The 112623-nt window shown below is 39.7% G+C and overlaps 15 protein-coding genes and 1 long non-coding RNA gene across 18 annotated transcripts; 14 read left to right on the top strand and 2 right to left on the bottom strand.

Annotated features, from left to right (window-relative positions):
* Nucleotides 1-9709: 9709 nt before the first annotated feature.
* On the top strand, nucleotides 9710-11389 carry LOC127515887 (doublesex- and mab-3-related transcription factor A1-like). The gene is made up of 2 exons (XM_051900039.1): nucleotides 9710-10103; nucleotides 10473-11389. Exons 1-2 carry the CDS (start codon nucleotides 9743-9745, stop codon nucleotides 11165-11167), a joined length of 1056 nt encoding a protein of 351 aa, XP_051755999.1. The 5' UTR covers nucleotides 9710-9742; the 3' UTR covers nucleotides 11168-11389.
* A 5015-nt stretch (nucleotides 11390-16404) lies between these two features.
* On the bottom strand, nucleotides 16405-24555 carry LOC127516683 (ELAV-like protein 2). 2 transcript variants are annotated; one of them, XM_051901505.1, is made up of 7 exons: nucleotides 24409-24555; nucleotides 22226-22412; nucleotides 18966-19069; nucleotides 18689-18842; nucleotides 17975-18170; nucleotides 17842-17880; nucleotides 16405-17092 (listed from the first exon to the last, which is right to left on the bottom strand). In XM_051901505.1, the coding sequence occupies exons 2-7, from the start codon at nucleotides 22395-22397 to the stop codon at nucleotides 16765-16767; spliced, it is 993 nt and encodes a 330-aa protein (XP_051757465.1). In that variant the 5' UTR covers nucleotides 22398-22412; nucleotides 24409-24555; the 3' UTR covers nucleotides 16405-16764. The 2 variants fall into 2 exon arrangements, with proteins under 2 accessions (XP_051757465.1, XP_051757464.1); XM_051901504.1 differs by lacking the exon at nucleotides 24409-24555 and adding an exon at nucleotides 24175-24359.
* Nucleotides 24556-34623: 10068 nt separating this feature from the next.
* On the top strand, nucleotides 34624-35090 carry LOC127515791 (histone H2B-like). Its single transcript, XM_051899846.1, has one exon. It carries the CDS (start codon nucleotides 34673-34675, stop codon nucleotides 35045-35047), a length of 375 nt encoding a protein of 124 aa, XP_051755806.1. The 5' UTR covers nucleotides 34624-34672; the 3' UTR covers nucleotides 35048-35090.
* A 20-nt stretch (nucleotides 35091-35110) lies between these two features.
* On the top strand, nucleotides 35111-77029 carry LOC127515798 (uncharacterized). The gene is made up of 2 exons (XR_007930864.1): nucleotides 35111-35498; nucleotides 76572-77029. It is a non-coding gene; the product is annotated as an uncharacterized LOC127515798 (long non-coding RNA).
* Nucleotides 36399-40405, top strand: LOC127515761 (histone H1-like). The gene has a single exon (XM_051899815.1). It carries the CDS (start codon nucleotides 39388-39390, stop codon nucleotides 40006-40008), a length of 621 nt encoding a protein of 206 aa, XP_051755775.1. The 5' UTR covers nucleotides 36399-39387; the 3' UTR covers nucleotides 40009-40405.
* Nucleotides 42704-43707, top strand: LOC127515772 (histone H3). The gene has a single exon (XM_051899827.1). The coding sequence runs from the start codon at nucleotides 42754-42756 to the stop codon at nucleotides 43162-43164; it is 411 nt and encodes a 136-aa protein (XP_051755787.1). The 5' UTR covers nucleotides 42704-42753; the 3' UTR covers nucleotides 43165-43707.
* LOC127515786 (histone H2B-like) lies at nucleotides 44488-44938 on the top strand. The gene has a single exon (XM_051899840.1). The coding sequence runs from the start codon at nucleotides 44518-44520 to the stop codon at nucleotides 44890-44892; it is 375 nt and encodes a 124-aa protein (XP_051755800.1). The 5' UTR covers nucleotides 44488-44517; the 3' UTR covers nucleotides 44893-44938.
* Nucleotides 64632-72827, top strand: LOC127515757 (stonustoxin subunit alpha-like). The gene is made up of 4 exons (XM_051899811.1): nucleotides 64632-64746; nucleotides 64926-66644; nucleotides 68371-68406; nucleotides 70923-72827. The coding sequence occupies exons 1-4, from the start codon at nucleotides 64656-64658 to the stop codon at nucleotides 71450-71452; spliced, it is 2376 nt and encodes a 791-aa protein (XP_051755771.1). The 5' UTR covers nucleotides 64632-64655; the 3' UTR covers nucleotides 71453-72827.
* On the top strand, nucleotides 75723-76171 carry LOC127515782 (histone H2B-like). Its single transcript, XM_051899837.1, has one exon. The coding sequence runs from the start codon at nucleotides 75764-75766 to the stop codon at nucleotides 76136-76138; it is 375 nt and encodes a 124-aa protein (XP_051755797.1). The 5' UTR covers nucleotides 75723-75763; the 3' UTR covers nucleotides 76139-76171.
* A 2192-nt stretch (nucleotides 77030-79221) lies between the features above and the next one.
* LOC127515764 (histone H1-like) lies at nucleotides 79222-81354 on the top strand. Its single transcript, XM_051899817.1, has one exon. The coding sequence runs from the start codon at nucleotides 80665-80667 to the stop codon at nucleotides 81283-81285; it is 621 nt and encodes a 206-aa protein (XP_051755777.1). The 5' UTR covers nucleotides 79222-80664; the 3' UTR covers nucleotides 81286-81354.
* A 1549-nt stretch (nucleotides 81355-82903) lies between these two features.
* On the top strand, nucleotides 82904-83420 carry LOC127515779 (histone H2A). The gene has a single exon (XM_051899834.1). It carries the CDS (start codon nucleotides 82941-82943, stop codon nucleotides 83325-83327), a length of 387 nt encoding a protein of 128 aa, XP_051755794.1. The 5' UTR covers nucleotides 82904-82940; the 3' UTR covers nucleotides 83328-83420.
* A 593-nt stretch (nucleotides 83421-84013) lies between these two features.
* Nucleotides 84014-84842, top strand: LOC127515771 (histone H3). The gene has a single exon (XM_051899826.1). It carries the CDS (start codon nucleotides 84048-84050, stop codon nucleotides 84456-84458), a length of 411 nt encoding a protein of 136 aa, XP_051755786.1. The 5' UTR covers nucleotides 84014-84047; the 3' UTR covers nucleotides 84459-84842.
* A 974-nt stretch (nucleotides 84843-85816) lies between these two features.
* LOC127515788 (histone H2B-like) lies at nucleotides 85817-86280 on the top strand. The gene has a single exon (XM_051899843.1). It carries the CDS (start codon nucleotides 85860-85862, stop codon nucleotides 86232-86234), a length of 375 nt encoding a protein of 124 aa, XP_051755803.1. The 5' UTR covers nucleotides 85817-85859; the 3' UTR covers nucleotides 86235-86280.
* Nucleotides 86281-90363: 4083 nt separating this feature from the next.
* LOC127515795 (histone H4) lies at nucleotides 90364-90747 on the top strand. The gene has a single exon (XM_051899849.1). It carries the CDS (start codon nucleotides 90384-90386, stop codon nucleotides 90693-90695), a length of 312 nt encoding a protein of 103 aa, XP_051755809.1. The 5' UTR covers nucleotides 90364-90383; the 3' UTR covers nucleotides 90696-90747.
* A 948-nt stretch (nucleotides 90748-91695) lies between these two features.
* On the top strand, nucleotides 91696-92196 carry LOC127515780 (histone H2B-like). Its single transcript, XM_051899835.1, has one exon. The coding sequence runs from the start codon at nucleotides 91741-91743 to the stop codon at nucleotides 92113-92115; it is 375 nt and encodes a 124-aa protein (XP_051755795.1). The 5' UTR covers nucleotides 91696-91740; the 3' UTR covers nucleotides 92116-92196.
* A 1864-nt stretch (nucleotides 92197-94060) lies between these two features.
* LOC127515756 (sterile alpha motif domain-containing protein 9-like) lies at nucleotides 94061-106848 on the bottom strand. 2 transcript variants are annotated; one of them, XM_051899810.1, is made up of 2 exons: nucleotides 104255-106848; nucleotides 94061-95276 (listed from the first exon to the last, which is right to left on the bottom strand). In XM_051899810.1, coding segments are annotated over exons 1-2 (2415 nt in total). In that variant the 5' UTR covers nucleotides 106668-106848; the 3' UTR covers nucleotides 94061-95274. The 2 variants fall into 2 exon arrangements, with proteins under 2 accessions (XP_051755770.1, XP_051755769.1); XM_051899809.1 differs by lacking the exon at nucleotides 94061-95276 and adding an exon at nucleotides 103479-104157.
* Nucleotides 106849-112623: the final 5775 nt, after the last annotated feature.

Here is a 112623-nt window from a genome sequence, read left to right as displayed (position 1 = left end):
CAGAATATATCATTTCTGTTTTGTTTTTTTGTTGTTGTTTGTTTTTTTAAGATTTATGTATGGCATTCTTCCATTTTATTCCAATAGGACAGTAGAGAGAAATGACAGAAGTGAAGCGGGAAAGAGAAGGGATGGGATCGGGAAAGGTCTGTGAGCCGGGTTTCAGTCTGAGCTCTGGCCACAAGGCTAAAGTTGAAGTGATTCAGATAATTGTGAATTCAAACTAACCCTAAATTCAAGTACATTAAATACTCAACTAAAGTATTACACTTCACAGAGATTAAACATCACATGTGACTTCTAGGGTGAAAAAGTCACATCCCAACATGCTAAAAACACTTTAGCAACGGCAGATCGACACGCTAGAAACCACTAGCTGTCACGGTTATGGACTCTTATTTTCATGTTCTGTTTTGTTTCCCTTAGTTCCTGTTTCTCTGCTCTATTTAGTTTCCGTTTCCTTGGTTTCTGATTATGTCTGTGTTTGTTTATGATTACTTACAATTATCAGCTGTGTCTTATTTAGTTCATTGTTATCTCCTGCATATACTGTTCAGTTCATCTGTCAGTTATTGTCTCTATGTTATGTGTTGTTTATTTCCAATGATCTCCTGCGTTTATCATTAAAGACTGTTTAAAATATTACTAGTTTGAAAATATTCCAAAATATTCCATCGTGTCTGCTGGTTTTTCACAGGTGGGCACCGAATCACATCGTCTTCAGAAGGTTAAAATGTTGTTATAAAATCTTTAAAATGAAAACGTGAAAATGTTGTGATAAAACTCTTTGTAACTTATATGGTAAAGTGTGATTCCCCTGTTGACGTCACACAAGTGCCGAGTGACGCTGTGATACATTTACCTTTCAGCGTTTGAAACAGAAAGTGGGGCTTGTAACTTCATATGAGTGTTTATATTCTCGTAGGCACGTTAAAGCCAAACACATTCTCCGCAGAGCCACTTAATCCCGACGATTAAAGGACACAAAAGCTGCAGCGGCAGGAATCCTGTCCGAGTGGAGCGTAAGACATGAACAATACGAGACAATCACAGCGGCAGCTCCAACAAACACTCCTCAGGACACTTCAGAGGAGCTGTAATCTCCTCTTTGTCACTTTGGTTGTTCCTGGTTTGGTTTTTCTCAGCAGTAAGTCTGTGCTCTGTCATTATCTCATGACCTTCCACCTCTCGCTGACCCCGCTGTGACCCGACTCATAAAGTTCGTAAGAATCTTGTGAAGCTCAAAGACACTGCTGTGACTCTTTTACATTCAGACATCTGATATTTCCTGACTGAATCAGACTCATGTTACACTGAGACTCATGAAACGCAAACCTGACAGCCCGTCTACATCCACAACTCTCTCTGCCTTGGGTTTTACCTCTAAACACAGCTGAAAGAAAAAGATATTTAACACCCTGTAATTCTGCCCTGAGGACACACACACACACACACACACACACGCACACGCACACACACACACACACACACACACACAAACTTTAATTCAGGTTTATTTTATGTTCAACAAAACAACAGGAACAACTGTTTAGAAAAAAAAAAAAAAATTCTTAGAACCAAAATTTTAAAAAAGACAAAACTCTGAGCCTAATTCAGTCAGTAAAGTACGTTTAATAAACAGCTGATATTTTGGTGTGTTATTTATATTTGCAAGGATGTAGTTTCTGAAGTAAACAAATTTGCTGCATATTTTCTGTTTTTCAAATTAGAGCTGAAAACAGCCAAACAGATCTTCAGATCTTGTTCTTTACTTGCAATGTAGTTTTTTCCCCTTTCATGCTGAGAGGAGATACAGATATAAAACCATCCCTCATGTTGAGGTGTCTGGTATCACAAGAAATCAGCATATCACTGATGTTTTATATTTGTCCCCTTTTCATTTGAATCTTTGAGTCAAACCCACGTGAATCTTTGAAGAACCAGGTGCAGCAGCTAAACACACTCTCACACACACACACACACACACACACACACACACACACACACACACACACACACACACACACACACGCACAGCTCACGCATCTGCATGTATTGACTGTGGGTGAAATGGCAAGGCTGGTGCTTGCTTCATGTAAAAGGTGTAAATGGATTCCTGTGGGTCGAGGACAGTAACTGAGTATCAAATACATTATACTGATAGAAAAAAGCAATGAGAAGCGCTAACGTTTTAAGGGGTCCGAGTACCGAGCCCTGTGGAACACCAGTGGTTTTGTGTGTGAATGAGGTGATTCTTTCCATGATATCTGGTAGGATTAGTTCTGCTAAGTGGATGTCCTGTAATTTCTGGTTCACTGAATGTGGAGGAGGTCATTTAATGTGTGAGCGCTCTGAGAATCCGGGCAGTTGCCTGCTCTGGTGACTAAACTGCCTGACAATTTCAACAAACGCCATGTTGCAGAACGTAATGAAATTGCTTTACATTTAGCAAGGGATGTATATGTTTCTCTTTCTTTAGCTGCTGAACGTGTCTTCAAAAATGTAAATAAAATAAAATGTTGAACAAGTATAAAAGGATATTGTGTATATTCACAGATTTCTTCAAGTTCTCTTTGTCAGTAGTTTGTTACCCACATAAAGCTCATGTTAAAGCTCAGAATAGACGTGTTTCTCCAACGTGTAGTCTGACTGCAGCAATCTTTCAGGAAGATACAGGAATTAACCCAGCTGTTTACATTACCTGAAAGAAAAACAGGTTTCGCATGAGCGCGCAGATACGAGCAGCCTCTCAGACACTTCGACTCCGGAGTCTGTCTCACAGTCACCTGAGTGTGGCGAGATCATTAACAAAAGAACATGTATCCAGTTTGACAGGCCACAGACACCCTGCCATGATTCAGGATCCGAGACATTTGTTGGCCTTTGTTGGCCAAATACACAAATGCTGGCTGACAAGGTGATAAAACTCACTGGTGTTTAAGTGGAGAGGGACTACAGCACAAATTCTGAATGAAAGGTGCGTTTGACATGTGACAACATGCAACTGTTGAGTTTTAAGCAGAATGAGTTTGTCAGCTGGAATGTTTGCTGAAGGTTTTCTGGCTGCAAAGGTCTTATGGTTGCAGTCTAGATGATGGTGAACCATCTCTTGCAGTCACATCTCTAAGTGTAGTTGCTTGGAAAAGAAACAAAAACCCTCCAAACAAAAAACAAAAAAACTCTCCAGACCTTATCTCAGCTGATTTTTGCTAGTGTTTCATCTAATCCTGCCGTCAGCGCTGATACTCTTGCCGATAACCGCAGACTCTTTATTTCCAACTGTTATTGTTTGTGTACGACAGAAACACTGTTCTTTCCCATAACACCCAGCGTGAGCCACAGAGATGAACTTCACTGACATGTCTCTGTTGGTTTGTTTTATCTGATAGTATTGCTGATTGTCTCTCTCTATGTTTGTTTTAATTCCTTCATTCTGTCATGTGTAAATATCTGGCAGGAATAGTTACAGGTTTCTCATAAAAAGGTTTTGTGCAATCTTGAAATCTAGAAAAAAAAAAAAAAACTTTTCTCGCAGTTGTGAAATACTAAATGATAAATGTTCTCATTCACTGTCACATCAGATTAAAGGCACAACATGTACGATTTTTGCAGTAAAATATCCAAAAACCACTAGACCAGTGTTTTGTTCACTTGAGTACTTACAATATCCCAAATGTTCCCAACTATTTGTAAATCGTGAGAAAATCGCGATTTTAACCAAGGGATACGGGACGTATCCGGGAGTCAATGGCGTCATACCCGCGTTAGAAACCATGGAAACACGCTTTAATATATTATATGTTTTATTAGACAAGGGAACAACTGTTTGGTTACATTTATAGACAGAAAATATATTAATGTTATATAGCTCAACACGTTTGGTCTTATTGTTTAATCTAATTTTCTTGATTTTTTGCGAGTACCATGCTTTACCATGCCTCAGAGAAAAACACTATTTTGTCAGCTTTATTTTTAGTAACAGTAATACAGCATTTTCTCCATCATACAATACGTTTTAAAATTAATTGCACGCCATTTATCAACACAAGCCATCCAGCATTTAATATGATAATCTAAAATTGATCTATCTTACTGCAGTGACAAGTGTTTCACAGCAGCCGCCGAGCGAACGCTCAGAGTAACGTTATATCATCATTTTCAACACTCTCAAATGTATCTAATATGATAAACAGCGCTGTGTTACCTCATACGCTTGACCGGAAGAAGTGGAAGCAGCGACTAAGTTCCGCTGCTCTCGAGGCGTGTGTCGTGCTCGTCTCTCATTATCAATAGCTCCAGTGGCCTCGTTCAGCTCCAACATCACTCCCTTCATACTAACGTTAATAATCTCATCCATAAACATGATTTCTGCTCGAGTCCCATCCCGATTCTTTTCCACCGACTGTGAGGTGAAGACGACATCTCCCAAGATTCCGCGCTCAATCTCGGCGTCATCAAGCTACACCTTTGTTTTGAATAGGCGACCTCTAGCAGCGAAAATCTACATATAGTAGCTTTAAAAATTATTCTATCTAAAATTAAATGTTTTTATTTTTAGTTGTTCTTAAAGGTACATTCCTACTAAATTTAGTTGTTTTGCTTATTTAAGTATGAGTAAATAATGACCCTGTCTGTTACTGGTATTTTCCGGATCAGCAGTTTTTATGAGCGCGTTTGTAGATCAATGTCCTGCTATCAGAAATTAAACTAATTTTAAGCTAATTAAACTGAGATATCTTCTTTCAGGATTACAAGCCAGTTGTAATTATACATAAAAACAGTCATCGGATCTTAGCGTTGACTACACATGCTCTCACGGCTCGGTTCTGAGGAGCGTTGGAGGATTGTATCGTCCTGTAAAGCTGCAAACAGTCAGTGACCCCTGCGGTGACCCCGTCGCAGCCGCAGGCAGAAATCCATTAGTGTCTGCGTCTGCGCAGCTGTTGAACAGAGTCCCTGACCCTCGACTCATTCCCCGTCACGGACTCTTGCTGGACTGTTTGTCTCTGGTGCTTCAGTCAACCACAGATCTGAAATAAAAACACTTCAATAGTGCAAAATGAAATAAAGTAAAACAAAGTGAATAAACGAATGAAGCAGTGAACAAACACAGATCATTCTCTGTCTCTCAATATGAAAAATATAACGTTGCTTGTGTGCGTGTTTATGTTGTAACGGGGATATTTTTATTGTAGTATATTATTATTATTAGTATTTATTTAAGTATACTTGAGTTAGGGGGTTAGTTGACTCAACAACAATGCAAATCTGACCATTTATTCAGAAATATTACAGTTGCTTCATTTGTCTTTCTCTAATTAAAGTATTTTGATTAAAACATGTTTTCTTGTGAATATTGTTTTAATTTCTAATGTATTTGTAGGTTTTTGCTGTCACAAATATTATGGTTTATTTTAGTCTTTAGACATAGTGTAAAATCCTAGCAAAAGTTAGTCTCTCAATGACATCATCCTCCATCAATTTGGAGGGAAAACAGCAACACAAACATCAGTAAAATTATCAATGAATTTGATAAATTCTGTGATGTTTTGTTGGTTTGTGTCTCTAAAACATTCATCCTGTTTGTTTAAATTACATGAATCAGGTTGATATCATCAACATTTCAAAAGATAATTAAAATATGAAATTGAACTTCAAGTTGACGTCCTCATGGAAGCGTCCTGTCAGTCCCAAACAACTTCAAGATATAATTAATGTCAGAGTCTGACCGCCGCAGATTTGTGAATGTTTGTAAGCCGCCTTTAGCGTTCAGAAGGTGCTGCTGATATTGTGTTTTTGTGTTGTAATGATTGTTTTAGTCTCTCTCTTCTCTTCCGGTGGTCTCGAGGACAGATACGATCATCAGGGACCCTCAGGCGTCTCTCGCCTCAGTGACAGCAAACAGTCAGAGTGAGAATGAAAGACAGCGAGCGTGTCGGTCCGTGACTAAGTGAACATTTCTAAAAGCTTCTGGTCAAGAGCAGCTCATGGTCAACATGACGTTTAAAGAGTCTCTTCAAAAGAAAGAGAGTCGCTTCAGAACGACTGCATATCCAGAAACACGCTGTGGAAACTCTTCTGGAAGTGTGTGTGAGGAATGAAGCTACCATGTTTAATTTCTGTTTCACACACATACACACACACACACACACACACACACACACACACATACACACACACACACACACACACACACACACACACACACACACACACACACACACACACTTCTGCTATAGTGGCACTCTGTTGCTCATCCGTGTAGAAAGGCAGCATGTGCTCAGATAAGATCCGCAGCTCCGCGATAAGACACAGATGGAGAATCCTGTGGATGAAATGATAACATCCTCCTTTCTCTTCTTCTCTCCCAGAAGAACACGCGGGCGTCTCACCGAACGAATGCAAATACCAAGAAAAAAGCTGCTCTAAATCTGCGTCGACAGTCAGGTTGGCTCAAACTGGAGATTATTCCTGCGATTGAAAGAGATGAAAGATAAAATAGACAGAGCGATATGAGTATGAATCTATATGAGATACAGATGTTTTTAATTAGTGTTTTTTGGAGAGATTAGACAGAAGTTGTACAAGCGTAGAGTACAATGCTGTAAATGCAAGAAAAAATTAATTCTATTCAACAAATGCAATATTAAAGCATCAGCAAAACTAGTCTAAATGAAAACCATCAAAAACCATGACAAAATATATTTTACTGAAGGCATTTTTAAGAATATTCTGATTAAATATATTTTCTTTTTTCTGTAATTATTGTTTTCACTTTAACTCAAGTGCGTTATTATAGTCATACAGACAACTTCAATGTAAGCGGGCGACAACACAACCTGGATTTACTGCAGAGACAAACTCAATTAACCCTTAAATCACCTTCAAGTAACGGACCCACAACGGAGGGATGAACATTACTTCTTTTTATATACAGTTTTTTTTTTTTTTTAAATAATCATTAGATTAGAACACATTTCTCAATACTTGGGTCACGTTTTCAAAACTCTTCACACAGTGATCACAGAATCAGTCTATGCAGGGCTGCAACTGCACATTTGCTGAGTGTGTAAGATCAGTGCTGACACCCCCCAGTCCACACACACACGCCCACACACACACACACACACACACACACACACACACACACACACACACACACAATAAATATATGATGACGATGAGGGGCCCAAGCCTCGGCGTCACCGGGGAGACGGTGTACGGTGGGCAATATGCATTTAAAGCGGGTAAATATAAAAGGACTATGTCTAAGTCGCATACGCCACATTTACTGCAGCGAGCTGGTGCCACCATGACTGCAAAACACAACAGCCACATCCATGAGATCATTTAAATCAAGATGAATTTCATGTCATAGGATGTTATAGGTCATTTTTATGAATTCTGCCAATGCAATGTTGTGAGAACATGAACATGAATGACGCTCTGTACAGTTGACGGTCAGTGCTGCGCCATAAAGAAAATGAAGCCTTTCCAATGTAAATATTCAAGCGCTAGAAGCAGAACACATGAAAGGGACTTTGTTACTAATATGCTATGTGGGAAGATAGACATCCGGAACATCCGAAGCACACGCCCTGAAACCACGTCTCAGACAGAGCGCAGATACTAAGTTGAGCTGTCTTTCATGCTTTCCTGTGAGGAACGGACAAATTCACACAAAATTATGTCAAAAAATGCCCGTCTCGATGAATATCCTAGTAAACATAGTCGGTTATGTCTTCAGTTGAGAAAGAAAACGCATGATCTGTGCGTGCATTCGCTCTTAAAGTGACAGCATCCTAATAATCCTGCTGCTGTCTGCGTTTTTAATGTTAACCAAACAGTAAACAACAAACTCACTCACTGCTCTTGAACTTTAAAAAGGATATCAAGACTATCTAATGTTATTTATTTGATTAGCCTACTTTATTACATAGCTGTACCTGAAAACTGTTAGACCTGCATGAAAAGCACTGTTTATTTCATTTGTATCCTTGTTGCATTGCATTTATTTGTGCTTTTGCTTATAATTTGATTATTTATTACTGACCGTTTACTTGCTGTTAAAAATGTAGGTTATTAAAATGAAATTAGTTAAGCTATAGTTTTAGCCGTGGCATCGAAATTGGAATAGAGGATTGTGAATAGTATTTCACTAGTATCTAAAATATTGGTGAACTGCCGGTTTTTGTTTCATGGCTGGTAAAAAAATAGTTTTGGCCAGTAAATTTAAGTCAGCGGCCAATAGGTTTGGCAAAACGTTAGTTTTAGGCCTAATTAAGTGCTCATGAGAAGGATTCAATACTAATGCAATACTAGAAATTTCAAAGTTAAGGCATGACCATTGGACAGCAAAATGCTCATTGGGTCAGCAGGGTCAGACAAAAACAGGTGGAGAAAAAAGACATGTTAACTGCAAAAGAATTAAAAATTAAGGTGAAGAATTAAGTGTGAAACCATCAGGAACCCTTTAGTTTCCAGCGCCACCATTTTCCAGAACTGCAACCCACCTGGAGTCTCCAGAAGAGTGAGGTGTCAGGATCTGAGAGTTAGGTTAGGTAAAGATTCCTGAAAAATGACCCCCACTTAATAAGAATCACAAGCTGAAGTGTTGTAAAATACATGAAGACTGTTTTTTTTATAGGCTTTATAGACAGACAGATTGAGAGTGGCTCTTGAAGGAGCAGCACCACATCTACCACTGTTTGAAGAATTCATCTTCCAGAAACTGGCAGTAAGTTTTTAGTCCATCTCTGCAAAATGGACTTCAGGAGATGGACTAAAAACTTACTGTCAGTTTCTGGAAGATGAATTCTTCAAACAGTGGTACAAGAAGATGTGGTGCTGCTCCTTCAAGAGCCACAGTAAACAGTGAAGGCTTTACTTTAGGAAGTGTTTACGTCCAAATGCCGGCTCAGTATTGGCCAAAGCTGATCACGTGATCAGCACGAAGCATGCGTGTGATGCTGACGCAGGAGCCGGCCAATAATGAGTCGGCGTTCTGACGGAGAATCTGGAAGCGCTGGACGTAAACAACGTATGAGAATGACACAGAAGAGAAGAGATTGTTGAATAAAGTGGTTATTTTTGTTTGGTTTTGCACACAAAAAGTATTCTCATCTCTTCATAACATTAAGGTTGAACCACTGCAGTCACATGACTGTTTTAACAATGTCTTTAGTACCTTTCTGGACCTTGAAAGTGTTGATTATATTGCTGTCTATGGATGAGTCATAAACCTCTCGGATTTCATCAAAAATATCTAATAATTTGTGTTCTGAAGATGAGGTTTTCATTTTTGGGTGAACTAACCCTTTAATGCGCCTCATAAACTTGGTTGATGAGCAGAACTGGAATTTAGAGAAAGAAGAAACTCAGATAATGAGTTTTGTGGTTTGATCACATCATTTCCATTAGTGTTAATTCAGTGTTTTCATCAATGCACTATTATTCTAACATGTGCAAAATGGTCAAAATAAAGAAAGAATAGAGGTTAGACGCAAAATACACTTTCATAAACTCACTAAGATGAACATAATGAGGCGTGTGTGTGTGTGTGTGTGTGTGTGAGTGTGTGAGAGAGAGAGAGAGAGTGAGAGTGTGTGTGTGTGTGTGTGTGTGTGTGTGTGTGTGAGGGGCGTGTCGGGTGTCGTGTTTCTCTTTTGTCACCTGCAGCATTAAATCTTTGGCTCATTCACCATCAGCATCAGACACACACACACACACACACACACACACGATGGAGTCAAGCAGCGGGCGCTTCTCTCTCCTCGCGCCGCATCCGGCGCTCTTCCTCCGGCCGGATGACAGGAGTTACCCGCGCAGCCCGAAATGCGCGCGCTGCAGGAACCACGGGGTGGTGTCCGCTTTAAAGGGTCACAAACGCTTTTGCCGTTGGCGCGACTGCGCGTGCGTCAAATGCGCGTTGATCGCGGAGAGGCAGCGCGTCATGGCCGCGCAGGTGGCGCTGCGGAGACAGCAGGCGCAGGAGGAGCTGCAGATGATTTACCCCGCGGCAGGAGCGACCGAGGGCGGCGTGAGCGTCTCCAGAACACCGCTGAGCTCGTTTGACGCCTTCAGTCCGGACGCGTTCAAAGAAGGTAGGAGTCCTGACCACTGATATTTTTAATAGTGTTTTGGATTAAATGTAACCCGAATCAGCCTTTCGCAGTAGATTCGCTTTCAGTCAGTTTTAAAGTTCAGACAAGATGTAGGCTATTTAGTTTTTAATTGTGTATTGTGTTTTATAATAATGGACTTTGAAATTGGAAAACGGACTCATCGTGTTCAGATTATAAAAGTATCCAGCCTTAAAAAGATCTGAGACCTCTAATGAATCCAGTGTGAATGCAAAGAGAACTGGATTTTTCCCACCAAAGACGTGAGACTGAAGTGCGAGAACTCTGCTTCCGTTCTGTTGTTTGTTATGACCAAACCACTGTGACGCTATTTATGCTTTATTTTTGCAGAGAAAAGCCTAAACAAGTGCAGCATGTTCAGTGGATTCGTGAGTCAGGCTTTGTTCACATCAGAAAAGAGTGACCCGTCAAACGGCAGCACGTCTCCTGGACCGGATCGTCTCTCTGAACGCACGAGTCCACAGTCTCTGACCTCCTCGGATCTGGAGTCCGGCAGCGAGTCGGAGAAACTGTCGGAAGCACCCGGGCGAAACCCCACTGCTGTTCTGACAAAGATCTTCCCTCATGTGAAGCGGGACGCTCTGGATTTGGCTCTGAAGGCCAGTTCGGGAGACGTGGTGAAGGCCATCGAGCTGGTGCTCAGTTCCCGGGAGGGTCAGAGTTCAAATGGAGACGTTGTGCCTCAGTCGGAGAACCTGCTCGTCTCACGATCAGCTGCCATCCGCCTTTCAGACGCGCCACTGAGACACTTCAGCTCCAGATCGGCTTTCTCTCCCCTCCACGCTTCAGCCACAAACTCTTTCAGTGCTGACAGTTTGTTGGGGTTAAACCCTCGGTTTGCCATCGGTCCGCTGCGACTCGCCTACTCAACACCCAACTTTGTTCCACCATATCTGACGTCCGGATTCGTCCCAGCGATGTCCCTGCGGCCGCCAGCGGACCATCCGCTTCTGCGGGACCTTCCCTACCCCAAAGAGCCCTTCAACCCCACAGTGTTTTACTCCAGCCTCGGCCACGACAAATAACCAAAAACACAATCTCTGCTTTCATTAAACTACAGTGTACAGAAGTGTCATGAATGGAGATATTGCATTTAGTTAAAAAAAAAAAAAAAAAAAACACTAGCAGCACATGAGTGTCATTCCACTTGGTGCCTCTACTTAGTTTATTCATTTGTTTTATATGTTGTATATGTTTATGCATATTTGAATGTCAAATTTTGTTAATAAATCCTAAATACAACTTTATTTCATTGACTATAGAAGAAACAGCTACATCATTCCCATTTAAAGTGAAATATGAATCTTCACAGCTGAGAAAGTCCAAAGTTTCCTTTTCTGACAGTGATTTAGATTCACTATAAATCCATACGGCAGTCTGATCTGAACATGAGCCCTGAAAACATGAAAATGATCATCCGGTTTCTGAATTTCCTGCTAATAATGAAACAGCTGCTTTACAGGAACATCTGCAGGTAGAGAATGAAAATATTTCACACCACCACAAAATATTGAGAGATTTGACAGATACAAACACAACTTTGTTCTTGAACATGCAGGTAAGCTCAGCTCAGATAACACTCCAGCTCTTCAAAACTCTATTACCGTTAACATCTATTAGCTTTAACTTCTCATAGTGGTGATTCAGTAAAAATCAATGTTTCAGTTCAACTATAGTGTAAAAACACTGTTGTCCAAAAACAAACAAAAAAAAAAAAATTGCAAATCACATACTGCCAAAAAAAATAAAAAAAATAAATAAAATTCTCGATTCACCAAAAAACGATTCAACAAGTTTTAAAACCCGCGGCTTCAGAGAACGTTTGTCTGAACTTCAATCAGAGGAAAGTGAATTTGTGATTCATAAAGACTGAATGAGTCTGAGCAATGTTTATACCTTATTCTACTTGACTGTAAATTCATAAATTAATACTTACATGTTTTAGAGAAGAAAAAAAATGACAAACAAAATCAAGAAATATATACGTCAGATTGTGTCCATATGGACAGTTTAACATTATTATTTCTTAAGATTTTACTCTGAAAAATGAGTCATTAATTTGATTGCAAAATTAGAACGTTGTTTCAATGTAGATCATTTTGATGTTGCTTTGATTCACAGCCTTTAAAATTGAAATCTTTTCTCACTCAGATCCAAACACTAGCTAAACTCTACAGTAAATTTTACAAATTAACATAATGCTTTCATTACATCATAAGTGCAGCAAGAATTCCTGTACAGAAACCTTCAGAAAAGAAAAGTACCTGCTTTGATCTCGTGACGCCAGTGAGTTTGTGATGTGTGTGAATATTTGCTGTATTATTGGCTGATTTTGAGGCTCGTGGGAAAAGAAGCACTGAAGCAGCATGAGTGAAGACGCATGTGAAGAAAACCCTGTAAGTGTGATAATATGCTGCTCAATGGAGATAAATGATGTTCTGTTGGGTTAATTAGTGTGTTTGATTAGGTTATGGTGCTTCTATTTATCTGTCCTGTATATGAAGTCGGTGTGTGTTTGCAGACACCAGCAGGGGTCAGTGTTTCATTCTCACTGACAGAACACTGGAAACTGAGAGCTTCCTGGACAAAGATTCATAAGCAAAATCAAATGTGTACACTGACATATAACATAAAAACTCCTCACTGATTTAACTGGAGGTCGGTTTCAACAACATCAGACATATAAAAGCACCCGTGTTAACCCTGTATCGTCATTTATAAATGATGCAGAGAATATCGCATTTAAAATATTATAAAAAAATATAAATAAAATAAAAAAAATAAAAAGTTGCATAAATTAAAGTCCTTTAGGCGATAGATTTTTTCTGTATAGCTGCAGTATTGTTCATTACTGGCAGGCAGAATAACAGTGTTTTTGCCTGTTTTCGGTTGATGTTAGTAAGTTTTACAGACGACAGAGGAAAAGCTGTACCTTCTCCAGAAAGTATTGATGATCGTGACGGCAGCGCATCAGAAAATAAGGTCGTAGTAAGAAAGGAAGAAGCTGAAGATCAAGGATGACTGAAGCAGTGAGGGTGATGGAGAGATGAAGAATATAAGTCACAGATTGTTGTGGAAGTGAGCACAGGCGTAATTTGTGGGTGGGACGGGGTCGATATTGTCCCCACCACTTTTTGAAACATCTCGCGGCACGGATGTACACGAATACAAAAGAAACATCTCTAGTTGATCAGCAGTTCATTCGTTTGTGTTCAATAATAGGCGATCTGGCGCTGGGATGTTGTTTTTGAAATCATGTCGAGTGGTCATCAGTGTCGTAAAGGCCCCGATACACTTCAAACGAAATCGAAGAACGAACTGTGACGTCATTTCGAACAAAATCAGGCCAAAACAAAGTTCGTTTCGTCTTCTTTTTGTAAGTTCGAAACGACTTTCAGAAAAAGTTCGCTCCAGCTGCAAAACACCTTCGTACTACCATCGGTAATAGGAGGTGTGCGCCGAGGCTCCGCCTTCATTCGCGCGGAACTGTTCTCCGACTCATTTCGTCTGTAGTTTGTTGAGGTAAGATCTCCGCGGGTGAAAACATGAACACACCGGATAGACACTTTATAGTACAAAATGAAGTTGTGCTTCTGATGTGTTCTCTTGGCGCTCGTGCACACTGCGCAGTCTTCACATGGACGAGCGCTTCAATCTGTCGCTTATCGCTGTTTCGGCCGGTGAAATCACAGAACAAAATGTCCCTGCTCTTGATATACAATCACTGACGAACATCTTTGGTTTTAATGAGGAAAAAATAAAATAAATTACACAAGGGCGGATTAGAACCCAAAACCTCTGGAAGCCCGTTTCCGCCACTAAATAAAAAAAAATAAAAACATCAGTTGCGAGTTTATATCTCAGAATTCTGACTTTATAACTCGCAATTGTGAGAAAAAAAGTCAGAATTCTGAGATAAAAAGTCGCAATTAATGTTTTTTTTTTTTTAATTTTTTTATCTGGAGCCCTGCGTTAAGTGTTTCCCGCGTGAGGTACTTTGTGTTCACGCGCCCACGAAACTACTACGATGGTACCTGTGTTTCACAGATATAAACTCATGAGGCAAGAAAGAGTTAAAAGCATAATCATATATCTTAAAACTTCTGGTTACATGAGCCTAAGCTCTTTTCAATAAAATCAATGCAAAATGTAATATCAGATCATTTTAGAATACAGTATATTATGTACCGAATATTCTTCAGTTTTATGCAAAACAGAAATATGACAAATAGATTATCAGATCTGTCATATGACCAAAAAAAAAAGTTTTTTTTTTTTTTTTGTATAGGCCTAGTTGTGTTTGACACATGAAAATTGTAACAATGTATCTTACAAGGTAACACGATGTAACCTTGCTCTCACTTGAAATGTGTAACCCTGTGCAGCGCTTTATCAATACGTTTCTGCGTCGGGCTGACACATATATAATGACTGTGTGTTTACCTCCGAGCTGTGGGCTAGACTCACTAACATGAACACAAAACAGCTTAATTCCTCTCTGAGTCTTTATTTTTAGAACAGAGCAGAGCACCATCATTATTATAATACAATGTAAGTGATGCAAGCACTGTATACTGTACTCCTGTTTACATCTAACCCAGGGTCATGTGACCAATCACCGCACATCAGCGTCACGCACAGGACGGGTTTGGACAAATTAATCGTTTGGGAGTCGTTGAGCAAATAAGGTAAAAATAAATTTAATATTATTATAAAACAATGAAAGTGTTTTTTGACCTTGCATGCTTGAAAACCTGTTGTTCGGGACTCCCAAAACAAAAATAGGAACCTTTCAAATGCTATAATAGGGGCACTTTAAAGTCAGTCACATCGACAGATTTATAAACTGATAAAGCCGGAAAGAATCAAGCATAAAAACATCACATTCAATTTTAATTTCATTAAAAATGTTCAAAACAAAAACACCTTGTTGATTTGAAGCAGGGAGCGACGGATCAATGAAGATCTGAGGAAAGGCAAGTTCAGCGCAATGATTCATGGGATATGAATTTACCAGTCCGTCATAATTATTTACGGTACAATTTACTGTATTCTCAGGTTTCAGACAGTCATAGTTCATGAACGGCAGTAATGAAACTCAAACCACAACAACTTTAACCCTCAAGCACCCTTCAGGACAAATGTGGGCAAAATCTTTTTTTTTTTTTTTTTTTTTTTACTTTCCTTAATCTGAGCGGTACGAGACTCGGCTACTTTTCCAAAATTTGCCGCGCGCGCCCACACACACACACACACACACACACAGGAGTCGATTCAACAGTGTTAAGTGGTTGGAGGGAAAAAAAGAATAAAAAAAAAAAAAAAAAAACACTCCTTAATCTTGCCTTCGTGGACAAAAGTAGGCATCAATAGGAAATACTATAATTCAGAGCATTTTTTTTTATTTGTCCAAAAAAAAAAAAAAAAAAAAAAAAAAAAAGGATTAGGAAGGCCAAATTCGTCACCTGTCATTCATCTTCACACGGATCTTCATCAGATCTCTGGAGGCGTGTGAACTTCCCATCATCCCGAGACCACAGACTGAACGCTACAGGTCAGCTGATTTGACGCCTGTGAATGATGAGGGTCAGCATGGGTTATTTCTGGACAAACCTGGGACTTTCCTGTCTGTGGACTTCAGCTCGGCTCATCATCATCTGGAGGTTGAACAGCAGTTAATACACGCTGAAAACAGCGGAGGTGATTGTGGACTTGAACGTTCCTGTTCGTGTTAAACCGAGCTGTGAGGTTCATCATGTGTTTCACACACAGCTCTGCTTTCAAAACAAGCTTTTTCTTTCAAAGCTACTTTTCCCAATGATTAGCGGTGCAACGCGGCGATCTCTGGTCACTTCAGTATACCGTCGAGTGAGTGGAGGTACACCACAGTCTGATATTCAACACTATCACTGATCTGACTGTATGAGAACTGACCTGAGCTGGACGATGACATCACCGTTTTCTCCAGAACTGCTTTATAGGTGAAATTAACTAAATTTAATAATTGGTGATCTTCACAACAGAACTGAATCAACGCTGAACCGACTTCAGCCCAAATCAACTCTGTTTGTATCATTTTCCTGTTATCACTGTAAAACTGCTTTGAAACAATCTGTACTGTATAAAACGCTTTATAAATAAAGATGACTTGACTATTATTATTATTATTATTATTAATCACATATAGTCAGAAATTAAGCACTTTCTGCTCAAGGCGTCACATGAAGATCAGAGGATCAGAAACACTCCAGCAGATCCAGGACATATTTCAGTTTCTCTTTTATAAAAATAGATGCTTTTAAACTCGTTTTGCCATATATATCGCTTTAGGAATTTTGGCCTTTTTGCAATTTACATTAAATAACATTATGCAACCAAGAAATAAACTCTTAAAAAAAAGAAACTCACAAGTCAATGTCAAAGAAACAGAAGCTGTAAATGAACTTTAAAGCACTTACACCAGAGAAGGTAGAAATCTAAAATAAAAAGACTCAACAAAAACATTCAAAGTTACAGTTGTTCAATTTAAACATGTTTTTAAAACTAAACCTTTTTAAGAACACAAAATTAACATTAAATATTCCCTGTCGTCACTGACACACGTTTACAGGTCTTCACTCCGTCAGGCCTTGTGTGTTTTGTTAGTTTTGAACGACACCTGTAAGACTCGTTCTCCGAGCCGGTAGCCGTTCAGACTGGCGATGGCGACGGCCGCCTCCTCGTAGTTGCTCATGGTGACGAAGCCGAAGCCTTTGCACTTCTCTGAGCCGAAGTCTCGTATGACCTTCACGTTCATCACGGCGCCGAAGGGGCCGAAGATCTGCCAGAGGACGCTCTCGTCTGCGTCCGGCGCAAGATTATATACAAAAATACACCAGCCGGCGGCGGCATGAGCCGGGAGACGGACGCCCGCGAGACCGCTGACCGCGTCGATGGACACGGGCGAGAATCTGTGGCCAAAACAAGCACAAAACACAGTTTCAGCTGAAGAACTGAAATAAAGACAAGCCACCAAACTAACATGCCCATCAATGAACAATTAATAGATATTCAATCAACACTGCGTTTCAGGGTTTTATGAATACTTAAGCAGTTTAATGCAGATTTAAGCATCATCTTTGTTCAGTTCTGAAGTTATGAAGAAACTGTTTGACTCGCTCTCTTGTAATGTAGAAGTTTAAAATGACGTTTCCATTATAATCAACGAGATGCAGACAGTGTGAAAACATTTCTCGCTCTGTGTATAAATGATTTACAATTTGGATAATAGTTTTTGATTCTGATCAGAAGACTAATGTGAAGTTCAGCTACAGATTTACTGAGAAACATGAGCTACATGAAGAATGAGACGTACACTTACAAAACATGAGCGGAGGTCTTAGAAAGCGGCTCTCTTCAAAACCAATTTATACTGTTTAAGAAAAGTTTGTAGTGTGACAATCAACTAAATAGTATATTTTCCTTAAAGGGATGTGCAAAATGCCAAACTATCATACCCGACTACTCTGTGAAGCCAAAGTCCTGTATAATTATGCTGTCAGACTCTGATCAGATGGTTTTCTTATGGATGTATGGATGCTAAATGCAGATTAAAATGGTGAAATACAAATCATGTTGCAAAAGAAAGTTGAAAGTCTAGTGTAAGACGCTCTCAGACTCGTTGCTTTAAGAGATTTCACAGCAGTTCAAAGTAACGTACCTCTTGACTCCATACGACGCGTTGAGCAGGTTGTCCAGCCTGAAACACACACACACACACACACACACACAGAGACAGAGAGTGAAATCCAGCTCAGATTGATCCAGCTCCAGCGCAGCGAGCGAGTCAGTACCTGAATCTCTGGGCCGGACGCATCAGTCTGCTGTCCAACACGAACGCCGGGCTGCTCTTCTGACTGGGATTGTTGGCGAACTTGACTGTGATTGGCTCGGTGGAGCCCGGCGGTTTCTGTGCGTTCAGCCCTTTAATGGCCTCCTCGGCCTCCGCGCGCCGGTCAAAGCGGATGAAGCCCACGCCTCTGGACACGCCTGAACAACACAAACACAATCCAGTCAGAACAGTTTGGCACAGTTTTGTAGACACCAAACACACAAAACACTTCTCACACACACACACACACACACACACACACAATATAAATAAATATACACACACACACACAATGGTTTTGCTGGCAGATACTGGGGTGATAATTTTGCTCAAAAATGATAATCGTGATTAATCACAACTGCTGTCATTGAGATATTTTATACATTTTATCAGAATTTTTACACATTCATGAATATTAACTCCAAACATTTCCAAATTGTTATATGTTTAAAATAACACCACAAAGAGACTGTATCGTCACACAGAGGAACAACAGTCCAGCTCATGTTTGGATTTATTACAGCTCGATGGCAGATTTCGTCGTGAAGGAACAGACTGGCTGAACCGTCTGTCTGTTTTTGTCTGTTTTCAATGTCAGTGTCAGTAAGTTCAAGTGAAACTCGTTTGTGTTCATTCTGAACGAGTAGCACAAACACAAGCGGCGCTCCGGCCTCACCTGTGATCTGGTCCACCAGGATCCTGGAGGTGATGATGCGGCCGTACGGAGAGAAGAGCTGGTCCAGCTCCATCTGGGTCATGGTTTTCGGGAGACCGCTGACATACAGGTTCGCGTCACGGATGGAGGCGGAGCTCGGGCGAGCAAACGACACCTGGAAAACACACACAAGCTCACTGTGAGGGGCAGATGTGTGAGACAGACGGAGAGACGGACAGACAGATGGACGGATGGATAAATGGACAGACAGAAAGATGTAAAGACAGATTCGTCTTACCTTGATGGTTTTGGCCTGCAGTCTGAGCCCATTTAAAATATTGATGGCTTTTTCTGCGTCTTGGGGCTCCACATAGTTCACAAACCCGTAACCCAGACTCTGACCTACACACACACACACACACACAGTTTTGTTTTGCTATCTTAATGAGGACTAGGCGTAATGGTTTTTATACTGTACAAACTGTACATTCTCTCCTAAACTACCCATCACAGGAAACTTTCTGCATTTTTAATAAAAACATTGTTTCGTATGTTTTTAAAGCTATTTTAAATATGAGGACTCATGAAATACAAATTTGTCCTCATAAATCACAAAAACACACGGGAGCGCGTGCACACGCACGCACACGCACACACACACACGCGCACACACACACTGATTTCTCCCAACTCTTCACGTTCACTTAGGGCTGGACGATTATGGCCTAAAATCAAAACCTCGATTAACGGAACATTTTACCTCGATAACGATTAATGAACGATTATTTTGTTTCTATTTTTTCTATCTGTTTTTTTTTGCCCTCATAGATCTCTGACAAGGTTTGTACTGTAAATATGATTGACTATTAAAGGTGAGATATTTTTTCCTATTGAAAGAGTGATCTGACATAACAGCTCAGTTTCAGCAGTTATTTTATCTATGGTTCGTAACATTTCTTACAGATTTCTGCTCGTAAATCAGATAAAGATAAATTAGTAGGTTACAGTACCAGTACGAGTGACTGCGTGTGTGAATTAGTCAAACCGTTTCTCTAGTTCCTTCAAAAGTAGAAAAACATATGCTCTAATAAGTTGAGTTTCTAAGCTACTTTAGTGATAAATCACAGGACAGCGCTGACAACTAGTTTCTGTGTGCGTGATCTTCACGTTTTGCCCAGCTACTGTTTGTATGAGTGTTCGTGCCACAATGCAGCTGCGCGAGCACAGCAGCTCGAAATAATATACATCCAGTCGTCTAAAATCGCTTGAATTTCCAAACTGGCAAACCTTAAAACAGGGGTGTCAAACATACGGCCCACCAAGGTGTCCAATCCGGCCCGATGGATCATTTGAACTATAATAAAAAAAATAAAAATAAAAAAATAGAGATGCACTAGTCCACTGGTCATAAATCCAAACGTTTTTTAGTTTTATTTTGGTTAATCTTTATTCCGGGCTTGCAAACAAAGTGCTTTGTAATAATTTCCCAAAATTTCATTTGTGTGGAAATATTTTACAAAGTCTTTAAACAGGACGTTAACACAGACACACACTGAACACGGACACAAAGAGGAGAACAGACGCGCCAGAAGAGGAAATACTGCACCATTCACAAGCTCACTGTTCACGAAATATAGAAAGAATAATATAAATATTAAATTGGGGTTGATATGAATGTATCTCTGAAGGGACTTCAGTTTTGATGGCTTTTCCTCTGATCTCCCTATAAAGTTGTAGCCTATTTATGGATGCAGCTCTGTTTTGTGTACAGCGGTAACCATGGAAACGCTCTATCACCGCTGTTCCACAAGCGCCACCTGCTGTCAGAGAGTGAATCTGCATTTCATTTTGTTCTGTGCAGGTGTCTTATGAAGCATAATTTCACAAAGCTAAAGTCAGACCATGCTGTTTTTGCTGTTAATCTTGAAATTATACAATAATTTAAATGAAAACCAACTGCTCATGCTCATAAGATCTTTGTTGGGATTATGATAAAAATGCAGTATTTGCCTCTAATATCAAAGAGCTACACATATTTTTTTGAACAAATAACAACAAATAAATTTGCTTTAAAAAAAAAAAAAAAAAAAAAATCTGCAACCAGTATCAGAATCGGCCAATTTGCTTCTAAAAAATTGGAATTGGCCATGAAAAAATCAAAATAGGTGCATCACTAATAAAAAAATATTAAATAAAGCATTATTTTAAAAATCTAATATTTTTTTCGCTGTAAAAACAAATACAGTTCTAGTTTTCTGGCAAAGTAACTTGTTGTTTATATGGTTAATATTAATACAACTATCAGCGCACTAATTTATTTTTTTTTTTTGGCCCGCACATGGTTAATTTTTTCCAATCTGGCCCTCAACCTAAAATGAGTCTGACACCCCTGCCTTAAAATACATACAACTGACAAAGTTTAGTGAAGACGCAAGACTCACCGCTCACACGCCATCACCGGCGTTCACCTCCGTGTTGCTTTTATGCCACTGACTGGACGGGGCGGAGTCACATGGCCACACAGGCGGTAGTATGTTTTTAAGGAGAAAGTATTAACAGGATTAAAAAACCGAAATAACCGACATGGGAAAATTACGTCGGTTAGAGGTTCTGAATTTCGGTTTCTATTACTTTTCAATTAATCGCCTAGCCCTACGTTCACTAAACACATAACTGACTGTTTTCACATGAATACTCACCAAGACGGATATTTTGACATGCTTCGTGTGTATTTGATAGACCTGAAGACCTAAGCGTACTCGTAATGGCTTCGGAGCGCCAGTGCCGGATTCAGTTCTCCGTCAGATTATTGTGCTTTTAATAAGTCTCTTTAAGCACGTCCTGCTCTAAATCTTCTCTAGAGCTGTTACTAACCATTATTTTCACTGGTCGGAAGTCGTCTGCTTCAGAGATAAAATGCACCATCTATAATGTATTTTGATGTGCCGAGTTCAAATATGACTATTAAACAATTGATTGGCTAATTTTTCCAAGATTTTTCCAAGATATTCCAAGATATAGAGCAATTTGCTTTAGCAGATGTAAGCTTTTTATGAATGCATCACCCATGACTTCTAGAAACAACATGAAGCAATTAATATCATGTACGACACCAGCTTCAGATCACATCATTTATTGTTTTGCCTAAATACTGCCCAAGTACTGTCCAAACCCAGGCATAGATTTATTCATAGATCCAGTAAAAGATGTATTTTAGTAATTTCTTCCCTTTATTACTCACTTATCCTTTGCCATTCCTAAGGTCAAAGGTCATATATACTGACCTATAGCATATCTTGAAAACTAGAGCCAATTAACAACGTTAAGCATAATTTTCATTCTCAGTGATTAAAGTTTGACTACATGCATTTCAAAAGCATTCTGGCTGTAGGCCAGCATTATTATTATTTTTTTGTTTAAATTGGAATAAAAATTGATTACAGTAAATAATTATCAGATTGCCCAACCCTAGATCAGAGACCGCAACAAAATATACATTCGAATTAAACAGAAATGATTCACTCCCTTGAGAGTCGCTTAAAAACGTTACTAAACCACCTGTGATTTTGTCCCGCACGATTTTGCAGGACTCGATGTCTCCGATGCTGCCGAACAGACTCTTCAGCTCGTCCGGCGTCATGTTCTGCGGGAGGTAGTTGACGATCAGGTTGGTTTTGCTGTCGTCTACAGGTGATGCACAGCTCAACTCGTCACATGACTTTGTCTCCATAGCGCCGATCACCTGCTACAGACACACATGACCAAAACAGGAAGTGACAAATGAATGTGAGGCTGCTGCAGAGCTGAACGTCAGTCGCAGTGACTCTCAAACCTCGTGCGGGGAAACGGTTTCGTTACGAAACACAGAACAAACGACTGTGTTTGAGCTCATTAACATCACATTAATCATTCAAACACAACATCGTCACGTGCCACATCTGAACACTGAAGATTAGAGACATGTCTAGGTAAAAAACTACTTTTTTTCCCCTTTAAACACAATATATTTATTTCTAAGCAACATAGAATATTTGGAAAAGTAGTAAACATGTATTTTAGGTTAAATAATTAAAATAAATAATTTAATTCTTCTTAATAAAAATTAAAATTATATCAAATAAAATAAATTCAGTCATTTAATAATTAGAACAGAAATTGAATTATTTTCTGTAAAAAAAAAAAAAAAGTTGCAGTCACTTAAGTGAGTTAAGCATGTGACCAGCTAAAGAAGTTATTAATAATTTGTAATATTTTTATTATATGATATAATCATTTGTTATTTTTGTATAACAGAACAACAGTAAGATTACAATAACATTCATGAAAGAGTAACATATTAAACATTATATTAATTACTATTGAATTTGAAGTGTCTGTAATTAGTGTTCATTTAATGTGCAGTTCTTATGATCTTAAGAAGGGCTTAATTACAAACAATTAACTCTTATTCATCAGTATGAATTTATTAAAACTGAACCAACATTATAATCAGATCAGTTAGTTTTTACAATCACTAGGACACGTTTCTCAAGCGGTTCATCTGAACTACTGAAACACTTCATGACTCAAATCTGCTCATTCTTCCTGAACACTAGCAAAGATTTCACCAACAAACACTTTATCACCCAAAACACCATCAGTTTATAATTCACTGTAGTTCATGTCATTGATCAATGTTTACAAGTTGAACCGATTGAAAGACAAACACTTGTGTAGGTGTTCAGACACATCTAATAGTTTTGATAGGATCTGATTTTTTTAGATTCAGAATATATTTAAATATGGTGTTACTGTAGAAATGGAGCAAGTTTCTGTCTTGTTCAGTTTTGTATGATAGGCTTTAAACTAAAGTTTAACAGTTTTGAAGAGTGAATCGGCCTGTGGGTTCATGTGTTAGTGTCTGAATGAGAAATTAATTCATGTTAAGTGACAGATGTAATTATTTAATGCACTTTGTGCCAAAACAATGCTGAATGACCCAGTTTAGCTCACAGAGACTGATCAGTGTTGAGTATCCTGAAGTGCGTCCTAATGACTGTAAAGAGAAAAACAAACATTATCAACTGGTTTACGCCATCTAGCGTCAAACCATCGGAACTTTTTAAACTTTGAAAGGCTTTCAAGAGTCTTAATAGCATGACGTAACGATCCCTCGTTTGCTGAAATCACGTGATTTGGAGATTGATATGCGCTCGAGCCACTGATTCATAACGAAAGATTCGTAAAAGTTTCGAAGCTTCATGAAAGTGTCTGTAAAGCGCTCCTCACGAACTTGAGCATCAGCAGCCTTTAAAAAACAGCTCTAGACGATAATAAATGCAAACACTAAACTCGTATTAAGAGCTCGCCACAACCGAAATTAACTACACGAAAAACGGGGGAATAGAGATACACGTTACACAAGATAACTCGGCGAAACACTATGAACGACGACAAACTCAGAGATACACACGACACAGATATACTAATTCCCCGTGTTTAAACAAGTAAACAGGGAACTAGTTTACCATTGCTTTCCTCAGAAACTCAATAACTGTAGAAATATAGAAAGTGAAAATATATATTATGAAAACTAACAGCTGAAACTATAACACTCTTGTTTCTCACAAACTGAGATCTAATTAAACCGTTTGAAACTCGCGTCTGCCGCTTATTATTTTATCGAGAAAACACGCGTAAGTCCATCACATCTGAAGGAATCGCCCAGTGTAAAAATAGATAAATTAAATCGCATTTCTTACCTGATTTCGCTTTATAAATCACAAGTTTGCACTGATCAGTGTACGCGCACGTTAAGGTGGGCGATGGCGGGAAACTGCGACTCTAAGAAGACTGGCATGTGAACGAGCCAATCATTGAACCTCCTTACATTTCCCTCACACGCTATTGGACAATGTGAAGCACGAGGGCGGAACCTTCGTGAACCAGCAGGTGCGGCGGATCAAGGTGTGATGAGCGCGTGCATTCAATATCATATTAGCATACTGCAGTGCACGAGTATGTGATTGTGTACAGTATTCTGAATTAAAGGAAATATTTGTTTCAAATTAAAAGACATAAGTATGGGAGAAAAGTGAAGCAGTGCATGTCTCTCGTGCACGCGCAGACGGTCACTGCTGGAGTGAGTGAAATCAAAAAATACACACTAACAAGAAGCGACAGTCAGTTTGGATTAAAATTCTTTGAAGTTCTAGTATTAGCATTATAAACACTGAATTAATACCAACATATGAAATTAAATTAAGGACATGCATCAGTAAAATTGGGACTGTTGGACAATAAATATATGAATGTAACAGCTTGATTTTTCAGTGTTGTCTAATGTCCGTTAAAGCAAAAGTGTCCAAAAGTGTGAATTATGCGATAACAGACACAGCAATGCATCATGTATTATAAGATTGTGTTTGTAGCGTGATCCATTAAAACGTACAATATATATATTTCAATTCAGATAGTGGAGTAATACTATTATTAGCTGCTATTACTCCACTAGGTCTGAAATATAGGCTATTGTTCGCTGCAAACATGATGATCTTAAATGTATTATTTATTAATTTACTATTAATAAATGTGTAAAGTTGCATAAAATGGAAATACTCATAATGAAGTATTATAATACATATAATGAAGTAGGCTAACTACGTTACCTCAGATGGTTGATTGGTTGGATTCCACAACTGGTCAAATAAAACATATATAAGACAATACAACATTTACTGTAGGAGCCATACAATTTACTGATGATTTCATTTGAAAACTGTTCTATTGCACTTCTGATTTGGCAGTGAAATTCGCTGATTTTGGGTGCGTAAGATGTGAAGGATTCTATGGCCCAGTTAGTATTTTCACCCCATAATGGCAGCTGCGCTAAAGGAGCGCTATCTAGTGGCTGTTACCCAAAAAGTATCAGAGTGTCGCCTCTTTATAACGCATTTAAATGGATGCGTTATAAAAAAATAGCAGTATAGACCAAAACCACAATTTGATCCAGCTGTAAACATGTTTTTTTCTGCTGTAAACTTGGCCATTTTAACATGGGACTCAGTGAGATTCTGCTCTCTTTTGGAGCCTGTCCCTAGCGGCTAGTCGATGAATTGCAGTTTAAGTCACTTCCGTATTGGCTTCACGAGAAACTGGGGGAGGTTGCCGCTTGATCTAGATCAGTGTTTCTCAAACTTTTTCTGCCATTCCCCACTTTGGAGGTAGGGAAGGGTTCCGAGCCCCACCTGTCCCCAATCGCCCCAACAAAATGTTAATAAACTAGGCTTTAAGTTTAACTGTTAAAATGTATCATTTATTTTATTAACATTACATTTTAAAACATAACATCAAACAACAGCATTAAAACTTTCAAACAGAGAAAATAAAAGTGCAATTATATTATCACTTTGCATTATAATTTATTATATATACATTATGAATTAAATATTATTATTATTTTTTATTTTTATTTTTTTACGCGACCATTATTTTAGAACGTTTCCCCTTATTGTTTTTATGGCGACACGTCATCGCGTCACACAGCGCAGCCACAATAACACTGCATGACAGATGTAACACTTTTATTTTGTTTCTCCTTTTTTTTATTCAAAATATTCACAAACTTGCTTACCATGTCATCAACTATGATATTCCGATTCTCAAATATGTGTAAGTGAGTGTGTTTAACATAGGTTATTTGTCCAATTCAATGCATATTGTATGCATTACATTTATTGTTAAACAAAATCACTGGTTAAAAAAAAAAAAAAAAAACACCTTAGTATTGATATTTTTATTTGAGTATCGATACTTTCGATACTTCACATCGATATGCCCATCATCCCTAATTCATCAGCATGGTTCTGTCTTTCTTTTCATTAGACTGCTTTACTTCAGAAGATCTCCTAAGCGCAGGTTTCAGTGGCAGAATTGTGTTTTTACTGCAGGTTTTTGTGTAACTCTTACTTTGGCGTTCAGCAGCACAGACAGAAGCTCATAAACACACATTCATACTGCAACACACACATTTTAAACAGCCCATTAGTGTGTGTGTGTGTGTGTGTGTGTGTGTGTGTGTGTATGTGTGTGTGTGTGTGACACAACAGAGTTAGCAGTGCTTCCCAAAAACATGTTCTTGATACACATGTTGTTCATACACATTCAGTGTTATTCCCATGATGCTCTGCTAGAGCAGGTCAAAGGTCAAAGATTCCTGTGGTTCAGTTCTTCTCAGTATCGATTGTGCTCGAGCTAAAAATGAGAGTCAGCAGGTGTTGTGACACTGATGGAGCAGAGCATTCTGGGAAAGTGTTGATAATCAGAGCAGAACAGGAAACTGAAGCCAAGAGAATCCAGTACATTTAGTGAGAAACAGATTGACTGATCCGCATCATATTCACTATGATCCATTCAGTGATTCACTGACCCTTACAGAAAACATTGTCTGTTTCTCAGTTCAAGGAACGTGAAGAAGAGACGTGGACAGATGAATCTACACAATAAATAACAAATAACGCAGTGAAACATCTTCTTATTGTTTTATGTATTTTTAATTTAGCATGTGTTTTCTGTAAATGAGTATATTTATTTAATGTTACTTTTGCTTGGTCAATGTTGGGATTCTTTTTAATATGCCAATAAAAATCACTACTGGCTTTATTAAAATGATGCCAAACAAAACAACACATGTTGACCTTCACCAGCGTCACAAGGAGAATCTCTCGATCAGAATGAGTTTAAAGCTTAAAGGCTTCTGTACGTCTACAATGACTTCTGGGATTTCTAACGGCACGATTCTCTCAAGGCTGCGTTTAACTCCACTTTAGACAAACTCTCATGAACTTCCCTAAGCACTTCCATGCCGCCATTTTGAAGTGCACTTAACTTCGTCAAGTGGGCGAGGGAAGAGTATTTACACAGACCCCTTGATTTTGACCGAGGGAGCGAGTCTACTCATAAGTACACTTCGGGCAGATCCATAGACCACAATGCAACATGTATATGACTATCTTCTTTCAGTCGAACACAATCAGGGATATATTTAAAAATATTCTGGCTCTTCCAAGCTTTATAATGGGAGGCGAGATTTTGAAGTCCAAAAAAGCACATCCATCCATCATAAAAATAATCCAGGGGGTTAATAAAGACCTTCTGGAGTGAAGCAATGGCTTTTTGTAAGAAAAATTTCCATATTTAAAACTTTATAAATTCAAATAACTAGCTTCCGGCGGATGACCGTACGCATACTGATCAAGTCGACGTACGGCACAAGAGTGACCTGTGAAGTGATGTATGACGCAGGTGTAGGAGAATCGTAAGCTCAGACGCCTCTCACGGTTCAAACAAACTCAAGCTCCTCTTCTCTTATATCGAAATCCTCCAACATTTCTCTTTAAAAATAATCATTATAGACTTATAATCCGTGAGCGGTGTTTTGTTTTGCTCTCTCCTCTGCGCTTCCACATTCGTCATTGCGTCATGCGTCAGGTCAGAGGTCACACAAATCGATGCGTACGGCCGTCTGCAGGAAGCTAGTTATTATAGGTAATAAAGTTTTAAATATGGAAATTTTCTTACAAAAACACATCAATTCATTTCAGAAGGCTATTTTTTTTTTACTCCCTGGAGTCGTATGGATTTCTTTTATGAAGGATGGATGCATTTTTTGGGCTTCAAAATCTTGCCCCCTTATACTCCCATTATAAAGCTTGGAAGAGCCAGGATATTTTTAAATATATCTCTGATTGTATTCGTCTGAAAGAAGATAGTCATATACACCTAGGATGGGTTGAGGGTGAGTGAATCATGGGATAATTTTCATGGAGGTTATAGTTCAAATATATGGAGAAATATATATTGACATCAAGGATTTACCCATCTGCCACAATAATGTAGACTTTGAATTATATTAATTTGAGCAATACAATGAATTGATTTATCTGTATATCATGCGGTTAATTTGATTACAATAATAGTTAATTGACAGCCCAAGTTTTTATGCCCTTAAAGTGTTTGATTTGTGTTTTGAACATTGCTGTAGAAAACAGATACGAGGTTATGAACTGATATCATAGAAACAAGCAAATCTCTATCGTTTTCCAACATTGTGACAAAGTCTGTTTATGAATTACAACTTTCAGCCCATCTGTCATGAATATGGCTCCCACGGTTCATCCTCCGGACCGCCGGAGGGAGCCATCACCGGAATACTGATTCCCCACCATTCGGACTTCATTTCCCATAGGCCCTCATTCCTGGGACTGATTGCACACACACCTGAACTGCATCACACGCACACTATTTAAGCCACGCATACACACCACATCTTCGTGAAGTCTTGATTTGCTATGGTGATCATTTCTGAGCGTTATTCTGCGGACTGTTATCTTGTTGTTACCTGGGCTGTTTATCTCTCGTGAACCCTTGCCGCCTGTCCCTGTTTACGGTACTGCTCTGCCCTTGTCTGTACTACTGCTGTGTTTAATAAAGCTGCTTATGGATCCACACACTGTTGACCCATCATTACACCATCACAGAAAAAAAAAATCCGTTACTGCAAAAAAGAGACTTTATTATGAGTTAATTATACTTTTTGACTTTGTAAAAATATCTAAAAAATAAATAAATAAATTGACTGCATAATACTTGTTTTCGCAGACTGTATTTTTAATAATGCATTTTTCTGCACTGGCAGATTGATTCACTTGTTTTAGACTAAAAAAGTCAAAATTAAACAAGTTTCCCCCAGATTGCCTGAATCATGTCAGTAAAAGCACATTTCTCTGAGCGTCTGTTTATATCAGAGCGTTTAATGCAGAACGTGTGTGACTTTGATGAGTTGAGAGAAAGTGGGGAAGAATTAGGGAATGATTTCACGATTTTGCATCATTCTGTTAGTCTAGAGACCAAAGAAAGGTGTGTGAGGAACACGTGTCTGAACGAGACTTTCCTGAGCACAGACAGAAATCTCAACAGCAGCGGCACATTACCTGTGTTTAATGTCATCTGGGTCGGTTCCTTTTCTTTTGTGTGGTTTTGTTCACGTTTTCGAAGATAAGTTTATGTCACACAACTTGGCCAATGGTCAATAAGTTCATTGTTAAAAATGTGTGTTGACACACACCTGAAAACACTTACTTACAAAACTGAACACCAATCAGCCAGCTACAAAAAGGCCTCAGTTAAGCCATTTTGAGAACTTTGCAAGCAGAGAGAGAGAGAGAGAGAGAGAGAGAGAGAGAGAGAGAGAGAGAGAGAGAGAGAGAGAGAGAGAGAGAGAGAGAGAGAGAGAGACACACAGACAGAGACAGAGAGAGAGAGAGAGAGAGAGAGAGAGAGAGAGAGAGAGAGAGAGAGAGAGAGAGAGGACGAGGTCGAAGTCGAAGTCGCCATGCAAGGTCCATTATTTCGGATGACATAAGAGCAACTTTGGTGGACCATGTCATAAACCATGGCCTGACTAGTAAAGCCATTCACAATATGTATTTTTTGTTACAGAGAATCTTGGACATGGATGGAGCTGCCCAGCCGCATGAATGTATTTATATTGACGAGGCTGGATTCATCCTTAGCAAAAACAGACGACGGGGACGTAATATAATTGGCCAAAGGGCAATTTTGCACGTCCCGGGGCAGCGCGGGGGAAATATCACATTGTGTGCTGCCATAAGTCTTCGAGGCCTACTGCACCATCATGCCAAACTGGGTCCCTATAATGCGCAACACATCATCACATTTCTAGAAGCACTTCATGATGCAGTTGGACAGGATGGACCAGAGCAGCCCAGGTTTGTTGTTGTCTGGAATAATGTTACTTTCCATCGGGCTGCTCTGGTCCAGAACTGGTTCACCAACCATGATCACTTTGAAGTTTTGTACTTGCCCCCTTACTCACCATTTCTAAATCCTATAGAGGAATTTTTTTTCCGCTTGGAGATGGCGCGTATATGACCGCCAACCACATGCCCGTATGCCTCTTCTGCAGGCGATGGAACAGGCTGCGGAGACATTGAGGTGAGGTCTATCCAGGGATGGATTCGACACACAAGGGGAATATTTTCCCCGATGCTTAGCGAGAGAAGACATTGCTTGTGATGTTGATGATGTTGACAATTGTGTTTCTGTGTTTACAGTATTGTTTTTTATTTTTGATTTAACTGAATTTACTGTACTGTAAAATATACTATAATGTAATGATTTTGAAATCAGTATTTCATTTTTTGGTTGTTGTGAAAACATGTCCTCTGTGGAACTGAATAAAAACATTGAAAACAAAAGACTGCAGTTTTTTTATACAAAGTAGACTAGTGTGTTGCTGCTGATCTGAAAGTGTATTCATATGATGCAAGTGGGATTCATTTTGTCGTCAGAGTGACATTTTGACAAAGGATTGTTAGGTTTTGATAGCAGAGTTTCAATTTGACATAGATGTGAATAGTTTATTTCCCAGTGTTGTGTCTTATTTGCTTGTGTGTAGAGTTTTGACACGATGAGCCAAATTTAGCAAAACGTGTGTAAGCAATAGGCAAAAACTGTAATGTAGGCCTGTATTGTGACTGCAATAGTGTTTCTCTGTTTCATGATCTCTCAAACGCCACAGAAGCGCAGCAGCGCCATCTAGTGTTTACAAACAACGCTTACCTCATCTGACCATCTTTTCTATTCTTTTTGTGTCTTACAACCAAGTGAAATTCTCCAATAGAGAAAAAAAAAATGTAGGGCGGGACTTGATTATGATTAAATAAAGCACGCCAAGAGAAAGACCGTCACCGCCATGGATGTTGTGTACGCGCTGAAACGACAGGGACGAACCCTGTACGGCTTCGGAGGATAAACATCTGAAACCAGGAGAAACTACAAACCCAACGGCTCTTTTAAGAGCCACACACTCTGTCACATAAAGAGTTATCAAATAATATTGATGATTAATGAATTATTTAGACATGATCAATAAAACGTTTCCGAGTAAACCCTGAAAATATGTGAGTCATCAAAAAGGAAATGGTGGCTTTTTAACAGTTACTTTAATGTTGTTATGAGTGTAATTGCATTTAGATCTGAGTTTTATTTCTTTTAAGGTGAAACTATAACCAGAATATTTTTGTTTGTTTTAGAAACTTTTCTCTAAGATTAAAGTCTAGTTTCACAGACAGTGTTCAGACTAAGATCTTAAATTAAGACTTTTAATTATCTTATATAAATGTGCTTTAGAATTACTGTTGTGACAAAACAATGACACTGACATATTTTCAGACAGGACAGCACAAGTTTCAGTTAAAGCTTAAACATGTATTTTAGTCTAGAACTGGCTTTAAGCCTCGTCTGTGAAACTGGGGTTAATTGTCTAATTTGTGTGACATGACATTATTTATTCCTGTAGACTTTGCTTTGAATTAAAGTGGCTTATAAAACAAAGAAAAATCTAAACATGACCAGCAAATGGGCTTTTGTTTAGGAGACTTTTTGGTGTGTGTATATATATATATATATTTGGGACGTTCTAAAAAAAAATATCTTATTCTTAAATCTAAACATTGAGACATATAGAGGACGTTAAACTATGAAAAACGCATATCATGCCATCTCAGCATGTTTTTATGACTGAATAAAATACATTTTTATACGCAATTCACCCCTAAAATGTCAGGCCCCGTCACAGACAAATTTGTATATGTTAGAATCGTTTCCTAATGAATTTCTTTGATACAAATAGCATTTTCTTATTGGTCAAACGTCCCTGATTGTATCTAACATGGTTTTGTAATTTCTATAAGAAATATAAGCAACTTTTCGGTCAACTGTAGTACACAAAATCACAGAATACCCACCAGGCACTCATATATTTTTAAAAGAACTACCTTTACATAGGAGATTTTTACAAAAACATAGTAGTGGATATATACCCCCACCGTCATCTACACAGTTAAAGAGATTAATTCATCAATATTTCCTCAAATACTACATTTTTATATCATAATTTCCTGTGTGACAGGACTGACTTTATGGATTTTGTTTGACTGATATAGTCCAAACATCTTTTTAATTAAACTAATTTCATTTTATGTCAATATAAAAACATATTTCATTTAACAGTTCATTTAAAAATTCATTAAAATTCCATTTAACAATAACATGGCCAGATACAATAACAATAAACAACTCGAATGGCACAAACACAGACAGGAGTGAAATCACAGTTGTAATGGTACGACTAAAGCCTCTTGTAGCTCTTTCACTTTGTCCTGGAGCTTCTCTTTCTTGGAAAGCTTTCGCCCCTCTCTCTCTCTCTCTCTCTCTCTCTCTCTCTCTCTCTCTCTCTCTCTCTCTCTCTCTCTCTCTTTCTCTCTCTCTCTCTCTCTCTCTCTCTCTCTTTCTCTCTCTCTCTCTTTCTCTCTCTCTCTCTCTCTCTCTCTCTCTCTTACCTGCAACATACATCACACATACTGTCACACAACCATTTAACAGTCATTCAAAGGTTATACTCTATTCAGTTACTGTGTAGTTCTATGGAAATATAACTTCATAATATATAAAGTACATTTTACTATGATACAGCAAATGTAATCAATAGACATTTAACTGAATAGCACAATGTAAAGTAACTGTGGTACCACATCATATTACGGCTCAGTAATAACAGGGTAATACTATGGTAATATCAACATTATTACTTATAAATTACATGAAAATAATGGAAATTGCATGTCATTTCCTAGGTAATAATGTAGATATTACCATGGTATCACCCTGTTATTACCAAGCTGTAATATGAAGTGAAATATCATTAATATACAAAGTGCAATCTCAAAAGCAGTGCTACATAGGCCTAGGTAAAAGAAGGACAAAATTCAAAAAATCTGCCTGAGCACAAAAACCTTTAAATTTACAGTGTAATGTCTATTTATTCAAATCATGTTTTGCTATGGCATGCATTAAATACATATTATATGCAATAAAGGTAATAGAAAAGAACAATGCCATTCATTTGTAAGGTCGTGTCACAGGGGTGTGACGGGACTGATGTGACGGGGCCTGACCCTTTAGCTCGTCCTCCTCAAAAAAAACAACAAAAAAACATACAAAAACAAGCTTAAAATCATACAATTCAATGACAGAACTCACCCTTGATCAGTGTCGGCTTCACCTCAGTCAAATGATGTCACTTCCTCTGAGTCATACCCTTAAAGGCCTATTGCACACATTTTATGTAGAGTTTTATGTAAACGTGACAGGACTGACCGAAAACATGGGGACAGTTGTAAAATAGTATTTATTTGTAGAATTTATGCATAATTTAATGTTTTTAATCAATTGATGTGAATGATAACAACTTAAACTTTTATTGACGAGTTTTTTTTTTCTAAATAACAGTTTTTAGCGTAACAAAACTATGAAAGCTGTAGCTCCAATTTGGCTGAGGACAAGGACAAAAACAGGATTTGTAATTTTCAAAAGTGTTTTTAATAAAGAAAAAAAATATATATCTGAGAGCCTAATGAATGATATATTCATTTACAGAACAACTCACAGAAATCAACCATCAGTCAGTTTTAGACATTTTTTGGATGAAATACTTTTCATTCACTGTAACAATTCAAGGACAGATAATGTACGTTTCTGGTAGAATGTCCCATATATATATATATATATATATAATATATCATTCTTCCCTCCAAAATTCTCTCAGTGTGTCTATATGGAGTTTTCAAACAACACAATCCTGCAGAATCCGATTAAAACGAAAATAAAGAGCGGGAAATGAACAAAGGAAACTGGGGGGAGGGGTGTCGCTCAAACGGTTGGCGGAAGGCGGGGCTATCATTTAACAGACTTTGATTGGCTCTCATTCAGCGCGTGATGCTTTGAGTTGTCCAATGAAATACGAGTTTATAGGTGTGGCCTATGAAAACAGGCAATCAGATTATTCCCGTCTCTCTTTGAAAATTAGCATAAGGTAGTGAATAAAAGGCTCTGTTTCGCTCTTGAGTTCACATTGATTAGTCAGTTTTGCGATCATTCAGCGTCATGCCTGAACCAGCCAAGTCCGCGCCTAAGAAGGGCTCCAAGAAGGCCGTCACGAAGACCGCCGGTAAGGGAGGAAAGAAGCGCAGAAAGTCCAGGAAGGAGAGCTACGCCATCTACGTGTACAAAGTGCTGAAGCAGGTTCATCCTGACACCGGCATCTCCTCCAAGGCGATGGGCATCATGAACTCTTTCGTCAACGACATCTTCGAGCGTATCGCCGGTGAGGCGTCTCGTCTCGCTCACTACAACAAGCGCTCCACCATCACGTCGAGAGAGATCCAGACCGCCGTGCGTCTGCTGCTGCCCGGTGAGCTGGCCAAACACGCCGTGTCCGAGGGCACCAAGGCCGTCACCAAGTACACCAGCTCCAAGTAGAGTCCCCGAGACTCTCAGACCCAAAGGCTCTTTTAAGAGCCACCTATCTACTCCGATAAAAGAGATTGATGTTTTAAGCTAATTAAGTAGTAAGAAGTTGCCACTTTTGCTTTACTGTATCTCAGTTTGTTTGTAACTGTTTTGCATACTGAAAGTTTAATATTTTAATCAGCCAAGATGTGACTAGTAGACTAATCCCATTCTCAGTTTCAATCACGTGCTTGTGAGTTTATTCAAAATTGCTGTTAATTATAAGTTCTGAAAAGATCTATGAAAATACATCTAGAAACTTTTCCTTCGATGACAGTCTTTGTCACCCCACTTTCTCCTATTTGAGGCCAGAATCAAGTATAACTTGTTTTCTGGACTGTCAGCAGTCAATTAGACTGAGGCTGATGAAGATAAAGTAATTCTCCAACACTAGTAACTCTAACTCCAGTAAATACATCAGGTACAGAGACAGAATCATCCTTAAGGGACTGAATTTACTAGTTATATATAGTTGCATTCCTAAATTCTTGGTCTACTCTAGGGGGAAAAATAGAAACTAACAATAAAAATTAAGGGAGGTGTTGATGTGCCCGTTTAGTCACAACATGACACCTTTTTTGTTGTTTGAAACATGATAGCCATAAAGAGATCTTTTATTTTACTGACAAAAAGAGTAGCAAATAATAGTGTAATTAGTGAAAACATAATACAATTTACCTCAGGAAATGGGAGCCCAAAAATAAAATAATCTGCCAACTAATTTTAGAAGAAATTAACTTATAGTAAAATAAAAATCCCCAAAAGAAAAACAATCCATAAAACAAGAGAAAGTGTTTAACACTTGTGGTGTACCTGGTCAGATATGACAGGCCTGCAAAAAATTGCTTATAAATATTTTGTTATGCTACCTTATCACCAAATATTGGATTCAATCTTTTTGTCAACTTGTTGTCTTTCAATTAGGACAGGTTTTGTATTTATTTTTGGAACTGATTGATCGTAGGCCTCTGATCTGAGCCTCACTGATTTGAGGATTAAGTTCATCTCTGTGTAAAAGAAAGCCTGTAATACTCAAAATAGTTTGTTTGTGTACATGAACGTGTGTGTATGTGCGCGGATGCACGAGTCTGCATGTATCCACACATGCGGAAGTCCGAAGTCTTTATTTTTGCAAGCTCACATGTACATATGTGAACATGAACATGATGAACACGCTCCTGAACACTAATTGTTTCTCTGATTTTTGACTCCCCCATTCATTTTCAACCGGCGGTCATTTCTGACCAATATAAGCTCAGATCAGTGAGGCCTACGATCAATCAGTTTCAAAAATAAATACAAAACCTGTTCTAATTTAAAGAAAATAAGTTGACAAAAAGATTGAATCCAGTATTTGGTGATAATGTAGCATAATGAAAGATTAATAAGCAATTTTTTGTATTCTGGTCATTTTTGACCGGGAACACCACAAGTGTTACAATGTGGAAAAAAACCCACAAAACATTACAAAAAGTATCAAAACAAAATTTGGGAAGTTGTTAGACTCTTTGTGAGTAAAGTCAGTAAATTTTAGCCCAATGTAAGAACATTAACTAACATTTTCGGGTACGGGAAAATCCTCTCCAGGTCAAAATGACCTGAACACAACATGAAGGAAACAAGGGATGCCCCACTCCTTACAAAACCCTTAACACGTATTTTCATGACATTGTTAGAGTAACGCACAAGTTATACAACAAATGAATCTGGAAATATAGACATGAAGGAAACCATCAAGCAAGATGAATCGCTTCTTAGTTGATTGTGGACCGTTTATATCTTGACACTAATCAGCAGCAGGTGACAGCAATCTGCTCAGACAATGGAGAAAACAAGCAAACACCAGAATAACACTGATCATCTCTTCATCACGGCTCCTGTTAGTGGGTGGATATATTAGACAGCAAGTGAACATTTTGTCCTCAAAGTTGATGTGTTAGAAGCAGGAAAAATGGGCAAGCGTAAGGATTTGAGCGAGTTTGACAAGGACCAAATTGTGATGGCTAGACGACTGGGTCAGAACATCTCCAAAACTGCAGCTCTTGTGGGGTGTTCCCGGTCTGCAGTGGTCAGTATCTATCAAAAGTGCTCCAAGGAAGGAACAGTGGTGAACCGGCGACAGGGTCATGGGCGGCCGAGGTGGGGAGCGAAGGCTGGCCCGTGTGGTCCGATCCAACAGACGAGCTACTGTAGCTCAAATTGCTCAAGAAGTTAATGCTGGTTCTGATAGAAAGGTGTCAGAATACACAGTGCATCAGTTTGTTGCGTATGGAGCTGCATAACTGCAGACCAGTCAGGGTGTCCATGCTGACCCCTGTCCACCGCCGAAAGAGCCAACAGTGGACACGTGAGCATCAGAACTGGACCACGGAGCAATGGAAGAAGGTGGCCTGGTCTGATGAATCACGTTTTCTTCTACATCACGTGTGTGCGTCACTTACCTGGGGAACACACATATATACATATATATTATTTATTTATTACTATTATTCACTTCACCTGTCAGTGGTTATAATGCTATGGCTGATATATACAGTAGTCAACATTTGAAGTGGATCAAAAAAGTTCATCAAAGTTGTCCTAAGAAGAATGTTTTAGGGCAACTTTGATGAAAGGTTTTGATCCACTTTAGATGTTGTCTACTGTATTATCACACATAGGCCTATTTACTGCTTCTTTTGACACACAATGTAGATCATACAAAAATAAATGCCATTTTTGTTAACAGAGACAGTTTGCAAAAAGTGCATTTAGTTCAACATTACGCTTCAGTTTTTGGGTAATTTGCATTATTAAGAATAATTATAGAAAAAAAAAAAAAATATATATATATATATATATATATAAACAATAATTAAATTGTTGGATCTTTAAAACCTCGTGTCATTGATGTCATCAAAATCCAACCAGCCGAGTAAACTCTGATACTGTTAGTTTATGAATAAAATTATATCCATTTAAGGACATCAATGTACAAAGTCTGTTGTTTTAGGCCAGAAGTGTCTCAGTTTTGGTTCAGGGTTAGAGAGATGCTGTATGTTTGGTTTTATGTCCTCACTAATATAGTGTTTAAACTCCAAATGTTTGAACATGATTGTAGTTATTATCAGCTCTTCAGCTCGTGTCGTTCAGACTTCAGTACAGATCCCAGTTTAACCTGCCGGTGTAATTCTGAACACCTTCATTATTGATCTGGTGTTTGTTTAGGGTTAGAGATGAACTATATAGTCTGAGCAAAACCCCAACATCAGTGTAAATATATCAAACATATTCTGTAAAAAATATGACTGTTTTATGATTTAGTTTTTAAAATATGACACGATTACATTAAGTGGCCTGTGCTTTATTATTTACATTTGTTCATTTAGCAGATGATTTTATCCAAAGAGACTCATGAAGGAATACAGTCTTAAAGAGGCAATGACATGAGAAATGATGACAATACAAACATTATCCAGAAAAGTACAAGCTGGAACAAGGAGGGAAAGAAGATATAGAGAGAAAAAGATGCATTTTAAGTCAGTTGATATGCCTTGATGTAAACGAGCAATTGATTCAGATGAGCTTTAACACAATCCTCATTCTGATGAAAACTGAGATGAATGACGAATCAGGAGAAACAAATTATGACAAACTCACATTTTTACATGATGTACACCAGCTTATGAAAATGTACTTAAGTTAAAACATTAATACTCGTGTGATCAGATGTCTATATTTATTATGATGATTATTATTATAAGGACAGATGATGTGCAGGTGAAGATGAGGGTCATGAGAGTCACAGACAGACTCCAGATGATGTTCATGTGCTTCAAGCGCCCAAAACAACAGCTGTATGAAAGCCTCCTCTCGCCCCTCACTGATGCTGATTTCATTCAAGTCTCTTTCAGACTGTTTTCTGAACACACAGAGGACGCGTTCAGGCTTTGATCAACTTTTACACTTCAAATATCCATCAAATTTACACGCGGCTTTTCCCCGTGGCTGATGCTCGCCTCGGATTTGATCTGACGGAGGCAAAACAAACATTTCCTCTTGCCGTATTTTAGTCTCTAATGAAAGCTCAGAACCTCTGCTTGCTGTTCACCTTGTTTTGACTGTGACAAACTATTTTCCCGCTCCAGTTTTGCTCCAAATGTAAGAGAAGAAAACACAAGCGTGAGCGGCTCGTGGACGCGCACAGACACGGAGCGGGCAGGTTGAGTCTACGAGGTTCTCATGTGTTGTTTAAGAGCGCAGCGCCGCTCGAGCGCTATTCATTGCTGAAAGCAGACAGCGTGTGAAACACTTGATCTGATCAGAGAGAGATGGCAGAAACCGCCCCAGCCCCGGCTGCTGCCGCCCCGGCCAAAGCGCCAAAGAAGAAGTCAGCTGCGAAAGCCAAGAAAGCAGGTCCAGGCGTCGGTGAGCTCATCGTCAAAGCTGTGAGCGCCTCCAAGGAGAGGAGCGGCGTGTCCCTCGCCGCCCTGAAGAAAGCTCTCGCGGCCAACGGCTACGACGTGGAGAAGAACAACTCCCGCGTCAAGATCGCCATCAAGAGTTTGGTGACTAAAGGCACTCTGGTGCAGGTCAAAGGGACCGGCGCCTCGGGCTCATTCAAGCTCAACAAGCAGCAAGCCGAGACCAAGAAGAAGCCGGCCAAGAAAGCGGCTCCTAAAGCGAAGAAGCCCGCGGCCAAGAAACCCGCTGCTGCCAAGAAGCCCAAGAGCGCCGCGGCAAAGAAGCCCGCCGCTAAGAAATCGCCCAAGAAGGCCAAGAAACCCGCCGCCACAGCCGCTAAGAAGGCGACGAAGAGCCCCAAGAAGGCAAAGAAGCCAGCAGCCGCTAAGAAAGCAGCCAAGAGTCCCAAAAAGGCCAAGGCGGCTAAACCTAAGGCGGTAAAGCCTAAAGCCGCCAAGCCTAAAAAAGCAGCTCCCAAAAAGAAGTAAAAATCTGTTTGTTCCTCAACGGCTCTTTTAAGAGCCACCCACTAACTCTGAGTAAAGAGCAGAACTGTGTATGTTAATGATTTCTGTTTAATTTGAAAGCAAACAGCCAGTGGCTTGTTGCACAAAGCCGGTTTCAGTTTCTACCCAGCTAAGTTCAAGATTAGTTTGAGTAAACTCTGGTTTTTCGGGCTCATGAAGACGGATTGGTTTTTAGCGGGTTTCATTGTTATGGTAACTTACGCTACACGGCTAACCTGCTCCGGAGCAGGTTTAACTGGTCCAATCAGCTGTGAGTAAAGTGACATGTATCTGATGCAATAAAGCCACTCCCCCTGTATCTCTCGCTCCAAATTAAAGCAGTTTATAGTGAAAACATTTTAGAGACAAAATTGCTCATCTTTTGCTGCTAATTATTTATTATATTTATATTAATTATGTATAATTCATATAATAGTATATTCATATATTACATTATTTGACAATTAATATTTAACTTTGTTTTTAAATTGATATAAATATAATACATGCATCGATATAAAGCTTTTAAACAAATTAAGGTTATGTGTATTCATTTGAGCTGTTTGTGAATCTAATATAAATTATTACATTATAAATTATTAGGCATATTTCTTTGATTCACATGCATTGACATAGTCAGATATTTTCTTTCAGCTGCCTTCTCAAACTTTCACTGCATCAGTGTTTATTCCTGCCTTGTAAATGCATTTAATTTCATGATTTTTTTTTTTTCATAATGGTCTCTTAATCTTCAGAAGAGAAGTGAATTGCACGGCTCTCTCATGAGAAGTGAATCAAACGGACGCTCTGTATGTTCCGTGTGATTGGCTGTTTGCCGCACGTGTCACACTTTCAGGTGCATGCGCTTCAGAGTTAATCGTAAACTGGATTAAACCTGAGTTGACAGATAAAGTTTATACCGAGCGTTGTGCAATATCTGATCCTGATCTTAACCAGTTTGGATTTATCTGGATTTGTCAACTCTAAACCTACTCTGAAACTCAGAGTTTGTTCAACTAGCTTCATGCAACAGGCCACAAGATGTGACCTTTGAGCACTTAGACTCATCCAATCTGAACAACATAAAATACTTGTTGTTTATATCTAAAATAACTGAGTTTTGAATATTCATGTTTAGTGAACAATTTGTATACATATAAAAATTAATCAAAAATGGCCATGAAACTAATGAGGGTTCATACAGTGATCACAGTCCAAATAGGTTGTTGTATAACTGCAGAATATACACACACAACACTGCTGGAGAACTGTGACAATACAAACAATCCCACAGACAACAATATGAACAGTGATTAAACTCCAATATTACAATATGAACATAATTCTGTAGTGTGTGAAAGTGTAGCACTTTTTCAGGAACAGCATAACATCCATTTTGTTCTTATTTGAATTATCAAATACTTCAATAGTTTCACAAAAACTTGTGCATAATTATTCCCGCCAGAAAGGGGGTTGGGCTTTGGAGGGAAGTTCAGTGATTGGTTGAAAGCTTAACAGACTCTAAACCAATGGGCGACTGGCACTCTCCTATAAAGACAGTGTGTGGAGGAATATTTCTCATTCTTGATTTTCCTTGTAAAGGTTGTAGTTATAAAAACGAAACTCCAAAAATGAGCGGCAGAGGCAAAACCGGCGGCAAAGCAAGAGCGAAAGCCAAGACTCGCTCCTCCAGGGCAGGACTGCAGTTCCCCGTCGGTCGTGTTCACAGGCTTCTCCGCAAAGGCAACTACGCAGAGCGCGTCGGTGCCGGTGCTCCTGTCTATCTGGCGGCTGTGCTCGAGTATCTTACCGCTGAGATCCTGGAGCTGGCTGGAAACGCCGCTCGGGACAACAAGAAGACCCGCATCATTCCCCGTCACCTGCAGCTGGCGGTGCGCAATGACGAGGAGCTGAACAAACTTCTGGGCGGAGTGACCATCGCTCAGGGCGGCGTGCTGCCCAACATCCAGGCCGTGCTGCTGCCCAAGAAGACCGAGAAGCCCGCCAAATCCAAATAAACGAGCTCCAGTCTGTTTCCTTAAACCCAAAGGCTCTTTTAAGAGCCACACATTATATCTGATGAAGAGTGCTTTTCTTTGTTAATATTTAATACTACAAACGCAGTGGGTGAAATAAAAATAACCCATTAAAACAAAATGTTTGTTCTGCATCAAAAGTTACAAAATAAATAGCAGTTGCAAGATGCGTTTTAGAGGCATGTGTCTCTAATGTGTCTGATAGAGATCATTACGATTGTTTAGAGACACATTAACGCCCCACAACCCATTCTATAAATGAAAATATAGTTGTCTACCGTGCTGCTGACCAAAAAACCCGCCAAATCCAAGTAAACATTAAACACAGTAGTAACGCAAAGTAGTAACGCATTTTATCTGATAAAGATCGCTTTTAATAACATGCAGTGGGTGAATAATCAGAAAATGACTTATCAAACAAATGAAATGTTAGATTGTTCTGTGTGGGTATTTACATATACAATATTAGCAGCAAAGCGTCTTGAGCGGGAAACCCTCCACTTGTTTGAAAAGAGGAAACGCGCAGTCATTGGCTAGCGGTCATAAGCACACGTCACACACTAGCCAATCACAGGCCTCTACACCCCCTCGCGTCACTAGAGCTCATGGCCGCGCAATGCTTTAAAAGCAGGCGTGTGACATAAAGCAGCATTTCCAGCACAAGCAGGACAGAGAGAAGAGAAGTTCAGCAATGGCAAGAACCAAGCAGACCGCTCGTAAATCCACCGGTGGTAAAGCCCCGAGGAAGCAGCTCGCTACTAAAGCAGCGCGGAAGAGCGCGCCAGCCACCGGCGGCGTCAAGAAGCCCCATCGCTACAGGCCCGGGACCGTGGCTCTCCGAGAGATCCGCCGTTATCAGAAGTCCACCGAGCTGCTGATCCGCAAACTGCCTTTCCAGCGGCTGGTGCGAGAAATCGCTCAGGACTTCAAGACGGATCTGCGCTTCCAGAGCTCCGCTGTCATGGCCCTGCAGGAGGCCAGCGAGGCTTATTTGGTCGGTCTGTTCGAGGACACCAACCTGTGCGCCATCCACGCCAAGAGAGTCACCATCATGCCCAAGGACATTCAGCTGGCCCGCCGCATCCGCGGAGAGCGCGCTTAAACCCGCATCAGCGCATCACACCCCAACGGCTCTTTTAAGAGCCACCACAACTGATCTGAATGAGATCATTTCCAGCAGTATTATAGAAGTTTTGATGCTTGTGTCAAACCAAAGCGTCAGATCAATATCTACAGGTTATAAAACATTTGAGGGTTTTTTTTTTTTTTTCTCCATTTAAGCTCGTCATTTCAAGAATGAAATTGGAGATGACTTTACTGTATAATGTAAAATAATGCTGTATAGGTGAATACTTTGAGTGAGAACATGAGTGATAATGCTGAAGTTATTTCATATCTAGATTTTTAGTACAGTAAACATACTGGATAGCATATGCTGCACATTATTTTGAAAATATTTTCTTAATGTTTTCAGGGATAATATATTAATTTAAAATGTATGCAGGCAGTAAAGTGTAAGTATCAAACGTACTTCTGCATTTTAGCACTGAAGTTTAGGGCCGTGCTTTGTGATGTGGCGCTGGTTTCTGTCAGGTCCTGTAAGCAACGACCCTTTGTACGGCTTCGGAGGTTAAACATGAAATCAGGAGAAACTACACACACACACACACACACACACACACACACACACACACACACACACACACACACACACACACACACACACACACACACAGAGAGTCTTGTTTAAGCAATACCAATTGCAGAGTTATTTTCTGGTTCGAGAATAAATATAGTTTTACAATAATGTGTTTAGAGACTGCCAGCAGCATCTTCTCATTATCTTTAATCGACATGATAGACAAACTATAATAGTTTAAACGCACGGAGATCTTTATTACACAATGTTCAGTAATTTAACAGTCGTAAAATAAGGCGTTTCACAAAAAAGACGATTAGATCAGAAAGGACCATAGTTAGAAATGGAAATGCAGAAAACAGAAAAGAAAATTTTTCACACAAAAATGGGCGTTTATTTAACAATGAAGAAACAGTGTCTTACTGGTCTCTTTCCTCCCAAAGTCCCTCAATGTGTCTATAAGGGGTTTTAAAATTACATGATTTTGCACAATATTTTTCTGGAACCTCATATTTTCTCAAACTATTATGAATAAAAAGAGCGGGAAATGAACAAAGGAAACAGAGTAATGTGGGGTGTCACTCAAACTGTTGGCGGTAGGCGGGGCTATCATTTAACCGCCTGTGATTGGCCCTCGTTCCTCTCGCGATGCTTTGAGTTGTCCAATGAAATACGAGTTTATAGGTGTGGCCTATGAAAACAGGCAATCAGATTATTCCCGTTTCTCTTTGAAAATTAGCATAAGGTAGTGAATAAAAGGCTCTGTTTCGCTCTTGAGTTCACATTGATTAGTCAGTTTTGCGATCATTCAGCATCATGCCTGAACCAGCCAAGTCCGCGCCTAAGAAGGGCTCCAAGAAGGCCGTCACGAAGACCGCCGGTAAGGGAGGAAAGAAGCGCAGAAAGTCCAGGAAGGAGAGCTACGCCATCTACGTGTACAAAGTGCTGAAGCAGGTTCATCCTGACACCGGCATCTCCTCCAAGGCGATGGGCATCATGAACTCTTTCGTCAACGACATCTTCGAGCGCATCGCCGGTGAGGCGTCTCGTCTCGCTCACTACAACAAGCGCTCCACCATCACGTCGAGAGAGATCCAGACCGCCGTGCGTCTGCTGCTGCCCGGTGAGCTGGCCAAACACGCCGTGTCTGAGGGCACCAAGGCCGTCACCAAGTACACCAGCTCCAAGTAGAGTCCCCGAGACTCTCACAGACCCAAAGGCTCTTTTAAGAGCCACCCATCTACTCCGATAAAAGAGATTCTGATGATTGAAGTTAATTAAGTGGTAAGAAGTTGCCACTTATGCTTTACTGTATCAGTTTGTTTGTAAGTGCTTTGCATACTGAAAGTTTAACTTTAATCAGCCAAGATGTGACTAGTAGACTAATCTTATTCTCAGTTTCAATCACGTGCTTGTGAGTTTATTCAAAATTGCTTGTTTTCTGGACTGTCAGCAGTCAATTAGACTGAGGCTGATGAAGATAAAGTAATTCTCCAACACTAGTAACTCTAACTCCAGTAAATACATCAGGTACAGAGACAGAGTCATCCTTAAGGGACTGAATTTACTAGTTATATATAGTTGCATTCCTAAATTCTTGGTCTACTCTAGGGGGAAAAATAGAAACTAACAATAAAAATTAAGGGAGGTGTTGATGTGCCCGTTTAGTCACAACATGACACCTTTTTTGTTGTTTGAAACATGATAGCCATAAAGAGATCTTTTATTTTACTGACAAAAAGAGTAGCAAGTAATAGTGTAATTAGTGAAAATATAATACAATTTACCTCAGGAAATGGGAGCCCAAAAATAAAATAATCTGCCAACTAATTTTAGAAGAAATTAACTTATATAGTAAAATAAAAATCCCCAAAAGAAAAACAATCCACAAAACAAGAGAAAGTGTTTAACACTTGTGGTGTACCTGGTCAGATATGACAGGCCTGCAAAAAATTGCTTATAAATATTTTGTTATGCTACCTTATCAATAAATATTGGATTCAATCTTTTTGTCAACTTGTTGTCTTTCAATTAGGACAGGTTTTGTATGTATTTTTGGAACTGATTGATCGTAGGCCTCTGATCTGAGCCTCACTGATTTGAGGATTAAGTTCATCTCTGTGTAAAAGAAAGCCTGTAATACTCAAAATAGTTTGTTTGTGTACATGAACGTGTGTGTATGTGCGCGGATGCACGAGTCTGCATGTATCCACACATGCAGAAGTCCGAGGCCTTTATTTTTGCAAGCTCACATGTACATATGTGAACATGAACATGATGAACACGCTCCTGAACACTAATGGCGGCTGAGGCTCATTAATGCACGTGAGGAGCGAAGGCTGGCCCGTGTGGTTCGATCCAACAGACGAGCTACTGTAGCTCAAATTGCTCACGAAGTTAATGCTGGTTCTGATAGAAAGGTGTCAGAATATACAGTGCATCAGTTTGTTGCGTATGGAGCTGCATAGCTGCAGACCAGCAGGTGAATTGGTAATAGGTGAGGGTCTCATGTTTGGGTGTAAAAGAGCTTCTCAGTCTTTGCAAGAAAAGATGGGTCATGAAGCAGTGTTTTGAAATCGGTCATCACAAGATATCGTTGAAAAGTCGTTATTTTGTTTTTTTTGGCAGACAAAAAATGTTCTTGTCGCTTCATAACATTAAGGTTAAACCATTGTACTCACATGAACTGTTTTAAATATATCTTTAGTACCTTTCTGGATCTTTAGAGGTTCAGTGACATTGCTGTCAATGCAGGCCTCACTGAGCCATCGGATTTCATCAACAATATCTTAATTTGTGTTCTGAAGATGAACGAAGGTCTTACAGGTGTGGAATGACATGAGGGAGAGTGATTAATGACAGAAATTTAATTTTTGGGTGAACAAAGCATTATAGAGTGTTTGTTTTTCTGCCGTACCAAACTTTATCTTAATTTACTGTTGTATGTTGTTCAGCGGATGAGATTAAAGTCCAATGGAAAAAACCTGTGAGATAGACACACAAGGAAATATGCATTCTTGGTCAGCACAACCTATCCTGCAGGCGTGAATTAGCTGAAGGCGATCAATTGTGTCCTGTTGGGTGTGAATGTTTCACTCAAACATTGTAAACGATGACGGATTGTCAGTACAAGTCTCTGGTCAATTTTTTTAACAAATGATGGTCATGATTCTTATTTTAAGTCACTTTAGATAAAAGTGTCTGCTGTCTGGTTAGGGTTTGGGTTATCTGTCTCTTTCTGTAACAGTAATTTTTCTATCTCAATCTCAATCCATCTACTGCATCAGATTAGATGTACGTGTGTTTTGATGACAGACTGACAGGATTTTCCCCTCAGAGTTTCTCTTATGCCTCTTGAAAAACTGTTTTTTCCGGAGATGAGTTTCAGAGCGTTTCCTCAAGAAGCCAGAAGAATCCTTCAAATGTCCTAGTTTTTCATGGTAAATAAAAATTGCTTCATAAAACTCTGGCCTATCTAGATTTAAAGTTTTCACTGATTCCAGACCTTCAGCATCAGATAGTTTTTTTTTTCTAACAATACTCTAATTTATACTCTAATTTTTTCTAACAATTTTCTTTAAGAATATCATATTTTTTCCATTAAGAGAATGATACTATAATCTTACACCAATATTTTATGCACCCTGTTTTTCAGTTTGCTTAAAATTGTTCTGCTGAACACAAAGGATATTTGGAAGAATGTAAGTAACCAAAACAGATCTCGCCCCCAGCTGACTACCGTAGCATTTATTTTTCTTATATGGTAGTAAATGGGGGGCGAGATGTGTTTGGTTACTGACATACTGACTGGATTTTGGTGGACTATCTCCAGTAAGTGTTTTATAGTTATGATTGTCTCCTTTAAACTTTACCTATAATTACAAACTGAGCCTCAAGAAAGAGCAAGCACAAGGGAGTCTTCTACGTCATTCCTGAAGATCTTCAACCTGTGGGCAGGTGAGTACTTTATGGGTTAGGCAGGGATATAGCCATCATTTCAGAAGTGAGGGAGACAGAAATGTCAGGTGTAATAGCAGTTTTTATCTGACATTTTTTTTTTCTATTTTTTTTTTTTTTTTTTTAATCTCATCTCTTGCTTTTAATTTGAAATCAGTTTGCTTTTAATGAGAAATCAAATAAACTTCTGAACAATAACCGATATCTATAATATTTTTTTCCTATATTTTAGGACAATGTTAGGATTGGTTTATATTCTACAAACAGTAGTGCATTAAGTCTTCGTGGATTTTATACAATGTAAAATAAAAGATCACAGAGTAAGGCAGAAAATAAGCAGTACCTGTCAAAATAAAAGTGAATAAACTGAATTAATGAATGAAATGTATAAGGTGTCTGAATAAATTTTGGTTTGACTGTATGTATATGAATTGATGTATTATATATAAATATATGTATATGAATATGAATATGATCCTTCAGAAATCATTCTAATATGATGATTTGCTGCTCAAGAAACATTTATGATTATTATCAATGTTGAAAACAGTTGTGCTGCTTTAGATTTTTGTGGAAACTGATAAAAAGATAAAAAGAGAGAAATTAATATTTTTATTCATCAAGGATGTATTACATTTTTAAAAAGAGAATGAAGAGTGAGAACATTTGTAATGTTAAAAATATAACCCAAATGTTGGGACATTTTTTTTAAATTTGAATAAAATGAAAACTAAAAGATTTTTAAATTACATGAGCTAATATTTGATTAATATCAAATCAATGAACGTAGAACAAGGAGAACACTCACACACGGACTGGGAATCACACGAGGAGAACTGGAGACGCTGGAGACTGGGAAGGAGTTTAGTAGGAGTCCTTGAGGTAAGCATACAGGTAAGTTTAGATGCAAATGAGACCGGACAATGTGGCTGTGTGTGGGAGTGCTCTTTTTACTGGTGTTGATGAGGCGGTGATGAGGTGCAGGTGCCAGTGATCAGTACTCGGGAGAAGTGGTGCGCTGTGATTGGTGAATGGTGGAGCCTGGCGTGTCTGTGACAGTACCCCCCCCCTCCACGGCCCGCTCCTGAGGGCCGAGGACCCCGACGTCGTCCTCTTCCACGTGGGGCAGGTCTGTCAGGATGGTTGGAGTGGAAGGTGTGAAGCAGGTTGGGGTCGAGTATGTCGTTTCTGGGGACCCAAGAGCGTTCCTCGGGGCCGTAGCCTTCCCAGTCCACAAGATACTCCAGACGACCACCACGGCGTCGGGAGTCCAGGATCTCGTGAACCTCGTATGCAGCTCCGTCGTCCAGGATGAGTGGAATGAATCTGGGACTCAGCTTCTTGCAGGGCAGACGCAGTCTGATGTCCCGTGTCGACAGCCAGACCTTCTGTCCTGGTTGGTAGGAGGGAGCGTTGGAACGGTGAAGGTCGGCTGTCATCCTGCGTCTGCGCAGGGCCCGCTGTAGTTGGTGATGTGTTGAGTCCCAGACCCTCTCGCTCTCTCGGAACCAGTAGTCGACTGATGGAACGTCCAATGGTTCCCCGGTCCAGGGGAACAGTGGGGGTTGGTAACCGAGTACGCACTGGAATGAGGTGAGTCCAGTAGATGGCTGACACAGGGAGTTCTGTGCGTACTCGGCCCAACCCAGATACTGGTTCCAAGAGTTCTGGTGGCCGTGACAGAAGGTACGGAGGAAGCGGCCGATCTCCTGAATCTTCCTCTCCGTCTGCCCGTTCGACTGAGGGTGGTAGCCGGATGAGAGACTGACGTTCACACCTAGGAGCGAGAAGAAGGCCTTCCATACCCGTGAAATGAACTGGGGTCCTCTGTCTGAGACGATGTCCTCGGGAATTCCGTAGTATCTGAACACGTGATTGAACATCAGTTCAGCGGTCTCCATGGCAGTGGGTAAGCCCCTCAGGGGAATCAGACGACATGACTTGGAAAATCGATCTACGATGACGAGAATGCAGGTGTATTCATCGGATGCTGGCAGGTCGGTGATAAAATCAACTCCTAGGTGTGACCAGGGTCGATTGGGAACGGGCAGAGGATGGAGCTTGCCGGATGGAAGATGGCGAGGGCTCTTGGAGATGGCGCACTCCCTACAACCCTGCACGTACCTTCTGACGTCAGCTGCCATGTTAGGCCACCAGAAGCGCTCCTTTAGCAGCGAGAGGGTTTCATTGACCCCCGGGTGGCCAGTGCCAAGTGACGTGTGGGCCGAGTGAATAAGTGGGGTGTGTTGTGCCCTGATGGTGTAGCGCAAGCCTGGTGGACAACCCGACGGAGTGTTGGTGGAGGCATTGGAGGAGGGCAACATTTCCTCTGACCAGGTAATGGGACTGACGAGGATGGTTTTATGAAGGATGGTTTCTGGCTCTTCTGGTATTTCTTCAGGAGCATGGAGACGAGATAGGGTATCCGCCTTGACATTTTTGGAGCCAGGTCGATAGGAGATGGAGAAGTCAAAACGGGTGAAGAATAATGACCAGCGTGCTTGCCGAGGGTTCAGTCTTTTTGCAGCTTTTAGGTACTCCAAGTTCTTGTGATCGGTGAGAACTACAAAGGGATGTTTAGCTCCCTCCAACCAATGCCTCCACTCCTCAAGGGCCAACTTCAAGGCCAGAAACTCGCGGTTACCGATATCGTAGTTGGTCTCTGCCGGGTTGAGCGTGCGGGAGAAGAAGGCGCATGGGTGAAGTCTACTTGGGGTCCCCTGCTGCTGAGATAGCACCGCTCCCACTCCTGTGGTGGAGGCGTCCACCTCTACTACGAAGGGCAGGTCTGGATTGGGGTGGACGAGGAGGGGAGCGGTGGTGAAGGCTTCTTTAAGAGTTTCAAAGGCGTTGGTGGCAGCCGATGTCTGGGACAGAGACTTGGGCTTATTACGGAGCAGGTTTGTGAGTGGATGGGCGATGGAACTGTAGTTTTTGATGAAACGGCGAAAGAAGTTTGCAAATCCAAGGAAGCGCTGGAGTTCTTTGATAGTGGAAGGAATGGGCCAGGTCTTGATGGCTTCCACCTTCCCCTCGTCCATCCGGATGCCACTGTGGTCGATGATGTACCCTAGAAAGTGCACTGAGGGCTGGTGGAAGGAACACTTTTCAGCTTTCAGGAAGAGATGGAATTTCCTCAGGCGTTGGAGGACCTCCGCAACGTGGTGGCGATGTTCGGCCAAGCTCCGGGAGTAGATTAAGATGTCGTCGATGTAGACTAGAACAAACTTATGGAGGAACTCCCGGAGCACCTCGTGGATGAAGTCCTGGAATACGGAGGGGGCGTCGACCAGGCCATACGGCATAACGAGGTATTCATAGTGGCCGGTAGGTGTCACGAAGGCGGTCTTCCACTCGTCCCCTCACGTATCCGGATGAGGTTATACGCGCTGCGGAGGTCCAGCTTGGTGAACATAGTGGCACCACGGAGATGTTCCAGGGCCGCTGGGACGAGAGGAAGGGGGTATCGGAACTTGACGGTTATCTTGTTAAGTGCACGGTAGTCAATACAGGGCCGCAAGCCTCTGTCCTTTTTGCCACAAAGAAGAAACTCGAACCAGCAGGGGAAGTAGACTGGCGGATGTAACCTTGAGCTAGGGCCTCCTTGATGTATTCTTCCATGGCCTTCTCCTCCGGGATTGACCGGGGGTAGATTCTTCCCCTGGGCACTGACTCACCCGGAAGCAGATCGATGGCGCAGTCCCATGGCCGGTGTGGAGGCAGCTTGGAGGCTCTTTGCGGGCAGAAGACGTCACTGAAGGGGGCGTAACAGGATGGAATATCGATAGAACGTTTCTCCACAGGACTCTCGATGGACGTGGCGCAGATGGAGATTTCTTCAGAACGAGGAGACGAAGGAACAGGAATCTTGGAGATACATTTGGAAAAACAGGTTTCGCCCCACTTCAGGATCTCGCCGTTGCTCCACGAGATGACGGGATTATGCTGCTCCAACCAGGGATGCTGTAAATGACCATTAAATTCCCAATCTCTGAAGTAGGCCGTCATCTTTACCTCCAACCATAGAGGGCAGTGTTGCCATAGAATACCTGAGAAAGGCTTTCACAAGAAAGGACTTTATTATTGAAAATGTTACTTAAAAAAAAAAAAAAACCTTTTGTTTGTTTTGGTTGACTAATAATTCTCGCTGCATACTTAATGTGGACATTGTATTCTTATTTGTTTTACAAGAGTGTTTACATTTTTACCACACATGCCTTTATTTTGAAGTCTGGAAAAGGAAGTGCAGCGGCACCCTGTGTGTTCATTGGCGCACTTTTTACGTGAAACATCATTCTGATTTAATGTTACCAGAGAAAGGATGAACTTTTGGGTACACACTGTACAAATGTTTGTTTAAAAAGGTTTCTTTCTACATCTTGGCTCCTGGCTGAAGGGCACAAGGTACCGTTTTAATTTTATGTTGTGTGGTAAACTTTGAAGGACTTTGAAGTGTTTATTTTATCGATCTCTTTCATTTGCTAATGTTGTTAGGCACAGGGTAGTATTGCCTCGTCAGTGTTTCTCTTGATTTGCACTCCAAATAGATTGTTTACAGTAAATTAGCACTTTATTTGGTAATTTTATATAATTAATGTTTTCTCTCTAAATTAAGATCATCAGTTTTACCTAAATTAATTAATTGTTAACTCAGGTGTTTCATATAACGTAGTTAACATCGCACTCTAAAGGGAGATTGTTGTAATTAAAACAATTCATAAAATCATATAGGTTATTACATTAGCCTGTATACTAAAATGTGATTTATTGTCACATTATTTATGGTGTAAGCCTATTAATTGCAAATGTGTATTCATTTACAGGTTTATGGATATTTGTATACAATTAGCAGGCAGATGTCTAATATTGTTTGTTTGTTTGTTTTTATTCAGCTCTTACGGTGTTTTTGGAAATTAAATTCTTTACAAACATCAGTTCCTGAGAGTAAATTGCATCTGTTCAGCCGGGAATGCTACAGACGCCCTAGGATCACGTCAGAGGTGGATTCCTCCAGAACCAGCAGATGTATGTCTTCATGGTGAAGCACTCCGATCTGAAGTTGGATAGGGCCCACGCAGCGACTCACGTGTCTTCTGCTGAGGAGTCTGCCCGTTACTGAATGGATCTGGTAGATGGTCGAAGAAGGCGTGGTCTTGAGCTTGAGTTGTCGGCAGAGGGCGCCTGAGATGAAGTTGCCGGCTGACCCTGAGTCGAGGAGCGCCACCACTGGAAGGGAAACATCAGCGGCAGTAAGGTTTACTACAGTGGTGAGTGGCTTCATCTTATTCATGGAGGTAATGATAGCACTCACCATAGGACGCGGAGGTCGAATTGGGCATGTGGAGAGTACATGCCCAGGGGAACCACAGTACAGACATAGATTCAGGGTCAGCCGCCATTGTCGCTCAGCAGAAGAGAGGCGTGAATTTTCCACTTGCATGGGCTCGCTGGCTGGTTCTGGAGGGCTGACGGGTTCGGACCGACGGAGGAGGGTGTTAAACAGTGACTGGCCCTTGTGTTCTTTGATACACGACTGCATACGGGAGGCAAAGCGGATGGAAAGCTGGATGAAGCGCTCGAGGCCGATGGAATCCTCGTATGCAGCGAGATGCAACCGCACCCGAGGATCCAATCCTTGCCGGTAGGTGGTAATAAGAGCTTGTTCATTCCAACCACTGGAGGCAGCTAGCATTCTAAATTGCAAAGCATATTCATTGACGGACATAGCACCTTGTTTGAGGTTGTATAATTTCTCACCGATTGATGAATCTGAGGCCGGCTTGCTGAAGACTTCCCGGAAGTGGGCAACGAAGCTGGAATAGGATTGCATGACTGGACTGTTCTGGGACCAGATGGAGTCCGCCTACTGAAGTGCTTTGCCCTGCAGGTGAGAAATAATGAACGCTACCTTTGTGGTTTCGGTGGGGTAGAGGTGCGGTTGCATCTCCAGGACCAGTGCACACTGCAGGAGGAAACCGCTGCAGTCCTCCGCCGAGCCAGAGTAGGGCGCTGGTTTGGCCATGGGACTGGCGTGAACAGGAGGTAAAGGAGTGGAGACGGTGTTTGCGGAAGTGATCGCTGGAGCGGGTGACGGTGAACTGGAGGTGAGTGCTCGGCGCAGGGCGTCCACGAGCTCTTGGAAGGGATCCGGGTGACTCATGCTGGTATCTAGCTGTTACGGTCCGGTCTTCTGTTACAACACAGAAGGGTCGGAGACAGGAGATCACAGACAAGGATGTTTATTGATACCAGCAGAGTTAAACAGCAGTGCAGGTGAGTGTGTGACAACGTGAAGATGAATAACTGAAGTGCAGATGAGTAATACTGTCCCTTTGTGGTTGCAGACGTGGCGATCTTGAATGGCGTTGGAATAGATGAACGTAGAACAAGGAGAACACTCACACACGGACTGGGAATCACACGAGGAGAACTGGAGACGCTGGGTTTACTTTCTTTTTATACGCCAACTGTGAAAATATATACATTCATATTTGATGAATAGAAAGTTAAATGAACAGCATTTATTTGCTTTTTTTTCTTCTTTTTTTCCCTATATATATATATATATATATATATATATATATATATATAACAAATGTACAATGAATTGGATGAGTTTATATGTCCGATGGAAACTTTGTTGAGTAATTATCATTGTACCTCGTACCTCATTGTAACGACTGCAGTGTTGTCTTAAATAACGGGAGGTGAGGATCTAAATGCAAACAGTTTATTCCAATTGAAAACAGTCACATTGCTATAAACTTGGTTCCAGACATGACGAAGTAATCCACAGCTCAGTAAGACATAAACTCCAGGTCAGACAAGGCATGATCAGAATGGAAGAACAACACAACAAACATTACATTGAGAAACTCAGACAATAACTTGCCAAACACAGACTAAAACCGGGACCTATTTATACAGAGAAGGCTAACGAGGTAACAAGGGGCAGGGGAAAATCACCAAGACAACTAACAAGGGTAACCATAGAAACTAACAAGGGAGTGAGGGCAAGCACAAGGTAAAGACAGACATTACAAGACAAGAATACACTTCAAAATAAGAGTCCTGAACTCAGACACACACGTACTGAGTTCCTTACACTCATACACTAGCATTTGTTCATTTTATGTTTTCTTATTTCAGTGGTTAATGTCTGCAGTGTTTCTTCCCTGTCTCAATGTAATACATTTTGGTATTTCTCAGGTATGTGATTTTCATGTATATTTTTATTTTGTTAACATGGAATTGTTACAAGATTATATGAAGTTCAGCAGGAAATGGCTGACACTGCTGCAGTGGTTAATGTCTGCAGTGTTTCTTCCCTGTCTCTATGTAATACATTTTGGTATTTCTCAGAGTCTTGTGTGCGTCGTCTTTTCGGGGTTCGTGATGGTTGCGGGGATATAAGGCCACATCTGGAACAACAAACGTTACACTGGTGCCATGACTCTTTGGATCGCCCTGATCAGCTTGATCGGCCGTGGTTGCTGCTCCTCAGCCGTGTTTGAACCCCGTTCGGATCTTCGATGTTATGGACAAAGACTGTAAACGCATACACAATACATGATCACAGCCGAGCGACTCTCAATCACCTAACACAGTTTGAATACAGACTTTTGAACACACTTACACTGATACTGCTTTTTGAACTGCTTGTATATATTTTCTATATTTTCTAACTGGAGTGTTGTTTCAGTGTGTCATTTTCACAGTTTAAGTATATAATATATACTCGTTTTCTTTATTACTTGTAAGTAACAGTGACTGAGATATGACTGATAAAATTTATTGTGATACTGATATGGAAAGGACATTCATGGAAGCCACTGGTTTTCCCAGAGGGAGGGGTGGTTGGCTCATTGGAGCTTCTGGGAATGATGTTTTCAGTGAAGGTGGCAGAAGGGGGGTGGGTCAGTCAAAGTCTCACAATGACCACAGTGGGGGTCGTGGTTTAAATTTAACAACAAATAATTCCCCTGTTGTGCGTGCCACAGTTGAATTCCCTTGTACTTTGACACCAAATGCTGAGAGGGATGCTCTTAGCCATCTCACAGATATGGTGGGCCAGTTAGGTGCACAGATTGGAGAATCAATTGTCTCCAGGCTGCTTTCAGCAAGCTTAGTAAATGCAAGTAATGACCGCCAGAGCGATTCGCTAGACCACCACACTCGATCACAGATGAGACCAGAACAGTCTATGCCAATGATGGTGCCACGCGTGTCAGTACATGTGGGGTCAGAACATGACATATTCCGTGGCGACAGATCTGACAAGTACTGTATTAAAGAGTGGGTTGATAGAACCAAAGCTTGTATAAGAAAGCAGAAATGTCCCATCTCAGAGCAAGCTGAGGAAATTATGAGCAGACTTGCTGGAAAAGCAAAAGATGTCGTTAAAATCAGTCTGCGTAGTGATTGTACGCTTGATGTAAAGCAGAATCCTGAGCTGATTTATAATATTCTGCTACACTATTTCAGTGAGACCTCATCATGCTTACCTCTTGCCGATTTCTATGCTACTCTTCCCAGAGCCAGAGAGAATCCAGTAGATTATTGGATTCGGATCAACAAGGCTGCTGATCTGGCGAGCGATGGCCTTCATAGACAAGGAAAGCAGCTGGCTGACTTGAGTGAAGAGGTGACAAGGATGTTCATCAAGCATTGTCCTGACCCAGGTTTGGCTACTGTATTCAGATGTAAACCTATCCATGAATGGAGAGCTAAAGACATACAGAGCAGAACTGATGACTATCAAAGAGAATACATGGGTCGTGCTGGTGTGCATGTGAAGAGCCACACTTCAGCAGTGCTTAATAAAGAATGTACTGAGCATGATCACCTTGTCAGCTTTCCGCAGTCTGCTGTTCAGGATACATCAAGTTTTCCATTAGTGCTAAGTACATGTAAGCAGCCAGAACTCTCAGCAGAGCCCAGTACTGTTCAATGTCGGTCATGTCCTGCTCCAAACATGCCTGCAGTCCAAACAATGACACAGAATACACAGCAGCCTGAAAGTCAAGTGCTCTCACGTATGATGGAGATGTTAGAGCAGCTGATGGATAGAGTTCAGTCACGTGATGTTCCCACTCACAGAGTCAGCACTATGCCAGAAATACGTGTCGTGTGTGTCATGATAACAAGCACAGCACTGTGACACACTGCACAACTGATAAGCTGTGTTTTGAATGCTTCTTACTTGGACATGCAAAACGTGATTGTCCAAAACTTTCCTCTGTCCGGGACAATATGGAGGGAAACTAGTGGACCCGTGTTTGGAGGGAGGCAGTACGGGTCATTCTTGCAACTCCCAAGTTGTTACGGAGTTCGAAGATGAATGCTATTTGAATGAGAAAAGTGTTAATGAACTAAATAGTGTGTATCAGAACACACATGTTGTTGGGGGACACGATAGCCTCTTTTATACACCTGTGAAAATCGGAGCAAAAGTGACATTAGGAGCCATGATGGATAGCGGATCAATGGCATGCACCATAAATGACACAGCTGAGATGAGACTGAGAAAAGCGGGAATAGTCGATGGAAACCGTGAGCTGAGCACTGATGTAGTCCTTGTGGGCTGTGGTGGATTGCGTGTCAAGCCTAAATCTGTTTACTATCTGACCATGGAAGTTTATGGCTTGAAAATTATTGTACCTACTCTAGTGGTTTCTGGCCAACACGACGAACTCATAATTGGAACTAATATCATCAAACATATCCTGCGACATATCAAGCAGTGTGAGGGTTTCTGGAGAGCTGTGTCTGGCCCTACATCAAAGGATCCTGAATGTGAGAGCTTTCTGTCCATGCTCGATGGAATAAATCACTGGAGAGGTAAAGACATGCCTGAGAAACTTGGAACAGTGAGATGCAATTCGGCTGTCTGTCTTGAGCCTGGTTCTGAATATTTGGTGTGGGGGAGACTATCGAAATCAACTGTTGCATCACCAGGCAGTGCTGTCATGACAGAGCCCACCACTTATCATTCGATTCCCAGGGGTGTCATGGTAGCCAGACTTGTCATGTCATTGTGGAGCGACGGATGGGTCCCTTTGAAGGTGATTAACACGTCAGGGAGACCTGTGCTGTTAAGACGTAATGCAAAACTGGCTGATCTATATCCTTGTATCGCACTTGAGGACGTTGATAGTGTGGATGCAGTCGAACCCCCCCTTTTAAGTTGTCCCATAGGTCTGTCTGACTGCGGGGCCCAGTCAATATCTGCAAGTGAAAGGTTGAAATCCATGGGACTGTCTGACCTCGATGTAGAGTCATGTGATGTTTCTGATCAGTGCAAGCAGCAATTAGTCAGTTTGATCTTGACATATGAGGACTTCTTTTCAAGAAATCACCTTGACTGTGGAGAAGCTAAGGGCTTTGTACATAGAATCCACCTTTCGTACCCCAGGCCATTCCGACTTCCTTTCAGGCGCGTAGCCCCCAGCCAGTACCACAAGCTGCGCCAGGTCCTGACAGAAATGGAGGAAAAAGAGATAATTTGTCATTCTACGAGTGAGTACGCATCTCCACTTGTTTTAGTGTGGATGAAGAATGGGGATCTTCGGGTTTGTACTGACTTCCATTGGTTAAATAGAAGACCTTTAAAAGATGCCCACCCTCTTCCACATCAGGCAGATTGCCTGGCAGCGCTTGGTGGTAATGCTCTGTTCAGTACGATGGACCTCACGTCGGGTTTTTACAACATGCCGCTGCATGAGGACGATCGTAAATTCACTGCCTTTACCACTCCAATGGGCCTGTTTGAGTACAATAGGCTACCTCAAGGCCTTTGCAATAGTCCCGGTAGCTTTATGCAGATGATGAACAGTATTTTTTGGGCGATCAAAACTTTCTCAGCATTTTGTGTTATATAGATGATCTATTTGTCTTTGGCCCGAATGAGCAAGTTGCACTTGATCGTTTGGAGATGGTGTTCGGAAGGCTACGGGCCCATGGTCTGAAACTTGCTCCAAAAAAATGTCACCTCCTGAGAGCATCAGTAAAGTTTCTGGGGCATGTCATAAACAAGGACGGAGTGTCTACGGACCCTGATAAGGTGGAGTGTATTTCCAAGTTGAACAGTTCTGACCTGATGGAAGTGGACGGGAAGACACCATCTCAGAAGAGAATCAGATCATTTTTGGGGATGATGAACTATTATCAACATTTTATTCCGAATTATGCTGTTAAAGCACAACCTCTCTTCAAACTTCTTCAAGGCCAGAAAGTCAGGGGACGGAAGAATAAGACTCGAAATATGTTGTGCCAAAACAGGAAGTTGAAACCTGAGGATTGGTCTCAAGCGCAGCATGATGCAGTTGAGCAGCTGAAAATGTCTCTGGTTGGGAGTGTTGTTTTAGCTCACCCGGATTTCTCACGTCACTTCATATTGGTGACTGATGCTTCCCTGGATGGTATTGGAGCTGTGTTGTCACAAGTCCAGGAAGGGGAGACTAGAGCGAGACCAGTTGCTTTTGCAAGCAAGTCCCTTTCACGTTCACAGTGGAACTATCCAGCGCACCGCTTGGAATTTTTGGCCCTGAAATGGTCCATTTGTGAAAAGTTTGGCCACTGGCTAAAGGGACACAATTTCACTGTTTTAACTGACAACAATCCGCTTGCTCACATACTCACAAAGCCTAAGCTGGACTGCTGTGAACAGCGCTGGGTGGCCAAATTGGCCAGCTTCCAATTTGATATAAAGTATGTACCTGGCCCTCAGAATGTCATTGCTAACTCCCTCAGCAGAGTTCCTTTTGTCAAGAGTGGGGTAACACAAAGACTGCTTCAAGTGCCTTATGATTCCATGTTGACCGACATGAGAGGGATATCAACTAACTCTGTGCAGGATGCTTTCAGATGGTCCTGTGGTAAAAATCAGGAAGAAAGTGTTATCCAACAACGACAGTCATGCACAGTCAATAATGATTTTAATATGGATCATCTTACTGTTGCAAGCTCGGATGTCACTGCTGTCTTGACTTCTCATATGGAGTGGGAATTTGGTGCTGACACACGGGCTATGGCAGTCGTGGATCACCTACCTCAGTTGGTTCCTGCGGGCCAGGATACATTGCAGGCATTTTCTGTGGAGGACCTGCGTGACATGCAGATGAATGACAGAGTGTTATCAAGAGTTATGTCTTACATTGAGAGTCGCCAGAGACCCACAAGGCGGGAAAGAGCAGGAGAGGCAGCTGCAGTGCTTTGTTACCTCAAACATTGGGAGAAATTGATTGTGAGGAGTGGTGTTCTCTACAGGGTGTCTCATAACCAGTCATCAAGGATGAAATGCTTCCAGTATGTTGTCCCAGACTCGTTGGTGGATGTAATTCTGAGAAGTGTTCATGATGACACTGGCCATCAAGGTCAATTCAGGAGTGTTAGTTTGGCGAAGCAGCGTTTCTTCTGGCTAAACATGGAGCATAGAGTACGTGATATGTGCGCCACTGTCAACGCTGCGTCATAAGTAAAAGTCCTGACCCTTCAGGCAGAGCTCCTCTGGAGAATATACAATCTACAAGACCACTAGAGCTGGTCTGTATTGATTTTTGGTCGGCAGAAGATGCTAAGAATAAATCCATCGATGTCTTAGTTGTGACCGACCATTTTACAAGGCTAGCTCAGGCTTTTGTTTGCCGAGACCAATCCGCCAAGCAAGTTGCCAGGGTCCTGTGGGACAAATATTTTTGTATCTATGGCCTACCGGAACGTATCCACAGTGACCAAGGTGCAAGTTTTGAGAGTCAGCTCATAGGTGAACTTATCAGATTTTCAGGGGTGAAGAAATCACACACCACCCCTTACCACCCGATGGGCAACGGTAGTGTGGAACGTTTTAACAGGACGCTGGGCAGCATGATCCGTGCTCTATCTCCGGATGTCAAGAGGGAGACGTTTGCAGATGTTGACGTTCCTGTACAATTGCACGACACACGAGTCTACAGGCTATGCATCCTTTTATTTGATGTTTGGGAGGGTACCATGCCTTCCAGTTGACATTCTCTTCCGTTCAGTCTTGAATGATCAGAATGTGATCAGCTATGACAAGTTTGTTGACACACTTGTTAAAGATCTAAAAGAGGCCATGGTGATTGCACAACAGCATGCCACCAAAGAACAGAAGAGACATGCAGCTCTGTATAACCGTTGAGTGAAGGGGCTCAGCATCGACGTGGGAGACCAAGTGTTGTTGGCGAATAAGGCCGAGAGAGGAAAAAGAAAAACTGCTGACTGGTGGGAGTCCACTGTCTACACTGTAGTGGACCACAAGCCTCAAACTCACACTTACAGAATTCAAAACCCTGCCACAGGTCAAGAGAAGGTGGTTAATCGCAATCTCCTGTTGCTGGTCAACTTCCTGCCTGTGCCTGAAGAAATATCTGTGGATTGTGCGGTTTCCCTTGTGAGTGAACCCCATAGTAACATGCCTTCAAGTTCATCAAGCCAGAAAGACTGCTCAGTGATAAGTGAAGCCTCACCTACACACATGGATGATGACATTACCTGTGAGTCAGTTCCTCTGACCAGTCATGTGGATGACGATACTGACAGAACATTGAGTTGGGTTACTCACTTACCTGATGTGAGTCAAGAACCTACTTCAACTGTAGTCTCAGGTGATGTTATAGTTAATCTGACACCACAAGCTGCTCCAGCAACTTCTTTTGAAAGTACATCTGTGAAGTCAGATGAAGTAAAAGCTGATGTGAATGTCACTGAAGATGAAAGCCATTCAAATTCAGGAAGCATAGAATCTGCAAGCACTGTTACACCTGCTCAAGCACACTCACAGTCTTCCGGTGTGACTCTGACCACACATACGCCAGTTAACCCTAGTTCCACCAGACAGATCAGATCACGCTTTGGCTGTGTCATCAAGCCAGTTGGCAGATTAATTCAAACAATGTCAGGCCAGGCTATAATTCAAGATGCAAAGCGTAATGTTGAGGCTGTTTGTAAGTCTATGTTTCGAGCCTTTGTTAATTAGGAAAGCAAGTCTATTTTTATGGAACATTTGAGAAACCCTTTTCTTCTTTCTTTCCTAGTTTGTCTGGATTGGTTTAAAGTTCTTGGTTCAGGTTCAAATAATATACCTGAGGATGAAGGGTACCTTAGTTGACTGTTAAGGGGGCCTCTCTATTTACTTAATTATGTATTTTGTTTTCTTCTCTTTTATTGGTGTATTCTGATAATACGAGATTGTTGAAGAATATTGTAGAATGTATGTGGACATTCTGCTGTCATTCGTTGATATGGGAGCGTAGCGCTACTCTCTAATCAATTCATCCTTATGGGATAATTTTCATATTGACTGTCCTTTTATGGGAGGTTCTTCTTGGATGTGAAATGCTCATTATGTGACTTTGTTTTTGTACCTTCGATGATGCCTAAGTTTCATGTAATTCTGTGGGGGTGAATGTAACAGTTTAAAAGAAGATTAATTCTAATGATACTCATGGTGTTGAATGACATGAAATTAGAGGATAAATTTAATCAAATGGTGTTTTGGTGCCCCCTAGTGGTTAATGCATTGCAGACATCCATTATTTTGTTCTTTTGCGCTTACCTTAGTTCAGCAGAAAATGGCTGACACTGCTGCGGGTAAGCGTGTTTCTCTTCTCTCCTGTTTATTGTGTTAAAAAAAATGTGATAAAAGTGTGTTTAAATGAGTTTTTCCAAATGTAAATGTTTGTAGTGATTATATCAACAAATGTACAATGAGTTGGATGAGTTTATATGTCCGATGGAAACTTTGTTGAGTAATTATCATTGTACCTCGTACCTCATACACTAGCATTTGTTCATTTTATGTTTTTCTTATTTCAGTGGTTAATGTCTGCAGTGTTTCTTCCCTGTCTCTATGTAATACATTTTGATATTTCTCAGAGTCTTGTGTGCGTCGTCTTTTCGGGGTTCGTGATGGTTGCGGGGATATAAGGCCACATCTGGAACAACAAACGTTACACATAGACTATCTTGTCTCTTTGAATTCAAATCTAGATTTATTAACATTGGCCTCTATGTGAACACACTTGCTCAAAAAATGTGCAGGAGACAAATTAGGTTTTAAAAAGTGTTAGGATTAAAAGTGTGCGGGACTATCGCTACCCTACCTCAATAATCATAGGGTTAAATGTGAAAGATAAAAAAAGACACACCAAGTAACATTGAATAATCATAATGAACTTCACAGAAGAGAAATTATACATACTTTCATACATGCAACCTTTTCCAGAAAATTACCATTCAGAGATGATGTGTAAATAGGACATTATAAAAAATAAATTTTTGCCAGGATGAAAAGTTGTAATATTACTGATCAAATAATCGTTTATAGTGTAAAACTCTTCAGTTCACAAAGCTTATGCTACGTCCTACGCCTTCCCTATTCAATTTCTGGAAAAAAACTTAACTGACGCGACGCCAGTTTACACTTTCTTCGTAACTTGAATACAGAGGGCGGTCTGGCAGAAGCTAGATATTGGACTTAATAACTTGTTAAATATGGATATTTTTTTACACAAACACATCACTTCACTTCAGAAGGCCTTTATTAATCCCCCAGAGTCATGTGGAGTACGTTTATGACGGATGGATGTGGATGGAGACATTCGTACTCATGAACCCTGTTCACTCCCATTATAAAGCTCGGATGCGTCAGGATATTTAACAGTATTTCTCCAGCTGTGTTCATCAGAAAAAAGATAGTCGTATACACCTAGAATGGCTTGAGGGTGAGTAAAGCTTGCGGTAATTTTCATTTCAAAGTGAACTAATCCTTTAAGAGCAAGCAAGAAAGCAAATTGTATTTATATACAACCCGTTGTTATATAGCACTTTTCTAAACAAATTAATACAATTCAAAGTGCTTTACAGACAAGAAGGAACCAATAAATACAGCAATTAATAAAATTATAAAGAACAAAATAAAAAAATAAAAAAAGACCCATTAAAATACATCAGTTTATAAAGGTTAAAATATGAAATATAAGATACAGCATTAAAAATGAAGCAAAACACATGAAGTATAAAAATGTTTTAAAACTGGTTTCTGGTTAGACAATGAACTAATGAAGTGCAGTAAAAAAATAAGTAAATAAATAAATAAATAGAAAATTAATTAAAAAAATTACAAAAAATAATGAAAGGCAACTGAAGAATAAGGGGCCCGGGCTGCAAGTCCCGAACAATCAAACCAGAGTCCTAATATAACAGCAGAACAAATGTAGACAAGAAACTTATTCAACTATAGAACTACCCTAACACTGAGAAGGCTAAACAAGACCTGAAAAACAAGACTAAATATCCTCAAATCAAACAAACAAGGAACAGGGAAGTTTCAGTAACAGAAACAGAATCAAAACACAGGAGGAAGTGGTTTAATCTGAAAAATGTATAGAGCCAGATAATACCCTCTTGTTGAGCAATACACTGTATAACCAGAAACCAGTTTTTCTTCCAGTAAAAATGCTTTAAGAAAACATTTCCTAAAAAAAATAGTACTATAAATATGACCAAAGAACGCAGTTGGCTTCAGACTTCAACTGCAGACATTACCAGACAACGAATACACTCAAGGACCCCAGGTGAGACACCACTTTAAAATGATACGGACAGGTAATGTTATGACAGCGTGAATAACCACCTTCAGATTATGAGGGGTTTAGATCTGAACAGTATTGCATGAAGAATCAAAATGCATTAGGAACAAAAATATGTCTCCAAACTAATCAGATGCATATGTCATTTCACCACAGGCAATGGTTAGATATTATTTATTGGATTGTATTCAGTAAAGGAAGGATTTATGCCTTTATTTGTTTTTGAATTTTTTAAACACTGAATTAGATTGCATTTTAAGGAATTTTAAAACAATGTGAGAACTAATGAAATCAGTAACACGTAAAAAGAATTTCAGAATGATAAAGTAGTCATTATTAAACTTCATATGTATAAATCCCCATTGATCATTGTTATTTACTGCAGTCATGGCATCAGAGCCGATTGAAGTGGCAGCTGTAGGAAGACCTCTGTATGCTGGTATGCTGTATGACTGCCGCAAAGATGCCTTCATTCCAGGTGCTGTACAGTACCTACTAAAATGATTTTTATTCCTTTTTCACCCAAACATGAATCAACAAAACAGTACATGTGTGGTCATTTTGAGACAAAAAATGTAACACAAAAATATTGACATGTTTGCTTCAACAATACATTGCGTCCTCATACGTAACTGTTAAAGCCATTTCTCATTTCAGGTGTTACTCTGTGGGATAAGAAGTCACTGAGTGAAGATTTGGACAGTCGTCCACAGCCCATGACGGATTTGAAGTTCAGTAGCTCCGACTCTCTCTCTAGTAAGTCCAGTCTCCTGGATGTAAGCGCTTCCCTGAAGGCCAGCTTCTTGGGAGGACTAGTGGAGGTGGGAGGATCTGCCAAATACCTGCGTGACACCAAATCCTCAAACCAACAGTCCAGAGTTACAATGTATTACAATGAAACCACCAGATTCGACCAGCTCACCATGTCCCAGCTGGGCTCAGCTCAGATCACCCATCCTGAGGTGTTTGACCAGAAAACTGCGACTCATGTGGTCACGGCTGTACTGTACGGAGCTCAGGCCTTCATGGTGTTTGATCGGACATTTTCAGAAGAAGAAAACAAGCAGAAGATTGAGGGAGAACTGAATATCATGGTCAAGAAGATCCCTGGATTTTATATTGAGGGAAAAGGAGCTATAGATATGACAGATGGTGAAAAGGAAATGGCTGAGAGCATCTCCTGCACATTTCATGGTGACTTCCGCCTTGATCAGAACCCCAGCACTTTCATGGAGGCCCTGGAGGTGTACAAGAAGCTCCCCACTATCCTGAAGGAGAATCCACAGAATGCAGTTCCGATAAAAGTCTGGCTCTATCCTCTTTCTCTACTGGATACAAAAGCAGCTCAGTTGGAGAGAGAAATCACCACGCGTCTGGTTTCCAACACTGAAGATATAATAGAGGGGCTGTTAGAGGCAGAGAGGACATGCAACGATCTCTCAAATAAAACACTGGTTAATGTTTTCAAAGACATCAAAGAGAGGCTCAGTTCATTTCAGGACTGTCTTAACATTTACAAAATGGTGTTCATGAAAGCAGTGGCCAAGGTCTTGCCTGCTATACGAGGAGGAGAGATGGAGGAAAAGTCACTGGAAGACATCCTGAAGATCCACTACAGCTCCCCTTTTAAAGCTGACATGCTTAACCAGTGGTTAGATCATGCAAAGTTTGAACTTGACCTCTTGAGTTCTCAAACCAAGAAGCTGGAGGGAATCACAACTGAAGACTCAAACCATCTCAACATCCTCCTCTCTGATCCTGATATTGATGTTTTGGTGTGCTTGACCTTCACATCTCTGAAGTATGAAGACCAGTATCTTTCAACCCTAAAGGAGTTTCTGAAATCTGACGAGTTTAAAAAGCTAGATGTGGGAATGAATCTGTGTTCTCGCACGTTAGCATCAGAAGAGTGGTTTTACAATCCTAATGTCATCTTAAAGATGAGAGAGAACTTATCTCTTTTCAGAAGTTTTTCAGAGGCTAACAAAGATGAAAAGAGATACCGATTCATTTTATCTGCAATTTCCGATCCATCCAGTCCAGGCTCCTCCATCTATCTGTATGAAAAGGGGAAGCTGACAGACACACAGTTCCAGCCCGTGTCGAAGCCTCCCCCTCCAGAAGTGAAGGATGTGAAGGAGCACAGTGTGTCCCTGAAACTGCAGAAGTCTCCGACTGGAGAAACTGTGCAGTACAGAGTGGAGTACCAGCAGGTGAAAGCAGATTTTGGTGCTGAGGAACAGTGGCTTGTCAAAAACACACCTGATGAAGACTTTACTCTGACTGGATTGGAGTTTGAAAAGCAGTACTTGATCCGTTACAGGATAGTGGGTAAAGTGGGAGTGAGTGAAGCCAGTGACACTATCAGTGCCATAGGTAAGTGTCATATGCACTTACCTAACAGGTGTAGCTATTAATAAATGTGTAACATGTTGAAAAGTGTTTCTAATTTGACCGTATATATGAACGTATTTTATCCTTTGTTCATGTTGTTACAAATAGTCCAAAGTTACAAATGTCTATCTATCTATCTATCTATCTATCTATCACATGACATTTATTGATCAATCAGTGTCTCTTTGAAAACGAATAATAAGGAGGTTAAGGTTTAATCCAGTCATATGAAGCATTATGATTACTTTGTATGATGTCTACAGAAGCCAAATCAAATATGGCAACATGTCAATAGTGGCTGTGTCAGGATTTGGGCTCTGTAAACAACCAAAACGTTTTTCTCTTCATCACCTTTATTTATATAGCGCTTTTTACAATGCAGATTGAGCTTTACAGTGATAAAAGGAAATAATTTTGGCTCTAGAAGAAAATGGTGTCATTGTCCAGCTTAACTGCACATTTAATGTTGTTATTTCGAGGAAACAAAATAGCCTATTCACAATATAATATGAATGAAAAAACTAAAACTAAAAAATAACAATTGACTATTAGTGTAGTGATAGTAACGCTAACAATTAATTGCTTTCTGCAGGTTTTCATGAGATAATGTTTACATAAATATTACTCAATTGAGCTGTTTATTTCATATTACTTAAAATTCAACTCTCTAAAATTTAGTTACAACGACTTGAGTGATTGTCAACAATTGTCTTATTATTTCATGCATGTATTTATACAGTTATGCAAGTAAACATTTGGGAAAAAAAAAAAAAAACTACTTTATCAGCAGTTGTCTTCAGAGTGTTGTTTACTACATTTACTGCAAAGGTATTTAGGTTTTTACCCCTAAGAATGAAAAATAGCTTCACTTGAAGTAAACTGTGTGAAATCACATGGCAATAGTAAAGGAGGAAAAGTAAAACAGGGTAAACCGGTTGAACCTGGTGAACTGAAGTTGAGAAGAGATCGACTCATCAAACACTGGGTCACTTCTAACAGCACTAACATGAGTACTGAAGCACATATTCACTGTTAAAATCACATTTAAATACTGTTGATTCTACTGATACCAAGAGTTGAACGAATATCTGATAACAATGTTAATTTAAGAAATATGTTTTTGTGCTATCAGTATTTAAAATCAAACATCAATGATGCATTTTTATGATTTTAATAATTAGATCTCAAACATGCCTTCCATGTATTCACAGAAATTCTCATAATAAACAGTAGAATTATGACAGGCTAATCAAATAATTGTGCATGAGGCATTTATTGATCAATCAGTGTCTTTTTGAGAAAGAATAATAAGTCCATTCGATCGCAGTTCCCCTTATAATTGCCATGTTATTTCTCACAGTTTACAGATTTAAGGGTTGATTTAACAGATTTAAGACGCTTACATTCCCTTAAATCAAATCTGTGATCAGTTCATGTTTACAGAAGCCAAATCAAATGGCATAGTGGTTGTGTCAGGATCTGGGCTCTGTAAACAGCAAAACATTTCTCTAAATATCTTCTGTGTTGGAGGATTTCTGTAAAGAAGAGCTCAAACAAAAATCTCTGAGATTCATCTGCTCTCAGAAATGATCCTCCATCATCTCATATCATGTAGATCATCATATTAGAAATGTGTTAGCAATAATTTGCAGAGATGATTTTCTCTTGACATGATAATCACACTCTTCATGTCTCTTGATTTCCACAGACACTGTTCCCAGGACCAGGAACGACTTCCTACTATGTAAGTCACTGAGAATCAAGCAGAAACTTTGACACAAAACACACTCATGAAATATAGTGATAGGCTTTGCCTTTTCTATCAAGCTCATCAAAGCTTCTCTTTCTGCAGCACTTTATTAAAAGCACATCTGTTTTGATCTCTATCACAGAGACGCACAAACCAGAGTATTATAACAGAGACCAGTTCTGATCACACCTGCCACAACACGCGCGGAGCATGTGAACAAATGCATGTTGAATTAAGAAAAATCATGGTGCCAAGTCTGAATTATCAATGGTCCATGCAGTTAGTATTTTCACCTCATAATGGCGGCCGCGCTACCGAAGCGCCATCTAGTGGCTGTTACCCAAAAAGTATCAGAGTGTCGCCTCTTGGGTTCTATACTCTTTGGAGAAAGAACCATACAGGTGCTGGTCATATAATTAGAATATCATCAAAAAGTTCATTTTTTTTATTATAAATTATTTTTAAAAATGAAACTTTCATATATTCTAGATTCCCTACATGTAAAGTAAAACATTTCAAAAGTTTTTTTTTTAAATTTTGATGATTAGAGCGTACAGCTCATGAAAGTCCAAAATCCAGTATTTCAAAATATTAGAATATTTCCTAAGATCAATCAAAAAATGGATTTGCAAAACAGAAAAGTTCAAGTTCTTTAAAATATGTTCTTTTGTGCACTCAATACTTGATCGGCAGGACATATTACAGCAAATGACTTGCTCCTAGCACAAATTACTGCATCACTGAAGTGTGGCATGGAAGTGATCAGCCTGTGGCACTGCTGAGGCACTATTGAGCCTTCAGATCATCTGTATATTGTTGGATCGACTGTTTCTCATCTTTCTCTTGAAAATATCCCATAGATTCAGGTCAGGCATATTGGCTGGCCAATAAAACACAGTAATATCATGGTCAGCAAACCACTTGGAAGTGGTTTTTGCACTGTGGGCAGGTGCTAAAGTCCTGCTGGAAAAGGAAATCAGCATCTCCATAAAGCTTGTCAGCAGATGGAAGCATAAAGTGCTCCAAAATCTCCTGGAAGATGGCTGCATTGACTTTGCACTTGATAAAACACAATGGACCAACACCAGCAGACGTCACGCCCCCCCCAAATCATTATTGACTTCAGAAACTTCACACTAGACTTCAAGCAGCTTGGATTCTGTGCCTCTCCAGTCTTCCTTCAGACTCTGGGACCATGATTTCAACATGAAATGCAAAATTTACTTTTATCTGAAAAGAGGACTTTCGACCACTGTTCACTGTCCAGTTCTTTTTCTCCTTAGCACAGGTAAGATGCTTCTGACGTTGTCTCTGGTTCAGAAGTGGCTTGGTAGTCCTTTTCCTGAAGATGTCTGAGTGTGGTGACTCTTGATGCGCTGACTCCGGCTTCATTCTACTCATTGTGAAGCTCTCCCAAGTGTTTGAATCGGCTTTACTTGACAGTATTCTCAAGCTTGCGGTCATCCCTGTTGCTTGTGCACCTTTGCCTACCCAATTTCTTCCTTCCAGTCAACTTTGCATTTAATATGCTTTGATACATCACTCTGTAAACAGCCACCCCATTCAGTAATGACCTTCTGTGACTTACTCTCTTTGTGGAGGGTGTCAATGATTGTCTCCTGGACCATTGCCAAGTCAGCAGTCTTCCCCATTAGTGTGGTTTCAAAGAACAAAAGATACCCGGATTTTATACTGTAGGGATGGTCATTTAATCAAACTCAAATGTAAATATTCTAATATTTTGAGATACTGGATTTTGGACTTTCATGAGCTGTACACTCTAATCAACAAATTTAAAAAAAAAACTTTTGAAATGTTTTACTTTACATGTAGGGAATCTAGAATATATGAAAGTTTCATTTTTTAAAATAATTTACAATAAAAAAATGAACTTTTTCATGATATTCTAATTATATGACCAGCACCTGTATATATATATTCGGATAGTTTGTTTTCTTGTTTTTGTCTTCTAAACGGAAAAACAAATAAACCAGTCGTTTTTAAACAAGTTAAACGAGTCGGGGGGTTTTTTTTCATATTTTTATTTTTGTTTTAATCACACTTTGTTCTAATCCGCCAAATGGAAAAACAATAAAACCAATATATTCGAATGAATCCAATGAATATTAGATCTATACATGGGCGGGAATAAAACGCCCCTTTCCGCTGATTGGTCAACCAAAGATCAAGTCGCCTCATCAGTTCTTAGCTCCAGAACTCAGCTCTGAAGATAGAAAGATTTTGTAATAGATCCAGACCAGAGCAAAGCATGCTGGGAACTGAAAATCCACTGCCAGTTTCAGTTCATTCAACACAAATGAAGTAAACTTCAGTTTGACATGTTTAAGTGGATTTTATCAATTAAATCAGGACAGAATGTCAGTAATTGTGTGGTTTTAACTCATTTTAATGAAGTTCATTTAACAAGCAGCAGAAATCATGTTTACAGTGTAGATTAAAAGATGGACAGATTGATGATTCCTGATTGTGATGTGTTTTATCTCCATCAGATTCCCATCGGCTCACTCTGGATCTGAACACTGTGCATAAATGGCTCCGTCTGTCTGAGGGGAACACAGTGATTACTGGTATTAACACAGAGCTTCAGCCGTATCCTGATCATCCAGACAGATTTGATAGTGTGACTCAGGTGTTGTGTAGAGAGAGTGTGTGTGATCGACGCTGTTACTGGGAGATTGAGTGGAGTGGAGAATGTGTGTGTATATCAGTGTCATATAAGAGCATCAGCAGGAAGGGACCGGGTATTGAGTGTGGGTTTGGAGCTAATGATCAGTCCTGGAGTTTGTTCTGCTCTACATCCAGATACTCATTCAGACACAATAACATAGAGACTGATCTCCCTGTAAAGCCCATCATTAGTAGAGTAGGAGTGTTTGTGGATCACAGTGCAGGAACTCTGTCCTTCTACAGCGTCTCTGGAGACACAATGATCCTCATCCACACAGTCCAGACCACATTCACTCAACCACTCTATCCTGGGTTTGGTGTTTCTAATGGATCATCAGTGAAACTGTGTTGAAGAATCAGAACAGATTCTAGAGAGATTCTACCCATAATGCTTTGAGCTCATGATAAATCAGTGACTGTCACACACTGGCTTGACTAGATGATCCAAGATAATAGGTTTGATGCAGAAATACAATGAACACTTATATTTAATAAACACCAGCAGGAAATGTTAAACAAGAAAACAAACATAAGATGACTGAGGGTTTAAATACACCAGATAATAAGAGACTTATGGCAGGGGAACGGGGAGATGTTTAAGGTTAGAGATAAGAAACTATTAAGAAACAATACTGAGTATATATGAAACATGTCAAAACTCCGGGAAACAACAAGCATATTGCTGAGAAAAAACATTTAAACAAATAAAAAGTATAAAACTTTTTTTTTCTTCAGTATACATCAGATTTTCATGCTCCACTTTTAAGTTACATGTCCACAACATACAGATCCCAACATAAACACTGATACATCATTTGTTATTGAAGTATCAACAACATTCAGAAACATAAAAGCACAGGCATGACTGACATGACGAGCGCTTACTTTATATGATCACTAAAAAGATGACCTTTTATTTCATTTTATTGTTCCTTAAAAAATCCAACATTTTTATAGCCCATTTAAAGTGTTTATTACAAACAAATTATTAAATGATAAAAAAAAATGAATAAATGTAACTGAACAAACATTTGAGTTGCATTTACTGTCCTGTGAAAACAGCAGCTTCCCCAGAAACACTGACTGATGGTGAGAAGTTGTCATGGTTACAAACACAGTTACTATGGAAATGGAAAAACAGGAAGCAGGAACTAAACCACAGGAACTGAAAAACAGACACAACAAGACAAAGGAAATTCATAATAAGAGTCCATGAAGATAGACATACGGGTGATCATGACAGTGACAGTGAGATATTATATTATTATGATACAGAGTCTCTTCATTACATTAACACTGTATCAGTTAATACTGTGTGTGTGTGTGTGTGTGTGTGTGTGATAAATCCTCATATAGATCAGTGTGTGATCATGATGAGTGACGGTGTGTATATGAGCTTTTCTCAAACTCTGTTTGTGTTGATGGAATCAGTTTTTATTATAATGTCACTCAGTCATTTATAATGTATGTAGAATTGAGATTTGTTAAGCATATTTTAATCCAGGTGTATTTTAGGGGTTCAAGCACTGAAGCTGCTGCATCATTATTGTGTTTGCATTGTTTTATCAATTATTGTTTTTTCTGTTTTAAACATGTTTGGGTGTCAGAAACTGTACGTCATAGAGGAAATAAATAAAAAACGGTCTAAACTGTTGGTCCAATGTACTCAAACTCATGACAAACGTCATAAAACCCCTGATCCATCAAAGCAGTGTGAAGATATTAAACAGTCGGGCGTCACACATTTGTATGTATTGATCTGTTTCTGCTGATCAAACCTAATGAATCCAGCGCTACAGCTGAAAAACACTCGCAGATCTGCAGATCAATAAAGTTAAATATTTATATTCATCTTCTCTGGGTCAAATGATAACATATTCTCAATTCAACAAACAGCCGTCAGCAGCTGATGTAGTTTCACCAGATAAATAAGGTCAAATCAGAATGTCTGTCTGTTGAAAATTAACATATTTGTATATAGTGTCAAAACGAGGCTGTGTATCAAATCGTGTGAGATTCAGCTCAATGGTGGCGCTAATAAGCAACATTACATTTTTGTTATTACTAATTATTATACTTATTACTACTTATTATACTTATTAAAACTTTTTCGTTTTTACATTTTTTTCAAACAAAACAAAAAACAAGAATTGGGCTTGATTTTTCATTTTTCGTTCAGGGGTAGAAAATGAATAAACATTCATTCATACAAAGTGTGTATATATATATATTTGGGACGTTCTAAAAAAAATATCTTATTCTTAAATCTAAACATTGAGACATATAGAGGACGTTAAACTATGAAAAACACATATCATGCCATCTCAGCATGTTTTTATGACTGAATAAAATACATTTTTATACGCATTTCACCCCTAAAATGTCAGGCCCCGTCACAGACAAATTTGTATATGTTAGAATCGTTTCCTAATGAATTTCTTTGATACAAATAGCATTTTCTTATTGGTCAAACGTCCCTGATTGTATCTAACATGGTTTTGTAATTTCTATAAGAAATATAAGCAACTTTTCGGTCAACTGTAGTACACAAAATCACAGAATACCCACCAGGCACTCATATATTTTTAAAAGAACTACCTTTACATAGGAGATTTTTACAAAAACATAGTAGTGGATATATACCCCCACCGTCATCTACACAGTTAAAGAGATTAATTCATCAATATTTCCTCAAATACTACATTTGTATATCATAATTTCCTGTGTGACAGGACTGACTTTATGGATTTTGTTTGACTGATATAGTCCAAACATCTTTTTAATTAAACTAATTTCATTTTATGTCAATATAAAAACATATTTCATTTAACAGTTCATTTAAAAATTCATTAAAATTCCATTTAACAATAACATGGCCAGATACAATAACAATAAACAACTCGAATGGCACAAACACAGACAGGAGTGAAATCACAGTTGTAATGGTACGACTAAAGCCTCTTGTAGCTCTTTCACTTTGTCCTGGAGCTTCTCTTTCTTGGAACGCTTTCGCCTCTCTCTCTCTCTCTCTCTCTCTCTCTCTCTCTCTCTCTCTCTCTCTCTCTCTTTCTCTCTCTCTCTCTCTCTTACCTGCAACATACATCACACATACTGTCACACAACCATTTAACAGTCATTCAAAGGTTATACTCTATTCAGTTACTGTGTAGTTCTATGGAAATATAACTTCATAATATATAAAGTACATTTTACTATGATACAGCAAATGTAATCAATAGACATTTAACTGAATAGCACAATGTAAAGTAACTGTGGTACCACATCATATTACGGCTCAGTAATAACAGGGTAATACTATGGTAATAACAACATTATTACTTATAAATTACATGAAAATAATGGAAATTGCATGTCATTTCCTAGGTAATAATGTAGATATTACCATGGTATCACCCTGTTATTACCAAGCTGTAATATGAAGTGAAATATCATTAATATACAAAGTGCAATCTCAAAAGCAGTGCTATATAGGCCTAGGTAAAAGAAGGACAAAAACCTTTAAATTTACAGTGTAATGTCTATTTATTCAAATCATGTTTTGCTATGGCATGCATTAAATACATATTATATGCAATAAAGGTAATAGAAAAGAACAATGCCATTCATTTGTAAGGTCGTGTCACAGGGGTGTGACGGGACTGATGTGACGGGGCCTGACCCTTTAGCTCGTCCTCCTCAAAAAAAACAACAAAAAAACATACAAAAACTAGCTTAAAATCATACAATTCAATGACAGAACTCACCCTTGATCAGTGTCGGCTTCACCTCAGTCAAATGATGTCACTTCCTCTGAGTCATACCCTTAAAGGCCTATTGCACACATTTTATGTAGAGTTTTATGTAAACGTGACAGGACTGACCGAAAACATGGGGACAGTTGTAAAATAGTATTTATTTGTAGAATTTATGCATAATTTAATGTTTTTAATCAATTGATGTGAATGATAACAACTTAAACTTTTATTGACGAGTTTTTTTTTTCTAAATAACAGTTTTTAGCGTAACAAAACTATGAAAGCTGTAGCTCCAATTTGGCTGAGGACAAGGACAAAAACAGGATTTGTAATTTTCAAGTGTTTTTAATAAAGAAAAAAAAAAAATATCTGAGAGCCTAATGAATGACATATTCATTTACAGAACAACTCACAGAAATCAACCATCAGTCAGTTTTAGACATTTTTTGGATGAAATACTTTTCATTCACTGTAACAATTCAAGGACAGATAATGTACGTTTCTGGTAGAATGTCCCATATATATATATATATATAATATATCATTCTTCCCTCCAAAATTCTCTCAGTGTGTCTATATGGAGTTTTCAAACAACACAATCCTGCAGAATCCGATTAAAACGAAAATAAAGAGCAGGAAATGAAACAAAGGAAACTGGGGGGGAGGGGTGTCGCTCAAACGGTTGGCGGTAGGCGGGGCTATCATTTAACAACCTTTGATTGGCTCTCATTCAGCGCGTGATGCTTTGAGTTGTCCAATGAAATACGAGTTTATAGGTGTGGCCTATGAAAACAGGCAATCAGATTATTCCCGTCTCTCTTTGAAAATTAGCATAAGGTAGTGAATAAAAGTTTCTGTTTCGCTCTTGAGTTCACATTGATTCGTCAGTTTTGCGATCATTCAGCATCATGCCTGAACCAGCCAAGTCCGCGCCTAAGAAGGGCTCCAAGAAGGCCGTCACGAAGACCGCCGGTAAGGGAGGAAAGAAGCGCAGAAAGTCCAGGAAGGAGAGCTACGCCATCTACGTGTACAAAGTGCTGAAGCAGGTTCATCCTGACACCGGCATCTCCTCCAAGGCGATGGGCATCATGAACTCTTTCGTCAACGACATCTTCGAGCGTATCGCCGGTGAGGCGTCTCGTCTCGCTCACTACAACAAGCGCTCCACCATCACGTCGAGAGAGATCCAGACCGCCGTGCGTCTGCTGCTGCCCGGTGAGCTGGCCAAACACGCCGTGTCTGAGGGCACCAAGGCCGTCACCAAGTACACCAGCTCCAAGTAGAGTCCCCGAGACTCTCAGACCCAAAGGCTCTTTTAAGAGCCACCCATCTACTCCGATAAAAGAGATTGATGTTTTAAGTTAATTAAGTGGTGAGAAGTTGCCACTTATGCTTTACTGTAACTGTTTTGCATACTGAGAATTTTATTTTAATCAGCCAAGATGTGACTAGTAGACTAATCCCATTCTCAGTTTCAATCACGTGCTTGTGAGTTTATTCAAAATTGCTGCTAATTATAAGTTCTGAAAAGATCTATGAAAATACATCTAGAAACTTTTCCTTCGATGACAGTCTTTATCAACCCACTTTCTCCTATTTGAGGCCAGAATCAAGTATAACTTGTTTTCTGGACTGTCAGCAGTCAATTAGACGGAGGCTGATGAAGATAAAGTAATTCTCCAACACTAGTAACTCTAACTCCAGTAAATACATCAGGTACAGAGACAGAGTCATCCTTAAGGGACTGAATTTACTAGTTATATATAGTTGCATTCCTAAATTCTTGGTCTACTCTAGGGGGAAAAATAGAAACTAACAATAAAAATGAAGGGAGGTGTTGATGTGCCCGTTTAGTCACAACGTGACACCTTTTTTGTTGTTCGAAACATGATAGCCATAAGATCTTTTATTTTACTGACAAAAAGAGTAGCAAATAATAAAGTGTAATTAGTGAAAATATAATACAATTTACCTCAGGAAATGGGAGCCCAAAAATAACAAAATAATCTGCCAACTAATTTTAGAAGAAATTAACTTATATAGTAAAATAAAAATCCACAAAACAAGAGAAAGTGTTTAACACTTGTGGTGTACCTGGTCAGATATGACAGGCCTGCAAAAAATTGCTTATAAATATTTTGTTATGCTACCTTATCAATAAATAATGGATTCAATCTTTTTGTCAACTTGTTGTCTTTCAATTAGGACAGGTTTTGTATTTATTTTTGGAACTGATTGATCGTAGGCCTCTGATCTGAGCCTCACTGATTTGAGGATTAAGTTCATCTCTGTGTAAAAGAAAGCCTGTAATACTCAAAATAGTTTGTTTGTGTACATGAACGTGTGTGTATGTGCGCGGATGCACGAGTCTGTATGTATCCACACATGCGGAAGTCCGAAGTCTTTATTTTTGCAAGCTCACATGTACATATGTGAACATGAACATGATGAACACGCTCCTGAACACTAATTGTTTCTCTGATTTTTGACTCCCCCATTCATTTTCAACGGGCGGTCATTTCTGACCAATATAAGCTCAGATTAATGAAGCCTACGATCAATCAGTTTCAAAAATAAATACAAAACCTGTTCTAATTTAAAGAAAATAAGTTGACAAAAAGATTGAATCCAGTATTTGGTGATAATGTAGCATAATGAAAGATTAATAAGCAATTTTTTGTATTCTGGTCATTTTTGACCGGGAACACCACAAGTGTTACAATGTGGAAAAAAACCCACAAAACATTACAAAAAGTATCAAAACAAAATTTGGGAATTTGTTAGACTCTTTGTGAGTAAAGTCAGTAAATTTTAGCCCAATGTAAGAACATTAACTAACATTTTCGGGTACGGGAAAATCCTCTCCAGGTCAAAATGACCTGAACACAGCATGAAGGAAACAAGGGATGCCCCACTCCTTACAAAACCCTTAACACGTATTTTCATGACATTGTTAGAGTAACGCACAAGTTATACAACAAATGAATCTGGGAATATAGACATGAAGGAAACCGTCAAGCAAGATGAATCGCTTCTTGGTTGATTGTGGACCGTTTATATCTTGACACTAATCAGCAGCAGGTGACAGCAATCTGCTCAGACAATGGAGAAAACAAGCAAACACCAGAATAACACTGATCATCTCTTCATCACGGCTCCTGTTAGTGGGTGGATATATTAGACAGCAAGTGAACATTTTGTCCTCAAAGTTGATGTGTTAAAAGCAGGAAAAATGGGCAAGCGTAAGGATTTGAGCGAGTTTGACAAGGACCAAATTGTGATGGCTAGATGACTGGGTCAGAACATCTCCAAAACTGCAGCTCTTGTGGGGTGTTCCTGGTCTGCAGTGGTCAGTATCTATCAAAAGTGCTCCAAGGAAGGAGCAGTGGTGAACCGGCGACAGGGTCATGGGCGGCCGAGGTGGGGAGCGAAGGCTGGCCCGTGTGGTCCGATCCAACAGACGAGCTACTGTAGCTCAAATTGCTCCAGAAGTTAATGCTGGTTCTGATAGAAAGGTGTCAGAATACACAGTGCATCAGTTTGTTGCGTATGGAGCTGCATAGCTGCAGACCAGTCAGGGTGCCCATACTGACCCCTGTCCACCGCCGAAAGAGCCAACAGTGGACACGTGAGCATCAGAACTGGACCACAGAGCAATGGAAGAAGGTGGCCTGGTCTGATGAATCACGTTTTCTTTTACATCACGTGTGTGCGTCGCTTACCTGGGGAACACACATATATACATATATATTATTTATTTATTACTATTATTCACTTCACCTGTCAGTGGTTATAATGCTATGGCTGATATATACAGTAGTCAACATTTGAAGTGGATCAAAAAAGTTCATCAAAGTTGTCTTAAGAAGAATATTTTAGAACAACTTTCTGCAGAGTCAATAGCTACAGACCTCCAAACTTCGTGTGGCCTTCAGATTAGCTCAAGAACAGTGTGTAGAGAGCTTCATGGAATGGGTTTCCATGGCCGAGCAGCTGCATCCAAGCCTTACATCACCAAGTGCAATCCATGCCTTCTCGTCCAACATCACTGCCTGACCTCACAAATGTGCTTCTAGAAGAATGGTCAAAAATTCCCATAAACACACTAAACCTTGTGGAAAGCCTTCCCAGAAGAGTTGAACCTGTAATAGCTGCAAAGGGTGGGCCAACTCCATATTAAACCCTACGGATTAAGAATGGGATGTCATTAAAGTTAATGAGCACGTAAAGGCAGGAGTCCCAAAACTTTTGGCAATATAGTGTGTGTGTGTGTGTGTGTGTGTGTGTATATATATATATATATATATATATATATATATATATAAATATATATATATAAATATATAATTAAACATGAATTGTTGGATCTTTAAAACCTCGTGTCATTGATGTCATCAAAATCCAACCAGCCGAGTAAACCCTGATACTGTTAGTTTATTAATAAAATTATATCCATTTAAGGACATCAATGTACAAAGTCTGTTGTTTTAGGCCAGAAGTGTCTCAGTTTTGGTTCAGGGTTAGAGAGATGCTGTATGTTTGGTTTTATGTCCTCACTAATATAGTGTTTAAACTCCAAATGTTTGAACATGATTGTAGTTATTATCAGCTCTTCAGCTCGTGTCGTTCAGACTTCAGTACAGATCCCAGTTTAACCTGCCGGTGTAATTCTGAACACCTTCATTATTGATCTGGTGTTTGTTTAGGGTTAGAGATGAACTATATAGTCTGAGCAAAACCCCAACATCAGTGTAAATATATCAAACATATTCTGTAAAAAATATGACTGTTTTATGATTTAGTTTTTAAAATATGACACGATTACATTAAGTGGCCTGTGCTTTATTATTTACATTTGTTCATTTAGCAGATGATTTTATCCAAAGAGACTCATGAAGGAATACAGTCTTAAAGAGGCAATGACATGAGAAATGATGACAATACAAACATTGTCCAGAAAAGTACAAGCTAGAACAAGGAGGGAAAGAAGATATAGAGAGAAAAAGATGTATTTTAAGTCAGTTGATATGCCTTGATGTAAACGAGCAATTGATTCAGATGAGCTTTAACACAATCCTCATTCTGATGAAAACTGAGATGAATGACGAATCAGGAGAAACAAATTATGACAAACTCACATTTTTACGTGATGTACACCAGCTTATGAAAATGTACTTAAGTTAAAACATTAATACTCGTGTGATCAGATGTCTATATTTATTATGATGATTATTATTATAAGGACAGATGATGTGCAGGTGAAGATGAGGGTCATGAGAGTCACAGACAGACTCCAGATGATGTTCATGTGCTTCAAGCGCCCAAAACAACAGCTGTATGAAAGCCTCCTCTCGCCCCTCACTGATGCTGATTTCATTCAAGTCTCTTTCAGACTGTTTTCTGAACACACAGAGGACGCGTTCAGGCTTTGATCAACTTTTACACTTCAAATATCCATCAAATTTACACGCGGCTTTTCCCCGTGGCTGATGCTCGCCTCGGATTTGATCTGACGGAGGCAAAACAAACATTTCCTCTTGCCGTATTTTAGTCTCTAATGAAAGCTCAGAACCTCTGCTTGCTGTTCACCTTGTTTTGACTGTGACAAACTATTTTCCCGCTCCAGTTTTGCTCCAAATGTAAGAGAAGAAAACACAAGCGTGAGCGGCTCGTGGACGCGCACAGACACGGAGCGGGCAGGTTGAGTCTACGAGGTTCTCATGTGTTGTTTAAGAGCGCAGCGCCGCTCGAGCGCTATTCATTGCTGAAAGCAGACAGCGTTTGAAACACTTGATCCGATCAGAGAGAGATGGCAGAAACCGCCCCAGCCCCGGCTGCTGCCGCCCCGGCCAAAGCGCCAAAGAAGAAGTCAGCTGCGAAAGCCAAGAAAGCAGGTCCAGGCGTCGGTGAGCTCATCGTCAAAGCTGTGAGCGCCTCCAAGGAGAGGAGCGGCGTGTCCCTCGCCGCCCTGAAGAAAGCTCTCGCGGCCAGCGGCTACGACGTGGAGAAGAACAACTCCCGCGTCAAGATCGCCATCAAGGGCCTGGTGACTAAAGGCACTCTGGTGCAGGTCAAAGGGACCGGCGCCTCGGGCTCATTCAAGCTCAACAAGCAGCAAGCCGAGACCAAGAAGAAGCCGGCCAAGAAAGCGGCTCCTAAAGCGAAGAAGCCCGCGGCCAAGAAACCCGCTGCTGCCAAGAAGCCCAAGAGCGCCGCGGCAAAGAAGCCCGCCGCTAAGAAATCGCCCAAGAAGGCCAAGAAACCCGCCGCCACAGCCGCTAAGAAGGCGACGAAGAGCCCCAAGAAGGCAAAGAAGCCAGCAGCCGCTAAGAAAGCAGCCAAGAGTCCCAAAAAGGCCAAGGCGGCTAAACCTAAGGCGGCAAAGCCTAAAGCCGCCAAGCCTAAAAAGGCAGCTCCCAAAAAGAAGTAAAAATCTGTTTGTTCCTCAACGGCTCTTTTAAGAGCCACCCACTAACTCTGAGTAAAGAGCAAAACTGTGTATGTTAATGATTTCTGTTTAATTTGAAAGCAAACAGCCAGTGGCTTGTTGCACAAAGCCGGTTTCAGTTTCTACCCAGCTAAGTTCAAGATTAGTTTGCGTAAACTCTGGTTTTTCGGGCTCATGAAGACGGATTGGTTTTTAGCGGGTTTCATTGTTATGGTAACTTACGCTACACGGCTAACCTGCTCCGGAGCAGGTTTAACTGGTCCAATCAGCTGTGAGTAAAGTGACATGTATCTGATGCAATAAAGCCACTCCCCCTGTATCTCTCGCTCCAAATTAAAGCAGTTTATAGTGAAAACATTTTAGAGACAAAATTTTGCTGCTAATTTTTTATTATATTTATATTATATTAATTATGTATAATTCATATAATAGTATATTCATATATTGCATTATTTAACATAATATTTAACTTTGTTTTTAAATTGAAATAAATATAATACATGCATCGATATAAAGCTTTTAAACAAATTAAGGTTACGTGTATTCATTTGAGCTGTTTGTGAATCGAATATAAATTATTATATTATAAATTATTTGGCATATTTCTTTGATTCACATGCATTGACATAGTCAGATATTTTCTTTCAGCTGCCTTCTCAAACTTTCACTGCATCAGTGTTTATTCCTGCCTTGTAAATGCATTTAATTTCATGATTTTTTTTTTTTCATAATGGTCTCTTAATCTTCAGAAGAGAAGTGAATTGCACGGCTCTCTCATGAGAAGTGAATCAAACGGACGCTCTGTATGTTCCGTGTGATTGGCTGTTTGCCGCACGTGTCACACTTTCAGGTGCATGCGCTTCAGAGTTAATCGTAAACTGGATTAAACCTGAGTTGACAGATAAAGTTTATACCGAGCGTTGTGCAATATCTGATCCTGATCTTAACCAGTTTGGATTTATCTGGATTTGTCAACTCTAAACCTACTCTGAAACTCAGAGTTTGTTCAACTAGCTTCATGCAACAGGCCACAAGATGTGACCTTTGAGCACTTAGACTCATCCAATCTGAACAACATAAAATACTTGTTGTTTATATCTAAAATAACTGAGTTTTGAATATTCATGTTTAGTGAACAATTTGTATACATATAAAAATTAATCAAAAATGGCCATGAAACTAATGAGGGTTCATACAGTGATCACAGTCCAAATAGGTTGTTGTATAACTGCAGAATATACACACACAACACTGCTGGAGAACTGTGACAATACAAACAATCCCACAGACAACAATATGAACAGTGATTAAACTCCAATATTACAATATGAACATAATTCTGTAGTGTGTGAAAGTGTAGCACTTTTTCAGGAACAGCATAACATCCATTTTGTACTTATTTGAATTATCAAATACTTCAATAGTTTCACAAAAACAGTCACAAAAACTTGTGCATAATTATTCTCGCCAGAAAGGGGGTTGGGCTTTGGAGGGAAGTTCAGTGATTGGTTGAAAGCTTAACAGTCTCTAAACCAATGGGCGACTGGCACTCTCCTATAAAGACAGTGTGTGGAGGAATATTTCTCGTTCTTGATTTTCGTTGTAAAGGTTGTAGTTATAAAAACGAAACTCCGAAAATGAGCGGAAGAGGCAAAACCGGCGGCAAAGCAAGAGCGAAAGCCAAGACTCGCTCCTCCAGGGCAGGACTGCAGTTCCCCGTCGGTCGTGTTCACAGGCTTCTCCGCAAAGGCAACTACGCAGAGCGCGTCGGTGCCGGTGCTCCTGTCTATCTGGCGGCTGTGCTCGAGTATCTTACCGCTGAGATCCTGGAGTTGGCTGGAAACGCCGCTCGGGACAACAAGAAGACCCGCATCATTCCCCGTCACCTGCAGCTGGCGGTGCGCAATGACGAGGAGCTGAACAAACTTCTGGGCGGAGTGACCATCGCTCAGGGCGGCGTGCTGCCCAACATCCAGGCCGTGCTGCTGCCCAAGAAGACCGAGAAGCCCGCCAAATCCAAATAAACGAGCTCCAGTCTGTCTCACTAAACCCAAAGGCTCTTTTAAGAGCCACCCATTTTATCTGATAAAGAGCGCTTTTCTTTGATAATACTTAGACACTATAAACGCAGTGGGTGAAATAAAAATAACCCATTAAAACAAAATGTTTGTTCTGCATCAAAAGTTACAAAATAAATAGCAGTTGCAAGATGCGTTTTAGAGGCATGTGTCTCTAATGTGTCTGATAGAGATCAATATGATTGTTTAGAGACACATTAACGCCCCACAACCCATTCTATAAATGAAAATATAGTTGTCTACCGTGCTGCTGACCAAAAAGCCCGCCAAATCCAAGTAAACATATTAAACACAAGTAACGCAAAGGCTCTTTTAAAAGCCAAACATTTTATCTGATAAAGATCGCTTTTAATAACATGCAGTGGGTGAATAATCAGAAAATGACTTATCAAACAAATGAAATGTTAGATTGTTCTGTGTGGGTATTTACATATACAATATTAGCAGCAAAGCGTCTTGAGCGGGAAACCCTCCACTTGTTTGAAAAGAGGAAACGCGCAGTCATTGGCTAGCGGTCATAAGCACACGTCACACACTAGCCAATCACAGGCCTCTACACCCCTCGCGTCACTATGAGCTCATGGCCGCGCAATGCTTTAAAAGCAGGAGTGTGCCAAAAAGCCACATTTCCAGCACAAGCAGGACAGAGAGAAGAGAAGTTCAGCAATGGCAAGAACCAAGCAGACCGCTCGTAAATCCACCGGTGGTAAAGCCCCGAGGAAGCAGCTCGCTACTAAAGCAGCGCGGAAGAGCGCGCCAGCCACCGGCGGCGTCAAGAAGCCCCATCGCTACAGGCCCGGGACCGTGGCTCTCCGAGAGATCCGCCGTTATCAGAAGTCCACCGAGCTGCTGATCCGCAAACTGCCTTTCCAGCGGCTGGTGCGAGAAATCGCTCAGGACTTCAAGACGGATCTGCGCTTCCAGAGCTCCGCTGTCATGGCCCTGCAGGAGGCCAGCGAGGCTTATTTGGTCGGTCTGTTCGAGGACACCAACCTGTGCGCCATCCACGCCAAGAGAGTCACCATCATGCCCAAGGACATTCAGCTGGCCCGCCGCATCCGCGGAGAGCGCGCTTAAACCCGCATCAGCGCATCACACCCCAACGGCTCTTTTAAGAGCCACCAAAACTGATCTGAATGAGATCATTTCCAGCAGTATTATAGAAGTTTTGATGCTTGTGTCAAACCAAAGTGTCAGAGACCAATATATACAGGTTATAAAACATTTGAGGGTTTTTTTTTTTTCTCCATTTAAGCTCGTCATTTCAAGAATGAAATTGGAAATGACTTTATTGTATAATGTAAAATAATGCTGTATAGGTGAATACTTTGAGTGAGAACATGAGTGATAATGCTGAAGTTATTTCATATCTAGATTTTTAGTACAGTAAACATACTGGATAGCATATGCTGCACATTATTTTGAAAATATTTTCTTAATGTTTTCAGGGATAATATATTAATTTAAAATGTATGCAGGCAGTAAAGTGTAAGTATTAAACGTAATTCTGCATTTTAGCACTGAAGTTTAGGGCCGTGCTTTGTGATGTGGCGCTGGTTTCTGTCAGGTCCTGTAAGCAACGACCCTTGTACGGCTTCGGAGGTTAAACATGAAATCAGGAGAAACTACACGAACCCAACGGCTCTTTTAAGAGACACACACACACACACACACACACACACACACACACACACACACACACACACACACACACACACACACACACACACACAGAGTCTTGTTTAAGCAACACCAATTGCAGAGTTATTTTCTGGTTAGAGAATTAACTTTATTAATGAACTCATAAATATAGTTTTACAATAATGTGTCGAGAGACTGCCAGCAGCATCTTCTCATTATCTTTAATCGACATGATAGACAAAATATAATAGTTTAAACGGCGCACGGAGATCTTTATTACACAATGTTCAGTAATTTAACAGTCGTAAAATAAGGCGTTTCACAAAAAAGACGATTAGATCAGAAAAGACCATAGTTAGAAATGGAAATGCAGAAAACAGAAAAGAAAATTTTATTTCACACAAAAATGGGCGTTTATTTAACAATGAAGAAACAGTGTCTTACTGGTCTCTTTCCTCCCAAAGTCCCTCAATGTGTCTATAAGGGGTTTTAAAATTACATGATTTTGCACAATATTTTTCTGGAACCTCATATTTTCTCAAACTATTATGAATAAAAAGAGCGGGAAATGAACAAAGGAAACAGAGTAATGTGGGGTGTCACTCAAACTGTTGGCGGAAGGCGGGGCTATCATTTAACCGCCTGTGATTGGCCCTCGTTCCTCTCGCGATGCTTTGAGTTGTCCAATGAAATACGAGTTTATGGGTGTGGCCTATGAAATCAGGCAATCAGATTATTCCCGTCTCTCTTTGAAAATTAGCATAAGGTAGTGAATAAAAGGCTCTGTTTCGCTCTTGAGTTCACATTGATTCGTCAGTTTTGCGATCATTCAGCATCATGCCTGAACCAGCCAAGTCCGCGCCTAAGAAGGGCTCCAAGAAGGCCGTCACGAAGACCGCCGGTAAGGGAGGAAAGAAGCGCAGAAAGTCCAGGAAGGAGAGCTACGCCATCTACGTGTACAAAGTGCTGAAGCAGGTTCATCCTGACACCGGCATCTCCTCCAAGGCGATGGGCATCATGAACTCTTTCGTCAACGACATCTTCGAGCGCATCGCCGGTGAGGCGTCTCGTCTCGCTCACTACAACAAGCGCTCCACCATCACGTCGAGAGAGATCCAGACCGCCGTGCGTCTGCTGCTGCCCGGTGAGCTGGCCAAACACGCCGTGTCTGAGGGCACCAAGGCCGTCACCAAGTACACCAGCTCCAAGTAGAGTCCCCGAGACTCTCACAGACCCAAAGGCTCTTTTAAGAGCCACCGATCTACTCCGATAAAAGAGTTTTTTTTTTTTTTTTTTTTTTTTTTTTTTCTTTATAGACTATTGCGAATATTATCTGAACTAAGTATGTGTTGAAAAGTTATATTTATATAAAATATATATATATATATATAATTTTTTTTTTTTTGAACAGTTTTTTTCATATCCGTAGAAACAATACAAGATATTTTTGTAGAAGATTCCCCAAGAACGCAAAGTAATGGATAAATAATGTAATGAGATTTTAAATTCTACAATGGAATGCAAGAAGTCTTCTAGCAAATGGACAAGAATTCAAAAAATATATAGTTGAGTTAAAACAAAAGCTAAAGATAACTTGTATACAAAAATCACATCTTGATTTGAAAATACAAGGTTATGAAGTAATTCGTAAGGACAGAGATGAAGGAACAGGAGGAGTAGTAACATTTATTGAACAAGGTATAAGCTATAGAGCTATAAATGTTAATGAAATTGAAGCAGTTATTATAGAAACCTGGACAGAGGAAAGAGGTATCGGAGTGATAAACTTTTATAACCCGTGTAAGAAATTACAAAAAGCAAAATTAGAAGAGATAATAGAGTTAAGTGGTAATTCAGTAGTGTGGTGTGGAGACTTCAATAGCCACAGTACACTATGGGGTAGTGAAATCAGATTATAATGGTAAAATAATTGAGATATTGGATGAAAATGGGTTGGTGTGTATTAATGATGGATCTGGTACAAGAATAAATATTGCGAATGGGCATGAGTCAATGTTAGATCTCACACTTATATCAGAGAATATAGCTAATGTAAGTTTATGGAAGACATTAAAGGAATCAACGATAGGGAGTGATCATGACCCAATAAGATGTAGAATAGGAATTAAAGTTTCAAAAACGGAGCAGGGAGTATAGATAGATGGAAATTAAAATATGCAGATTGGGAAAGATTCAGTTATATCTGCAGTCAGAGATTAATTAATATGGGTAATCTAGAAGATGATGTGGAAGAATATAATACAAAAGTCTGTAATATTATTCATGCAACAGCAACAGAAATTATAGGTAAGAAATCAACAATAAGGACAAGGAAAGCAGTTCCGTGGTGGAATGAAGAGTGTGGAGTAGCTATTCGAGAAAGAAATATAGATTTTAGGAAGGTAAAATCATTGTTTTTATATGAAGATCTTGTGAAATATAAAAGAGCGCAGGCAGTGGTAAGGAAAATAATTAAAGCTACAAAAAGGAAATATTGGAGGGATGTACAAATTTCAGATATTTGGGGCATGATTAGGAAAATGGGTGGGAAGCGTATACCGGCATTAAGAAGTGGAGAAGAAGTTGCGATCTCAAATGAAGAAAAAGCAGAAATGTTAGCTAAAGTGTTTTATAATATACATAGCAGTAATAATTTGTCAGAAGAAGCAAGAAATAATAGGGAAAAAGTTAAAGGAGATAATCCTGAAATAACTAAAAAATGTGAAGTAATTAACAATTGTTTAAATAAAGATTTATCTCTATATAAGCTCAAAAGAGCAATAATGAGAACCTCTCCTGGAAAGAATGAGATTTGCTATAGCATGATAAGAAAATTATCAGATATAGCACTTGCAAGTATATTAAAATTGTATAATAAAATATGGGAAGAAGGTAAACTGCCTAAATCATGGAAAAGTTCCATAAATGTTCCTATAGTAAAGCCAGGGAAGGACAGATCTGAGGCAACAAGCTACAGACCAATAGCACTGACCTCAAACATGTGTAAGATAATGGAAAGATTGTTTGTAAATAGACTTGTGTATGAGATAGAGAGTAAAGGCCTTTTTACACCGTACCAGTGTGGGTTTGGAAAGGACAACAATGGACTCAACACTGTGTTTAGAATCAGAGATAAGAAAAGCTCAGACTAATAAAGAGGCTGTAATAGAAGTTTTTTATAGACGTAGAAAAAGCATATGATATGCTTTGGAAAGAAGGACTACTAATAAAAATGTAAAACATGGGTATTTCAGGAAGAATGTACAACTGGGTATTAGACTTTTTATTTGACAGGACAATTCAGGTTAGAGCGGGAACATCATACTCTAGGGTTTATATGTAACCCCACAAGGGAGCGTGTGTAGCCCCCTTCTAATTAATATAATGATCAATGATATACTTAATGAGGTGGAAAAAGGGATGGGGAGGTCAATATATGCAGACGATGGGGCACTTTGGAGAAGAGGCAGAAATATAACTTACACAGTTAAGAAAGTTCAGCAAGCAGTAAATAAAGTTGAAGAGTGGGCGCAGAAGTGGGGCTTTCGAGTATCAGTAGAGAAAACACAGTTAATATGTTTCACAAAGAAGAAAAATGTTCAAATTAAGTTGTCTCTTCATGGAAAGCAACTGGAGCAGGTATCAGTGGTAAGGTTTCTTGGTGTTTGGTTAGATGAGAAACTGAACTTTAATATACATGTAGAAAAGTTATTGACTAAATGTAAGAAAGCACTGAATGTTATGAGATGTTTAGCTGGTAGTGAATGGGGGGCTAGCCGTAGTTCTCTCAGAAACATATATCTAGCAGTTATTGGGTCTGCTATTGATTATGGATGTATTGCATATGGATCAGCAAGCCAGCATGTACTGGAAAAAATTGACAAGGTGCAGACGCAAGCTTTGAGAATATGCTGCGGAGCGTTTAGAACATCACCCAGAGCTGCTCTGCAGGTAGAAATGGGTGAAATGCCCTTAGAAGAAAGATACATGCAATTAAAAATGGCTTATTGGGTATCTTTAAAAGGCCACAGCAGTAAGCATCCAACTAAGGCGTTATTTGAAGAATGCTGGGAGCATGAGAGAACAAATATAAAAAGCATTGGGTGAACAGCAGAAGAAATGGCACAAACAATGGATTTAGCAAATAGGAAATATAGTGATGTAGTGCCTATAGCTGTTCTCCCTCCGTGGTTATTTAAAATGCCTGCAATAGATCTGTATTTACTAAAAGTGGAAAAATCCAATAGTGGTGCAATAAATGAAGTAAATCATTATATGGAACGGATGTACTATGATAATGTACAGATTTATACAGATGGTTTAAAAGATCCAGAATCCAATAAGACAGGAATAGCAGGAATAGTAATTATTACAAAAAGAACACCAGACTACTTATCTGTATTTACTACAGAATTGATTGCTATTGTTATAGCTTTACAATGGTGAAGAAAGCAGTGCTATGCTCAGATTCACTGGCGGCTTTAAGAAATATTAATCAGGTCAATCAAATTGCAGACAAGATATTATTATAGAAATAATGCAACTGCTATATAGAATACATGTTCATGACAGGGTTGTGTCATTTTTATGGGTCCCAGCACATGTTGGAATAGATGGAAATGAAATGGCAGATAAACATGCTAAAAGATCATTGAATAAAAATAATGTAGAAATTGATGTAAAAATCAGTAAAGCAGAAGCAAAGACAATTATAAAGCAAGCTGTTATTAAATCATGGCAACATAAATGGGATATGGAGAAGACAGGTAGACATCTGTATAAAATCCAAAAGAAAGTAGAATTACAACATAATGAGACTGGAAGTGACTTTAAAAGAAGAAAAGTAATAATAACACGATTAAGATCAGGACATTCATCTTTAAATGGAAACTTGCATAAAATCAGGAAGCACTTCTGGGTTTTGTAGATCTTGTGGCGAAACTGAAACAGTGGAGCATATTTTATTACAGTGCAGAGCATATAGTAAAAAGAGACAAATGCTGGAAATACAAACAGAAGGTGCAAATAATATGACATTAGAACTAATATTAGGCAATAGAAAATTCAGAAGAATGATAATAAGATATATAATAGATACGGGAAACTTCAGGAGAATTTAAGGATTTTTTTTTTAAATCCTTCTCAGTCACTCCACACTCCAGTTCAGTTGGTGGCAGTAATGCAGCAAAAGTTGGCTTGCCCACCGCCAATAAACGTCACAAGAAGAAGAAGAGGGGAGGGGCGTGTTGCGCCATGTGACGCGGCGCTGGTTTCTGTCAGGTCCTGTAAGCAAGTGTAAAAGACCTCCTTGTCTGATTCGCCATTCATTCGTTGTCATCGTCTGAAAGAACTCAGTGAAGCATGTCTGGAAGAGGTAAAGGCGGTAAAGGGCTCGGAAAAGGAGGCGCTAAGCGTCACCGTAAAGTTCTGCGCGATAACATCCAGGGAATCACCAAACCCGCCATTCGTCGTCTGGCTCGCCGCGGCGGCGTCAAGCGCATCTCCGGGCTGATCTACGAGGAGACCCGCGGTGTGTTGAAGGTGTTTCTGGAGAACGTTATCCGCGATGCCGTCACCTACACCGAGCACGCCAAGAGAAAGACCGTCACCGCCATGGATGTTGTGTACGCGCTGAAACGACAGGGACGAACCCTGTACGGCTTCGGAGGATAAACATCTGAAACCAGGAGAAACTACAAACCCAACGGCTCTTTTAAGAGCCACACACTCTGTCACATAAAGAGTTATCAAATAATATTTGTGATTAATGTGTTATTTAGACATGAACAATAAAACGCTCTGAGTAAACCATGAAAATATGTGAGTCATCAAAAAGAAAATGGTGGCTTTTTAACAGTTACTTTAATGTTATGAGTGTAATTGCATTTAGATCTGAGTTTTAATTTCTCTTTGAAGTTGAAACTATAATCAGAATATTTGTTTCAGAAACTTTTCTCTAAGATTAAAGTCTAGTTTCACAGACAGTGTTCAGACTAAGATCTTAAATTAAGACTTTTAATTATCTTATATAAATGTGCTTTAGAATTACTGTTGTGACAAATCAATGACACTGACATATTTTCAGACAGGACAGCACAAGTTTCAGTTAAAGCTTAAACATGTATTTAGTCTAGAACTGGCTTTAATCCTCGTCTGTGAAACGGGTTAATTGTCTAATTTGTGTGACATGACATTATTTATCCCTGTAGACTTTGCTTTGAATTAAAGTGGCTTATAAAACAAAGAAAAATCTAAATATGACCAGCAAATAGGCTTTTGTTTAAGATACTTTTGTGTGTGTATATATATATATATATATATACTTAATCATTTAATCATTCTTCCCTCCAAAATTCTCTCAGTGTGTCTATATGGAGTTTTCAAACAACACAATCCTGCAGAATATTTGTCTTTTCAAAATCCGATTAAAACGAAAATAAAGAGCGGGAAATGAAACAAAGGAAACTGGGGGGAGGGGTGTCGCTCAAACGGTTGGCGGTAGGCGGGGCTATCATTTAACAGACTTTGATTGGCTCTCATTCAGCGCCTGATGCTTTGAGTTGTCCAATGAAATACGAGTTTATGGGTGTGGCCTATGAAAACAGGCAATCAGATTATTCCCGTCTCTCTTTGAAAATTAGCATAAGGTAGTGAATAAAAGGCTCTGTTTCGCTCTTGAGTTCACATTGATTCGTCAGTTTTGCGATCATTCAGCGTCATGCCTGAACCAGCCAAGTCCGCGCCTAAGAAGGGCTCCAAGAAGGCCGTCACGAAGACCGCCGGTAAGGGAGGAAAGAAGCGCAGAAAGTCCAGGAAGGAGAGCTACGCCATCTACGTGTACAAAGTGCTGAAGCAGGTTCATCCTGACACCGGCATCTCCTCCAAGGCGATGGGCATCATGAACTCTTTCGTCAACGACATCTTCGAGCGCATCGCCGGTGAGGCGTCTCGTCTCGCTCACTACAACAAGCGCTCCACCATCACGTCGAGAGAGATCCAGACCGCCGTGCGTCTGCTGCTGCCCGGTGAGCTGGCCAAACACGCCGTGTCTGAGGGCACCAAGGCCGTCACCAAGTACACCAGCTCCAAGTAGAGTCCCCGAGACTCTCACAGACCCAAAGGCTCTTTTAAGAGCCACCCATCTACTCCGATAAAAGAGATTCTGATGATTATAGACTTTGTTGTGAATATTATCTTCACAACTAGGTTTAATGTTGAAAGATTGTCTCTTTTTTTTTTTTTTTTTTTTTTTTTTCCTCTCTCTCTCTCTCTCTCTCTCTCTCTCTCTCTCTCTCTCTCTCTCTCTCTCTCTCTACGTTATGGCTAGTTTGATTCTTGTCATGTCCAAAGCTAAATTTACTTTTTTGTTTTGTTCTGTGTTTTGCATTAATGAAAACGATGTAGTTTAAGAAAGCTTTGTAGTTTAATTCTTGTTTGATAAGGTTGAGGTAAAGGTTATTGAATTTAGAAATTGAAGTATAATTAAACTCTTGGGGTATATTTGGAAAAAGACGATCCAGTTACATTTATATGGTTTTGGGATGAAGTAAACATGTTTTCAATGTTGGATAAAGGACTGAGCTTAATCTCAATTTTAGCTTTAAAATTTTCTTAATTTCTGAATGTACTCTTGCTGTTAAAGCACTTAAACTTGAGCTCAATAACTGTTGCTATATGATACATCATGATCTATACGTGTGGGAATCAGGTTCTGTATGCTTTTATAAAGCATTTGATATAAGGTTCGTTACTGTAGACCGGTCAAGTTGATTAGTCAATTTCTGATTCATTTTAATAGTTTGTGCTAATAAAACAATTTTAGTGAAAATTACTTGTCAGGTGGGTGTTTTTTAAAATGATCTGATTAAAAAAAAAAAAAAAAATCAATCTTTGGATTCATCATTCAGTTTCTTACAGACTAAAGACCTGCAGCTGTCTGTAAATATATATTTAATGCAGTATCTTCACCTGACCTGTCAGATGATGATGACTGAAGGACAATAAGAGCTCTGAATATCACACAGCCGTCACTGTACTGTAGGCACATGGATCAAATATTATGCTTTTTAAACAGTACTTGACCCTCTGCTTGTGTTAATGTCGCATTGGACTAAAACTTACCGTGTGTGGTAATTTTGGATGAATGAATGATGGATGCACTTCAGTATAGGATGAAGTTTTTTTCTTTTTTCTTTTTTGGGTGAACTAATACTTTAAAGAGCAGCCCTCCAAGTTCATCAAAATGTGTGAGGTACGTCATGTCTGTTTTAATAATTTAACAAAAAAGTAGTTATTTATATTTTTATTTAAATAACTTTTTGGCATGTTAACTGTTCAGCTTCATAATGACAGAAAAACATCTCACAGGACTCCACACTACATGATGTTTAAGGAGCCACTGGCCCCTAAATGAAGACATTGTGGCAAAAAACATGGTTTTTGAATAGGGCTGGGCAGTAAACGATATGTCGAGATCACAATACAATTTATGGCTAAAAATAAGCTCTGGACATTTTTACTGTATATGGATTAATCTAATCCATCTGCAGTCTCACTGTATGAGGACAATCCACATGAACTTCATCTCCAGAGCTGCTCTTGAGTCACTTCACAAGCTTTTCCCTGTTTCATTTGAGAAAAACTACCATCAAATACACACTGAAACTCAAACTGAAACCGTTTGATTAACAATATAATCAATCTTTTTAAAATGTAGTTTTATTAATTAATTTAATAAGACACCATTTTCCTTACTGATATGGATGTTTTAACCATCAAATGTTTTAGGAATTTGTTTTGTGTTCCCTAGTAATTTTCTTTTTCCTTTTTTTAACCCAATGATGAACAGGTGGTGACAGGGATGAATACTGGTCAAAAAGGAGAATGACCTTCCCCAATGGAGATCACTGATGTGACCGTGTGTTAGAATCTAATAATTCAACTTAATAATACAATTTAAGAAGATCTGTTCAGGTTGAGCGATTTAGCACAGAAAAGCTGGTACCAGGGTATCAAATGGAAGACTCAGACACAGAGAGTGCAGTTCAACCAAGATACAAAGTTTATTCGGCCAGAGGGTCAACATATGTTTGAAAATATAGGAAGTGAAAATGACAACTCAGCATTAATACAATAAGTAGGGATTGTACACCACTCTAAGAAAAGCAACATGTTCTCTAAGCATGAAGCAATGACTAGACAGAGATACAGAGACAGAGAAAAATGGATGTTCTTAGAATCTCACAATGGCCACTTTAAGACAGAACGTCTTACCAGTTGAACATCCATGTGCATTTATAAGAATTTAGGAATTTATATTCATAGGAATTTATAATGCAATTCGACTAATGATTTTTGAACTTTGCCTATCCTATACACAATCACTGTTCCCTTCTGGTGTGCTTCTTTTGGTTTTATTATATTTACCAGGGCAGTATCTGGAGGTCTTGCCAATAATCTGTTTTGTAATGATAGCCACGCATCTACTGCACCATCTGGTGGAAACGGATATATTATGGCAACTTTAGCAAAGATAACGTTTTCAAGTGGAAGTCCGAGGTTTGATAGTGCTTTTGATGCTACTTCAAACCACGTTTTTGCCTTGTACTATTGTCCACTCACGTAATAGGTCCGATAAGGACATCAATATTCATGTTGATATATTTTGAAAATTCCGTTCTTTATTGTGAACGGGTAAAACACAATTCTGTCCGGATATGGTCTCTAAAGTATTATGTTTTCCAATCTTGGTTCTGACTCTAGGGAACTTTTAATCAAGTGAATAATCTTCTCGCCGAATGCTTCGACAGCTTCTATGGATGAACACTGTGTGAAACTCTCTAGCGGCGGTACATCCATAAGAATTTGGCCCTTAGTGCATACAGGGTTGTGTAAAGAGTTAGCACTGTTTGACTCAATGGGCCATATATCTTCTCGCTTTGGATTACTCCCACCTCACTATTTGAGGTAGTTCTTTCCTCCGCTTAATCAGTGTTTTTCCTCCTCCCTGTTAGGCAGTAAGGTGAATCCCCTTTTGAGATTCTGTTTTTGAATTGGAGCTTGCCTGCTCTCCTGTAGGACAGTGCTTTATTCTTGAAGCGTGTATCCACTGCGGTTGGTAATCTGTCAGAACTCCTGTCCCGGTTACTGCGATCACAGTGGCTGGTCCAAGATACCTCGGTTCTCCCACCTTCGTTGGTTTTAAGCTTTTGATCAGCACACTTTGTCCTGGAACAAAAGGGTGAGTGGGGTTTTCTGAAGAAGAGGAAGACACAGAGAGACATCAGCACATATGGAATTAGGTTTCTCAATGAGGGAAGTTACGTAGTCCTCCTGTATCACCTCCAGGTCACCTAGGGAAGTAATGCCTGCACGACCTTTAACCCATGGGGTCGGGTAAGGCCTGCCCATTAGTATTTCAAATGGTGAGAATTTATTTGTGGAAGATGGAGTCATTCTTATCTCTGTCAATACCATGGGTAATAAATCTACCCATTTCTTCCCCGTATCTATGGCGGCTTTTGTGAGCCTTCTCTTGAGGGTCTGATTCAGACGTTCGACGTTGCTTGAAGATTCTGGATGGTAGGGTATGTGGAACTTCCACGTTACCCTTGACGCAAATGGCGTCCTATTATCACTTTCAATAGTGGTAGGTATGCCAAATCGAGGAATTTCTTTGGTTAGAATCTTTACCACAGTTTTAGCATCTTCTTTCACACACGGGAATGCTTCTGACCACTTCGAAAATCAATCCACAATTACCAAAAGATATTTCAAATTACCTATTGGCGGCATGTGCGTGAAGTCAATCTGCACATTCTGAAACGGTGCTTGCGGATGCGGTAGTGCATCATGTTTAATTGGTCTGTGCGGATTTAGTTGTGCACACGTAAGACATGAGTCTAGAATGAGCTTCGCAGTTTTGTGTACATCTGCAATACAATACAATTGATTGATTACTTGTACTACTTTTGCACAACTTGTGTGTGTGACAAACCATGCTAATGTCTGATGAGGATTATTAATCCTAACTTCGGAAGTGCTATTCTTCCTTTTTCATCTCTCACAATCCCTTTTTTATCTGGGGCACAGCCGTGTTTTCCCCAATGCTCTAAGTCAGCCTGTGTCGGTTGACTCTGCGGGATCTTAATGTCAATATCAGGTATATTAGTTATATGCACAGTCATAGTTACCTGACTCTGGTTACCCATATCGAACATTGGTCTGATTTGGGCCTTCGCTGCTTCTTTGGCTATTTTATCTACTTTTCTGTTCCCTACGGCTTATTCGCCATCCCCTGTTGTGTGACCTTTTACCTTTACTATGGCCACTTTGGCGGGTAACTGTACTGCCTTAGTTAATTGTCCTATTAAATTCGAATGAGCTATGGGTTTTGAATTCTCTAGCTTCCCATGTTTTGGCAAAGTGATGTACCACCCCCCATGCATACTTAAAGTCAGTGTAAATTGTTACACGTTTTCCTGCCATCGGCTCACATGCTTGTATTAATGCAACCAATTCAGCAGCTTGAGCAGAATTGTAGTCCAAGGCAAAAGCCACTATTATCTCTCCAGTGTCTGACACCACTGCATAGCCACAAAGATAAACCCCATCAGAAGGTTTTGAACATGACCCATCAACATATACATTCTCCCCCCCATCCAGGGGCGAGTCCGAAAGATCGGCCCTGGAGGAACATGAGGAAGTCAATTCGATGATACAATCATGATCTGTAGAATTATCTACCATGTCAGCCATACCTATGACTCCTAACAACGCAGGGTTAATAGACGCTGTTGGCTGTATGGTCAGGTTTTTGGTGGCCAGCAGTTGTGTTTGCATATTATGCAATATGGCCCCTACCTGATGAGAGGTACAAAGGATCAGCGGATGCGATAACACCATTCTTTCTGCCATCTGTACAACCAGAGCAGCCGCAGCTACAGCACGAAGACATGCTGGCATACCTGAAGCTATATTATCTAATTTCTTAGACAGGTATGCTAATGGTCTATAGGTGGACCCAAGCTGTTGCAACAGGACGCCAATAGCTACCCCCTCCGCCTCGGGGGATGCAAATGGAAATTTTTGCTGTAGTCGGGGAGGCCGTGGTGATGGCCTGTTTCAATGCAATGAAGTGCAAGTCTGCCTCTTCTGTCCAGTTTAAAAGCGTACTTGGCGGAGCTTTATGATCAGTCAGGTTCCTCAGGTGCCTGTCATGCACCGCACAGTCAGGTATCCAGGATCTACAATAGTTCACTAGCCCCAGAAAACTTTGAAGCTGCTGTACAGTTCGAGGGGACTTCATTTTTCTGATCATCTGGACCCTATCCGTAGAAATTGCTCATAAACCGGGCATTATAATGTGTCCCAAGTATGTCACTTTGGACTGGACCCACTGAAGCTTGTCTTTAGAGGCTTTAAAGCCAGCTTGGGTGAGCACAAGATGTCATCCGCATATTGAAGGACGCAGTCTGTAGAAAGTAAATCAGTCGTTTTGGCTAATGTCTTTTGCACTGCTGCTGAGAAAACGGCAGGCGAATCAATGTAGCCCTGAGCAAGGCGTATCCACATTAGCTGTTTACCTTGAAATGTAAAAGCTAAAATGGGCTGAGTATCTGGATGTACAGGTACAGAGAAGAATGCCGCGCAGAGATCTATAACGGTGAAGTATTTATGCGTACATGGAATTGAATTAACAACGGTTGGAACATCAGGTACAATTGGTGCCAGCGGTGTTATTAACTGATTATTAGCCCTTAAATCTTGTGTCAAACGCCATGTCTTTTCATCCGCCTTGACCACTGGATTAACCGGCATGTTGTATGGCGAATGGATTGGTACGAGGACACCCTGCTGGATAAAATTGTCAATGATTGGTTTAATACCAAGTTCCTTATCCTTAGATAAAGGATATTGCTTAACATAGACTGGTTTGTTAGTCTTTAATTTGGCTTTATAGGGTTCCATATCAATGAAACCTGTGTCATCTTTATATTGTGACCACAAAAATGGGTTAATCATGCTGTGTACTGTCTGAGGTGGGTCAGGCTTCGGTGGGATAGGCAGTGATTCACTGGGTTCTTCCCATGTGGGCAATGGGTTCATCGAGACCTGCAAGCTGGATAGGAAGGAAAACACAACCTGTTTATCAGTGAATTTGATATCCATATTCAACCTGTGCATCATATCGCGTCCCGTTAAATTCATTGGAGCCCCTGGTATAATCGTAAATTTGTGGAAAAAATGGTTTAAATCCAGGAGTTCTGACTTCCAAAAGGGGTGTTCAGGAAGGTATTTATGAACAAAGCCTTCATTTCATTATTCATTGGGAGTTTAGACTCTTCCACCCATGCCTTCTTAAACCTAATGTAAAAGTCTGAAGCAGATTCTCTAGGTTTCTGCTTGGTATTTGCAGCGAATGATAGGTGTTGCTGTTTACCTATATGTTTATCCAGGAAAGCTCTTAATTGTTTAAAGAAGACATCATGGTTTTCAGTGTCTTCCCAGAAAAACACATGGCGTCGCAGCCGTGCCCATGCCTGTTGTTTTACCATTGTCACGCCTCAATGTTGGGCATTCATCAATTAACATCGATTCAGTGACATCTCCTTCCAATGTTGTTAGCAAAACTGCACTGTAATCTACCCCAGTAAAATGGGCTTATTTTGTGTGTGTTTGCAAAACAGTCACAAATTTACCAGCGTCTTGGAGAGGAGGCAAACTTTTGCATATTGATTCCATATCAGACATTTTCAATGGTTTCGAAGATAATCTCATTTCCAGCTCTTAGCCAAACCATCGCATTTTTGCGGGGCACTTCAGCATTGCTATCCTGTTTCACAACTTGTGAATTATTTTGCAATGTTTTAGATTTCGTCACAGACGGCGCAGAGGGTTCTGGCGCGCAGTATGGCGGAGGCTTCTCTATTCCAGTGCGTTTGTTCCTAACTACATAAGCAGCTATCTGTTTCTTTTCTGGCCCCTGGTCCCAAACCTTTTTCATGTCTTTCCATACATTGTAACTTTTTGTCATATAATCATACCGCCACGTTGGGTCACCCCATCCTTGCTTGACTAGACGTTTAGCCAATTGTATATCTTCCTCTGTAAATGAACCCTCCCGTGGATACGGTGTTACAATTTGTGGTCTCATTTGCTCTGACCATCCTGCCATATTACTGACGTATGGCTCAGTGTAAAATCCCTGATTATTTCTGAACATGAAATCAACTGGTGATTCCCTTGGTAGTGGTCTTGAGACCGAACCCCCCATCTTCCACTTTAATGTGTTAGTAAATGCGTGCACAATTTTTTTTATTTATTGATTTTTTTTCTGTACTCAATCGCCCAACCTCAATTGCTGTACATGTATCGTATTGTGACCAGTGGGTGGTTTGGTCCTATTTTAGGCTCACACAAGACTTTCGTCCTGATCGCCTCAAAACCACCTTCTTTTATTTGGGTGTTATCTAATTTTGGGCTTTCGCCTAGACAGTCCAGCGTTTGCCAAATTGCTTTCGGGTCGCCCCTAAAACACCCTCTTTTAGGTCACAATATATCAACATGCAATAACAATTGAAGTTATTTTCATCAATATCAAATATAAAAGATTTTTCTTCGAAAGATAAGGTACGCTGCCGCGATCTGAAGTGCAGTGTGATCAGTTCTGCACAAGAGATCGACCGATATGGGTTTTTCTATAACCGATGCCGATGTTTAGAGGTCAGGGTCAGCCGATGGCCGATATGTGCTGCCGATTTTTAGGGCCGATATCTTGAAGTTTTCCCCTTCATTTGCATGCTAAAATGTCACACTAATAATAAGTGGATGCACAACATTTCTAAACTTCACATCATTTATTGAACACTGACTTGATTTACATAAAAGTTTTAGAGCATTTATCAAGCTGAATTTTTCAAGTTTGTTGGAACAAATGTAAACTTAAATATACATTTAAATAAAATAAATACAACTTTATAAATAAAAATCAATTAAAAACAATTAAAAACTGTCATGTTGCACAGCCTTGTATGCAAGGACAGTGCTAAACTCTTAGTGATTTCTGACATTCTTGACGGTTAATGTTAGACAGGTTTAATGAGGATAATAACTGTGCGACATATATATATATATATATATATATATATAGTCATTGGTCGGAACACATCACTTTATTAGGCTGATGTCCATTTTTATTCGCATTACACAGTTGATGGAAACACACGCAGATGCGCATATTCTTGAGCTGAATTTTCATTAATGCAAAGTTGGATGGAAACCCGGCTATTGTCTGCATCAAACCATGCTTCCGAACAAATGTCATACACTTCTGTGCAGTGGCGTAGCACAAATCCGCGGGCCGAAAGTCCGAGGCCACCCGAAGGAAGGTTCAACCAAGAAGGGGAGCCAATGGATATCACACAAGAAGCAACGTGCAAACTTTGCGGAAAAGTTATGCTGGTAAAAGCTTAACCTCGGTCAGTATTCAAAGTGAAAGTGACGGAGCTGCCTGACGCTGCATTAACAGAGCATTTTCTCTCAGAGACGAATTTCAACATAATATGCTGATAACGGTAAATAACTGTCTTAATTTATTTCTTGTGGTCCGTACATATAGTGAAACAAATGAGAAGAATAGTATTTCGTGTTAAACAGCTTGTTTTGTTTTTTTTTGTTTGTTTTTTAAAGTTGGTGCTTGGAGTAGCCTAAAGCTGCTCTTAATTTTCATTTATGACTGCAGTGTTAGGAAATATTATAGACTGTTAATAATTTTAATTATAGGTCTAATTCATTGTATAATAGACCTAAAAAAATGTTTAAAACATTTTCAAAGAGGAGCTGATAGCCTAATCTTTTATTATCCTCACAGCACGTCAGTTATGCGGTGATGCGCTGTGAAATTATTGCGGGGCAAATTTATTATAATATTAATTTAATAATAAAAGTAGCTTACCTAATAGTAATAATAATAGACTAGAATAATGTAACAGGCTTACATTAATTGGAAATGCCAAATCCTCTTAATATTGACAATATTTGTCGGAGTAACGTAGCCCTCAATCACGCTGCAGTGTTTGTCAGAGCTGCCCCAAGCACAGAGTGAAATTCTCTGACTCCGATACAGAAAAAATAAAACAGAACTTATAACATTGGGGCTAATATGTTAGCAAGCTGCTGGTAGTTTTGGACTACAGTCCTTAAAGTTAACTACAAGTAAGCGAACCTTCAACCAGCTGTAGCATTATGCCAGTTCCCGACGGTTCTATGCTATCTGTTGTTTCTTTCACTAAGTGAAGCAACACTTCATAGTTTACTAGTAATATATAGTTAATAGTTTAAATTTAGTTATAGTTTAATATATAGTAAATATATGGCCATAGGACTTTGAAATATCAGAATGTAAGCCTTAGGCTACCTTTATCTCCCAGGACTGTTGTTGAATCTTCCAAAAGTTTCAATTCACATGCGGCAGCAGCACATTCCACCGCACCAATAACACAGGGCTGCCCGCGGACGTGCCTGGCTTTAAATCGGCGCTACTAAACACGGATATCGGCCGATGCCGATATATTAAAAAAAGACAAATATCGGCCCGATATATCGGTCGACCTCTATACTGCACCTCCAACCACCCCAGTTAATAGCTAATAAAAGCTACTGTTGCCAGCCGAAGTGTAACAACAATGGAAAATGAATTCCACTAGCAACTAGTGATTAAAACCTATCTCATACTTTCTACGAGATGTTTTAACACAGGATCCTACAGGGGCAAGTATAACATATTTCCTTCAAGAAATATCCAAAAACACTTACCCCCTTCTCGTAGGTCCTCTGATCCCCGGCACGCTTTTTCTCTTTCCCCAGTTCTTAGGGAGTATCCCCCTATCCCGGACGAGCCCCCAGCTGTTAGAATCTAATAATTCAACTTAATAATACAATTCAAGAAGATCACACCGTGATTTAAAGGAGAAGGTTGTCCTGGACAATTTAAAGGATGTTGCATGCCTTTGCTGTGCTGATGGAGCTTCTTCATGACCGGACATCAGTAAGGAGGTCATGAAAATTGGCAGTGATGCGTGTTCTGTATGTATTCATGGACTCATAACATATGCATATAATCTGCATATATAATTAGCATATAATCTGACAAATGTTCAATGCTTGTTCATTGTTGTTTAGTGGAGGAATTCACACTCTCATTCAAACTCACATTCTTTCACATGTATACCTGCCATAGAAAATTCAATAACTAACAAATGTTCAGTCATGTTTGTAAAACAAACAGACAAAAAATATTTTGTCATGTTAACTTGTGTTAGTTATTAAAACTCTTATAATATAGCTCCATATTTTAGGCAACAATAGAGTTTAATAAATTATTGCAATATTTAATACAATTACTTAAAGTTGAAACCAGTGAATAATTTTATAGTGTAGTGTTTTCGTTGGCGGTGGATAATATGCAAAAAAAAAGTCTTATTTGGTCAGTTATATTCATCAATGTTCACTGAAATGTGAAAAACAATTTCATTTATCTGTATAAACTGTGTGGCTGTTGATTTGCAGTTCTTTTCTGATTTTCCATCTCACATGCATGTTGTTACTTTTGACCATGTTTGCCCTTGTTCTTGTTTTTAATAAATTTTTACCTTTTGATAGTCATTCTGTGTGTACAAGTGATTTTATAATGTCTAAGATTTCTGGGTTTAATTTAAAACCCATTTGGGTTAATTTAAATACAGCAATGTAGTCATTTTACACCAAAATTTAGGTTACAAAAAACAACCCAGCGCTGGGTTGCCAAAATAACCCAAATTGGGTTGTTTTTAATCCAGCATTTTTTAGAGTGTGTGTGTCATAATACCACTGTAAGCTCTTGTACGAGTTTAATTCTGTTATTTATAGCCGTAGATGTATTTAGGTCAAACATTTACATTTAGAGATGTAAATTCAGGCAGTCAAATACTCCAAATGATCATAAAGGATTCCTGATATCTTCATGGTTTCAAAAAAGATGGACATTAGTACTTTTCTTAACCTTTAAAACTAAACACTCATGTTTAAAGACTCTTATATCATGTAATTGATAACATGAGGCTAATCCAGCAATCAAAGTCCAAACTGGAAAATTAAAACATGAAAATTAAGTTAGGGAAACTGGACAACTGGATGGGCAAGAGCAGGCAGTGTTTGTTTCATTGGTAATTATCTTCTTTATTGTTACATATTTTGATTTACTTATAATAATTAGACTAATAAGATAAACGTGAAAACTTTTTACACGGTTTTAAACCAGCATTTGAGTCCCGTTGAACAGAACAGTTGGTAAGATTGTGATTATGAACAATGCTGATCTAATCACCATTAGACATAATTAAGCTTATGTAATTACTTATTTTGGACTTGCTCTAATGTTTTACAGCCACATTCTGCATGCAGAGGGACAGTAAGTGATACTTTAATATTACTTTTATTGGAACAAATGTAGTCACACCACAACCGAAAACACATACATCTCAAAGTTACATGTTGTGCATGAGGAATAATCAACTCTTCACTGATGGGAACTGTGATAAAGCAGTGGTAACTTGTTCAGATAAAGCAAGAGATATTGTGAAATGACTTCTTTTGGAATAAATGAGCTCAAAACCCTTGAAAATAATTTGAAATTACAGACCCACCACCAGAATTATGAATAATATTTTTCATATTTTTCTTTCTTTCTACACACGTCCTCTCTGGAAATAGGTGAAAAGTACCATGACTGAAGTCTGCTTAACTAATAATTATTACCTAATTGTCTGTTAGATAATACCCAACACACATTTCTTTCTTCAGAACATAGAAACAAAAATATTAAGAAGACATTTAAAAATTTGTCTTTGACATTTGAGTTCATAGATAAATTTGGTCCCACATTCACCTAGTCGAAGAGTTCAATCATACAGTGCAATTCAAATATAATCACACTAAATATTATCATATAAAGGTTGTCTCGTTCTTGTACAGTCTTGAATTCACATCCAGCTGAGAAGAAACGTTTTTCTCATTTTGTCATTGTATGAGCTGCACTGTCGGGCATTTCCAGTGTCAACGAAGAGACTAACTGACAGCATTCGATCATCCATGAACTCTGCAGAGAAAAAGAGGATAAAATATTTAACTGAGAGTAAAATACAAATATGAAACGTGTTTTGTGAGTCTGAAATATAAAGCATTGCTTTACTTACAGTTCTGATATCTGATGTTGTAGGCAACAGGTCCTCTGATCGTGAAGCCGAGGTAGAACGACACTTGGCCTCGTCTGCACACACTGGCCTGATTGTGAGCGATGACTGGAATCTGTTGCCCGTTTATAACAGCAAACACTTTATGATCCTCCACCTTCCCATTGATACGCTGAAGACATTTGACTTCTACACTTCCATCTCCTTCAGTGAGGAGATCCAGATCAGTTTTATCTAGCTTTGAGTGAACCGGCCACTGCAAACCATGTTGATGAGGTTTTAAGGCATGAACCAGTCTCTGCAAGCCTTCTCCTTTCCCATAGAAGAACAGAGGCTCCAGGTAGCGACCGCGAAGGTATTTCTGATACTTCCCCTCGTATGACTGACTCATATATTTGACACAGTTTTCAAGGTTTGGAGGGTTTGCCTTCGCTTGCTTTGCTTCATCAGACCAAAAGAGCAAAAGGATCAAGAGGTAAAACTCTGGGCTTCTGCCTTGAGCTTCTGTCGACCAGAGTTTCTGTAACATGTCCTGAAGCTCTTGTGATTTTTCAGATGGTTCATCAGACTGACTCAAGATGATGTTGGCAAAAATGTAGAGAATGGTTTGGGTTTCATTTTTGGACTGAGGTTTTTCGATTGCACTCAAATTCTGTTTAAGCACATCAATGTCAGATTTTAGGAAATGAAGCAGTCCTCCAAAAGACTTAATTTTTTTCTCATTCAGGGCCATTTTTTCTGACTGGTCTCTCTGTGTAAAATATCGCTTGTAGCAATCTTCAACATCTTCACAAATGTAGTCTGGGTCATCTTTTTTGTTGCTTGGTCTTGAGAATGCCAGGTACCATTCAAAGAAGTCATATTTCAACTCAACTTCAGCTCTGAGACCATTGATGAAATCATGGTATTTTTGTTGAAGAGGATTATTTGGACTTATTAAGGTCCTCCAATCATAAATCTCCTTGCAAACCTGCAGAAAACCAAAATGTCCCCTGTTATTGAATCTGGTGTTGTCATCTAACTCGTCTTCAGCTGCTTTCTTTTCTCGTTTAAATGCATCAATGGCAAACTGTGCAATGTGCAAAATTTTGTCTCTGTTTGTGCATGGTTTTTTAGCTTCATTCCGCAGGTGGTTTTTGTGAACTTGCCCCAATGTGTCTCTAATATGAGATTTTTTGGAGTCTCTTTTAATGGCCTCTTCTGCCCATTTTTCTGCTTTATGATATTTGTCTTCCTCCATTACCTCAATGTAATACAAACGTGCAAGTGCTTGAGGATAAAAAGGGTCTGTGGAGAACAAATTTGAAGCCCTCTCCAACAAACTAATGCATTTGTTAGTTTTACCTTCCCTTATGATGTCAAGAATCAGTCTGGAAAACTTCTCCTTTTCTATCAGACCGTCAGGTCTTGTGACTAACATTCTCTTGCAGATTTGCCCATAGTTACTCTCATTTCCTTTAACCATGCTGTTCAAGAAGTCAAGAGCGATGTCAGATCTTGTCAGATTGTTTTCAGTGAATATTTTCAGACATGCATCAGCAATCATGGGATGTTTCAGACGTATGAAGTTTTGCTTTCCATCAGAGAAAATGACTATGAGATCCATGAAAGGCTGCATTATCATTTCCACTGAAGGTTTTCCCTCATCAGTGGGCCATTTTGTTTGCTCAATGAATGTCTTGCACAAAGGCTTCAACAAGTGTGAGCCTGGGACATATGAATTCATCAAAGCCAAAAAACTGAGAAGTCTTGTGCTGCTAGACTGTTTGTCATTTCCAATGTGATTGACCATTTCTTCTGTGATCACTTTCTCTGCGTCCTCTTTCTGGAAACCTCCCTGCATTATGTTGAATGCATGAAACGTTTTTGATATTTTCTTGTGTTTCTTTTCAATCTCCTGCCTTTTCTGAGCAAACTTCTCCTTCTCATCTGGTAAGAGCTCCAGTTTCAGCTTCACGTGGCCTGGCGCTCGGACAACACTCTTCTTCACAGCATTAATAGTGATGAATGCAGGATGGTCAGTTCGATCAGAGCGCTGAAGCTTTGACTGCAGATTCTTTAATAAGTAGCGTAGTGACTTATCATCCTTGTGATCCAACAGGAGAAGCACAGGTTTTTTGTGTGTTTCATATTTTCCGTGCAGTTCGTTTGCCATATCTTCAATCTGTCTTGTAAACCTTTCTTTATTTTCTGTAATCTCTGTTGTGAATGGTTCTGTCAGGATTTCACATGTGAACTCTTCCCTCAGGTCCTGCAGTACCTCCCTGACTACTGCTGATCCGCTGCTGTCTTTGTGGTACAACAGATTTATGGTTGTAACTTTCCACTGGCTTTTTCTCTGTACTCGGATCTGTTGCAGCAGTTTTTCCTTGAATTGTCTGATTTCCTCTTCAGAGAGTTTGGAGTCAAGAATCATTGTGTCGTTTAGACTGAAGTCTGCAGTGCTGCAGTTCAAAATGATCACAACTGGAGTTTGAGTATTGATGTCCCTATTATGTATTTCTTCAATCAGGTTTTCCCAGAGATCATTCTTTATAGGCAGATCATTGTCCGTCTTTTCCTTGGTGTCTAGTAGCAGCAGCACAGTTTTCCGATCTTGTTCTGCATGTTCCTCATTAGACAGCAGAAAAAGGTCCACCACTTGTTTCGACAGCTTTTTGGTGTCAGAATCGATCACTCTGGCACACCTGAGATCTTTCCGGAAATGCCAGAGCACCTGCATGGCGAGGGTTGATCCTCCACTGCCAGGCTGGTATTGTAAAGAAACATCAGTGATGAGACAGCTTTTTTCTCTTTTTTCCTCAATTAACTGTATTAAATCTTTAAAGCCATCCCTTTCCACCAATTGTAAGTTTGCTGATTTGTCAAAATTCGGCCATGTTGGTGGGGCTCCTTGGAGAAAGTCAACCTCATACTGTCTAGCTCTGTCTGGATTGATCTTTGAGTCAACAGTCTCAAAGATATTGGACCATACAATGTCGAGGCATGATAGTGAATCTCTAAGTTCAGTTGGAATTGAGATTGTTTCACTGGGATTGTTTGAAGGTAATTGGTACATCATCAATCCTGTTTTATTTTGTCTTATTGCAGTTAGAATAGAGATCTTTGTGTGACAGCAGTGTCAAAAATTGTTGATAAATTCCTGTGTCCTTTTTCCAGAGCTGTGGAGACAGAAAAGATGAAGAATGGGATAAGTATATTTCTCATGCCAGAATGAAGACAAGTAATGGCTGGATAAAAAACAAAAGAACAATGATAAAATAATGATGATAATAATAATAATAATAATAATAATATAATAATAATAAAATAATGGAAGGTTTGCAGAGTGAGAGCAAAATGTCTCGGGTTATGCATGTAATCATGGTTCCCTGAGAAGGAGATAAAGACACTGCATCCTAGGACAATATGGTGAATGCCTGAGTGTGACCCGTGTCTGAAGCCGTGATTCAAATGCGACAATGACATTGGCCGACAACAGTCTGTGACGTCACTAGCAGTGCGACCATGAGTAAAAAAGGGCATCTGGAGTATACGTCTTCATCTTTTATTTTACTTTATTTATTTATTTATTTTTTGTCTGAAGGAGACATGAGCAGTCAAGCCCCAAGCATGGCAATGAGATGCAGTGCATTGTTCCCCTTCTCATGCGTAACCCAAGACGTTCACTTTCAAATGGGAACTCGCACTGCGTCCTATGACACCGTAAGGAATGAAATGGCAATGCCGAGGGAATGACTGACTAATTGGCTGCCAAAACCAGGATCAATGGAATTAGAAGCTGGAGTCAGTCGGCGCCAATAGCCTCATGGGAAGTGTGCCGACAAATAGTGCTGTTGCACTATGGGCGACCCAAATTTGAGCCCCGGCTCATGGACCTTTCCCGATCCCGTCCCCACCGAAAATAAGTCTTAAAGCAACACTGTGTAACTTTTTTTGTGTTCAGAATTTACAAAATGTATATATTGAGTGAGTACATCATGAATCCATTTTCCAAACCGTGTTTTTGTCTTATCCTAAATCACTACGGTACACCTATAAGTGTTTATATTCGGATTATTTCAGACTGGTTCGGGTCGTATCAGTCTCGTCATAGACATAAACAGAGAGAAGTAGCTCCAGTTCTAGTTCTTCCGCAAGACGCATGCAGTTCTGTTTATTAACTGTTCAATGGTGTTGCTTTAAAAACAGGAGTCAGATTTCCTCATTCAGGTTTGTCACGAACTGTGAGTTAGCCAAAACCCAAGCTCTGATTTATACAAAGAAGTAGCTTACACCATTCTTATTTTCCTTACCAGGGATAATGCTTCCCAAAAGAGCTCAAAGGTCTGGTAATGCCAGTCAACCAAGCTAGCGTACCTTTAAGGGAATAATGGCAAAGGGAAACAATAGAAGCCCCTCGCCTGTCACCTATATCTAGGGGGATCTAGTTGATCCTCAAACCACCCCAGGGGAATATTTTACCTAGAAATACAAATACTCCACCCTGTCTGAAGGAAGTCAGCATCTTGCAAGGCCATAGCTCCGAAAAAGAAAGCTACCAATGGAAAAAGATGAAAATTCAGGCAAGTCTACCATTCACCAGGGCACAAAGATGGGTGAGAGCTGAGGACAGGAGTCTCACTCTCACAAATTATGTGATCTAAACACAGAGGACTCGTGTTCATGAACATGACCTGCAGGTAGTGCTGTAGTACTCGAGTCTGGACTCGAGATGTTTTTCTGTTGTCTCAGACTCGTTGGTATTTGCATTCGGACTTGTCTCGGACTTGGTCATTGGTCTCACCAAAAGTTCTAGCTGGTCTCGACCGAGTCCAGCAGTTCAGTCTCACTTCTTCTTTCTCTCCGACGGTGAAGTGACACACACCCGCACGGGCGCCTTCTCTATCTCACTCGTCTCATTCGCTCTGGTTCCCGCAGGTTTCGTGCTCACACCAAAAGTGCGCGCACCACCCACGCTCAGTCTCAAACAGAGACAGAAGTCAAACAGAGTCACAAGTACCAAAATGAGTGACTTACTGCGCTTAAAAGGTCAAATACATACAAAATTACGGTGACCGAGAGAGCTCAACGTGCTGCAACTGAAGAAAACACATGTAAATAGAAAAAACACCAGCAAATAAAGAAAACATCTTCATCAGTTTGACAACCATTGTGCGGCAAAAGTTCACAACACAAGCAAATACAGATTTGTGCTGCAAATAGCATATACCAGGCCCGGCGATCTCAAGCCCCCCTCTGCGATGATCTGAATGATGATGATGATGATGATGAGGCTACTTGTAGAATTAAATTAATATTTTAATTGGCCCTGCAATAATTTATAGCGCATCACACATAACCGACGCGCTGTAATAAGATTAGCTAACTCCTCATTTAAAAAACAACTTGTTTAACACCTACATTTCTTATTAATAATTTATTAATAATATTTTTTTACGCAAAATAATATTAATAATAATAATTTTGCAGCACATGTGTTGTCCAACTGATGGAGATGTTTTCTTTATTTGCTGGTGTTTTTTCTATTTGCATGTGTTTTCTTCATTTGCAGCGCGTTGAGATCTCTCGGCCACTGGATGTGTTATTTTACATTTGATTACTTTAATTTCTGTAGTATTGCTTACCTGAATAAAAACCTGCTTAACCTGAAAAACGTAGTTTCATAGCTCTCTATTCTACTGCATTTATTTGTGCTGTTGTTTGCTTTTTTTTTTTTTATTTATTTGTTCTTATTTCATTACTGAGTTTTACTTTTATTTTTTTTTATGAAAATAAAACTTGAAGAAAAGTAGATTTTTGTTTGTATATGCGAAGTTATAGTTCTTAGAAAGAAAATCGGAATCAGCAAAAATAGGTATTGGCAGATCACACTATCAAAAAATTGGAAATCGGAATCGGCCAAGAAAATTGCAGTCGGCGCATCTCTAGTTCCAACGAAAGCCACAGCAGAACTGCGACTCGTATCGATGTTTCGTGAACGAATCTGTGGCTGTGAAAAAACCATGAGAGTCAATGATTCAATTACCCTTTCAAAAATACCGCCACTTGCTTCGTTACTGAATGAATGAATGAATGACTCGATGACTCACTCATTAAGACAGTGTCTTACCGCCACCTACTGGCGGTTTTGGTTTAATAGTTAAAAGTATCACTCGTTTTAACATCATTGCTTATTTCTCTTTTGGACATTTTTTTTTTTTTATTTAAAACATTATTTATTTTATAAAGGTAAAAAAAAAAAAAAAGCACTTTATTGCACAATCAGTTTAAGGGGGAAATATTGTCCCTTAATGGACAGCAGCAGTCTCAGTGGAAGAGAGGGGGTATGCAGAAGGAGGTTAAATGCCTCAGGGGGTACGCGACTGTAAAATGTTTGGGAACCACAGCTGAAGTGAATTTAAAAACAAGCAACCAGCTAACATGCACACTTAATTATTAGTTTATTTATCGCAAGTCATCGTTATTGCAAAACCCCCCACTGGTTTATTGTTCTAGTGACTTTGTAGGCCTAATATGGATTTTTTTAGGACAAGTAATAAGTTCAAGAATAGGAACATGTAATTTTTTTTTTTTTTTAGTGACACCTGTGTTGCTTGTTATTTTTTTACATTTTCCATTGGTAGCCAAAAATGTGATTGTTACACTATAATAAAAAAGACTGAAAATGTGAAGTTGCACTTCAGCTTTATGTGACTTTAGTGAAATTGCTCTACCTAAAGTAAATAAAATAGCCTAATTTGATCCTACAGAGTTGTTACTCTGCACATGCTTTTTGATCATTACAAATAATAATGCAAAATGATTATCTTAGAATAGAAGATATGCTGTCTCTCGCATCACATAAATTATCAATAGTTATGTACATGGTCTTGAAGAGGATTCTTTTTTTTCTGTCTCTGACTTGACTGTCTCATTTGGACTCGGTCTTGACTTGGACTCGAACCTCTTTGGACTCGGTCTCGACTAGTCCTGGACTTGGACTTGTCTTGGACTCAACAAAGGTGGACTTGACTACAGCCCTACCTGGAGGACATGATGAAAGGGAGGGTACGACTCCAGTCCAGCCCTGCAGCATGTGGACCACACTGGGCTCTTGTGCAGGAGCAGAAAGCCTGCTTACAGAACCCTGAGAAGAGGCCAAGCTCATCCAGACTAACAGTCTCAGGGGCATTACGAAAAATCTACCCGAGCAGGCATTCAGTAAGCCTGTAAGGAAGCTGCATACCACGACCTCAAAGGGGAAGGCAGCTTAACATTGTAACTATTCTAAAGTTAGAAACCTAGAACCACCTGATATAAAATCTCAAATGAGATAGTCGCTCTGCCTAGAGAACTGAAGGCGTCGCCTGCTTAGAGGACCCATTTTATACTACAACTACAATACAATGTAACACACATTTGTTTAGATATATGAACACTTTGACACCAGTTCATTTAATGAGTGCATTACATTTCTTTGCTGTTCCTGTTGGCGTTGGTTTCTCGCGCAGTCAAGTCATATTATGTGCTTTCTAATGTTATGGCTTTGAGGCTTATAAGCCCCCATTGTCACTAAAGTCTCGTGAGTGACGCTGTTTCCTCTTAACTCATCTGTCAGAAGAGTTTCAGTCGTTATATTTCAGCAGTGAATCTTGCTTTATATTTTATACCTTTCTTAATTAACCAAACTCCAGTAACCTAAAAACACAAAAGCACCTCTGTGTGAAAGTGTGCCCCACTCTGGAAGTTATTTCACTATCATTGTAGAAACTATTTAGCCTGTTTGAAGAAAGCTGTGATGCGAGTACTTTTATTTTAAAACCGATTCAAAGAGGAATGTGTAAAATAGCTTATTTTCCAAATGTGAATCTTCATTCAGTGTGTGTAGAGCAGTCTCTGGGGTTCAGACGAACATTTTGGCAGCACCTGAAGAGAACTGAACTTAGGGCTGGGCGATACAGCTAAAAAAATGATCACGATATAATGTTTCATGTTGAGCGCTATCGATAATTATTAAAAAAAATGTTAGTAGAAAAAAAATGTTTGAATTTAACAAACAAACAAACAAATAAAAACAAAACAAAATAAAATGTAAACAAATCTTTTTTTATATTTTATATTAAGATTAAATAAATAAGTGTTAAAGAAACTTAGAGCTGCACAATTCTGGATAAATTGAGAAACTTTTTTGTTTGTTTCAAACCGAGATCACAATTCTGAATGACAACTAAACGAAACAATGTAATTTACTAGAGGTTCTGAGAAAATATTAATTGCTGCAGTCTATTTTAAAATTTTAAATACATTTGAATTAATTATTTAAAAAAACAATCTGTTTGGATGTATGATTCAGTGACACGCTCATCAATTCTCTTGTTTCATTACTGAAT

Source organism: Ctenopharyngodon idella, chromosome 7 (genome assembly GCF_019924925.1).
Source record: "Ctenopharyngodon idella isolate HZGC_01 chromosome 7, HZGC01, whole genome shotgun sequence".
Taxonomy (NCBI): domain Eukaryota; kingdom Metazoa; phylum Chordata; class Actinopteri; order Cypriniformes; family Xenocyprididae; genus Ctenopharyngodon; species Ctenopharyngodon idella.
This window is presented reverse-complemented; position numbering and strand designations above follow the sequence as displayed.

What these genes read in the sequence shown, in the direction of transcription:
- LOC127515887 (XM_051900039.1), top strand. Translation starts at nt 9,743, where the DNA reads ATGGAGTCAAGCAGCGGGCGCTTCTCTCTCCTCGCGCCGCATCCGGCG. An exon ending in TCCGGACGCGTTCAAAGAAG is followed by an intron (nt 10,104 to 10,472) that starts GTAGGAGTCCTG and finishes TTATTTTTGCAG; the next exon opens with AGAAAAGCCTAAACAAGTGC.
- LOC127516683 (XM_051901504.1), bottom strand. An exon ending in CCTGGTGGACCAGATCACAG is followed by an intron (nt 18,171 to 18,688) that starts GTGAGGCCGGAG and finishes TGTGTTGTTCAG; the next exon opens with GCGTGTCCAGAGGCGTGGGC. An exon ending in CGTCCGGCCCAGAGATTCAG is followed by an intron (nt 17,881 to 17,974) that starts GTACTGACTCGC and finishes TGTGTGTTTCAG; the next exon opens with GCTGGACAACCTGCTCAACG.
- LOC127515791 (XM_051899846.1), top strand. Translation starts at nt 34,673, where the DNA reads ATGCCTGAACCAGCCAAGTCCGCGCCTAAGAAGGGCTCCAAGAAGGCC.
- LOC127515761 (XM_051899815.1), top strand. Translation starts at nt 39,388, where the DNA reads ATGGCAGAAACCGCCCCAGCCCCGGCTGCTGCCGCCCCGGCCAAAGCG.
- LOC127515772 (XM_051899827.1), top strand. Translation starts at nt 42,754, where the DNA reads ATGGCAAGAACCAAGCAGACCGCTCGTAAATCCACCGGTGGTAAAGCC.
- LOC127515786 (XM_051899840.1), top strand. Translation starts at nt 44,518, where the DNA reads ATGCCTGAACCAGCCAAGTCCGCGCCTAAGAAGGGCTCCAAGAAGGCC.
- LOC127515757 (XM_051899811.1), top strand. Translation starts at nt 64,656, where the DNA reads ATGGCATCAGAGCCGATTGAAGTGGCAGCTGTAGGAAGACCTCTGTAT. An exon ending in CAAAGATGCCTTCATTCCAG is followed by an intron (nt 64,747 to 64,925) that starts GTGCTGTACAGT and finishes TTCTCATTTCAG; the next exon opens with GTGTTACTCTGTGGGATAAG. An exon ending in TGACACTATCAGTGCCATAG is followed by an intron (nt 66,645 to 68,370) that starts GTAAGTGTCATA and finishes TGATTTCCACAG; the next exon opens with ACACTGTTCCCAGGACCAGG.
- LOC127515782 (XM_051899837.1), top strand. Translation starts at nt 75,764, where the DNA reads ATGCCTGAACCAGCCAAGTCCGCGCCTAAGAAGGGCTCCAAGAAGGCC.
- LOC127515764 (XM_051899817.1), top strand. Translation starts at nt 80,665, where the DNA reads ATGGCAGAAACCGCCCCAGCCCCGGCTGCTGCCGCCCCGGCCAAAGCG.
- LOC127515779 (XM_051899834.1), top strand. Translation starts at nt 82,941, where the DNA reads ATGAGCGGAAGAGGCAAAACCGGCGGCAAAGCAAGAGCGAAAGCCAAG.
- LOC127515771 (XM_051899826.1), top strand. Translation starts at nt 84,048, where the DNA reads ATGGCAAGAACCAAGCAGACCGCTCGTAAATCCACCGGTGGTAAAGCC.
- LOC127515788 (XM_051899843.1), top strand. Translation starts at nt 85,860, where the DNA reads ATGCCTGAACCAGCCAAGTCCGCGCCTAAGAAGGGCTCCAAGAAGGCC.
- LOC127515795 (XM_051899849.1), top strand. Translation starts at nt 90,384, where the DNA reads ATGTCTGGAAGAGGTAAAGGCGGTAAAGGGCTCGGAAAAGGAGGCGCT.
- LOC127515780 (XM_051899835.1), top strand. Translation starts at nt 91,741, where the DNA reads ATGCCTGAACCAGCCAAGTCCGCGCCTAAGAAGGGCTCCAAGAAGGCC.
- LOC127515756 (XM_051899810.1), bottom strand. Translation starts at nt 106,667, where the DNA reads ATGATTCTTGACTCCAAACTCTCTGAAGAGGAAATCAGACAATTCAAG.